Genomic DNA, 144,179 nt, shown 5'->3' on the forward strand with positions numbered 1-144,179 from the left:
AATATCGCCGAGTGCGCGCACCCAGCGCGCACCCGGAAAAAAACTTAATAAAACAAATTTTAAAAAAAACGCATTTAAGTGTTTAGATATAAGGTGGCTCTAAAAAGAGCCGTTGTGTTTATTGTTTGTTTTTTGGTACCTACAAGTAAGTACATGGCCCATCTAGCGTAACGTGGGCACGCGGTGCGCGTAGCGCACCGCGTGCCCACCGTGCGTGCACGCCACTAACTGCGTAAAGTGGGCGCGCGGTGCGCGAAGCGCACCACGTGCTCACTGTGCGCGCACGGTGCGCGAAGCGCACCGTGCGCGCACGGAACGAACTGCGTTAAGTGGGCGCGCACGCCACGAATGGCGTAAAGTAACTTAGCATTTAAAAAACCGTACAAATTCACTGAAAAAACCATAGGTTTCACACACGTTATAGTTAGGAATTAGCATTTAAAAAACCTTGCAAATTCACTGAAAAAACCATAGGTTTCACACATGTTATAGTTAGCGGAAATTTTACTGATAAAAAACCAATGAAATTCCCCTGTTATAGTTAGTGCAGGCAACTATAACTCACGCGACCGCAATCTTCTGCTGATGACATATGTGTCTTTATGAAAAAAAAATATTTGTAATATATGTATAGCTAAAAATGTATGGAAGAAGACATGGGCAAATAAGTGTCTAAATACAGTATTAGCATCAGCAGAGGATTGTGGTCGCGTGAGTTATAGTTGCCTGCACTAACTATAACGGGGGAATTTCATTGGTTTTTTATCAGTAAAATTTCCGCTAACTATAACATGTGTGAAACCTATGGTTTTTTCAGTGAATATATATATATATATATATATATATATATATATATATATATATATATATATATGCAAAAAAGAAGGAGAGAACTCTGGGTAGTTCCCAAGTTTAGGTGGATGGCAGCTCGTGTACAGAGCACCCTCAACACCAGCGACACTCTAAAGTTGCTCACCTCAAATGTCAGCTTTTCTATCAAAGTTTTTAAGCATAGGATTAGCACAATGCTATCCACGCCGAGATAGAAATGGACAAAGTCTTTTGCCATTTGTACAGCAAAGTCTTTAAGCATAGGATTAGCACAGTGCTATCCACGCCGAGCTGTAAAATGACAAAAGCCATTTATCACTCCAGGCACAGTATTATAGCTTTGGATTGGTAAAATACCATCCAAGCCAACCTGAAATGAATAAAAGCAACCCCTGACACGTGTTTCGCTGTCATTACAGCTCTTCAGAGAGGTTTAGCTTTGTCCAGACACAAGGGAGCACCCAGTATAAGTCAAAACAAAACCCTTGCAGGCATAGAGTGACGCATAAATTATGCAAAAAAGAAGGAGAGAACTCTGGGTAGTTCCCAAGTTTAGGTGGATGGCAGCTCGTGTACAGAGCACCCTCAACACCAGCGACACTCTAAAGTTGCTCACCTCAAATGTCAGCTTTTCTATCAAAGTTTTTAAGCATAGGATTAGCACAATGCTATCCACGCCGAGATAGAAATGGACAAAGTCTTTTGCCATTTGTACAGCAAAGTCTTTAAGCATAGGATTAGCACAGTGCTATCCACGCCGAGCTGTAAAATGACAAAAGCCATTTATCACTCCAGGCACAGTATTATAGCTTTGGATTGGTAAAATACCATCCAAGCCAACCTGAAATGAATAAAAGCAACCCCTGACATGTGTTTCGCTGTCATTACAGCTCTTCAGAGAGGTTTAGCTTTGTCCAGACACAAGGGAGCACCCAGTATAAGTCAAAACAAAACCCTTGCAGGCATAGAGTGACGCATAAATTATGCAAAAAAGAAGGAGAGAACTCTGGGTAGTTCCCAAGTTTAGGTGGATGGCAGCTCGTGTACAGAGCACCCTCAACACCAGCGACACTCTAAAGTTGCTCACCTCAAATGTCAGCTTTTCTATCAAAGTTTTTAAGCATAGGATTAGCACAATGCTATCCACGCCGAGATAGAAATGGACAAAGTCTTTTGCCATTTGTACAGCAAAGTCTTTAAGCATAGGATTAGCACAGTGCTATCCACGCCGAGCTGTAAAATGACAAAAGCCATTTATCACTCCAGGCACAGTATTATAGCTTTGGATTGGTAAAATACCATCCAAGCCAACCTGAAATGAATAAAAGCAACCCCTGACACGTGTTTCGCTGTCATTACAGCTCTTCAGAGAGGTTTAGCTTTGTCCAGACACAAGGGAGCACCCAGTATAAGTCAAAACAAAACCCTTGCAGGCATAGAGTGACGCATAAATTATGCAAAAAAGAAGGAGAGAACTCTGGGTAGTTCCCAAGTTTAGGTGGATGGCAGCTCGTGTACAGAGCACCCTCAACACCAGCGACACTCTAAAGTTGCTCACCTCAAATGTCAGCTTTTCTATCAAAGTTTTTAAGCATAGGATTAGCACAATGCTATCCACGCCGAGATGAAATGGACAAAGTCTTTTGCCATTTGTACAGCAAAGTCTTTAAGCATAGGATTAGCACAGTGCTATCCACGCCGAGCTGTAAAATGACAAAAGCCATTTATCACTCCAGGCACAGTATTATAGCTTTGGATTGGTAAATATATATATATATCTCCAACACAATCGTTATTTTATCGTCCCAAAAAAAACGATGCCACAGCCACGTATTCCTTTTCCATAGTGTGTTTATTAATCTTATTCAGCCAGTCACTCGACGCGTTTCGGAGTACAACTCCTTTGTCACGAGTAAGAGTGCATTGCAAATAATCATTTTGTTCCAGTGGCCTGACCACTTGCTCCTCCCACCAGCCCAGGTACAACCCGGCAAAACTGGGGGCGAAACAAGTGCCCATCGCCGTACCAAGGATTTGACGATAGATGGTTCCATCAAACAAGAAAAAATTATAATCTAAATGTACATTCACTAGTAAGCTTGTTTAGCCTGTTTGCTTTTTAAATGATAACTAGTGCTTGTGAATTTTTTCACAAATTTTAAATCTGTGTTTCATCATTATTTATTTTTGTTTGATTTGGCAGACACACGGCAGGGTACTGGAGGAGAGTTGAGTATAAGACTGATTTGAAGTATTTGACTACTGTTGTTTCATTTTGAATGTATAAAATCAGGAGTTCCTGGATAAATCACGATTACCCACTTGGGTTGGATTAATTTGTACTTATGGTTTAAATTAACTAATGGGCCAATTTTCATGTACAAAAAATAGTTCTCACTTGGGCTTTTGCTTTAGTCATTCTGTTTATTGTTCTATTTTATCATGGAACAATAAAGTTTGTACAAAAGATTGATAAATGAACAGTTGTTTATATATTAAACACAATTGTACCCCGTTGGGTACCATGAATTACTTTAGGTAAACAAACACCGATTAATGTCTTTATGAAATGTATCTGACTTGACTTATAAGTCTGTTTTTCTTTAGCTCCTTGCACTGTAATATGCCGCTAGGTCTGTTTTCACTGTTTACTCTTAAATGGGTGTGGCATGTTAAGTTTGTATAAACACGATTATTTGCAATGCACTCTTACTCGTGACAAAGGAGTTGTACTCCGAAACGCGCCGAGTGACTGGCCGAATAAGATTAATAAACACGCTATGGAAAAGGAATACGTGGCTGTGGCATCGTTTTTTTCAGAATGATAAAATAACGATTGTGTTGGAGATTTGGGGTTCGCGTCCCCGCCACAGCCCACTGCTGCAAGAGGCTTGGGTTTCTTCGCGATAAAGTTGTTGTGGATATATATATATATATATATATATATTCACTGGAAAAAACATAGGTTTTACAGACGTTATAGTTAGGAATTAGCATTTAAAAAACCTTAGAAATTCACTGAAAAAAAATAGGTTTCAGGGACGTTATAGTTAGTTAGACATTTCACTCATAGAAAACCATAGAAATTCCCCTGTTATAGTTAGTTGAGCTAACTATAACTCGCGCCCCCGCAATGCACTGCTGATGACGTCACATATTACATCATTCATGCCATGGTCAGTGACATCACTGATGACATCATTGATGACATCTAAAATGACATCACTTATGACATCATCCAGTGACTATGTGTTTCTATAAAATGTAAATATGTTTTATATATATATATGCCAAGGTGTATGGAAGAATGAATGGGTGTATAAGAGTCAGGATGGATGATTAAAGTAGGTGTGTAGCTGACTGTATAAGTGAGTGATTAATTGTGTCTTACTTAATGCATGTGTTAGCGACTGATGCAGACATTCACGCAGTTTAGGTTGTCAGTTGGTGTGTAAGCGATTGCATGCGTTGGTTAGAAGTTAAATGAGGATCTATATGGGTATTGATTGGTTGTCTGAGTATCTGTATGGGTGCCTGAGTGTCTGTGTGGATGTGTGGGTGGTGTGACTCTGTGCATAGATGTGTGAGTGGATAATTCACTGGGTATATGTGTTCAAGTCTATATCTGTGAAGGGCTATATGGCTCGGTGAGTGTGTGTATGAGTGTTTTGGTGAGTGAATGGATGCCTCAGTCGTACATGTGCGGGTAACTGCATATGTGAAAGGCAGTATATATTAGTGTTGGAGTGTATAAATGACTATATGTGAGACTGAGTGATTGTGAGAGTGCCTGTATGGATCAGTGTGTGCTTGTATTAGTTATTGTTTTAGAGTGGAAGAATGTGTTAGTATATGTTAAATAAGTGAGGTGGTATATGCGTAACTGTACAGGTGAGTAAATAAAACTGTGATTGATTATTTCCATTACTGACTACATGTGTGAATAACTCTATCATTGAGAGGCGGTGTGTGAGTGTCTGTATAGATATGTGACTGGATATGATAATGCTGAATTGATGGCTGACTGTATGTATGAGTGACTGTATGGGTGAATGAATGGATGTGTGTGGAGACCTAGGAATTAGTGAGTGGATATGTACTAACTGGTATTGGTGTGTTCATGGTTTTGAAAATTATCGTCTATTTTAGAGTGGGTGTGTCAACTATTATATTAGGGTCTGATGAGGTGCATCAGATTTTCACATGGATGATGTCATCAGTGATGTCATCAGTGATGTCATTTGAGATGTCATCAGTGATGTCATCAGTGATGTCATTGACCATATCATGAATGATGTAATATGTGACGCCATCAGCAGTGCATTGCAGGGGCGCGAGTTATAGTTAGCTCAACTAACTATAACAGGGGAATTTCTATGGTTTTCTATGAGTGAAATGTCCAACTAACTATAACGTCCCTGAAACCTATGGTTTCTTCAGTGAATTTCTAAGGTTTTTTAAATGCTAATTCCTAACTATAACGTCTGTAAAACCTATGGTTTTTTCAGTGAATATATATATATTTATGTTCTTGGACTTATTAGGGGATGTTCATGCGGAAAAGATGTCAAAGAAAGAACCAGTCAGAGTCATTCAAGGATGATGCAGTTGAATCAATAAGTCTGATGCACTCCATATTGAGATATGGTAGAAGCACAATTCTCCACTTTAAAAACATCTTCTTTACATTATTAACCTTAAAGTTAAATCGCTGGAATTTACAGATGTATGCTACCCGATAAGTTAATGTGGGTACTGGCCATTGTGCTTAATTGAATCCCAGCCAATTACTTTTGCAGGTATTGTATATTTAGTAAACGTTCAAGATTTTTCAAAGGAGAAACATTGGGTTCTCTGCAAAAGTTATTTTCAATGTAAACATAGATTTAAAGCTGAAAATACTTTGTAGCTCCAGGAATTCACAAAAGGATTCCTGGCAGACGTAAATGGATTTAGTATTGCATATTTCTCTGCCACTAGGGAGAAGCAATCCACAGTAGCTAATTCCACACAAGGGGAGGGCACTGGGGGTTACAAGGCATAATTTGCCTTGTAAGGTTGCAAACGGCTAAAAACATATACATTTATAAGTATTCACCAAGCGCAAGCTGAGGCCTGTCCGCCCTGGAAATGGTCAGAAATGTACCCCCCATAAGCCAGAGTAGCTCCAGTTTGAGGATGGAAAAGGGAATGGATCAACCCCCAGATTAGCTCGTGTGCATAGGCAATTTATCCTCCAGGGGGAGAAATGTTTTACCTGGGAAGAAAAAAGAAAACAAGTTTGCACTTGCACAGTGGTATCCATTCCTTTTGTGCTGAAATCTACTTCTTGCAGATTTCCACAAAGAGGCAATAGCATCCTGCTGAAGAAGTTAAATATCAGAGAACTCTTTAAACAGTCAAATCTTTGTCAAATTGGAACAATCATAGTTTTTTTTGTCCAAATGACTCATTTTGTAATAAGCTGGCAATCTTCTTTTAGTCTAAAGTCAACTCCATTTATCAAAACTATTCACCTTCTTCAAATATGTTAAGTACAGGTGATGTTTCAACTTATGCTAAGGAGCTGGACTTACAGCAAACCTCTAGCCACTTAGGTAAGTCACAATTTAGAGGTTTCTCTCTTTTTTTAGGGAAATAATAATCAGTTTCATTACCCTTATTAAAGCCGGGGCTCCATCGGATCCTTGTCCACCACAGGTTCTTAAGCAGGTTGCCAGTGCAGTTGCCGGTCCGCTTAGGGATCTTTTGAATGAAATATTGATTACAGGGTAGTTTCCAAATATATGGAAAAAGGCATTCATCCTTCCATTGGTGAAGAAACCCTCCTTAGATCCAATGAAGGTGGAAAACTATAGGCCTACCTTTCCCTGCTAAAATCCTTGAGAAAGCATTGAACGAGGAGATGCTAGCTTTTTTGAATGCTAACTTTCTGCTCGACTCCTCACAATACGGCTTCAGAGCAAATCCTTGCACTGATCTGGCCTTGGTAGCAGCCTCTGAGGAATTAAGAATGGCAATCGACAAGCTTGGAAAAGCCGCATTGATTCTATTGGATCTTTCTGCTGCTTTCGACACAGTTCACCATTCACTCCTCATAAAGCGCCTCCATCTGCTATGCTTCAGAAATTGGGCTTTGACTTTGCAGAGCTAATTTCTGAGTAAAAGACAGTAACCGGTGGAGATTGGGGGTGCAAGTTATTCGTCTTTCTTCCTACCCTGGGGTGTTACCCAGGGGTCTTCCCTCATCCCCACGCTGTTTAATGTTTATGTTAGCCCCCTCAATAAGCTTATTCGCAGCTATGGTTTAGCTGTGTTTCCGTACGCCGATGACACTCAGATAGTGGTATCTATTTCATCAAACGTAAATAAGGAGGCAAGAAACTTCTGTAATTGTGTGTCCCAAGTTGCACTTTGGATGCAGAATAATTGTCTGAAACTGAATACAGATAAAACTGGGGTACTGCTTTTCAGAAAAGAGACTACTTTCTGGAATTGATCATAGTAGCCATCGAGCCTAGGCACATTACCAGTTCCGGTCCAGAAAGTAAGAAATCTAGGAGTCATTTTTGACACAGAATTATCCTTTTCAGAGCAAATAAATTCAATTACTTCTTATGGCTTTTTTGTGCTGAAGATCCTGAACAAAATCTTTCCATTTAAACCCCTTGATCTGCAGAAAACAGTGATAACAGCTATCATTTTCTCGAAGCTAGATTACTGTAATGTGCTGTATTTAGGTGCCCATAAATGTGTGGTAAAGAAGCTAAAGGCTTTGCAAAATGTAGCGGCAAGACTGCTGCTCAAAATCCCTAAGTTTATTTACGTATCTCAATCATTGCAGGTCTTCACTGGCTCCCAGTGAGAAAAAGAATTGTTTTTAAGGCTATGTGCATAGTCTACAAGGCCCTCCATGGGATTGGCCCTAAATGCTTGCAGGAAGGGTTGTCCTGGTACAAGCCGAGCAGCAATCTTAGATCCAGCTCCTTACGTTTTGTCATCATTCCCAGATCAAACAAAGCAACATGGGGCGGTAGGACATTTTTCATTCACGCAGGAAAATGGTGGAACTCATTACCTCTTACACTGAATTGTCAACCTTCCCTGATGCAATTTAGGAAGCAGCTGAAGACTTGGCTGTTTACTGAAGCAGTTGAATAAGCTGCTGTTAAAGTCAATCATGTTTTAGCGTCTGACTGGCTCTGTTGTCCTGCCTTTAGCGCTCAGGCACATAAGGGTAATTGTGCGCTTGATAAACCCATTTCATTCATTAATATCCACTGGAACACGTGGAAACCAGCACCTGGTGCTGTTTTCTGGGAGTCCCTCTAGAAATAATTGTGATTTGAAAAAAATTGTAAAAGCATGTTTGAGTGGTAATGCATTGAACCCCCTCGAACTAATTTTTTTCCTGAATAATACTTATTATATTTAGGGTTTTTGGCTGACAATGTGATTGTTACCCCATTAACTTTCATTGCAGAATTTATCATGCAATTTACCATTGGACGCAACTGGAAAGGATCTAAGCCTCCCGCACTCTACCAATGGTGGAAAGTGTTCAGAAAAAGCAATTAGTGAAGCCAATGATACCAATGATCAAGTTGTACAGGGTATTGGAACCCCTGGTAGTGGCTATAAATAAAAGTATTAAAAACTAGAAATGTGATAAAGTAATGGAATGGTTGGTTTATATTTCATTCTCTAACTTTTACACAGGTACTGTCACTTTCACTCTTTTATCACTTTTTTTTAAATATTGTATTTGCTTTCTGCTGGAAATTCTTTTATAAATTGTGCTTTGTTATGGTAACCCAAAACCAATAATTAGTAGTTTGTTTGACAGCTTGTTTTACCTGTTTTGGCAACGTTTGAAAGGCACTGAATAATATTGAAAAGAAGATATGATCAACCTCAGATAGCACAAACTGGATTTGTTTATTCTTAAAAAACACACATTCTGCACTTTTCAGTAGACCTTCTAACATAACATTAACATTTGTTATGTTATGCTATGTTATGTGCATTTGTAAAGCACACTGTCATCCAGGGGCTGAGCAAGTGTGTGTGTGCGCCTAGCCCTGCCTATAGTAGGTTGTGTTAGACATGTTAGCCATAGGGTGGTCTTCCCCTAAGCTTTTTGCCATACTTTACCCTATTTTTCAGATCATCTTTGGTTGGCCTTAGGACTCAGTGCACTTTACTACTGCTAACCAGTCATAAGGTCTGTGTGCTCACTCCCTAAAAACATGGCAACATTGGCTTATACCCAATTGGCATATTTCATTTACCTATAAGTCCCTAGTAAAGTAGCACTACATGTTCCTAGGGCCTGTAAAATACTACTCACAGGCCTGCAGCACTTACTGTACCTCCCACTTAAGTAGCATCACCAACCTGTCTCTGGCCTGCCATTGCAGCTTGTGTGTGCAGTTCTAAACTGCCATTTCAACCTGGCAAAGTAAACCTCTTGCCAACCCTAATCCTTCCTTTTTCATAGAAATAAGTCACCTGTAGGGTAGGCCCTACACAGTTCAGGGGCATGGTGCAGTGTTTATAAAATGTACCTTTAAGTTTTACATATCCTGGTGGTGAAAAACACTCCAATTCATTTTACCAACAACCAGAAATGGTTCCTGAATAAGCTACAGATCCTTCAAAATGCAGCTACCCACTTGCCCCTGGTCATACCCAAACATAAGTCCGTCTCACAAGCGCTGACCCAGCTGCATTAGTTCCTATTAGGAAGTATATCAATTTCAAAGCCATTTGTATTGCTTTTAAATCTCAACACAATATTGGTCCTGGTTATCTGGCACAATGCTATCTTTCTTCCAGTCTTCTTCGATCCTCCTCCAGCAGAAACTTGGAGGTATCCAAATTTAAAAGATCAAAATGGGGTGGGAGAAGTTTGTGACCTGCACCACCAAGATATAGAACTCTGCCCCATGAGCTTATGGAAAAATCCTTAAAAACATGGCGTTTTTAATCATTAAGAAATCACTCTTTGCATCTGCTCATTCTCCACTGGGCATTTCTCCCTCTTTGGGGGCTAGCGCCTTGATATCCCTAGGTAGTTGTGCGCTCTATACATTTTACTTTCATTTCATTTCAATTCATTTAAAGTCTTCCCTCTCCCATGGGATACATTGCAGGTAGCTTATTACATTTAATAAGCTATAATTTCCAATTGGAAGTAGGTGGACAGTTTATTTTGGTGTCTTTGGAATTGCAAAGAAAAGTCCTCTTTAATTATAAATAGGGCTCCCGGTTTTATGGCATTTTTTAAAAACATTTTTATCTGTATTCATCCATATTTATTTTCGGGCCATTTTATTGGTATTTTATATATTTATTTTGTGTTTGTGAACAGATAAGGTGATAACTCGTATATTTCTGCATTTATTTAACGGATAAACGTAGACTCCTACTTTGACTGTCAGGTTTTACCACATTAAACACCCCAAAAAAACAAAATAATAAACCCACATAAAACAATTAGTGTAATAACACATATACATGTTGAGATATGCAGTAATTTAAACATCCCATTGAGCTTTGTAGCTCCCCATGCTGTCATTATGTACAGCTACTGCCCTGAAAGTCATTAATCTCAGCATGGTGAATCATTCAAAAGAAGCTAAATTATCTGTATTTATCCGCCTTTAAAAATAAATACAGACAGGAGAGACAGTGTTTTCTGTCTGTATCTATCTGTAAAAATCAATAAAAATAGAAAAAAGGGAGCCCTAATTATAAAGTCGGAGTTTGAATTTTGGTAATGCCCCTTTTAAAAAGTTGCCATTTCCGGCCATAATTATCTAAAGCCTTTTTTGTGTATTCATCACAGGCAGCTACCGAGAGCTTAGGTGTGGCTGGATTGGCCAGCACTGATAGGATGAGGGGGGAGCTGGACACAGCCTAATTACACCTGAATAGGTTTTGTCCTGCCGTCACACAAAGGATTGCATACCTCCTGTAGGTAGTCTGGATCCAGGTCAGGAGAGGCAGGAAGCCTGATCATTTCGAAGGGAATTCTCTAGAAGCTTTTTCCACTTCAAAGAAGCACCAGGTATAAATATTGGACCTCAGACACCAACTCTTTGTTATACCTCTTGACTGCCAGGAGAAAAGACTGCTGTGCTGGAAGAACTATCACTCATCTGGACTGCAGGTCTGTTGGACTGTTGCCCTGCCAGATTGCTGCCCTGCTACCCTCCTGCCGGGGTGAGAAGGACTGAATCTGCAACCTGTACCCAGGACCACAAGAATGACTCCATGGGCTAGTCTTTTGTAACCTGCACCTGGACTCTGTCAACTGCGAGTCCTGCTCTGCCAAGTGGTGCCATCCCTGTCCTGGAACCTTGGAAGAAGGCCTGAAGGTGTACTGTCAGGCCCACCTGTGGACCCAGCAGAACCAATGAATTGCCATTACTGCATGGGCTTCCCTGAGGTGAGGTCTTCACATTGCCGCTCATTGGAACATCCACTGCGCAATGCATCTCCAAACAAGGGCCTTGCATTACCCAAGCAGCTCCCAGCAATCACCAATGTGCAACGCATAATAATGCAAGGACATTAGATAACCCATCGCAGCTCCCAGGACTGCCACTGCGTGATGCATCTCCTTGCCCGAACCTCACATTACCTCTGCTGAGTGATGCATCTCCCATGTTGGATTCCGCTTCTCTTCACAGCCAGGATTGAGATACCATATCCAGCTGACCTAAATAGATCCCTGTAGCTGGCTTCACTCCACCGCGGTCGGCCAGAACTTGCGACTTTGTCCCGATCTAGTGCAGCCAAATATCCACACTTGGGTCTTTGTGCTTTTGTTCCTATATTCATGGAAATCTTTAAAATTCCATATATCCGGTTCTACTGATTGGATTCTTGCCATTTTCATAATTTCATTTATTGCAATTCACACTGTTTGTCTAAATTGGTATGGGACTCTTCTTGTGTTGTGTTTCCACACTATTACTGTTTGGAATGTTGCATACATACTTTACACATTGCCTCTAAGTTGAGCCTGACTGCTTGGTGCCAAGCTACCAGAGGATTGAGCACAGGTTAATTTGGGGTTTGCTTGTGACTTCACCCTGATAAGGATTGTGACTGCTGCTTGAGTAGGGTTTCACTCCCCCTCAACCCCTAACCCAAATTCTTACAGTTGGTTAGTTGAAAAGCCAGGTCATCTGATTGTTGCAGGGTTCAAGAATTGAGGATAAGGCTCTGATGTGGAGTGGAAGGCAGATCCATGCTTTAGGATCAATATAAGAGAATGCCTATCTGCCTGATCTGGTTCTCTGTATGTGTGGGAGCAGAGGTGTTTGGGTGGGTAGTGGAAGGAGATGTGACAGTTCAGGTAGGTGGGGCCCAAGTTGGATAGTGGCTTGAATGTGTGTGAGGAGTTTGGAATGAGCCTGTTCGCGTATCGGGAGTCTGTGGAGCTCCCTGTGGTATGTTATGATGTGAGCTCTGTTTGGGTAGTTGAGGACGAGTCTGGCTGCTGAGTTCTAAATTATTTGTAGTTTTCTAATGAGTTGCTTGGTGATGCCATCATAGAGGGTGTTTCCGTAGTCCAGTCCAACTTGCTGATGACTGGGGCATGAGTGACAGTTTTTCTTGTGTACATAGATGTTACTTAGCGTAGATGCTGATAGAAAACATTGTTTGACCACCTTGTTGGTATCGAATTATGTTTAAGTTGGTAATTTCAGTATTTATCAGTGTTTGTATAGCCTTCATCTCAAAATACATAAAACCAGTGCTTTTTCCAGTGTTTATAACTGCTATGTGTTCTCGCAGAACGCTTATCAGCAATAGGGATCTGCATCATCTGCTGCCCAAAGTAAGGGAGACCAATTCCTGCAGCCACGATGCCACCACACAAAGGAATATGTGGTAGGCAAGTGCCCATGAGAAGCTGCCACCTCCCCAAGTGGAGAAAGCTAAAGCATAAACACCTCTTTGGAGGATGAAGACTTCAAGGGATTAAAGAAAACCAGAGATTAGGAATCCAATTAAGAAAATCTTCTGGAATTCTGCAGTGAAGAGTCAGAATCAGCAAGTCAAGGAGTGTGGGGAAACATGCAAAGGAATACAGAATTGTTACTGAGTATGGGGAAGCAAGCAAAGAAATACAGAATTCCTGCTGCACACCCTCACACCAGACTGAATCCCGCATATAGCAAAAGAGCAAGAAAAGTAAAGGACATCAAACATCACATGACAGTAATCAAAATGGATTGGGAAAATCAGGAAGAGACCATGATAGAAACCTCCATGATGGAAAAGAAACGAGAATGAAACCCTGAACTGGACTAGCTGCAGAGTAGTTTCCAAAGGCACCTTAGGCAGGTAATTGCCATTTAGGAGGAGCAAGGGGCAGCAGCCAGGAGCATGAAAGAAGCCAATACCAGGTGAGTAAGGCTTACAGTCCTTAGCTGTAGGCTACGTGTGGTGTTTTCTGAGGCCCAGGCCCTGCAGGACAACGGTCCCGGAGCACCCAGCAAGGGCCGGACTGGGAGCCAAAAGCAGCCCTGGCAAATTTTCCTAGACTAGCATAGCAAATGAGCACAGAGAGCGAGCCTGACCTTAGTGAGAGAAGGAGGTGTGTAGTGGGGCGGGACTTACTTTCTCCCTAAGAATGTTTTTTTTAAAAATTGCAACTATGTTGAGTTTTGCCACACATTATTCTTACACAACCTTGTTCAATTATTGAATGGATGTATAGAGTTTGGGGACATGATTGCATGGTGCAATGAATGAATGAATAGGTGGCTGGGTGAGGAGTAAGTTGGTGAATTAATTCAAGAATGGATGGCAATTAATAAAGAGTTTTATCACGTGGAGAAAATGGTCTCAATGCATTGAACAAGTGTGGGTGCTTTGGTTTTCATTTTAGCATCTGCATTAAAACATCACCATTCCCAAACACTACAACCAAACCTTATGCAATATGCATAGCCTGAATTTATTTAACCCAGTGCACTGATTTGGAACCTCGAAGAATTAAACAGAAAGACTTGAGATTTGATTTATATTGGGAGTGCGAAAGAGATAACCATGTGGTAGAGGAAAAGCACAACCTGAAACCAGGAAAACATGCAATAATCCTATCTTCATCTTGACCACAATGTGTGATCCTATCAATCTATGAATCAAACAACATTTGTAAAGCACAAGACTGTCACCCCTAGGGATATCTGGGCACCGTGTCTCCGTCGAAGAGCCAGGTCTTAAGTCTCTTTCTGAAAATTGTCAGCGAGGGGGCTGTTTGGAGCTGGGGGAAAGGTTGTTCCCTGTCTTGGCAGCAATTAGAAGAAGGAGCGGCCTCTGCTGCAATGGATGTGGGGTGTGTGTTCGAAGGCGAGTGAAGAAGAGCGCAGGTGTCTAGCGGGTTGGTGGAAGTTCAGTCGATGGTTGAGATAGGCAATCCCTAGGTCATGGAGGGTTTTGTAGGTGTGCATGAGGATCTTAAACTGACATCTTTTCTGAATGGGAAACAAGTGGAGGTCTCTCAGGTGGGGCGATGTGAGTTCAATTTGGGAGGTCCTGGATAAGTCTGGCTGCAGCTGTCTGTATGGTCTGGAGTCTTGTGAGGAGATGGGTGGAGGTACTGGCATAGAGGGTGTTGCTGTGGTTGAGGCGGCTGGTGACGATGACCTGAGTGACACTCTTGCTGGTGTGGGTTGGGATCCATCTGAAGATTGTGTGTGGAAGCAGGAGGGGGTGACTGCCTTGACCTTTCATTTCATGGTCAGTTGGCTGTTGAGGATGATGCCCAGGTTGCATGCATGGTCAGTGGGTGTTGACTTGGGTCTGAGTTCTGACAGCCACCAGTTGTAGTCCCATGTAGAGGTGTTCTTCCTGAAGATCAGTACTTCAGTTTTGTCGGAGTTGAGTTGGAGGCAGTTGTCTCTCAGCCATTTGGCTAGGTTCATCATGGCATTGCAGAAGTTGGTTTTGCGATTGGAGGGGTCCTCATGAGCAAAAGGATCAGTTGAGTGTTGTCTGTGTAGGAGATTATGTTAAGTCCAAGGGATCTGACGTCTGCAAGGAGGGTCATGTAGATCTTGAACCGGGTGAGGCTGATGGATGACGTAGCATCTGATGTCTTTGGGTGTGGAGGTGGAGGGAGGCAGTCAAATCCTCTGTGCATCCTGTAAGGAAGGAGGCTGTCTTTCTGTATGCTTATGTTGTAGAGTCTGTTGATGAGAATGTTGTGGGAGACTGTGTTGAACACCACAGGGAGGTCGAGGAGGATCAGGACCACAGTTTCTCCACGGTCAAGGAGTGTTCTGACATCATCTGTGGCAGCAATCATTGCAGTTTCAGTGTTGAGGTTGCCACGGAATCCTGTTTGAGAGGCCTCCAGTAGGTGGTTTTGTTCCAGCAATTTGGTGAGCTACTGGTTGATGGCTTTCTAAAGAACCTTAGCCGGGAGATCGGATGATAATTATTTAGATAGTTGGGGTCAGTGGAGGCTTTCTTTAGAAGGGGTCTGACGTATGCATGTTTCCATCTGCCCAGGAAGATTGCTCTGATTATGGAGGTGTCGAGGATATGGATGAGGTGCAATGTGATTGGGGTTGTTGCAAGGATGTAGAGGTCATGGAAGCAGGGGTCGGTGGGGCCCGGAGTGGATGGAAGACATGATGGCTGAGGTGGTCAGGGTGGTGTCCAAGTGGTGATGGTTTGGCTGGTGTTCGCTGGTCGGTTGATGTCATCGGGGTTGAGGGTGACAAGTTGGATGTTGAAATTGTTGCAGATGTTGGTGATCTTGCTGTGAGAGTAGTCTGAAAGAGTTTCCCAGGAGTTCTTGGGAGGGGTGGATGGTGTTCTCGATGACTGATGGGTTGGAGAATTCTTTGGCTATTTTGAAGAGTTTCTTTGCATGGTTGGCTGTGGAGTCAAATCGTGTGGTGATGGATGCTTTCTTGACTAACTTGATGTGCCAGTAATAGTTGCTGAGAGCTTTTTTATAGCTGCTCTGTTGGCGGGGCTCTTGGTGGCACGCCATTGTTTCTCCAGTTGGTGGCAGTTGCGCTTTGTTGTTCTGAGTTCTGGAGTGTACCAGCTGGCATATTTCGAACTCTTGTTGGCTGTGGTAGGAGGAGATTTGGCACCTGGTGATGGTGTGCTGGGCATCGGTGATTGAAATGTGTATGATGGTGTGGTCAGTACAGGTGAGTTCTGTGTTGTGGCTGAATTTGATTCTTTTGCTGAAGGTGAAAATGGGGTAGAGTGTGTTAGAAAAGGGTTTGCAGCTTTGTCCAAATAGGGACCCTTTCTTCTAGTCAGGATAAGGGAGTTACACTCCTAAAATAACCCCTGCTCTCCCCCTTGGAAGTTTTGTATGAGCAGTCAGGCTAATCTTAGAGGCAGTGTGTAAAGCATTTGCGCATAACCAACAGTAATACAGTGAAAGCACTACAAAAGGATACCACACCAGTTTAGAAAAATATCCAATATTTTTATATAGCCAAAACAAGACCAAAAATGATACAAAAATCCACCAAACAGTTCTAAGAAATCATCAATAATCAAAAATAGACTTGAAATACAGTTCCATCTGGGGCTATCATGGCGTCGTGAACAACAAATCCAAACAGTTCTGGTTGACCGCGGCATCGCGGGCCAACTACGGTATACGGAAAACACACAAAACAGTACCTTTAGAACTGCAGGATGTCAGTGACCTCTCGATGAGCCCTGAAGAGCCAGCGTCCGCAGGCGTCGGTTCTGGAGATCGGTGCAGGAGTAGTCGGGCCCTTGAAGTCACACGCGTTGCAGATCAAACTCCTCGTGGTTGAAGTCGGTAGTGCCGGCAGGCGATGGGGCTGCGGTGTGAAGTGCAGTTGTGTGGTGCCCTCAGGTCGCGGTGCAGGCAGCGGCTCGGTGATGGTTGTCGTGCGGTGTTGGTGAGACCAGGGCTGCGGTGCAAAGTGATGCGGTGCTCGTCGCGGTGCTGGCAGGTCACGGTGAAAGCAGCGGCGCCATCATTGCTGAAGTACTGTCGTCGGCTGATGAACTAGAGTGTCGATGTTGGTGTGGAGCGGCATTGTCAGGAATACTAAGGCGGCATTGTGTATTTGAGGCAGTGCGAAGTGCAGGGCCCACAGGTCATGGTGCAAGTAGCGGCTCGGTGACGGCATCGAGTGGCGTCGTCGGTGAGACCAGGGTTGCGGTGCGGCGTGCCCTCTGCAGTGCCTTCAGGACATGTAGTCGACAGCGGCTTCCTAGATGGCGTCGGGTTGCATTTTCTTCTGTTGCAGCACAAATCACACAGTCTCTAGTGCCGATGGCAGAAGAACTTGAAGTCTTTGCTGTTCCTGAGACTTCTTGAACAGGGGGCAAGCTCTACCTCAAGGCCCTTGGAGAAACTCACAAAAAGGAAGTTGCAGAAAGTTCATTCCAGTCCTTTCACTGCCCAAGATAGAATGAGCCACTGCAGGCCAACACAGCAAAGCACACAGCAAAGTGGAAGTCTCTCTTTACAGCTTCTCCAGCTCTTCTTCTTGGCAAGTGTTCTTGGTTCCAAAAGATTTCTAAAGTTCTGGGGTCTGGGCCCCGATATTTATACTCCGAATTCTTTTGTCTTCCTTGGCAGAGAGTGTCTGTGCTTAGTCCAAAACAGTTTGGTCCACTATGGGCCAGCTTCCCAGCAGGAGGCAGAGACAGCATTGTCAGCAGCAGAACAGGCCAATTCAGGAGCAAGAAATTCTCCTCCCACTAATCTAAATGCAGCCCAGGTCGATTCAGCCCAGCCCTGACTCATTCAGATTCTCTGGAGCTACTGCACATCCCCAGCCCCTGTCACTCCAAAGCCAGACAGTCAATACACATCGTAGTAGAGGCACACAGATTGGCTAAGCAAGAACATACCTACTTTCTAAAAGATGCATCTTTAGATTCTGAGTTCATGCCTACTAAACTTTATTGTCCTATCTGGTCCCAATCGGAAGTTATATTTAAATAAATTAACTACCAAGCTTTCCTATGGGCAAGATAGCCTTTCAATAGTGAAAAACGAAATTGGCAGAATTTCACTATCAGGACATGCCACACACATCAGGGCATGTACTACCTTTCACATACACTGCACCCTGCCCTCGGGGGTACTTTGGGCCTACATTAGGGGTGACTCACATGTAAGAAAAGGAAAGGCTAGGGCCTGGCAAGTGGGTGCACATGCCAAGTTGACATGGCAGTACTAGACTGCACACAGACACTGTAGTAGCAGGTCTGAGTTACCTTTGAAGGGCTGCGTGTGTGGGTGGCAGAACCAGTGCTGCAAGCCTACTAGCAGCATTTGATTTACAGGCCTTGGGCACACACAGTGCACTGTGCTAGGGACTGACGAGTAAATCAATTAACCAATCATGGAATCACCAATCCATAACTACAATTTACAACACAAGCCTCTGCACTTTACCACTGAACATCAGTGAGAAAGAGCGCAGACACACTAAACCAGCAAAAACAGAGTCAAAACTGGGAGGTCAGAAAACAAAAAGACAGGGGAAACACACTAAAAGATGCCAACTCTAACAGTGTGTGTCCAGCTTTGTGCGTGGGTTCAATGACCAGTTGGGTGAGGCCGATGTTGTTCAGGTTCTCTAGAAGGGTAATGGAATTGGCGTTGTTGCAGTCATTGATGTGGAAGTTGAGGTAGCTGAGTAAGATCCCATTGGTGAGAGTCAATTGCTAGAGGGTCGATGAGGTTGGGGATGTCATCGCAGAATGTTGCTCAGGGTCCCGGGGGTCTGTAGGTGAGGGTGTCTCTTATTGTGGGCTTCATGTCAGTTTGTAGTAGGAAGTTGAGGTGGTCCATGAGAGGCGTTAGGTCATCATTGGTGATGGTGCATCTGATGGTTTACCTGAAGAGGATGGCAATGCATCCGCCTTGTTTGTTGGCACGGTCATGGTGTCTTATCTTGTAGCCTTCGGGAGTGGCGGTGCTGATGTTGGGGATCGAGGAGGGGTTGAGCCATGTTTCATGGATAAATGTGACATCCATGCAGAGGGTGGTGATGGTGTCCCAGATTTCTGTGGCATGTTTTGCAGAGTGAGCGGGCGTTGAGCAGGATACAATGGAGCGCTTGCAGAGGGATCTTTGTCTTGTGGGCAGGAGTGGTGCAGGATCTTTCATAGCTTGTGTTTCAGGAGAAGTGGAAGTGTCAACAGGTGAAGGATCCTTTGGCAGTTGTTGTTTTGGCATATGGGTCCAGGTCCAGGAGTTTCTTGGTGGTTTACCGTCGGGTGGCCGGAGGGCCAGGGGTCCTGGCGATAGGCGTTGTCCGACTGGCGGTGCGTTGGTGGGTCGCCCGCTGCACGCCTCCACTGCGTGGTCCAGTGGTGGACTCTATTAGTGGTCCTGGAAGGTGGTTCTAGTGGTCCTGGGTGCCAGGCAGGGACCTGGACCGAGCAGCAGGGAGACAGGGGCAGCAGGCAGCGAAGGGCAGCAGGAAGTGCAGGACAGCAGGCAGCGCAGGGGCAGCAGGCAGCGCTGGGACAGGGGCAGCAGGCAGCGCAGGGGCAGGGACAGCAGGCGGTGCACTGATAAGGATGTGATTTGGAGTTCTGAGGCCCAGGGTTCCCAGGTCCTGGAGAGTATTGCTGAATTTGGATGAGATCGTTGTTGTGTTCTCGGGGGAAGAGACTCAAGGCACTGGACCTCTATGGCCTTAAAAAATCATAAATCCTTGTAGTAGTGAGTCAGCTTCCCTCTCTCTGTAATAAGGAATATCCAGTCGCTTGGTAAATCCAAAGAATTCTTTATTCGTGGCAAAAATGAACATTCAGTGCACTGATAAGGACACCAGGCAGCGCTGGGACAGCAGGAAGCAGGGGACAGCACGCTGCGCTGGGCAGGGACAGCATGCAGCACAGGGACAGGGCAGCAGGCAGTGCAGGGACAGGGGCAGGGGCTGCCAGCAGTTCAGAGACAGAGGCAGCCGGCAGCGCAAAGACAGGCACAGCAGGCAGCGCAGGGACAGAGGCAGCAGGCAGTGCAGGGCTAGGGGCAGCAGGCAGCACAGGGACAGGAGCAACAGGCAGCACAGAGGTAAGGACAGCAGGTGGTTCAGGGAGAGCAGTAAGAGTGGGACAGCTGGCAGTGCAGGAACAGTGGTCAGCACAGGGGTAGGAACAGCAGGTAGAGCAGGGACAAGGGTAGCAGGCAGTGCAGGAGTAATTGTAATTGCATTTATATAGTGCTTGCTACCCCTGTTGAGGCACTGAAGTGCTTTTTCAGCGAGTACCATGCTACTCTGGAATCGAAAGAGGATTAGAAGTGAATTAGCATATGGAGATATGAAAATTATTTGAACGGTGGACATTTGAGCTTGTTAGTTGGATTGAAAAAGGATACTGGAGGGATAGAAGAGGGAAGAGTTTGCATTTATAAAGCACTTGCTACCCCTGAAGAGGTGTTGAGGTGCTTTTGGATGGGTAGCACGCTACTCTGGAACCCAAACCGGATTAGTGGGGAATTAGTATAGGGAAATATGAAATTCATTTGAGCTGTGGACATGTTAGTCTGTTAGTTGGATTGACAAGGATAGTAGAGGTATAGAAGAGGGAAGGACCTAGAATGTTTTTCTAAGCTCATAGCAGTAGGAGGAGGTTTGGGATGAGTTAAGGGGAGGTGGAGGAAGTAAGAGTCAGAGGGAAGGGTTTAGAGAGGCTTGTTTGGGAGATCTGAATAGTGACAGAGGTATGAAATGAATCAAGAAATGGGTAGAGGAGGGAAGAGTGTAGATAGGGTTATTTTGGGAATCGTAGTAGAATGGGGTTTGGGATGAGTCAGAGAGTGGAGGTAGAGGAAATATTTAGAGAGGTATAGGGTAAGAAACTGGGTACTGGATTGGGGAGAGTAGTAGAATGAGGTTTGGGTGAGTCAGGGAGTGGAGGTAGAGGTTATATTGAGAGAGGTATAGTGTGCAATAGGGTGGTGCATTGTAGATGCTGAATTAGAAGTAAAGTAATAAATATAAAGATAACTGTTGGAAAGTTGGTTATTAGTAGTGGTAAATATGCATATACCACTGGCAATAAGGCCACAAATACAATCTAGGGCTCAGAATAAGTCTTAGAAAACTATTTGTATGCTCAACCCTTGGTAACTTCGGCTGTGAGCAGGCCCTCTTAACTTCAAAGACAGGTATGTAAAGCATTTAAAAACACCGATTCAGTAAATAATTAACAACACACAATACATTTTTAACACCAAGTTATTTAAATAGTAAATATTTGTTATTTTAAAAATGACACCAAAATTTAAAAAATCCAATGTAGGGAACCAGAGATATTAATTTTTAAAGATTTAGTCGTATATAGCACATAGAAACCTATAGCCCCTATTGGGACATCTGGTCTCGCTAGAACTGGACAAAGTCAAAGTTTCAGGCCGACCGCAATGGAGACTTGCTCAACTACCTCTTGCAGGAGGTCTCGGTCAAAGTTTTCTCGATCAAAGTTTGTACCTTCTAACTTTTCTGGAGTTTTTCTTTCTGGGGTCCCTCAAAGCTCTTAGCCAGTCCAGAATAGGGGAGGGTTCACCGGTTTGCCTTTCGGCGAGCTCTTGGTGAAACTTGTGGAAGTGCGACCTCTGGAGATTTCCAGCGAGACGAACCAGAGATCCAGGCCAGCTCACGGTTGAAGGTGGGCTTAACTGTCGCGGTTGGCCCTGGTCACCTCTCATACGTTCCGACTTAGAAACTTCTATAGAACTTTTTCTGCAGGTGTCCCTCCCTGCTCTCACCAGGCTGGCTTCGGTGGGGGTTCACTGGCTTAGGTTTCAGCCAACTCCCGGTTAAACTCTGGAATTCGGACCTCTGGAGCTTTTCAGCAGGATGAAAGCTAATGGTTGAGGGTCGCCAGCTTGGCTGGCCAGGTCAAGTTGGTCCACTTATGGAGCTTTTTTCTAAAGTTGCTCCAAACTTCTGGAACTTCTTCCTGAAGTTCCTTTGAGGGTCTCAAAGTGTCCAATAGGGTCTGGAAGCGCCAAGATGGTCCTTTAAAGTTTGGGACTTCAGTTCCCACAATCCACTTGGACAAAACCCTTACAAATGCACTGACAGTATTCCAGGCTGGAGATTCTTGGTGGTGATCGTCCAGGTGAGCTCTATGAAACTGTAACTTGCAGGGAGTTCACTCTTTAGTCCTTTTGAAGCAAGGTAGGTCCACAGAGCTGTAGTTCCAGAATGTGCAGCATGCACAGTCAGTCAGAGTGCAGGGCCTGGTTGGTGCAAATCCAACTTCTCAACAAGGACCCTTCCTCTTGTTTTAAGCAGCAGATCTGATAGACCTCTTCCCCTCTCTGATACTTTTTCCAAGTTCTCTGGGGCAAGCAGGAGGGCACTCCTGCCCAATGATGTGGAGGGCAACACCCCAAAGTATGACCATATCCTCCAAAGTGTGGCACTATAGTCTCCCAGAGAGCACTATTTCTCAGAGAGACAAGCGCTGGAGAAACCCACCTCCAGGAGGGTTCATCTCCATAGTCTCCCTCCCCCTTACATCTGCTTATTCCTTCCTTAATCCTGCCATCTGGCTGGTTTTAAAGAGCAGAGGTGTAAATGAAACTGGCCTCTTCTGCCTGTTTCCTCCTTCTATTGAAGAATATTGTTTACGACCCCTCACCCTGCTCTAGCATTCGTATGTAGAAGAACCCTGCCCTCCCAGAAATGCTCTTTAACCCCAGGTGCTACTTATCATATCATCAAGGGAGCGTGGCTAATCAACTTAACCCTAACCAATCAAGACAGATCACTGGAAGGTTGCATTTTGGCTTACAGACAAGAACATCATATAACTTCTTGTCTGTACATTTTAGGATAAATTCAAAAATAGCATAATATTGGTTATATAAATACCATTCTAGGAAGTCCTTCATTTATATTTTTATGACTTACTTGACGTTAGTTATTATTTAATAACCTCTTGCCATGTCAACCTATGTGGCTGGGGATTTGCAATGAAGAAAATGACTTAGGCAATTTGTCCAACATCAGGGTTTATAAAACATCTTTTATAAGGGGCCTGCTTACATCTACAGGACTCCACACCCCTATGATACCTAGGGGAGACTTTAAGGGTTCTGAATATGTAAAAATATTGCAGTTTCTCACTCCACAGTACTCCTAGAACAAAATTAGAAATTGGGAAGCTCTTTACTGCAATGTGGGGAGTGAAATGTGCAATTTTACTAACCTCAGGGCATATAAAAACAATTTTATAAGGACCCTCCTTATAAAAACCTGTCCACCACCCCTGGGACACCTAGGGTAGACCGTGGGAGTACCTAATATGACAAAACATTGTAGTTTATTCATGTGCCCCAAACACTAAGTCAAGTTTGGCACAATTTACATTTTAAAAGCAGTCCTGAAACACAGGGCTTCTTTTAAACTGACCTAAGGCCTCAGCAGTGCACCCATGCAAGTGCAGAAAGGTCTTCTGGCCTCTAAACTGCAATGCCCTATTAAATACTAGGGACTTGAAGGCAGTTTCAATCCCCCTGCCCAATTATGTACTAGGGCCTTATAGGGGAGCCCATGCTAATCATAGGGGTACCCTAACCCATAGTGTACACTAGTGTATGTGTGTGTTTTCACTGTATTCTAAGTGTGCTTTCAGCATAGCACTGGCCCTGCACCTGGTTAAGCAGAGCCCAGGGACAGCCAGAGTCAGTTACCACCAGTACCAGTCAGCAAAATAATGGGGGTGCCAGTGCACTAGGGTGACTTTGCATCAATACATAAGTACGTGGAAGGTATATATGTATAAGGAAGGTGATATATGTAGATTTAAGTTGTATTTAATAAACTCAGACTTTTAAGTGCTTCTGTACTTTAATTTATTTGTTTTTATAATTTTTTGGTAATTCAATAGTGAAGCAATTGTAGATACATAGTCATGATAAATATTTACTTATTTATGCAGTGATCTATATGCATTTTAAACATAGAATAATGTAACCATATGTAATATGTACATGTGTTAAGCAGAACTAACCAATATATGTATATGTTTATAAACATAATTATTATACACATTTATAAAAAGCAATACACATATGTAGGTACAGCTATATAGTTTAAATAAATGCTTATATACGCAGGAATATACTGTATATTTATGGTTGAGTATGGTGGCTATGTGGGGAAGAGCCAACTCTTTAGGAGTCTTCTGAAGATAAGGTAGTTATCTGAGGATCTTATGTTTGGGGGTAAAGAGTTCCATAGTTTGGCTGCTTGAACAGAGAAGGATGGGCCACCTATGTTTTTTTTTCTTGTACGGTGGAATTTTGAGGTGAGGTGTCAATCTAGAGCAGAGGTTCTTTTGTTGAATATATTTGGTGATTTTATTCCTGATGAGGACGGGCCCTGGTCCATGAATTGGTTTATGGGTGATGCAAAGCAGCTTGAATGTTAATCTTCTGGCAACCGGTAACCAATGTAGGGCCTTCATGGCAGGGGAGAAGTGGGTTTGTGGCTTAATATGTAAGAGTAGGCTGGCAGCAGAGTTCTGAATCCGTTGTAGTCTGTTCAAAGTTGTTAAAGATGATCTGTGGTAGAGGCTATTGGCATAATCGAGTTTAGAGAAAACAACAAAGATAGTAGTCTAGACATTATGTGGGAATCCCAAGTGGGGGAAAATGTGTTACAGAGTTTTTATAGTAACAAAGCTTGATCTTGCTAGTTTGTCTACTTGGACATTCATTGATAGCTTGGAGTCCATGGTTTTTCCAAGGATTCTTACTTCCTCTGATACTTTAGGTGGTGTTCAAAAATCATCAGGCCAGGCGGCGAATGGGCCATCATTTTCCAAATACCACGTGTGAGTATTTCCATTTTGGAAGCATTCAGTTTGAGATGGCTCCATGTCATCCACTGATCAACGGCTCAGAGGCAACTGAAAGTTTTTAATGTATTTGGGGCTTTCTAGTTTAAGGAGTATTTCTGTGTCATCTGCATAGTTATAGCACGTGAGGTGAAATTGATTGATCAGTGCTGGTAATGACTTCATGTAGATGTTAAAAAGCATACGGGAAATGATAGAGCCTTAAGGGACCCCTGCTTTTGTGAAGTACGGTTTGGACGAGAAAGGTGGGGATAATGATGACATTAGTTCTATTTTGAAGGTAGGATATGATCCAATCGAGAGCAATCTCCTCTATGCCATCTTTGTATCGTCTTTGTATTAGAGTGTCATAGTCAATCATGTCAATGGCAGCTTAGAGGTCCAAGAGAAGTAGTGCAGCAACCCAGTTCCGGTCAACTGTGTTGTTAAGGTCATCCCAGATGGCAATGATGGCAGATTCTGTCCCTCTGCCTGGACGGAATCCTGTTTTGAAGTTTGAAAGTATTGAATTATCTTCAAGGAATTGTGGCATCTGGGCAAATGCTGCTCTGTCTATCAGTTTGCACTGGAAAGGTCCATTTGCAATCAGTCTGTAGATGTTGGGGTTAAGCGGGTCCAGGTTTGTTTTCTTTAGTAATGGGTTTATGTATGACTTTTTTAGATCTGGAAATATTCCCAAGGAATTGCTGATGATTCTTTTTACTGGTGTGGCAGCAAAGGTAGTTACAAGAATTTTCTTTAAGGTTTGTCTTGGACATGGCTCAGAAGGGTTCCTGGCAGGTCTGCTTGCTTTGACCAGGTCCATAAATTCATTGTGTGATATTTTTGGGAAGAAATACAGAGGCTGGCTTATCCTACTCTTGGAGGGTTTTTGGGGAGAAGGAAAAGGTATGGTGCTGGTGGGTTTCTTGTATTTAAATAGGAGTTCAATATGTCTGCTTTGGTTGTGTAAATGATTTGCCAGTTTGCCTGTGAATTCTAGATGAATGGGATGAATCCCTTCGAGGCCATTTAGTTACGGATATAATTCTTTATTTCCACATTAAACTTTTTGAAATATGTCTGAATAGTATTTTTTCTTAGCTTTTTTGATTACTGACTTGTATAATCTATTACATTTCTGTAGGTGAAGTATCTCTTGATTGGTGTTTGTTTTAATGCAGATACGTTGTAGCTTTCTAATTTGCTGTTTTATCTCTTTTAAATCTGTATTTCTCCAAGGTGCATTTTTTCTGTTTTTCTGTTGTGTTGTTCTGGGTGGTATTAGGATATCATAATCTTCCTGTTTATTGTGTCTAGATCTGTACTGGATGTTAGTTGTGTTTCTAAGTGTCCAAAACTGAGTTTGTTCCATTGTCGAAAGGTGGATGCATGTAAGGTGGTTTTAGGCCTGCTGCTTTGTGCTGTTTTATGTTGGAAAGCAAATAAATGGTGGTCGGACCATGGGACTGGAGTAATTGTTCGAAAAGTAACCAGGTCTGTATTTTCAAAAATGACATCTAGGATGTGCCCAGCGATGTGTGTGGGTTTGTGGACGATCTGATGTAGGCTCAGCGTGTCCAGGACAGTGATGATTGTTTTTGAATGGGGCCTATTGGGTTTGTCAAACCATATGTTTAGGTCACCAAGAATGCATAGCTTGGAGTTTAGTATTATACGGTTTGAAACTGTGTCTAAAAGTGTGCCTGGGAATGTTGCATTGGTAGGTGGAGGTCTGTAAAGGAAGAGGAAGTTACAGGAGAAAGATGGTGAAGGGATGTATCTATTGAAGAGGGCCCCACAAGCTTGTATGGAGATGTCATCAGCTTTAGTGGCATTTAATGATTGCTTAAATACAACAGCTAGGCCACCTCCTCCTTTCCTATTACAATTTTGTGTGATAGTTGATGGCCTAGAGGAATGAATGCATGCAACACTAGAGCCATGTCATCTCCCAATCATTATTCAGTTATGAAGAGTATGTCAGGATGTGTGTCAGTTGATAAGGTTGTAGATGTGATGCTTGTTTTATTTAGGGTGATTGTGCATTTATTAGTGGGAAAGCTTAGAGATGTACTCTGGTGATGGTGTAACTTTGTTTTGGCTTCCTTTTAGCAGGTGTGTCCTTAGTGCTGGTATTAGCTGTATGAGGATAGCAATAGTGTAGCTGTTCTTCTGTATCGTGTTCCTTATCCAGGAGGCTAACAAGGCATTTTTATGGGTCTGCGTGTGTAGGTGTTGGAGATGGTGGTTGAGAGTGAATTGGTAAGCTATGCTGTGTTTGTAGAGTAGCCTTGTTGTGCAGTAGACATGGAGGTGTGAGGTTGTGAAGTGTGGCATGTTCCTATTTTGTTTGCGCCTGTTTAGGGTGGAAGTTGTATGAGTTAGGGATGGTGGTGCAGCATGTGGGTCATGTTCTAAGGTTCTAAACTGTCCAATTGATAAGAGGTGGTTAAAAGAGACTTGCTATATATGTATTAGGTGTGGGGAAAGAGAGAAAGTTTGGCAGTGGAGTTGGTTTAGGGTGTGTATTATTTGTGTAGTCAGGAAGGTGGGAGTGGATATGTTTCTAGTTTGTGATGGAAAGTATTATGAGGTGTTGTGTGTGTGAGATTTTCTCATGCTGGTGTGTGTGTTATGTTTTATTTTTGAGGAGTAGTGAGAGGAGGTGATGATGTATTTGTTTTCTGAGAAGTATTTGTATGATAAGTATCGCTGGTGTGTGGAAGCTGCAAGGTAAAAGGGGTGGTGATGTGTTTTGGAAAAGAGTGTATGTTGGTGTGTGAGAGGGGATAAACAAGAGTTAAGAGTGTTTGTGTCAGATTTGACAGCTAAAAGACGTAATATATGTGATGCATTGGAGTGTAAGGGTTATGTTATTGTGTTTTTTTGGTAAAAAGAAGAGGAGGGTGCTGGTGGATGAAAAGATGGAAGGCTTAGTACAGGTTTGTTGGTGACATAAAGGGGTCTGCTATGAGTAATTAGAGCAGGGAGCATGTGTCTGGATGAGAGATAGTTATGTTTGGTGAGGATTTGGGTTGTGATTGTGATGAGTGGATTGGTTACTGATATAGGACAGAGCGGTGTTTTGTGTGTGAGTGAAAGTCCAATTGTGTGGTAGTTGGGGTAGAAGGGTGTAAAGGTGTGGTTTGTGGGGTTTTGTAGTGGGTGCTGAGACATTGAAATGTGTGTAGGGTTTGTTCGTAGGAAATGAGTAGAATACATTTGCTGTGAGTGTGTTAATCTGGTTGTGGATGGGGTAAGGTGAGTGCTGGTGAATTGGAAAATGGCAGCATCTCTGGCCCCAGGCCTGATCAGTCACGCACAGGCCCAAACAGGCAGCCACCCTTGTTCTCTCCACTCTTAGCCTTGATGCCTGGTTGAGATTCCATGAACCCTGACCTTAAATAGCCCTAGTGATCAGGTGTCACCTTCGGCCAATGGAAACCCTATCTCTAATCCTAACCAATTGCACCACTAGCCTAAGCCATGGGACCAAGAGCAGACCAGGCCCTCACAGCCAATCACAGCCCTAGTCCTAGCAGCCAAGCAGAAACAAAACCCTAAACCCTAGGTCCAATAGAAACCGTAGCTCCAGGAACCAGTCGAAAACCCTAGACTTATCCCCAAATCAGAACAGTAACCCTAAGCCCTATGTCCAATAGCATCACTAACCCAGGGACCAATCTGAACCCTAGACCTATCAGCCAATTAGAACACTAACGCTAAGCCCAATTGAAACACCAGATACAGCAGTCAATAAGAGCGCAGATGTAACATCCAATAATAAACTTATATATGAAGTCTATGACCTCAAGCATGGGCTGATGGCCAGGGGGCAGGGAAAGCTGCCAGAATCTCCTTGGATGCAGACAAGCTCAATCCACACTTTTCAGGTCCTGTTTTAGCCAGCAGGTAAGGCCCAAATCTAAATGTAAAACCATTTAAAATACCACTTTTTGCACACTTAAACACATCACTTTTTTTAGCCAAAAACTAGTGCTACATACACATATACAGTTTAAAGCATAAAGCTGATTAAGCATGCTCTTAAAAACACTCTGCTTAGCCTCTGAGGGTGTAGTTTGCCTTTTTTTAAAAACTTTTAATGACACAAAGGGGGCACTGGGGGTTTCCAATGCTGGCCTAAGCACAGTGCAGGGAAAACTCCGAGAGAAATTCAACAGTCACAGGTAGAAAAAGCAGCAGTTTTAAAAGTGCAGGTTGCACAGAAACAAAGAGTTCAATTTAAGCAGTCACAGATAGAAAAAACACAGGAGTTTTAAAGTATCAAGAATACACTGTACAAGTCTATGTTCTTATCCCCTTTGCTGTTGCTTGCTCACTGGGCTGTTTAGGGCACAGAGAAATTGGGCTACAAGATGGAGATGGCTGTCTTGGGGTCCGCTCACAGACTTTAAGGGTCTGCAGGTGTGGGTAAGGAGGACTGAGAGTTGATTGGGAACTAGATGGCCAATCAGGTAAGCAGAGGCTGATGGGCAGGGGGGGCAGGGCGAGCTGCTCTTAAAGTCTAGAATCTTATTGGATACAGACAGGCTCAATCCACACTTTTCAGGTCCTGTTTTAGCCAGCGGTTGAGGCCCAAATAAATCTAAAACCAGGTAAAATACCAGGTTTCGCACACTTAAACAAATCCTTCTTTCTAGTCAAAAACAAGTGCTACATACACTTTCCAAACACAGTTCAAACCATAAAGCAGACTAAGCAGTCTCTTAAACCCACTCTGCTTAGCCTCTGAGGGAGTAGTTTGCCTTTTTGTTCAACTCCTAAAGACACAAAGATGCCCCTGCTGGCCAAAGCACAGTGCAGGGACAACTAGGAGAGAAATTCAACAGTCACGGGTAAAAAACTCAGCAATTTTAAATGTACAAATTGCAGAGAAACAAAGAGTACAATTTAAACAGTCATGGATAGAAAAAACACAGCAGTTTTATAGTATCAAAAATACACAGTACAAGTCTATGTTCTTCCCACATTTGCTGTTGCTTGCTCCCTGGGCTGTTTAGGGCACAGAAAGGCTACAAGATGGAGGTGTCTGTCTTGGAGAACCCTTCACAGACCTTAAGGGCCTGTAGGTATTGGAGGAAGAGGGCTCAGGGTTGCTTGGGAGCTAGATGGCCAATCAGGTGAGCATAGGCTGATGGCCAGGGGGCCGGGAGATCTGCTCCTGAAGTCAGACTCTCTTTGAATGCAGACAGGCTCAATTCACACTTTTCAGGTCCTTTTTTTGCCAGCAGGCAAGGCACAAATGTATATCTAAAACCAATGAAAATACCACTTTTCATGCACTTAAGCATATCACTTTTTCTAGCCAAAAATTAGTGCTACATACACTTTCCAAACACAGTTAAACCATAAATCAAATTAAGAAGTCTCATAAACACACTCTGCTTAGCCTCTGAGGGACAGCAGGCAGCGCAGAGGCAACAAGCAGTGCATGGGCAGCAGGCAGCACGCAGCACAGGGGGTACAGTACCTTGATCTAGGGGTTAGATGAAGAGGGGTTGCCCAGCCTCCTCCGGTTTCTGATGGGCACTGATGGGTCAGGCCGTGTCCTAGGCTACACCCAAGCATGTCCCATGATGCGTGAGCCACAGGCAAACTTTATTCTACAAAACACACAAGTAATCCGGGGTCTATTAAGCTTCTAGTAAAAGAGAGGGAAAAATATCTTAATCAGGGTGTCAACTGGAAAGTATTTTAAAGAAAAAGAATTAGTGAAAAGAAGAATGATCCTTCGTTATCTCAGGATACCCATCAATCCTCAATATGATCATTATCATCATTTGGGTTATTCAACCAACCTCCATTTGTCCTCTTGATCGTAGAGGGATACTGGGTGAATTGTGACCTTTTCTGGATCATTCACAGAGAGAACAAAAAGGGGAGAAATACAGCAGTAAGAACCTTATCTGCTCTGTTAGAGAATCACAGATCAATGTGAGTAAGTGCAGTGCAGGAAAAATGTGATTTAAAAAGGATTCGCAAGAGAAATGCAGTTTCCATCAAATGTATAGTATCACGTGCAATCCTTCTTAAAAACAATAGCAATGATGTAGCAGTTACCTCACGCCGAGACCAGAGCGGGGCCTCATTGACTGGAGCTGGTGCCCGGTGAGGTGAGGTCTAACCCCTGTATTTTACGGATACGTTATATATCACGTTGATACAGAGGAACTATCGCAAACTCTTGCTGTATGTACAAAAACAAAAAATGTTTTTGCAACCTACGTTGGATTGATTGCAGTGGCTAATACAGTTTTATCAAAGAAAGGTCCTGAAGAAAGCCGAGGACAGGTTGTCCAGCCGGCTGAAACATGTCAACCATTTGTTAGCAGTCGCTTCCTGACACTGCTACATCATTGCTATTGTTTTTAAGAAGGATTGCACGTGATACTATACATTTGATGGAAACTGCATTTCTCTTGCGAATCCTTTTTTAATCACATTTTTCCTGCACTGCACTTACTCACATTGATCTGTGATTCTATAACAGAGCAGATAAGGTTCTTACTGCTGTATTTCTCCCCTTTTTGTTCTCTCTGTGAATGATCCAGAAAAGGTCACAATTCACCCAGTATCCCTCTATGATCAAGAGGACAACTGGAGGTTGGTTGGATAACCCAAATGATGATAATGATCACATTGAGGATTGATGGGTATCCTGAGATAATGAAGGATCATTCTTCTTTTCACTAATTATTTTTCTTTAAAACACTTTCCAGTTGACACCCTGATTAAGATATTTTTCCCTGTCTTTTACTAGAAGCTTAATAGACCCCGGATTACTTGTGTGTTTTGTGATTCACTGGATAGGGGAAATAATCCGGTTAGGGTCTTTAATTTCCCTTGGACCCTCTTTCGTGTGTTATTTTTAAAACTTTATTCTGTGCCTGGAGATGTGAAAAATTACCTATCAGCTTGCTCCGCCTTTGGGGCTGCTGGGAAGTGCAATTCGGTCTTGCCAGCGAACTCGGGTGGTGGGAGGGGGTCTTGAGGCGAGGGCTCTCTTGTGCTCATGCAGGCAGTGCCAGTTCTGGCAAGAAACAGGAGGCAAGACACCTCCTGCCATGAGGGCAGAAGGTGGCTTCCCTCAATGCATGAGCTGCAGGTGAACTTTATCCTGTGCTGGGAGGCATGAAAAAGTGTCTACCAGCTGACCTCACCTCTGGGGCTGCTGGAAAATGCAGTCTGGTCTGGCTGTCCAACTTAGGTGGTGAGAGGGGATCTTGAGGTGTGACTCTTTCATGATGGTGCAGACATTGCTGATTCAGGCAGGAAACAGGAGGGGAGACACCTCCTGCAGTAAGGGCAGAAGGTGGCTTCCCCAATCCTAGGTATACCAGGCCTCGTTTACAAGGACATTATACCACCAGTGCTTAACTTTTTGTGACTCACCGGCGGCGCAGTGTGCCTGCCTACATTTACAAGGCTATGTTAAGTCACCCTGTGTGAATTTTCATGGCCTTCTAATTATGAGCCCCTTTCACGCATTACTCTGTGTGAAAGGGGCGTTACATGGGTGTTGCTGTGGGTGTTCCCACTCAACATCCATGTAACCTGACACATTTCCAAATTTACAAAGTTTTGTGAAGCTGGGAATGCGTCAGAATCCTATGGCTCTCCTGGGAGGCATAGGAGTGGCGCATTGAAATACTTTTATTTCTCCTCATTTTTTCCTCTTTCTATGCATGCTGCATTCCGCAGCATGCATAGAAAGAAGAAAATTCCACCAATTAATGTTTTTCTGCAGGAAGGTCTCCCGTCCTGCACAAAAACAATTATCCCCGTAACGCAGGCACCCTTTCAACATGACACAAGGGTGCCTGTGTTGTAGCATGGCAGCCAATTGTGCGCTGGTGAAGGGAAAAGCACACGGATGCATCGTATTGTTGTTAATATGACACATCCCTGTACTTTTGAAATGACGCAGCTCTTCACAGCAAAATGGCTTACAGCACCACACTGCGTCATTTTTTTGGAAATGAGGCACTTAATTTTTAGGTCTCGCCTGAGCTAGCGCATGCGCTGCTCTGGCGAGACATTTAGTAAGCGGCTTTTTGAAGTGCTACCAAAGCGGCCAGCAGCTTGCGGTCACGCGCCCAAGCGCGCGCACCACGCTCCGCCTCTAACTGCTGCGCGCGCATCCCTCGCATGCTTTGTACAGAGCGCGTCATCGCGATCACTTTCGCTTTCATCGCGATGACTTTCGCTTTCACGGCTGCGCGGCGTTACTTTTACAGCAGCGAGGCCAATGCTTGTTTAGGGATGCCATCTGCATTCATTGTTACCTTAACTCCACTGAAAATTTCTTTTTCCAGTTGATTTCCATATTTTTTAAGTGAGAATCGTTAACATAAGGTGTAGACCATTGTTTTCCAGTCCTTCTATGTATAGCTTTCACTTTTGTTGAGTGGGGCTCATATTTCATATTGTGTATTTTCCTTGGATGACTCGGACTTCTTTTATGGTCCGTACACTGTATGTGTTTACATTTTTAGAATGAATGTGCGTACATCGTTCAAGTCTGTATTTGTGAGAGCGAATGACTATACAGTCTGGAGAGTTAACTAAATGTGCTTTTTTACAGCTTTCACTTCTTGGAGTCATTATTAATGCATAGAATCAAAACGTGCATTATGGATTTAAATACTGCATATGCTATGTTTCTGTATACTTAATGAAGGCGAGTTTACTTATTCTACAGGTTCACAAACTATAGATAAATCCAATCTCATTTAAATTCCTTTCTTCCCCTCAAATCACAGTAACAATTTCCAGTGTTTTTAGAAGCGCACCGGTCTTCCAAGCGGCTTATCTGCATGTGAAATCTGATCAATGTGGACACCCAGAGCGGTTTATTTCACTCCTGCTATAAGGCCCCCAGAACACTCAGTGCTCTTTAAATGTTACATGAACAAAGAAAAGTTGACACCGGGTTAAATGATTTTCTATATCCTTCCTTCTAAGTGACGTCATAACCGGTGTTACTAATACCCAGTTTAATGGGGCACAGTTACCTACACTGGAAGGATTGAAGGTACAGACTGCATTGCTGATATTTGAACCCATGACCTGCGTGTCAGCAGCAAGCCATCAATGATCTATTTGATGACTTTTTCAGTTCTTTTACTTAATGCATGTGTGATATGCATGTGTGTGCTTATTGTATGAGCCAGTATTGCACCCCTGGCAGGGATCTAAGTGCAGTCTGCAGGTCACAGTTTGGATCCCATTCATGGCATCTCATCTTCCAATCCTTCTAAGACTGATACAAGGTATCACTGGGTCTACTAAAAGACATTAATCGGAGCGGTTTTGCTTCATTTTCAATCCCGGCCAGGTGGGGGGGCATGGGCAGACCGTCTGGGGGCTTAACAATCTGGGTGCGTACTCACCTGGGTTGTCGAGCCACGGCCCTGGACACGGCATCGGAGGATGTACAGTGTGTGATTCTAGAGTGGCCAAACGATTCCAGGCTTGCTTTGATTAATGTGTATTCAAGACCAGTGAACATTACATCGGAGTCTGCTACTATTGAAGAGCTCTCTACATTTTTAAATACGATTGCTCAGGGTATTCCCTTTTTAATAGGGGGTGATTTTAACTGTCACTTCGAGCCGCTTCCGGGCTTGATGGATAGCGGTTTTCTGGAGGAGGATGAGTATTGGTCAATCCCCCCAGTAGTGGGCCCTCCACCTAGGTCATGGACGCCTTTGGCTGTCCAAATAACGGCCCTAACTTTAAAGCACTCAATTAGGGCATGTAACGGCTGCTCCAAATCAGATGTCCCATCTAAGTGCACTTTTAACAAACCCGGTCAAGAGTCACGTTTGGATTACATATTTGTAGAGAGTTGCGCATGGGACAAAGTCACCGATTTTAGGATAGTAACTAGGGAAGATAGTGACCACAATCCATTGATCCTAGATTTTCTATCCCCGGGAAATTTTGAAGTCCCATGCAACTTGAACGATGACTTAGATGCTAGGTACCAGCTATCCAGCAATAGGCGTAGGGTAAGGTGGGAAAAACTAGTTAATGAGCCAGTGTCACTGGCAGCACTTTATGAGCACGTAATCCCGGTACTGGAAGCTGTAGGTTCACTACCATTGCACTGCCCCACTCCCGAAACATATAACAAATTTGAGGTTTTAAATCAAGAATTAACTGTTATTCTGGCTAACGTTCTTAATCCTATTGCGCCCAAAGAGAGAAGGAGTGGCAACAGACCTACTTGGTATAACTCCGCTTGTAGGCAGTCAAAAGCAGAACTTCTCAAGGCTGTGAAGTCTAACAACAACAAGGCGTTAATTAGACAAAAACGATTAGAATATAAGCAATTATTTTATCATGCTAAGATGGAGTGGGATAGCGATAATTGGGACAATTTAACCGCTGCATTAAAAACAAAAGATTCCCGGAAATTTTGGCAAATCGTCAACACGGGGTCGTCCGAACCCTTATTGGCGATTGCACCTAACAGCGCTGCTAACATCTGGGAAGACTATTTTTCCTCCCTCTATGGTAGTGATCACTTTACCGATGACAAGGAGCAGGGGGCAGCATTGATTAAATTCACCACCGATCAATATGGTGATGAGTTTAGGGAACAAGAAATCCTTGATATATTATCTAAACTTCCAGCCGACAAAGCACCTGGGTTGGATAAACTTCCCGGGGACCTTTTCAAACATGAACTCAAGGTTTGGGTTCCTTACCTAACAGCTCTATTCAACGCAGTCCAGAAGGGCATGGCGATTCCTAGTACTTGGCTGGGTGCCGAGATAGTCCCAATCTTCAAGAAGGGCTCACCTCTACTCCCGGCCAACTACAGGCCCATCAGCCTCATTGATGTACCCACATTTTTTTTCGCACGGCTGATTTTAGAGCGCCTTAGGGACTGGATAGAAGAGTCCTCTACTCTGAGCCCCTACCAGGCAGGGTTTAGGAAGAATGTGTCTACCACGGACCAAATCTTCCGCCTCACCATGCTATTCTGGAAAACTGTTAAAGTTGAGGGTGGCTCGCTATACACTGTATTTGTGGACCTACGTGCAGCGTTTGATCTGGTTCCTAGACCAAAATTATGGTCTGTTCTTTTACATTTGGGCATCCCTGCTCCCTTATTTAATATGATAATTCGATTACATAAGGGAAATTTTGCTCAAGTCAGGTGTGGGAAGAACGGGGTATTAACATCTAGATTTCCCGTTGACAAGGGAGTCAGACAGGGGTGCGTTTTGGCTCCCACCCTGTTCTGCCTCTATGTCAACGGAGTATTTTCACATCTGAATGAGGTTATTAACAGTGATGCCCCCAAGCTTGCTGGACATCGGGTCCCTGCGATTATGTTCGCAGATGACACCCTATTACTTTCGAAGTCCCCGATGGGTATTCAGCGAGTGTTGGATGGCTTTGAGACATTTTGTCTTGAGCGGGGCTTAGAAATAAACACTCTTAAAACCAAATACATGATTTTTAACCCACCATCCAAGTTACGTTCTAATCTGAGCATAGGGGGAACTAGCCTGGAAAGGGTCCAGACCTTTGAGTACCTAGGGCTCACCCTAAATGAAACAATGACATGGGTCCCACATCAAATTAAGGCCCAATTGAGATTAGTCCAAGCGGCAGGGGCGATTTTAAAACTCCTAAACAAATCACGTGCCAAACCGATTGGTCCCCCCCTCGAAATATATAAATTACAGGCAAGGGGCGGAGTAGTGTATGGAGGAGAACTTTGGGGCTTCAATTGCCGCCGAGAGATTATAGTTACAGAAAGCAACTTTTTAAGGCAACTGTTGGCCCTTCCCCCTAGCACTCCTTTATTGCCATTGAGACTCGATATGGGTCTTAGATCTATAGATGAAGAATTGGGTCTCAAACCTCTAACATTTTGGCAGAGGATTTGGATCACCCCAGAGCTTCAGGACTATAGAAAAGAACTCATGGAAGTCCTGGGATTACCCAATGTAGGGAAACATCCATGGCTGAGGTATGTCAGGGAGGAACTGGGGACAATAGGCCTCTCGCAGTTCTGGTCTGATCCGGTGACAGCATGTTTTACTATCTCCCGAAAGCACCTGGTTAATTCTTACTATGATTCTAAACTCATTGCTTCTATTCAGAAATCTCAATCTTCCATTTTAACACAATCTTTTTTATTGTGCAAAGATTTTTACCATTTTGAGGATGCTTTAAGTGATATAAGACCCCATTCTGCTAGGAAATTGTATCTGCAGTGGAGATACGGCACCCTACCTATAAGAGCCCTTACGAGCAAATGGTTGCCGTCTTCTCCCAAAAATTGTCCTGGCTGTGACGCTGATCAGGAAACTGAGCTCCATATATTATTTTTTTGTCCCGCTTACAAAAAGAGTAGGAAGTATTGGATTGTTCCTGTCTGCAAAAACTTGGGGTTCACGAACTGTATGCATGCTTATCGAGTTCTTAAAACAGACTTAACTACTGTAATAGTCTTTGCCGTGTCATCATTTCTTGCAGCTATGTGGAGGAAAAGAAGAATCTGTGATAATCTTGCCTGAAATTCTATTCCTCCAGCTCAGTGTCACAGACGTTTTGAGAAGGGTTCCTAAAAGTATAGATCGCAAAGAGGTACTCTGCATCGACTATTAACTAATAGAGGCATGTTCTTGGGGTGCTGGAAATTTCTGGTTGCTGCACTAATTGGCATATGTATTTTTGTACTAATTTCTATTTAATGTTTATTGTTCTATGGCGTGTTATATTTTAACAACTTTATTGTCTTTTTATTGTCAAATTGTATGTACTTTTATGACTAAACAGTCGAAATAAAGATTAAAAAAAAAAAAAAGACATTTCTTAACTATTGTGGTCCAAAATCTGCTGTAACAAGTAGTACATAAAACACAACGAATTATATTTCTGTTAAATGATGAAAGATGCCAGTGAAAGTAAAGGTTACAATTAATACAAGTTCCTCAAAATGGAAAGTCTCAGATGTATTGAACACATCTGTTAAGGTACTTTATAAAACGTTATAGCACTATACATAATTCATAGGGCCATGCAGTGTATTGCGGGACAATGGTGATCGTTGAGGGGTTTGCATAAAACTCTGAACATTGTAACTAATGTACCACTGGTATAATGCGCCACTTGCTGTGGCTAGCCAACAGTGCCATATTGGAAGTGGGAGCTGCTGGTACGCCCCTTTTTATTGGGGCGGAGTGTGAAGCACTACAGGCAAAAATATATTTTTGACAATAAATGTTTTCGTGTGGGGCTGATAATCCTTGCACCTTTCCCATCTGCACCCATTGCACCCTTAGCTGTTATTGGAAATCTTGTATTATGTGAATAGCGATGACTACACAGGGTTGCGTATGGCACAGAATAGATATATCTTTTCATTTTTGTTTAGCAGAATGAACGTGCATGCAATACTAGGATTGTCCTTAAAAACAATGTTTTTTTCAAGATCTGTTCACTTTGTGCATCTTTAGTTATCTCTGGTAAATGTGATGTCATGGACATACTGTATGTCTGTACTTGTTAATGTGAGTGTGTTTTCATGGTTCTAAAAGTACCTTTTTGAGGCAATTTTATACTGGTAGATTCAGTTGTACATTAATTTATTCATATTAATTTAATATGAATCCACATTAGTCTGTCCAAATGTACATTCATTAAAGCAAATGTAGATTTGATTAGTCGGAGATCTGTATGTTCCAGACAGCTAACAAAATGGACTTCTAGCCAATGTCTTTATGTCAAGTTTGTAGGCTAAAAAATGAAATTCCTTTTTGAGTTCAAAGTGGTGAAAGAACACATTTGTCACTAAAATATAGCGCTAAATGTTGGATTTACATTTTCAGTTATTTCCAAAACATTTTGTGTAATTACACAACTTTTGCACACTCCTAATTTTAATGATAATGCTAATTTAGAATATAACAAGCTGATATTTGTAAATTTGGTGAGCACAATAAAGAGAAGAACCTACCAATATCATTACCCTCATCATACCAGATATATAGTGGATTTACTACTCAGTTGATACAACAAGAATCTTTTGCATTGCCTATCTGCCACTCTCTTTCGCCTAAATATATGTAGTTTCCCAGCACACTGTACTTACATGTTCTTTACTTAATGGCATACATCATATTAAGTTGTGTGTTTAGAATTAAACACTGTGTACTTTTCGACCAATTTGAAGTAACAGGACAGTCTATGAAAATATGCAGAGAATCTGCAAGTGGTTTCTGGCTCCGAGATTAACAATCTTTTTAAAACCCGATTTTTCCATCTTTTTAGGTGTCTAGTTAATTCCCTGGTATGTTTTGTAAATGATTCGGCATTCTAATTATGTGATGTTATACTTTCGTTCAGTCTCCAATCACTCAGTTTTTAAGAATAGATGGACATTGTCTTTAGTTAAGTGTATATTAATCTTGGAGCTGGAATTGGTTTTTCTGTTTTAATTGATCTCAGTGCTAGCAGTGAAACAAGGAAGCAATTACAGGACTTGGGTATTCACTTCCTTTCACTACATAATAGCATTGTGCAATGTTAAGCAGGCCTATACTTCTTACTGGGTAAACGGATGTCTTCTTTTTAGTTCTGTGAAGTGTAATATTTTCTTTTCCTTTGTCCTTATTTGCTGAATAGTGATTATGCTACAGTCTTTTCAGTTTCTCCAAACAGCCGGTTTGTTTTATACAGGAATACAGAGTTTTCCCCAGAAAGAAGCATCTTGTAATTGTAAGTCATACTCCTGTAGTTTCTTCATTCAGGTTTTAAAAGTGTGCTTCATGAAGAAAATGGTGTCTCTGTCTCTGTCATCTGGGTTAATTTGCTCATATATATCCTGTGTGATGGGAGGGTGCGTTGGTCTTCTCTTCAGCCAGGGCTCCTCTTTCACCGAGCTCTGGGAGAGGGTAAATGCAGTTTTGACAGGAGCTAAGTCTGCTATCATATGCGTAATTCGTGCAGGAAAGCTCTGTTTATGTATCGTGCATGTAGTGAGCGTTCAGTTTATATGAATGCGTGTAAACCTCAGAGCTCCCAAAACCCACTCAAAACGTGTGCTGATTTAAACAAGCATTGGCATAGCCAATAGGTCTCGCCTTTGGGACCTTATAAGTGTTTAGACATGCAACAGTTGATATTGCTGCACCAAGGATATTGTACTGCATAACTAAATACTTATAAGGTCCCAAAAGCGAGACCTATTGGCTATGCCAATGCTTGTTTTACAATGCCTCCTTTTCATTCATCATCAGGAGAGCACCCCTACATATATCAGTCTTTGTGTGCACTGCACAAAAACAAAAGGCTGTAATATTACTCCATCTGTTGTTGATAGGGGCAAAAGACCGCTGACTTTCCTCTTGGTTCATTAATAACATCATCGTTAGGGCAGTGGTGTTGGGGCCATGAATGTTTCTAGAACACATCTAACAATCGCCACTCAATTTAATGGTATAATTTAATCAACACAACTGAAATATGTTGAAATATCCTTTTCATAAAGGAATACTCTGTTTGTGATTTTGGAGAGTCCTAATCGTATTTGTACTGAACTCTCTGAGCCAAGCATCAGTTTACCCCTAACCCTCCTTCTCCCTATATGTCAGCAATGCTCCTTGGTGACCCTGCAGGATACAGGAACCACACAACAGCAAAAAATAAATGGCAAACCTTAAAACCATTTGTTTTTAATAGTTTGCTTGTAAAGTACAGAAGCACTGCGTTGCGTTACTTTGCATCAGGAAGATGCTACATGGGTATAGCATGGGTGTTCCCATGCATTCACCCATGTATTTTGATGCAAACTCACATTTACAAAGATATAAAACTAGGTTTGAGCCAAAATGGAGTGCCCACCCAACAAAAGAATAAAGAAAAAAAATGTCTTTATTTTCCTTGTTACTTCCGCATCTGCAGCACTCACAGAAAGAGGAACATGCCTCTAAGGATTGCTTTTGTGCAGGAATGTGTCTCTTTCTGCACGAAAATAATCCTATCTGTAATGCAGGCACCTTGCACTTATCTTAGTAAATGTGGAGAATTTCTGCTTTCTCCCTTTCACACAACGCAGCAAGAACCTTTAAAATGCAGCCATTGTGTTGTGCTTTCAGTAAAAAATAAAAAATGGCATGTTACGTCTCGCATCATTTTGTTTGAATGTCATGTTCATTTTAAATACATTTTTGTTATATGTGCTGTCTGTCCATTTCTTTGGAGGAGCGAGTTCCAACAGCATGGAAGTGGAGATAAATCTAAGTTTTCAAGTGCTATCTATTCACACTGATAATTGCCACTCGCAATTTCAGTGTTTCTAAGCCTATTATCAAGCTACCAGGGCAGGGATTGTATCTGAGCTTTCTCCACTGCAGCTCCTGAACAATAACGTCAGGCGCTGATGGCAAGACTGCATAGATGGACATGTTCTTTTCTAAATTGTGTTTTTGGCTAGATGCGGAAGAAAAAACACAAGATCAGTTGCCAACAGGTCTTTTAATTCCTCATGGGATCAATGAGAAGATGCTCTCTTCGTACAGAGTGTTGTTGCAACAAAACGTTGATGATTGTAGACAACTTTTACATTAATTAATGTCATTGTTCAAACACACCCAGCTCCAAACACTACTCCGATCCCACAGAAAGAAAACAAATTTCACATGCTGGATTGCACAGTCTAATGTCCTATAAATTGAAGCCTTTTGATGAACGTGGACATGTTCTGTTTACCCGAGGGCGACATTAATTCAGGCATGCAGATCACTGGCGTTTCAAGCATTACAGCCATAATTATTTTTTTGTTTTTCTCAAGCTGTTCTGATTTACAACAGCCACCCCACATTGCACACTCAAATAATCCTGATCCAGTGTGACAGCACACAGGAACATAAATATAGGTGCCCGCTTCACCAAAAAAATTAAATGCATTCAGAGATCTACAATTCACAAATATTCCAGGTAGTAAGTTAAAAAGCTGAGACAGGCACAGGTCTGTGACATGTTCCAAGTTCTTTAATTCCCCCTTCAGGCGCTTCTACATAGCATAGAATTCTGCACAAGGGTAACGAGCTTCCTGTGCGGATATGCATTATTTTTTCAATAGGGAAAGCATCCTGCAGAGAAAACATTTTTCTCTGTGGAGAAAGCTTTTCTATATCTCCAGCAAATTGAGGGGTTAATTTGTTCATCCACACATCCAGTGGAAATGCATTTACATAGTAGAAGTATGTTTGTGAATTTCTGGAATGTGTAAATGAGGTTTATTTAGCTGGGAATGTATGTTTATGGCAGAGAAAACCTATGAGAATAGGACCCTTTGTGTTAATATACCTGTGAACCCAGTTGGAAGGTAAGGAATCAGGAGTTGGAGAGAGCTGTGGCTGAGGTGTTTGAAAATAAACTCACTTACGTGAATCCTGCTTGCAGACCATTTATTTGGAGTGGAGACTACAAGGATTTCCCTTGATCTCCCAATCGCCCGCTGTTCTCCTCAGTGCCTTCCTGCATCTGCCATAGCACATCTGTGGTTTGGGGCTTGCCATACAGAACACGAAGAATTTGACACTAGCATCACAACAAAAATCATCTTCTGCTCCCCACAAAGCTTACTGTAGGCACAGTCCTCTCCCAGCGTTATCCTTTCATTAACTCCTCTTAACCACGAGTAGCCAGTAATCTTGCACCACCATGTGAACTGGAAGTCCTTTACCATGTTCCTTACACACCACAAAATGTGCAGTAAATGCTAATGGAAGGCCCAGACCTCACATACAATGTGCAGGGCTTGAGTTTTTCCAACCCATGTCCTGCAACCTTAACCCCTACAAATGTGAGAAAAAGATTTAAGAATAACAGTTTGAAATTAAAACCAGAAACCCTTATTGTGGATGTCTTTACTAGAATGAAGAAAGAAATCACCAAGACCGACGGCCATTTTTAACAACCAGCTCTGAAGCATATTGCAACACCTTCCAAACCAAACTCATCACTGACTAGCTCTAAGAAATCCAATTTGCCCAAAAGCTTAACGCCACCACCTCTTGTGGTGTCCCTAGCAATCTCACTATCAACGTTCACAGTAATACCACTGTCATGATACAGTCAACACTATGAACCTATTGTCCTTTGAAGAGACTAAACTTTAGATGCTGTTGGACCCTATCTTCCAAGTCCTGTCGCTGCTGCTTGATGACGTACAAGATCAACACCATTGCGGATGGAATCGACGGTAAGTTCCACTTTTACCTGTTACCTTTTGACTTGTTTCTTAACATTTGCACTCGACTAGTGAATTTTTAAATCTCTTTTACAAGCATTAGCGTACCAATGTGCAATGCACATGTCTGTATTGTTAACATAAAAAATTTATAGAAACACACCTCTATGATCACATTGTACGTATACATTTGATGCAAGCTGCCTTAAAAAAAATGAACACCTGCACAAAAAAGAATGTCAAATACAAATCTAAAAGTCACCATACAGGTGTGTTGAAATACATTTGGAAAATTGTCCCATTAAAAACACATGCAACACACATCATTGGGATAAGTGACATGCAAAATGATGTAAAATTTGCACTAGACAAGGTGTAACCTTTATTTTATACATTATCAGTAAAATCAATGTCAGTCCCAAATTTGAAGTATTCAACATATACATCCATGTAACCTTTCCCCTTGTCAAACAATGCAAGTCCTGTACTGTATCCAATTTCAATAGTCACAATATTTTATAAGGTGTAATGTATATGTGCTCATACTGATCAGTAATAAGGGTAAACCAAACACACCTGTAGTAACACATCCCAAAAATGTTTTAAATATTAATTAGTTGGTAAAAGTGGCCATTACTATGATGAATGCCTCTCCCTACATTCACATGACCATCACATACTATGTTAACCAGTGTATGGTTTTAACAAAAAAGACATTAAAAAATATGTTGTATTACTTGCTATCATGATAAAGAAAAATAAGTACTTTTCATTTTAGCCAGAAACATTGCTAGAAATGAAACAATTGCAAAGGAAAATTAATGCCAGGACTAAATATGGTGAAATCAAAATTTTGGATTTATTCCACACAATGAGATGAGTCTATCAAAATTCTTTCAAACCCAAATATAAGTCCATAAAGTGCCAACAAAGTCCTGTGCACTGTTGAGTGGTGGCACAAGGATTGCCTCCTGATTCACTACCAAGGGGAACCTCATGAGGAAGGGGCAGCTAGTGGGCAGAGCAGGCATCTCAATGGTCTTACTTGTGAGGGGGTTTGGGTTAGGAAGGGCTGCTCTTGGGTTTGAGCTAGGGTTTACATTTGGGAGGGGTACTTTTGGTTTTAGTAGGGGTGGTTTTTGTATTGGGAGGGGTGGATTGGTATGTGGAAAGGGTGGGTTGGGGTATGGAAGGTCTAGCATTGTGTTTGGGAGGGGTGGTTTGGGCTCTGGAAGGACATAAGGCAAGGATAAACAACAAACTTTCACAGAGAAAATGGGTAGGATGTTTGGCAGGAAGTTGGGTTTGGGAAGGAGAGAGAGTGGTGGATATGCATGTATCTGTTGAAGGTGCAGGTGTCTGTGGGTCTGGTGTAGGTCATGCACATTTGGGTGTGTCTTGCTTCCTAGGTGTCTGTTGTTTGGGTGAGTGTGGGTGTTTCTGTTATGTGGGTGTGGATTGAATATGTGTGTGTGGGTAGGTGTGCTGTGGAGGTGCTTTGTGGGGTTGTGGTGCATGTAGATGTAGTAGAGCATGTGGGTCTGGTGGTGGGTGTGGTGTCTGTGGGTGTGCTGGTGGTGATGCATGTGGGTGTGACTGTGGGTGCAGTGCCTGTGAGTGTGCTGGTGGTGGTACGTGTGTGTGGTGGTGGCTGCACTGTCAGAGGGTGTGGTGGTGCATGCGGGTGGGTAGTGGGTGCAGTGTCTGTGAGTGTGCTTATGGTGAGGGTGGAGTATCTATGTGTTGTGGTGAGTGCGGTGTCTGTGGGTCAGCTGGTGGTGGGGCATGTGGGTGTGGTGTATGCATGTTTGGTTGTGTGCCCATGTTTTTTGCGGTGTTTTAGTTTCTGTGTGGGTGTGCTGTTTGTGTCTGTTTGAGTGAGTGGTGCGTGCAAAGGTGTGAGTGTGCTTGTGACTGGTCTGGGAATAAGGAATTGGTATGGATAAGGGGCAGGAGGTAGAGAACAAGATTTGGAGGCAGTGGTCAGTGATGAGGCTAGAACTTGAAAATACCTCTATAGGCCAAACATAGCACTGTGAATGCCTTCTAGGTATGGTAGCATTTGTTGCATTGGGCAGCTAAGCCTCTGGATGGCATTCAGTAGTGCTGTCTTGCCTACAGAGATTTTCCAGAGAGGTAAATAGCATCGTAACTCAGCATTGCTGAGGGTAAAGGGCAGGGGGTAAGGTGCCTGAAGTTAAGGAGGTACCACCCCTTTTACGGGGGTGGGTTTGGCCAACTGGATTAGGGCAAAATGGAGGATGGGGATGGTACTCTGGTGGTGGATACGGATGCTGTTAGTAGAGTTCCTGTCGGGTCTGCCACCAGTAGGAAGTGCTCACTCATGGAGGCTCCTAAAGAGGATGTTGTGGAGCTGGCAGCTTCCTTTGCACTCCCCTCACCCTCCAAACCACTGGGTCCTCGATGTCGGTGGTGTCAGCACCCAAACCCCAGTGGCCAGCTGCTTCCCCGCCTCCATGGCCAATGTGTCCTCTACCTGCTCCTGATGATACTGAAATGACATATGCAATAGTTTTATTGAATCTGTGTAAACAGAACTGATCATGAACTTTGATCATAAAACAGTTTCCAAGTTTTCAGATTACACCTGCTTCAAAGCTCTCAAACTCTGGTTCTACATTAGCATAAGCTCATGCATGTACGCAACATTTTCAGAAACCAATTGGTCATAGTTTTGTCATTCCCCATGGTAGTTTCTATGGCATGTATGATCTTGTCTCTTATCCATTTTTATGTCTCTTCAGGAACTGTTAATGCTGGAGCGGGTAGTACAACATTTTGTATACCCCCCCATTTCTGCATGTTTATATTAATTCGAATAATCTATTAATTGTAATATTATTAGTCTGTTTGAAGTGATAATTCACCAATTATAATAATGAAAGAATTACACGTGGGATTTGCGTTTGCATGGCTAAACTAACTGTATACTAATATATGTACGCATACTAATGGTAGAAAATTAGAATATTGCATGATATATGTTGCGTTTGTGACGTAATTGTAAGTTGCACCAGATGACATCGTTGGGTGAATATAAACGCTTTGAATGTTGCTATCATGCTAGATAATTACTTACACATAGGGGAATTAGTGAGGGGTTAACATTTTATCAGCCATTTTAATGTTTTAATTACGTTTTGTGTTTGATTTGCTTAAGTTGACCATTTGGGCCTAAGAAAAGATGGCTGACCGAGACACACGACGCGACTGCTACAGTTTCACGAGGTTTTGGGTGAAGTGCGCCTGCGCCACCTCCAGCAACAAGTGCCCTCGTCCTGACCCAGGCAAGATGTACCCATCAAGGTCACACTGGGAGAATCGCCAAGTTCACGAAACAAAGGACTGTCTTTAAAACCGGAACCAGCAAGTGTGATGACTTAACCTAACAGACTATGTGAGGACTTTACCAAATGACCCCAAACCAGCCAATCAGGACTGCCTAAAACTGATTTTTGTTACATTTTGACATTAGTTTCATTATAAAAGTTGGTAGACAAAGCGAATTAGGATCTCTTTTTTTTTCTTTGAGCAAACTTTTCCTTTTTCCTGACGTTATGCTGACGGAGAGGACGGTGACACTGCTGGACAGCTGTTTTCCTGAATCTTTGACAGACTGAATTGCTGCCTGACTTTGATGAATTAAAGACTTTTCACAACTTGATTGACTTAGAGGACGACTAATAGCCAGATTAGGTAAATATGATGTTCCGTGGTTTGGTTTATGATTTATTAAATTTGCAATTAATTAGATAAACAAAATAATTATTTTAACAAACAAATGTGTTGGGTGATTTATTTGAAGAGACTAGAATCAGATTAAATGTAGATTAAAGAATTGAGTCACCAAATATCCAAATTCAACTGAGTGATCTATCGACTAAATGAGGGGAATATCTCGAGATTCTGAGTTTTATAAAGGTACTTAATGTATGTTCAGGTAAATTAGGTTCTTTAGTTGAAAAGATATACCTTTCATGTAAGCGTTTGGACAATTTATCTCTCCCATGAGAACTGATCAATGACGTGTGAGTGTTGGTGTTATGGGCCCCACCAATGAATGTATTGAGTGAATGAGCTAGTGTGATATTTGATCTGTGACGAAGGGAGGATTTAAAATTCCACGCTGCTTCAGTTTTTCTGGTAGCAGAATGATGGTTGTTATTGTTTTGGTTTGGTGATTATAGCTTGTAAATTTGGTTTATGTATTAACACTCTATGATGAGTCGCGTCAAGTTCCATGTTGTTTGCACGGCTTCTGGGATGTAGGAAGTCGGAAGTTTGTAACGGTTCCGTAGTAGGGCAGAGGTAAGCGCTGCTCTCGGGAAAGACAGAATTGTTGTTGCCCTGTAGGTACACAGGGAAAAACGTGTAATGATTGAAGTTGCACGACGCATTGTCTGGGTTCGATCCGGTGACATCGTCGCGTGTTGCCATTAGAAATAACTCCTGTATGAAAGAAGTGTATGGTAGCGAAGGTCACCTGTGAAGTTTTGGTCTTAGGTACCAGGAGTCCAAATGGCACTCCGATAACGCTTATCACTAGAAAGGTAATAGGTGCTCCCTAAGCTTGTTAGAAGGATAAAGTAGAGGGAAGTGCTACTTTATCAACGTATGTCATAATTCGGTAGTAGGACAGACTGTTCGCTGTTCTCGGGAAAGACAGCATTCTGTGTGAATGTACTACATTTTCTCGTGTAAAAGTGCGTGAATGGGAAGGCATTCGGGTTAATTGTGGAACTCTAGTTTTATTTCTCAGGAGCAATGGGTCTCCAACCAAGTGTCTTAAATCTGGAGAAACGGTTAGCTAATGCCTGTTAGAAGGGTAAGGTAGAGGGATGTGCTACTTTATCAACGGAAGTAACGATTCTGTAGTAGGGCAGAGGTAAGCGCTGCTCTCGGGAAAGACGGAATTCTTGTGAGAAAGGTCTATTGCTATTCCGTGGTTAGCGAAGCGGACAATGGTGGTGTTTTTGTGTTGTTACTAACAGAATTGTAAATTTGAAACAAAACTTACCGAGTGAATTTTGTAAAGGAGAGGTAGACAGGAGCAGGAGCTGCGGCAACGGCTGCCAACATCAGAACAACCGTGCTGGGATTGGCCAGTCAGTCGGAAACGTAGAACGCTCCGGATTGGTGCGTTAGTGTACGCCGCGCTAGGAGTGGAGAATCACAGGGTGACGTAGATGCTCCGGATTGGTGCTTAGTGTGAGTCGCGCTGGGATTGGAAAATTACAGAGTGACGTAGACGTTCCGGATTGGTGCGTTAGTGTGAGTCGCGCTACAATTGGACAGAAAAGCGGTACGGTCAAGAGGAGAAACTAGAGATACACGAAAAGGCAGAAAAGATGTATTACAACCCCCCCCGAAAAGGAGAAGAAGACCTGGTTTAGTAGAATTAAAAAGTGGTTTAAAAAGGACAAACCGATTGTAACTAGGGAAGGATAATTACTTCCTCCACCGAAAACCTCTGCATCCTTTATGGTTGCGAAATATGGATATCAATCAATCAATCAATCAATCAAGATTATTTGTAGAGCGCGCTACTCACCCGAGCGGGTCTCAAGGCGCGAGGGGGGGAGGGGCTGTTACTGCTCGAAAAGCCAGGTCGTGAGATGCTTCCTGAAGGAGAGGTGGTCCTGGGTCAGTCGTAGGTGGGTGGGGTTCCACGTCTTGGCAGCCAGGTAGGAGAAGGATCTTCCTCCGGTGGTGGCTCGGCGAATCCGTGGGACGGTGGGGAGGGCGAGGCTGGCGGAGCGGAGCTGGCGGGCTGGCGGGCTGGCGAGTAGAATGTGAGGCGGTTGTTGAGGTATTCGGGGCCCATGTTGTGGAGAGCTTTGTGTGCGTGGGTGAGGAGCCTGAACATGATCCTCTTGCTGACGGGGAGCCAGTGCAGGTCTCTCAGGTAGGCGGAGATGTGGGTGTGACGAGGGATGTCCAGGATGAGTCATGCAGATGCGTTCTGTATGTGCTGGAGTCTTTTCTGCAGTTTGGCTGTGGTTCCAGCATAGAGAGCGTTCCCGTAGTCCAGCCGGCTGGTGACGAGGGCCTGGGTGACCGCCTTTCTGGTTTCGGTGGGGATCCACCGGAAGATCTTTCGGAGCATGCGAAGGGTGTTGAAGCATGAAGATGAGACGGCGTTGACTTGCTTGGTCATCGTGAGGGAGGAGTCAAGGATGAAGCCCAGGTTGCGTGCATGGTCCGTGGGCTTGGGGGCGGTGCCCAGAGCAGGAGGCCACCAGGAGTCGTCCCAGGCGGAGGGGGCTGGTCCGAGGATCAGGACCTCCGTCTTGTCTGAGTTCAGTTTCAGACGGCTGAGCTTCATCCATTTCGCGACGTCTTTCATTCCTTCCTGGAGGCTGGTTTTGGCGGTGGCGGGGTCTTTGGTGAGGGAGAGGATCAGCTGGGTGTCGTCAGCGTAGGAGATGATGTTGAGGTTGTGGTTGCGAGCGAAGGCTGCGAGGGGGCTCACGTAGACATTGAAGAGGGTAGGGCTGAGCGAGGAGCCTTGGGGTATGCCGCAGATGATCTTGGTGGCCGCGGCGCGGAAGGGCGGGAGACGGACTCTCTGGGTTCTGTCGGAGAGGAAGGAGGTGATCCATTCCAGGGCCTTTCCTTGGATCCCGGTGTGGTGGAGGCGGGTTGTTAGGGTGCGGTGGCAGACTGTCTCGAATGCGGCCGATAGGTCGAGGAGGATGAGGGCAGAAGTTTCCCCGTTGTCAAGCAGGGTCCTGATGTCATCGGTGGCTGCGATGAGGGCGGTCTCGGTGCTGTGGTTCGCTCGGAAACCGGACTCGTTCGTCTCGAGGAAGGCGATCAGTTGCTTGTTGGCAGTCTTCTGGATGACTTTTGCGGGGAAGGGGAGGAGCGAGATGGGCCGGAAGTTCTTGAGGTCTGTGGGGTCCGCGGTGGGTTTCTTCAGGAGGGCGCTGTACTCCGAGTGCTTCCAGCTCACCGGAAAGGTAGCGGATGCGAAGGAGTTGTTGATGATGTTCCTGAGTTGGAGTGCGATGATGGAGTCAGCTTTGTTGAAGATGTGGTGGGGGCAGGGGTCAGCTGGGGAGCCAGAGTGGATGGTGTTCATCACGTGGGTGGTGTCTTCAGTGCTGACAGGGGTCCAGGCGCAGAGGGTGGTGGTGGGGGGCGTTGGTGCGGTGGTGGGGTATCACACCTGTATTTGGTTAGACAATTGGGTCAAGTATACTGAGAATGACGGAGTTTTGGCTTTTCCAGAACATGGTTCATTTAATTTGGCAGTTTTGAGAAATTTAAGAGAGAAAATGATGAATTTAGAACCAAGACCTAGACTGACACAATTTGAAGCATTAACAGAATGTGAAGATGAGATGCATGACCGAGAAAGACAGAGAAGTGTCGGAAGGTATAGGTAAATGTTTGGTAGGTCATACGGACATGAGAATCATGATGATCGAATGAGAAGGTGGTGGAATGCGAGTATGACCGAGGGTTTGTTTCCCGTAAGAACTGCAGGAGAAAATGAAGGAAGAAAATGCGCAGAAAAGAGACATAATGTGGAATCGAGAGGGTATGGAGTGAATGAATCAGAGGATGATGTTCTTGATGACATGTTCTATAAAAATCCACCCCCATATCGGCAAGAACCAGAAATATTAACACCTAGTGCCCCAATGAAAGAAACTTTATGAATCATAAAAACTGAACCAGAGTTCCAAGATTTGGGAAAAAACTATTCCATTAGAGAGGTAGAAAGGAAGTCCGGAAGTAGAATAAATGGTGAAAATTCAGCGGAACTAGCCAAGACAACCTTAGAATTAACAGAGAAAATAAGAGAATTAACCAAAAATCTGGAAGCTGTAACAGTTCCAGTAACGATAGGTCCAGTAATGCCTATTTTCGATAAATAAAAAGATGGCGAACATTGTTTAACGGTCCCTTATAAAAGCAATAAACAGGTTGAACAGCCAAAACTGAGTCAAAATGACAATCCATGGAGACAGACAATAAGTATGATTGAACCAAATGTTTCAAATAATCCGTTTGTAGGCCAGAATTGTGCAGAAAGACATATAACAACAGTGGAGTCAAAATCAGAAACACAAAAGGTTTCTGGACAAGGTAATGTAGAGCAGTCAGTAGGACCATCTACAGAGGAAATAAGTGAATGGTTGAGAAGCTTGCAGAAGAAAGACAAAGAATCTCAGTCAATATATGTGGCCAAACTACGAATGGTACTGGAAGAGTTAATAGTAGGAACTATCCCTACGGAGAAGTTAAAAACCTATCAGGATGAGGAGTTGTTATTTCTATGTAAAAGCATAACTTGGAGAGCAAAAAGTCTCCATGAAAGATTAGAAGAAGTGGCAAATTAAATGGGTATAGATATTGAAAGGGTAAAAGCCCTACAGAAACCATATCGAATAGATTTCACTGAAAAGGACATTGAAAATATGAACACCACAGGACGAATGAGTCAGATTAAGCAAATAATTATTTTGTTGAGAAAATGGGGAGATGTGGACAAATGGAAAAGTAGATGGTATCGAAAACGAGATGATGCTTCAGATAAAACCTTTTCATCGTTCCCTGTTAGAGAAAAAGAGAAGGTAGTAACAGAATGCCCTATGAGAGAAATTCCAGGAGGAGGATATGTACATGTCCCATGGACTAGGCAAGATATTTTGTCATTCACAAACGACTTCCCTCGACTACGTGAGAAACCCGTTGAGTGGTATAGACAGGTAGACAGATTTGTGAAATTGTCCAAAGTATTATGGATTGATCTAAACAGTCTGTTTGACATAATAGTAATAGCAGACCTATGGACAGAGTGTAAAATAATGATAGATTGGCCAACACAAGAATACCCAAGAGATCCAAAAACAGGGGCTCCAGATCCCGAGGTAATGAAGAAATACGAACAGGTTATTGCCTTGCTGAAGAATAAGGTTCCACCTAAGGAGACAGATTGGGTAAAAATTGACAGAACGCAACAGGAAAGCAAAAAGTCAGTACATGCATATTATGAGAGGCTGATCTTGGCCTTTAAACAGTTTAGAGGAGATGAAAATCTGAGTGAAAAGGATCTAAGTAATTTCGTATACAGGTTCGTATATGGTCTTCGTCCAGAAATTAGTGAGATGATCAAACAGCATACTGTAGACTGGCAGAATAAGAAAATAGATGAAGTATTGAGACATGCTTAATATTTCAGTGATGAAATTGAAGCTAAACAGCGAAAATTGAAAGAAAAGGCTATGTGGGCACAAGTGAAGGTAGCAGAGAGACAGGAAGCACAATTAGCAGAACAAGCGAATAATACAGGATCAAGCCAAAATTTTAGTCCTGGGAAAGGCAAAGGAAATATAGAGGAAGCTAAAAAGAAATTTCCGTGTCATAATTGCGGTAGGATAGGGCTTTGGAAATCCGAGTGTAAATTTCCCCCAAGTACTAACGATGAATATGCATCATTGAATCCACAGGTGCAGAATGAGGTGAGTGGTCAACCGCAGCGACAGCAGCAGGTTGTTACCCAACAGAATTAGGTGCCAAAACCGCCTTTTCCACAGAGCAAAAATTCCCAGAGGTATAGTAGTGAAACGGGATTCTACAACCGAGAACAGGTGAATAAACCGCCGCGATAGCGTTGCTTCGCAGTATTGGCTGCAACGCGATGAGAGTGATTCAGAAGAAAGTTATTGACGGTGCCGAAGGGAGGAAGAAGAGTGCGTACTTGGTGCAACTCTAGAAGTAGACCAGTCAGGCCCATTTGTGGATGGAAAGATTAATGATGAAAGCATTACTATCCTAGTTGATACTAGTGTTACTCGATCAACTGTCAGATCAGCTGATGTTAAGAATCTTCCTCTCTCGGATGAAACTATCCAAGTAGTTGGTGTATCCAACAGGCAGATTAAAACTTACCTTGCAGAACCAGTGAAAGTTAGCATAGGGAAATTTTCTGAAATGCACCGCTTTGTCGTGTGCGATACCAGTCCTGTGAACTTGTTAGGTAGATATTTGTTGTGCAAAATGAACTGCATTATATTTTGTACCCCGGATGGGATAGCCTTTGAAACCCCAGATGAAGATGTGCTGTATAAAATGACAGTGACAAACAGGGAAAATAAGGTTATTGAAACCTATGCAGTATTTAACCCTGATGAATTACCAAAAGAATTAAAACAATCTGTGAAGGCAGAAGTTTGGGATTTCACAGGAGAAGACGTGGGATTAATGAGAAATGTAGATCCAGTAAAAATAACAGTAAAAGAAGGAGTAAGTTATCCAAATGTCCCTCAATATAAATTGACACCTGCAATAATTGAAGGAGTGACTCCTGTGATTGAAAAATTTTTGAGAGAAATAATGAGTAGTCCATGTAATTCACCAATAATGAGACTGAAAAAGCCTAGTGGGAAGTTCAGGATAGTACAAGATCTGAGAAAGATAAACAAAATTGGCCCTGTCATGTTGTCCCATTGTACCAAATCCATTTGTGATTTTATATCAGATTCCCCATGACGCAGAATGGTATACAGTAATTGATCTATGCCATGCTTTCTTTTCCATCCCATTGCACCATGACAGTCAGCAAATTTTTGCATTTCGTTTCGGCGAGCGTATTTTGGCTTGGTGCCGAATTCCACAGGGGTATACAGAAAGCCCCTCGATATTTAATCAGCTATTGAAGAAGTCTTTGAAAAGTCTAGAAATGCCAGAAAATTCAGTATTAGTCCAGTACATCGATGGCCTTCTTGTGACATCAAAAACCCGTGAGGCTTGTGAACTTGACACGATAGCCTTGCTGAATCATTTGGCGGATGGAGGACTTAAAGTGTCACCATCAAAATTAAAATTTTGCAAGAAAGAATTACAATGTTTAAGACATCACATTGAAAAAGGACTGAGAAAAATAATGATAGATAGAATCAGGCTCATAAAAAGAATGAGTGCACCCATGACCCAAAGAGAGGTGAGAATGTTTCTGGGAATTGTTGGATATTGTCGTCAATGGATTAGAAATTTTTCGTTGATAGCAAAACCTTTGGTACGACTGACAAGAAGTGATGTGAAAGATCCCATTGATTTGAACAAAGAGGAATTGGCAGCATTTAAAAGATTGAGAGATGGGTTGTGTGAAGCACCTGCATTAGGTATGCCTGACTATGAAAAGGAGTTTGAGTTGTATTGCAGTGAGAGAAATGGATGTGCGCTCTCTGTACTAATACAGAAGCATGGAAAACTGAGGAGACCAATTGCATATTTGTTATCAATGTTGGACCCAGTAGCTGTAGCCTTACCTGGGTGTTTGAAAGCAGTAGCTGCTACATGCCGAAGTTTGGAACAGAGTGAGGGAATTGTGATGGGATATCCTGTGAAAGTGTTCGTACCTCATGATGTGGCAATCCTTTTAACAAGGAGTCGCACTCAGTATATGACACATAGTCGGCTGACTAAGTATGAGAAAGCTATACTAGGTGCCACAAATGTAAGTCTTGTGAGATGTTTGAATGTGAATCCTTCAACATTATTTCCTGATGCTGAGAATGTGGAAGTCAGAGATGAAGCAGATCATGACTGTCTGGATGTACTTGATTTCTGTATAAAACCTCGACCTGACATAAAAGATGTATCCTTACCAGAAAGTGATTTTGTTCTGTTTGTGGATGGGTCTTGATTGAGAACAGATGATGGAGTGTTAAGTGCAGCCTATGTGGTATGTACGGTTGCAGCAGTGATGGAAGCATCATATCTGAAAGGAGTAAAATCGGCACAAGTAGCTGAACTTGTCGCTTTGACTAGAGCATGTAAGATTGGAAAGAGTGTGAGAGTGACTGTCATGACTGACAGCCAGTATGGATTCGGAGTCGTACATGACTTCGGTCAAATATGGCTGCAGAGAGGTTTTTGACATCAAGTGGAACTCCCATTAAGAATGCTGAAGTGGTTGGAAAATTGCTTGAGGCGATACAGTTGCCTAGGCAATTGGCTGTTGTGAATTGTGCCGCCCATAGTCAAAGTGGTGATTATATCGCCACTGGCAACAAACATGCAAATGACATGGCACAATACTGTGCCCGAAATCAGAATTCCATTAATCGGGCTGAGGAAAGAGAGGTGATTTCTTGCTCTTTGATGTTTACTAACATTGTGGGAACATGGGAAGAAGTGAGACAATTACAGGAAGAAGCAGGAAATGAGGAAATGAAGCAGTGGGTTAAAGCAGGATATGCTCCAAGAGAGAAGGATCATGTGTGAGGTCTATCGAGATGGAAGACCAGTCATGCCTGATTGCATGATGTCTGCCATGGCACGGATGTATCATGGTCAGGGACACATAGGGAGAGATGCTATGGTCAGGTCATTTAAACAAACCTGGTATAATGCAAAATTCAGACTTGTAGCAGAAAGTCTTTGTCAGAGATGCCTAATATGTCAGCAATACAATCCAGGAAGAAAGACAGTAGTAAGTCTAGGAACAATAGGTCGAGAAGGAGGGCCTTTTACCAGAATGCAAGTGGATTTCATTGAGATGCCTCCCTGTAACAGACTGAGGTATGTTTTGGTTATGGTCTGTCTGTTTTCCAGATGGGTAGAGGCATTCCCAACAAGAAGAAATGACGGGATGACAGTGGCAAAATTACTTTTGAGGCAATGCATCCCTAGATTTGGGTTCCCAGTGACAATTGAATCAGACCGAGGAGGACATTTTCATAATGAGATCATAAAACTGATTTGTGAAGCATTGAATGTACAACAAAAACTACATTGTGCCTACCGACCAGAGGCTTCTGGTGTGGTGGAACAGATGAATGGTACTATCAAAAACAGGATAGGGAAAACGTGTTTAGTCACAGGTATGAAATGGCCTGATGTCTTGCCTCTGGTACTCATGACTATTAGATCAATTCCAGAAAGAATTACAGGGTTAAGCCCCCATGAAATCATCATGGGATGAGCCATGTGGCACGTGTTTATACCAGTCAACAAGCTGATGACTATAACTGATGACATGGTGTTGTAATACTGTAAAAGCCTGGCTGACGCAGTTCATTCTGTGTTTCATCAGGTTGGAGCGGATGCCACCACCCTTGAAAAGAAGCCAGCTCATGATCTAAGCCCAGGGGACTGGGTGAGAATGAAAGTACACAGAAGAAGAAACTGTTTGGTCCCAAGGTGGGGAAAACCAAGACAAGTCATCTTGACCACAACAACAGCTGTAAATTGTGCTGGATTGAAAAACTGGATCCATGCTAGCCATACATTGAGAATTCCAAATCCAGTAGACGGCAAGGAGAAGGAGTATTTTGATGAATCAGAATCCAGTACTGAGTCAGATGACGAAGAGCCAAAAACAAAAGAAAACCCTGAAAGGGGGGAAGCAGAACAAAGTCTAACACATGTTCCAAGACGTATTTCCCTGAGAAGAAGGTTACAGATTTCTGATACCAGTTCAGACTCAGAGACTGAACAAGGAGCGAAGTGTTCAAAGGAAAACAAGGGAAAACCAAAGCAAAGACAGTGAAGAGACAATAAAAGAGATTCATGAGAAGGAAGTGCCAGATGAAAGATTGAGAGAAATTCCACCTGAAACAACACATTTAGATGGACAGGTGCCAGATACAGAGAGAGAGGGAAAGATTATTGCGGAAGACCCCCAAAGAGGTGTAGGGAACTCCAACATCCAGTTGGAAACAGGGACAAGTAGACAGCAGGAAGATTGCGTGACGGAGATTCGAGGAGGGACAGAAGTAGGGAAAACTAAAGAAGTGGTGGAAAAAGAAACTGTTGAGAGTAAAAAGCAAGTTGAAACAGAGTCAAAAGAAAGCGAAGATGAAATACTTGAAGGTTGAGTTCTAAGAAAGAGAGCTTGGAGAACTGAAAAGAATGATAAAGGAAGTAGATTGAAAAGAGCAGCAAAAGATGATGTTTGGCAGAATAAGATAAAAAGGTTGAGATACCGACTGACACGAGTAACTTCACCAAGAGCTGAGCAGGTGAATGAAGTGACAAGTCAGGCAAAATCAAAAGACGAAGAAACCACTGAAATTAAAGTGAGCAAAAGAACCAAAAACCTAAGCAGAAGTATACATCACCAGAATGTACGTATGTGGCCCTGCCTGAAGTAAAAGAAGAGGCAGATAGCCAAGGAAATCCAGAGGTGGTTGTACCAGAAGTGGTTGAGGAAGATGAAGAATCGGAAATCCTGAGAGTTATCTTGTCCGATATTGGAGAAGAAGCGGATGTTTAGGACATTCTGTATACCGATCACGAAGGAAAAGTGAAAAATGATGAAATGGCAAACTGAATGAGACAAGAAAACAACTGAGAGAAAGACAATAAAATACCGAAAAGGACAAAAACTGGTAGAACCAAGTAGGTGCTTAGGGCCTTGGGTTAGACAACTAGTTGTGAAGTAGAAGAGGCTAAGTCAAAAGACACAGTCCATTTTAGCAAAGATGGCAAACATAGATGGTCGAAAAGGTAGATGTACATTTTTGAAGAGATGGTGTAAAATGTGTTGTTGTTGTACAGGACTATTAATGCTTCTATGGAGTGTACTTGCTCTCCTGATCTCATTTAAAGTTACTATAGATACATTAGAAGGACATAGTGAAAACATAACTAATATATGGAAGATTCAAAAGGTAGTTCCGATTAGAATAGATAAAAACTATTTACATAAAGGCAGGTCTATAACTAATTTTTCTAATAATGTGTTTTCGAAATTGTTGTATGAATATGTAAAAACAATGGATGAAAGGGACTGCTGTGTCTGCATGCAGTTACCTGCTTCTGTACCGGAGGGAGTGACTTATCACCACCTTCTAGTGACTTATGGAATAACATGTAGTGTAATAGCTAGTTTATTTTATCAGACAGGAAAATTAGAATATTATTTTTCAGATGTAGATACTATATTTTCACAAGTACCGTCAATTAACAAGGTAAATAAGGTAAAACCTGCAAAGGTGTTAGGTGATTTTTTCCTAGAGACTAAAGAACTAACATTAGAATACATATTTAAAAACAATTTGACTTGCAGTTTAAAGAAAGAGGAAAAGGCAGTTTTAGATATGGTTGAAGAAAGGAGACTGAAAATGCAAAGAAAGGCTTCAGAAGGAAAGGTGGAGAAAACAGTATGGGATGTAGAGATGGAAAAAGACTTAAAAGGGGAAACGAGTCCAACTATGGCTTTAGATTGGCCTCAGAAAGGAAAATTGTGTATTAGAAGGAATCAAACTCCATATGATAATTATTTTGTAGGCAATAGTGAGTGCCATGATACATACCGAATCATGGGTGGATGGGGATTTAAAGGTGGAAAAGATCCAGTTTTTCCTGGACTATATTTCATTTCTGGGAACAGGGCATATTATCGTTTGCCAGACCATTGGTATGGCACATGTTATGTAGGCCTGGTTTTTCCAAAGATTTTTCACATGGATAGAGGAGAAAATGGTGTACATAACTTAGGTAGTAATTTAGTACGTAGTAAAAGAGAATCTTGGGCAGAAATTGTAGGTGATATTTTTGGTGCATTGATACCGGCAGTGGGAATATCTCTGAATGCAAACAAAATTAGAAGACTTTCAACAGTAGTGGATCGCTTGTCAACAAGCACCGCTGGAGGATTTTTATTGGTAAACACTGAAATGGTTGCCATGCATGCTATGGTAATGCAAAATCGACTTGCCCTTGATATATTATTGGCAAAAGAGGGTGGAGTCTGTGGAGTGCTGAAAGTTCAACATTGTTGTACTTACATTCCTGACGAAAGTAAAGATTTGAAAATTTATATTAAAAATATTACAGAATTGCATGACGAAATTGTACCACTGGAGGTTGAAGGTGTATGGGAAAAGATTGGAAGGAAGATATCAGCTTTTAAAACTTTCTTAGTAAATTTAGGTAGTACCTTTTTAGGTAAGATATTATTTCCATTAACATGTGTGATTTTTATAGTATTAGTGATAAGATTAGGGTGTATTTGTTGTAGAAAGAATAAAAACCAGAAAAAGTTAAAAAGAGAAAATTTAAGGAGAAGACGTAAAACAAGAGAGAGAATTCGATGAGATAGAATTGGAGGAAATTAAGGTGAGTATGTACAGATCAGCAAAAAGAGAAGAGACAGGGGAAACTGAATTATGAATAAAAACAAGAAATCCCTTTGAAATTCCGTAAAAGGGATACAAAATTTTGATGGTGTGGTGATATAATCACCAAAGGGGGGATTGCTGGAGCGGGTAGTACAAAATTTTGTATACCCCCCCATTTCTGCATGTTTATATTAATTCGAATAATCTATTAATTGTAATATGAAGTGATAAATCACCAATTATATTAATGAAAGAATTACACGTGGGATTTGCATTTGCATGGCTAAACTAACTGTATACTAATATATGTACGCATACTAATGGTAGAAAATTTGAATATTGCATGATATATGTTGCTTTTGTGACGTAATTGTAAGTTGCACCAGATGACATCGTTGGGTGAATATAAACGCTTTGAATGTTGCTATCATGCTAGATAATTACTTACACATAGGGGAATTAGTGAGGGGTTAACATTTTATTAGCCATTTTAATGTTTTAATTACGTTTTGTGTTTGATTTGCTTAAGTTGACCATTTGGGCTTAAGAAAAGATGGCTGACCGAGACACACGACGCGACTGCTACCGTTTCACGAGGTTTTGGGTGAAGTGCGCCTGCGCCACCTCCAGCAACAAGTGGCCTCGTCCTGACCCAGGCAAGATGTACCCATCAAGGTCACACTGGGAATATCGCCAAGTTCACGAAACAAAGGACTGTCTTTAAAACCGGAACCAGCAAGTGTGATGACTTAACCTAACAGACATACTGGCACATGCATCAAGCAAAAATCTCCTCGCAAAAATACCGAATCGCTAAAATCGTCCGTTAGCGAGTGGCAAACAACCAATTCCAATGCATCAACACCAATAGCGAAAAAATAAAGAATCGCTAAAATAATCCCCGTTGAATTAAAGAATCGCAAAATAAAGAATTGGTAATACCGAAAACACAAATAGCGCCTGGCATTAGCGATTAGCAAATAAAGAATCGCAAAAGAATGCATCAAAAATCGCTAATACCGAAAAGCTTCAAAATCGGTATTTAGCAGGAGCAGAATAAGGGGAATCAGAACCAGGAGGTAAAGTTGCAGACACACAAAAAACAAAAAAAAAATGTCAAAGTGTACCACAGGTGTAATCAATCCAAAAGCATTAAAAATTGGGCCTGGAGACCCCGTTTCCTTTTACAAAATGGCAGCCCTCTACGTGCTTGCAAGGAGGATGAGAATAAATGCGGCAGCACAGCGCAGGAGGAGGATCCAGGAGAGGGTATTCAGAGTGCGCATTACATTGCTGGGCCAAAATGAGGATGAAGTATATGACAAGTACCGTCTCAATCGTGCCATGATAATACGCCTAATTGCTGACCTGGAACCACTACTGCAGCACCAGACACGTAGGACCAATGCCATTCCTGCGCACGTCCAGGTCCTATGCAGCCTGCACCTACTGGCGTCTGGAAGTTTCCAGGGGGTCATAGCGGTAGCGGGAGGCGTATCACAAAGCACACTTTCACACTTCTTCCGTAAATTCATTGATGCCATGCTGACAATGATACATACCCACATCAGCTTCCCCACAACCCCACAGCAGATGGACCACACCAAACAGGAATTCTACCAGGTGGCCCAATTCCCCCATGTCATGCATTGACTGCACGCATGTCCCCATCTGTCCCCCCTCAGCCAATGAGTACATCTTCCGTAACAGGAAGTCCTATCACTCCATCAACATGTAGGTCGTGTGCAATGCCAAGCACATCATCACGGACATAGTGGCACAATTTCCAGGGAGCACACACGACTCATATATATTCAGACACAGTGGCATCCACAGGTGTCTGCTCAATGCAGAATTCGGAGAGGGACTCCTGCTTGGTACATACTCATACCTATTCATTACATCAGTATCACACATGTATCATCATTACAGCCGCTAAGCCTTTGCTTCCCCCCTGTAGGTGACATTGCATTTGCCCTGCGGGAATATATCGTCACCCCCTACATCAACCCAGCAACACCACAGGAGCAACGCTACAATTCGGCACATATTAGCACAAGAAATGTGATAGAGAGAACATTAGGGATCCTGAAGAGTCACTTCGGATCTTACATAAGACTGGTGGTGCTTTGCAATATAAACCAGACACCTGCTGCAGGATTGTAGCAGTATGTGCCATGCTGCACAACATTGCAACCAGAAGGGGGATACCCATAGAGGCGGACAGAAATGACAACTATCGGGATCACCAACCACCCGCACAACACCGACAGTCACACATGCCAAACACAGCTGAAGGTCAAAGGAGGCGGTCATACATCACACAACATCATTTCAGAGTCAGGTAAGAATGAGCCATGACTATATATTTTGGAGTGCTACTGTTTACTTCACATGAGCACTTGGGAAAGTGATGTAACATTACTATACAAAATTACAGTGCTTCCATACATCGTGGCAAAAAACATAACCGTTGGCATCACGGGAGTGCTAAGGCAAAATTAAAGTGGCCCATGGTTACACCACCATGGACAGAGATGCAGGACTGAATGTCTAGTGCCGCTTCCCATGTACCCCCAGCCTCCTGTCACGTGTCTCCTCTACCTCACCACGCTGTGTCTCTGTGGCTGTGGAGCAGCGCAAACTGCGCCTCCTGGTGCAGGTCTCCGGCACTGACACGCTGCTCACACCGGATGCGGCCTCACTGCCCTCCTCCCCTCCCAAGTTGCTGCCACTGAATGTCCCTGACTGCAAGTGTTCCACTGCAGTGGTCACCTGGCCTAAGGCCTTCGCCACATCCCCACAGTAATGGCCGAGGTCCACCTGCAGTGACACGGAGCAGCGGGACAAAACTGCTGTGCTATTGCAGAGCTTTGTGATGGCCCTGGTCGATGCTGTGGTACAGAGCAAGCTCTGCCTATGCCTCCTGCGCTCGCTGTGTTGTCCAGCTCGGATAGCACGGGTGAGCTCCTGGAGGTTTTGACTGATGTCCCGATTGCCCTCAGCCACAACTGTGGTCATGTGCCACACAGCGTCTGTCAGAGTGCACATGTGTTTGGCGAGTTTGGAGATGTTGAGGTTCATTGTCCCCATGTGTCTACCCTGCAGGCGCTGAACAAGCAGCATCTGGGCCTCTACACCACCATAGATGTTCCTTGGCTGTTCGTCTCGTTCGGCAGTACTGCGCATGGACCTGTGCCACTGTGTGACTTGGACACGTGCTGGTTGTGAGGCTGGCGGTGTGACACGTGTCTGACTGTGGGCACTTGTGGGTGCTGGACTCGGGTCTGTATCCATCACCTGCAGGGAGGGGACTTGTGCCCTGTGTCTTGGTGGTGTTGTCGGTGGTGGTATTGTCGCTGGTGGTGGTGGTATTGTCGGTGGTGGTGGTGGGGATTGACCTTCCTGCGGAGTCTCGCCATCGGTATCTGCCGGTGTCTCGGAGATGATGAGGCGCTCACTGTCATCAGATTCCCCAGGAGATGCATCTGTGTGTGAAACAGTGCATTGTTAGTTTATTTTGTGACTACATCTGTTTGTCATTCAGCATTTTTTTCCTATAATAAATTACATTATTTGACACTCTGTTGGGCCTGTACTGCTGATCTCATTTATTGGGCATTGGTGATCATACATGCACACTTGGCTAACATGACTACGACTCCCATGATGCAATACTAATGTGAGGGCATATGTGTTATGCACTTCTCCCTGCACACTGTGATTGACCTGGGGGGATGGTCATGGGTATACAATGCACAGCGTATAGGCACAGGCATGCATCTTACCTTGTTCTGTGGTTGCTGCGCCGGAGGTGTCCATCTGGGTTACTCCGACGACTGCCTCTGGCTCAATGGTCCCCTCTACGAGCTCCTCCAGGGCAGTGTTGGCAGGTACTCAGGATGACCCCCCTCCTGTGCCAGCTGCCTCCTTGACCCTTTTGGCAATGCGTTCCTTTGCCCTCTTCCTGAGGTCATACCACCTCTTCTTAAGGTTGTCGATGCTGCGGTGCGTCACTCTGACAGCATTCACCCTCTCCCTGATGCGAAGCCAAATCTTCCGCTTCTCAGCTTCGGGCATCTTGAGTAACAGCCACCCAAACAGCTTGTCATGTTTGCTGCTCACCCCCTCGATCAAATGCTCAAGTTCCCTGTCAGAGAACTTTCTCTTCCTCTTCCTGGGCGTGTCTGAAGTGGCAGGTGCATCCTTGTCCATCCTGGATGAAGGTGAAGTGGATGGGTTCAGAGGGTGAAGTCTCTTGCCTCAGCTTGTATGCTCTGCCTCCTCCTGTGAGCTCCTCAGGGCAGTGAATGAGGGATGGGCTGGATGACTTCCTGGTTGTGATGTCATCAGCCCGCTTCTTGTGCGACCCGTTTTTTGCGAATTCGCTATTTCCGAACTCGCTAATACCGAATTCGGTAATACCGATTTCGGAAATTGCTATTCTTTATTTTAAGGAATCGCTATTGAGTTTTCGGTATTTTTCAGCGATTTTTAAGGAAACGCTAAATTATACCGAATATGTTCATGCATTCCGGAATGCGATTCCTTATTAGCGATTCCTTATTTCTCGCTAATAAGGAATCGCTTTTCAGTATGTTGATGCATGTGCACCAATCTGAGAACTTTACCGAATGACCCCAAACCAGCCAATCAGGACTGCCTAAAACTGATTTTTGTTACATTTTGACGTTAGTTTCATTATAAAAGTTGGTAGACAGAGCGAATTAGGATCTCTTTTTTTTTCTTTGAGCAAACTTTTCCTTTTTCCTGATGTTATGCTGATGGAGAGGACACTACTGGACAGCTGTTTTCCTGAATCTTTGACAGACTGAATTGCTGCCTGACTTTGAGGAATTAAAGACTTTTCACGACTTGATTGACTTAGAGGACGACTAATAGCCAGATTAGGTAAATATGATGTTCCGTGGTTTGGTTTATGATTTATTACATTTGCAATTAATTAGATAAACAAAATTATTATTTTAACAAACAAATGTGTTGGGTGATTTATTTGAAGAGACTAGAATCAGATTAAATGTAGATTAAAGAATTGAGTCACCAAATATCCAAATTCAACTGAGTGATCTATCGACTAAATGAGGGGAATATCTCGAGATTCTGAGTTTTATAAAGGTACTTAATGTATGTTCAGGTAAATTAGGTTCATTAGTTGAAAAGATATTCCTTTCATGTCAGCGTTTGGACAATTTATCTCTCCTGTGAGAACGGATCAATGAAGTGTGAGTGTTGGTGTTATGGGCCCCACCAATGAATGTATTGAGTGAATGAGCTAGTGTGATATTTGATCTGTGACGAAGGGAGGATTTAAAATTCCACGCTGCATCATTAACACCTCTGAATGGTTGAGCTTTGTCATTTCAGTTCAGTTCAGTTCATAAAGCTTTATTCGATTGTTACAAATTTACCATCATAAAAGCACAGTTTAAAAATCATTTTTACATTATATTCAATAAAATAGAGATTACAGACTAGCAGCTAACGTGTTGTGCAAAATGCTTTCATACAATGTACAATATTATTACATAAAAAGTTAAAAACCATTCGAACAAGGATTATAATTCGTCAATGGTAATTAAACGTTTCCTCAAAAAAAATACTCTCTTTAAAAACATAGCAAGTCTCCATACTACATGATCATTATCCAGTAGCTGAAGTTTTAGAAAAGCAGAACGACATTGTCTTAGCCCATAAGATTTTAGGAGCGGGACCAGACAAACTTTTCTTAATTCACAGTAACATTTACAGAAAAGAACGGTGTGGATTGTAGACTGGCGTGATTGGTTATCGCAGGAACACGGTGGAAGTTGTCTCAACCAATCATTCATCTTGGGCCACAACACCATTCTATGGAATGTGTTTAAGCTACATCTAGCCAAAAACATTCTATCAAAAGTAACAGTTACATAAGACAGGTATGGCTCCGTTCCAAAAGTAGTTAAAATCATTTGATGATGGTTAACAGTGGGCTTAGTGAGTTCGCTAGACAGTCTGGCCTCTTCTAACATGCAAAGCCCCTCTCTTTTTAATGTTTCCCGTGAGATCTTCTGCAAGGAGCTTGGGTTTATAAAATACTCAGGGTGCCCTAAATCAGTCATAAAATCACAAACAAAGCTGATCCACTATATTTTGAAGGCTCCATCTAGTTTGAGACAATCAGCGAGAATATCCCAGTTTAACTGTGTCTGCTCCTTGATCCTGATACTATGCCACAATAGTATTGGTTCTATTTTAATTAGATCAGATAAAAAAGGGAGAACCAGCTCTTCATGACAAACAAAGGTTGATGTACTCGGAATGACGGATATTATAAATCTTAAAAAAGAATTCTCCACTTGTTGCAGCTGCGTGCTGTTTACTAGTCCCCAAACCCCTGCTCCATTGTGGAGCTGAAACACCTTGCCTTGTAGATTTGTATCAGCTCTGCCGGGGGTTTCCGGCCCAGTTTCTAAGAGAACCCCAACAAGGCATTCGTTGTCCGGATAAGCATCAGTTTTTTGGCAGTTATAGTTTGGGCCCATGATTCGGTATTATTAAACATAACGCCCAAATATGAAAAACTCTTGGTTGAACTTAATTTCTGCCCCTCTACAAAGATGTCCTTCACTCGCATAGGTCCACGGCCACATCTCATTACATATGTCTTTGAGATATTGATGCTGAGGCCTAAATCCTTCATAAAAACACAGAATCCATTAAGGACCCTTTGGAGAGCAATTTGAGTTCTTGCCAACACGACTGCGTCGTCCGCATAAAGAAGTACCGGGATGGGTCGGCCGGCAACGTGGGGAAAATCATGCGTTGTTCTAACTAGTGCTTCTGCTAGCCCGTTAGTATACAAATTAAAAAGAAAGAGAGCCAGCACGCAGCCCTGCCTCACCCCCCTTCTAACGGGAAAGTCAACTGTGCGTTCCCCCCTTCCAAAACGTACACTAGCTGATGCCTTGCTATAAAGAGTCCTTAAAAAGACAATCATTTGAGGATCTACTTTTAAGTCCCCAAGAACTTCCCACAATCTTGCATGTTTTACTGAATCAAAGGCTGCAGTTAGGTCTACAAAGACCATATACAATCTACTATTTTTTGCCCTTGTGTACCTTCCTATAAGTAGGGCCAGATTTAAACACTGCTCAGTGCCCCTTCTGAAAACCGTATTGTAGGTCGGTTAAAATCTTATTTTCTTCTGACCATTCCTGCAGACGTTCTAAACTCACACGCCCCACCACTTTCACCATAGAATCTAATAAGGAGATCGGTCTATAGCAGCCCGGATTCTGACGATCCCCTTTTTAAAAAATTGGTACTATTATTGACCCACCCCATTTAGAATAGTAAACTTATGTCACCAAATAGGATACTAACCAAAATAACTTTGTACAGTATGTTCACAAGGACCAAAAATCGAAAAAAGTAAAATATGAATCAATGTGTGTCAACAAATACTGCAATGTTGTAGCGATATTTGTATAAACTAGAAGCCTGTTTCCTTTGTTTGGGCATTTCACAATGATAATACTTACTTCAAGTAACTGAAGTATATGTCAAATGTAAAATATATTAAATGGATTCTGTAATGAAATAGCTTATCAATGTATCACACACTATGTAGATACCTATGCTGTAAAAAATATTTGGAAAAATAGATTTGGGTAAAGCGACAAATGACATCTACAGCATAAGTAAATGCATAGGCCTTGAAACATTTATAATCCACTACAGTACAGAGCAAAAACATTTTCACATTTGACTACTCAATATCTCTAGTTATTTGAAGTTTGTTTTACCATCGTGGAATTGTTTCACAAAATATGCTGGCTTTCAGTTAAATGCAAAAAGAACTATTGATGGACAGAATGCAGAACAATGTCATACATTCACCCCAGTACAGAGATCTGGGCCTAAATCCATCTTTTTTTTGCTCACCATGCCATTCCAGTTTGGACCCAGCCATATGCAAATCAGTCTTGACCCTGTGCCCAATGGGAACAGTCCAGCCTGAACTGCCAGGCCAGGTCCTCCCTGGACTGTAAACAAGCATCCTAGGACCGGTTTTGGGGTTTCACCCCTCTTCAGCCAGGATAGTGGCATGGAGAGCACGGGACTCACGTCTGAGCATACCCGTCCCACTCGGGGTGACAAATGCAAAAAGAACTATTGATGGACAGAATGCAGAACAATGTCATACATTCACCCCAGTACAGAGATCTGGGCCTAAATCCATCGTTTTTTTGCTCACCATACCATTCCAGTTTGCTGGGGTGGCATGGTGAGCAAAGAATGATGGATTTAACCCAGACCTCTTGACTGGGGGTGAATGTTTTGATTTGTTCTGCATTCCGTCCATCAATTGTGTGTCTTTGGCTTTCAGTTAAGGCAAAATCTGGTACAACAGCACATTAATTATATGCACTGATTCATATATAATTTGTAGTTCAAAAAGTCAAATGAAAATCACAATATGCAACATATTACAACTTGATGCATGTCTACACATTTGCCTACTGAGTCATGAGTTAGGCCTGATTTGGATATTTCCTGATTGGATAGATACTCCTACATATATGTGATGGAACATTCCATCTGCCAAACGCCCTTTCAATATCCCATTTTTCTCCATCATAGATTTATCATCTGGACATAACAAAGGACATTGAGAAAATGGTTTTGTGTATTTGTTACTCTGTCACCAATATGTATACATTACTGTCTGTGTTTTAACTAAAATTGTATGCCTATCACAATAATTTGTCAATAACCAGACTAGCTTACAAACACATTTGTGAAAGAGTATGACATCATACAAATCTGTCACTTTTAACATGTATCAAATAGTATTTCTGATGCAAAACACAATTGGGGTATGTTTTGAATCCAGAATCTTATTAATTCTGATGTGACTAGTCGTTTTCACTCACATGCTCACTCCTATCTGTGTAGAATCCCAACTTAACCCTGTGACAATGTGATGCTTGGTACATCCATTGTATAATGGGTGGATATTATGCTATGTCATATGTAATAGGGCTACCATTACATCATCCACAATAGTGAAGGAACATCACACCAGACACAATTAAGACTATTGGCATGTTTGGTACATCTATCCCTCATTACATTAAGCAACCTGATGGATATGTGTAGTTTAGGAAGCATGTGTCTGTTCAGAACAGTCCTTTGACAATGAACAGGAAACAGGTGGGATCCTTTCAAACAAATTAATAGACCAAGCACATCATCATACACATTGTGCAAAACTTACACTTTTAAGAACTCTTTTTATGCATTGGACATGGGTCACCCTTAATGCTGATTGGAAAAATCCTGGCTATAGCAAAACATTAGTCATGTAAAATGTGAAACTCAAATGAGAACTTACCCCCTTCATACTGATATTGCAGTCTCAACTGCCCATCAAGATGAGAATAGGCCATCACAAGAATGCGAACCATTGGTGGGAGGGGGGTCAGGGTGCGATGCACACGTTTCCCAAATTGGGAGGACCGCCTGAGCTGGACTTCAGTTGACTTGCTGGTCCAGCATCGTAGGCCCTCCTACCTGTTCCTGCAATAGAGGCTACATGGTTGTAGAGCCACAGGGTCCTCAACTTCCTGGCGGTGGGCTTCCAGATATCCTGCTTCTGATGGGCATTGACCTGTATGGATACAAGAAATTAAAGAAAAAAATGGTCTTGTGACTTGTTGTTTGCCAGTATTGATATAACACAATTTTACTACATCTGCCAGAAGCATGACTCATAGGTTACCATACAAAATACATATTTGCACATGCTGACCAAAACAATTATATTAATGGACACTTGTGTAGTGACGTGTTGACTACCCTCATCCCTTGTCATGTCATAACTCATTAATCCAGGCAAGTGACATCATTTAGCTCAGGAGCCTCTTACATTTTCTGTGATATGAGTTACTTCAGATCAGTGCAAAACATTGTGAACTACTGAAGGGTTAACAAGTTGAGGATTGTTACCACACTCACTCACGGTCAGCTTCATTGACTTGATGCCTAAAGTCCATCGAGCCAGGTACTATTGCTTGAGGGCACTATGAAAGGGCTGCCATGTGTGTCACCTGATTTGACTCTGAGGATATCTGATGATCGAGCAACTATGTGGCTCAGCAGGCAAATGACCAACACTTAGGCGTGGCAGCGTGTTGTCTTTGCAGTGGTTTTGTAAGAGTTTAATGGCTGTGATTTGATAAGAACATGGAGTTCTTAAAAGCGGCCCGCGGCGACCTCAGAAGACCATGGAGCTATTAAATGCGGCCCACGTATGGTTATCGGCAACCTGGGATACACTTCTTTATAAGAATAGAAACAACTCAAATGCCTGATCATGCATATGGTATAGCATCATCTCGTCTTTCATTTGTCCCAAGGAGGTTGGAATAACAAACCCGAAATGCGTCAACAGTTACATTGGAGGAGTCTTCTGTATCAATAAATTAAGTACTCTTGGCACACAAATTGATATGTGAGGGAGAGAGAACTGTCTACCTCAAAGTTGCGCCTCGTATAGACTTTCTCCTATAGTGGACTGTGTGGAAATTACAAAACAGAGAAATTTTGATTAATTATCAGGAAGAACGGGAGTAGTAAAAATAATTGTATGGTACATGTATATGTATGTTCAAAGTCAAGTATATGTTTATGTATTTTGCTGTGTTTTTTCGTGCATATAAATGTTATGTTCGACACGAAGTAAAATCTACAAATTATGTGGAAGGAGTTATGTATAATCCTGATTGGAATTTTCTAAATTAATATGCTAAAAAAATTATGTGAAAGCACCTATGAATAATTAAGGTAATCTAAGAGGTTAAATGCTTTTAGAAATGTGTTCCTTCATCACTAAAAACACTGTTGTTCTGTATGTGTGTCAGTGAGAGCATGCTCTTTGGGAATGTATAAAGATGTGTGTGCATGATTGGGATATAATTGCACAGGTCACAGAGTCTGTGTGGTATGTACTTGTAGCAGAGGACATAGCTTTTGCCATATGTGGCACCCTTATATAGATGACACAAACATACAAGTGGATGTCCTTTTGAATTGGGGGAATTTAAAAGTACAGAGAAATATTCTATCAACCATTTAATATCATGTAACATTCATCTACACTTTAAAATTCTCACATGTAAAAAAGGGCTGTATCTTGCATAAATACGTATGGCACAGTGAATACTGGCCACTGGGAGTAAGGGGCCTTGGAAGAAAGCGCCTCTTTTGACTGGTTAGCCCCCACTTTTTGCCTGATGTCTGATGTAATTTCAAACTGAAAGTACACTGGGCCCCTGCTAACCAGGTTCCCCGGGCCAGATTTCCTTTCCCTAATATATTACACGGATTGGCCTGTAAACCCATGTAAATGCACTCCTGGTACCTGTGGCGTGGGGGCAGAAGAAGGTCTTTTTGAGACCCATCACCCGGACCAAGCAGTGTTGTTATTGCATGCTGCATGTCCAGGTGCAGGATAAACCAAAGAGTCAACTTGGCACACAGCCCTGTCTGCCATGCCACCCTCATGTTGCATAATATAAAGGTGAGCTACCCCTACTGCAGGCCCTAAGGCCAGGTACACTATACACTATGTGAGGGCCTATCTGCACAAGCAGATAGGTCTCTGCACTATTCAGTCCATTCTGGGTGTTACAAGTCAACAGGGAAGCCAAAATGATTACATGGGCTGGACACTCATCAACACAAGTTTCCTAGCTCCATGATGGCTTCGCTTATTTCTAAGGTGCTTGGTACCAAACACCTTATCCTAATAAATCCGTGCTGATGCCAGTATTGGATTTATTAATAAATTCACATAGGAGACCTTTTAAAGGGTCGCCAGAAAACTTACCAACCACAGGTGTAGTCTCTGTTTTTTTTAGTCAGCCTGCCATCATCAGACATGTTTCTGGACCCCTGAGTAGAGAGCCAGAGCTCTCTGGATCCAGAAACAGTGGCTGCTCTGGGCAGAGGTGGTCATACCTTCCCCCCTGCAGGATCTGCCTTGGAAGAAGCTGGAACTTCAAATGCCATGCTGTCTGTGAATCCTACATCAAGCACTCTGCTGTTAGCAGATGGCAACCCTCCAGTCCTGCTCCACTTTTGGCAAGAGGACTGGCGGTAAAATTAGGTAAAGTAGGAGGTGGGTCTACCTTCACCCCGTACCACCTCTCACTATCTGCTATCTTGAGAATGGAAATAGTAGCCTATTAGGAGTCAGGGTATGCCCACTCCCCACATGGAGTGAGCATAAAGAAGGTGTAGGCACCCTACAGGTAAGCAGCTCATTGGCTAGTACCTGGCCTTTCCTAAAAATGCCCCTAAATTCAGTATGTAGTTGGCTCCCCAAGACCCTGATTTCAGATTTGACGAACCTAAAGAAGATGATGGAAGAAGACCGCAGGCGGATCAATGCCTCCAAGAAACCCCAGACTTCAAAAATTGTCACAAATCTCCCTTTGGGCTAGAGGCTATAGTCCCTGGCGTCCGCAAGGAAAGAAACTGCCATGGTTGAGGACCGGCACACTCCGTGTCAATGAGACTCACCACTGAAAAAGAAACATTGCAGCTTCCCAGAGCTGTTGGTTCACCGTTCGGTGAAATCGACCCATGCACGCCTCCATCACCTCAAGGGATCCTCTCACCAGAACGATAGACGCGGGAGATAGACCCGTTCCTGAGAGCCCTTAACCTCTTGCCACTGACTTCGATGGCGTACTGCAACAACGTTGGCACAGCCGCCTACTCCGTGATGATCTGCTCTGCATCCCACCTGTAGTCTGCCTGCTGCTGGTGATTTTCAAAAACTCTGTGGTGGAGTCCTCCTTCAAGTGACCACAAGGGTATCTGAGTCTGCAGACCTCCGCTATCCAAATCTACTCCAGCTTTTCAGCAAGTGGCACCACTGGATTGGCGGTGTTTGCCATCCATTGACCTACAGAAACCTGCTGCCACCGACTGAGATGGTAAAAATCTAATGGTATCATTTGCCATGTGCCTAGATACTGAAATACTGCATCCTGTGAACTGTATTGCATATTCTCTCCATAAATAAAAGTCTAAGAAGTATTTATGCACGTATCGAACTGCATAAAGTATGATTCCAATTTTGAAGTCTTGCTTTTCAAAAATATATGTAACAATAAGTATCATTTTTGTACAAATTGGTCCCGGATTTATTCTTGAGTGTATGTCTCATTTATTGACTCTGTGAGTACAACAAATGATTTGTGCAGTCCTCTGATAAGCCTAACTACTTAACACTCTACAACAAAAAGAGAATTAGTATTATCTACTTGTTGCCTCTATCTTTCTCTGGGGATTTTTCACACTCTCTACAAAGTGTACTTCATTTTAGTACACTGTATGAAGAGAGGTATCTAGAGGCCTGCAGTTTGGACAGAAATGTTTTGAAATCGGGGTGAATTGAAAATGTGTTAGCTCAAGAAGTTAAGTAACTCTCCATTTCAATTGTCATCAATTTACAAGCATTCAGGGGTAGAGTTTTGCACACACCTCCAAATTTGAGTTGACAGGGAAATATGATATGTTTATGACAGATATACCTCAGTGCTTCAGTTTTTTGTCCCTGTGACTCAGCTCCAGCCTTGATCATGATTCTGACTGAGCACTGCTCATTGTCCGGCCCTGCTATACGCAGCCTGAACATGATGTCAAATGAACACAGCCTGCCCTTAATCTTTATATGAAAAAATTACCGTGTGCCCATCTAATAACTGGCCTCAAGTCTGTGTGCTACTCTGAAGGGGTCTGGCAGCTACTAGTAGCTCTCAGTCAACTACTGTTTGGAGCCTCTGATAAAGGCTGATTAGTGGGACAATACACATTGCTGACATAATTTTTATTTGGTTTGTACATAAAACATATATATGTACTGTTGTAAAGACTAGTTGATGTATTTTCTAATTTACATGATGTGAGATTTCTACATTTCACATGTAATTCAAACATATACATAGATATATCTCTACATATACACCCATTAGAATCTAGGGCTTTAAACACACAAAACGTACTAATGTTTTTTTTAACATTGTGAAGTGCTTAGAAATACCCAACATCACTGTTCTATGTAAGGAACAAAATATATGACACTTCACATCAACCACCACACTTCACTCAGGAACTCAAAGGGACATTGCAGCCCATGTTAATGGAAAAAAAGAGGGATTTGCATATACATTTCAAACATGTACTTGTTCCTCTAGTGAGCCATAGAGCTGGCCATTCAGGGAGAGGATCTCTTGTGCCAGCAACTGCAGCTCCTCTGATGAGAAGGCAGGGATCCTCTCACGTGCTTGACCTGGCATCATTGCCCGTAGAATTCATAAACAGCAGCGAAGGTGGAGGAGGTCTTGATGGCTGCAGTGTTAGGAGGCAAGTGAGCTTTTTTCAAACTGCTGCATTCATGTAGGCGATGTACGCGATCTTCAGCAGAGACAGAACTAGCTGTTGGCCTTCATATGTTTTTTTCACACACGTTAGCCTGTGGCTTTGTCCAACGTGGATTTCAACACCCAATACGTTGTCACCTTTCACTGTGGACATCGGATTACAAAGGTCCGGATGGTGATGACATGGTGCCCCCCATTTTAGAACTCAAATAGTGTATATGTGACTGTTAAGTCTGTCACCACCACTCAAAATGGTGGCTAGTTTGTTTACAGATATAAACTTCAAAGGACACTCGTGTTTTAAAAAAAAACATTTATATGTAGTGCGTTACTGTGGTTTAATGTGATAATTGGTCGGTGTTGTGTACACCTTCACTGACGGTATTTAGATTGAAAAAAAATGATTGTGTAAATACGATATAAGAAATGTATTATTTACACATTCTTTCATAACAAACCTCTTCGATGCGTCGGACGGCCCCCGGCCGTCTGACTTCACGGTGGGCGTGTGCGGAGGGCGGCCGCGCACATGTGGAATTCGCCCGCACAGCAGGGGAATTCCGGCCGCAACGAAGCGGTTAAAATATTGACAACTACAAAATGATATTTGTGAAGTAAAAATGACCAAAACAAATGCTAGTTTAAAATATGTTGTGAAATCATATATATTTTTTATCACAACATTACATTTGTGTTAGTGATCTAAAATAACTTACGTGGAGAATGTTTAGAAATGTTCACAATTCTCCCAATGCAGGCATTTAAACCCTGGGAGAGTGAGGAGACTACAGCCTGAAGTGAACCGCCCATTTCCAGACCTTGCCACCATGGAAGAACAGGATATTATCAAAAAGTTCAGATCAAATAGGCAAATGATATTGGATCTATGTCATCAACTGGAGACAGATCTTCTGCCTCACAACAATTACACCGATTGTCAAACTCTTGGCAGTACTTCATTTTGTGGCAATAGGATCATTCCAGTACACTGTGGCAGTATCTGGTGAAATATCACAACCAACTTTCAGTGGTGTGCTACAAGAGGTTCTTACGTCATTGATGGACTCATCAACAGCTAAATCCAGTCTCTATGGCATTAGGATTTTGTGAATATGAAGGGCGATTTCTATGGTTTGGGTCGCCTAAAACATGTGGTTGGAGAAAATGATGGCACACATATTGCCTTAGTGCCACCACACACCAGGGCAGAAGTCTACTGGAATTGGAAGCACTTCCATTCAATCAATGTGCAATCTGCTTAGCTGATTTTTATATCACAAGTGTATGTATGCGTTTCCCCGGATAAACCTATGATTTCTTAGTACTACTGAAAATTAGCATACCCCTGCAAATGTCACAACTTGGACTTATGAAGGCCTGGCTTGTTGGTAAGTACAGTCCGACATAATATTTTTTGGGTGATTTCAAGGTAAATCATCTGAAATGGTTCAACATGCTTGGCTCTTCTCTTTTTCCATTTAGGAAGCTCAGCTTATTCAAACTGACCATGGCTGTTGGCATCGCTGAGGAATCCAACAACGAAGCCCGTTTCAATGATGCCCATGGAAGAACACGGAGGCCAGTGGAGCGGTCATTCGGGCTCCTAAAGGTCAGATTTTGCTGTCTAGACAAGACTGGTATAGCCCACCTCTACTCACCCTATAAGGTGTGGCGAATCATCATGGCTTGCTGCATGCTGCACCATATAGTCCTGCCACGAACTATCCCTTATATCGCAGTGGATGGAGACCATGCGAAGCCACCAAGTGAGGGTCCTAAAAAATGGCAAATGAAGATGACAGTTCTGAGGAGGAGGGAGATGACTTACATTAGGATGTAATTGACAACTTCTTCACTTGAGTGTAAGTATCTCTTTACGTATTATCACATTAACTGGTAAACCAACTATTGATGTATTGAGGAAAAAAGGACATGCTGGGCATTTTTTAAGGAAGGGTAAGTTAATGGAAATCCAGGCCACAGATTTTTTGTTGAGCAAAGTTTTGACACAATGACCTTTGTATTCATTTTCATTGTTTATCTCGGATTGTGTTTTTGAAAATGTGTCCTCAAAAAGATGACTTTGTAATTTGTCTATTTTGTAATGTGTCATAACTCATCATTTGTTTTAATCTGTTTTAGGTATCTTCAACCTGTTATCTTCATTTTAGACATTTCAAAGTTGTGACATTTGCAGTTAACTGGTGATGTTTCAAAGTACGAAGAGACCATTGGTTGTTCCTGTGGAAGACACACACAAACTTTGTGCGTACATCTGTTGAATGGTGGCACAAAGCCAATATGTGCTGCTTGATTTGCTCTAACCACATGTGGTAGTCAACCAAAGGCATATTCAGCCCCCTTCACATTAGCCAAATGCACATTTTGTGTTAAGTGTATGGATATGTTGCTATGTCTCATCATTGTAGACAGAATGTCTTGTAGCTCACCACTTAAAGTTGGTTATGATATTCCCCCAGATATTCCAACAGTGTATTGGACTGATCCTATGGCCACAAAATAGAGTACTGCCAGGATTTAGAACTATTGGTTTTATTGGTGTGCAATTCCTATTGTGAGGCAGAGATTTTGGCTCCAGCTGATTCCATAACCCAATAATATTTTGCCTATTGAATCTGATTGTTTTTATTAAATCCCCTTCTTCCTTGGTGGCAGGGTGTGGAACTGGAAATTTAAAAATGGCACTGAGTATTTGTGGTATGTGTGATTTGTAATGTTTAATAAAAGTTTACAGAACACTCTGTTTCAAATTTAATGAAATACTAGTTGTTGAGTTTTCGTTATGTGTATTTTGTTCCTAGGAACACCAAAGTAGAAACAACAGAGTTGGCTAAACTGGGAACTCTAACCGCACCTTCCGGAATCATGGATCCTATCGAACTTGAAGAGGAGGAAGGAGAGAGAGGGTTCGAACACTAGTGGTATAAAGCCTCCAACCAGTGAGCACACTTTCTCGCCACAGTCGAGGGAAGGACAGTGGCCATCTCCAGTGCATTGTCAAAGGGAGACATCTTCCATAAAGAGGGAGAGGAGGGTAGATCTGGCCTTTTTTTTTTTTAGATTGTGAGCTATTTTGATTGTGCTTTTTGCAGCTTCTTACTTCATTCAGTTGTTTTTTACTGATGAAGACAGGGCATAAAATAAAGGGTTTCTGATAGAGGAAGGCTATAACGAACAATACCTAAATTCATTTAGTTGAGGATAATAAAATAAATGAAAAGAGGCATAAGAAAGTAGAAATAGAAACACTAGCGAAAGAGAGAAGGCTTCTGGAAAACAGACCGAATCCTCAATATCAAACTAGAAAATAAAAGACAAGAAACAAACATTTTAGAAACTAGCCTATTTCGTTAAAAGAAAAACTACAACAACGGCCTGTGTTGCAGTTCAGGATAAACCTGTCCCATAAAAAGCAGGGTCAGTACTGATTTGCACATGGTGGGCCTCTGTCTAGAGTGAAATGGTGAGTGAAAAACAATGGACTTGAATGTGGCTCCGAGCGATTGCAAGTCCCTGGGATTAATTCACACATTCTATGCATAACCTTGTTTTTTTGTTGCAGTTGACCACTAATTGCAACAACTCTTTCTTTACGCAGTGGTCTCCCACCCTTTGCTATAATCCCTCCTTCCTGGATGAATGTCATGAATTAACTCTATCCACAGACAAAAGGCAACACATTTCTGATTATGGGGGAATTTGTTTTTGTGATAGAAAGCCGCAATGTAAAAAATGAATCAACTTCTTCAACAAAATTCAGGCTCTCTACTTCCTCCAGTTAGTGAGCTGTGTCACACACAGAATTTGAGCACACACTGGACATGATATTCACAAATGACATTGAAATCTCCAATCTAGCGAATAAAACCAAGATGTAGTTGGATCACTTCTTTGTCTCAACAACCTTTCAAACCTAGCCTACAAAACCACAAGCTGCCATTGCAGCCACAGGCCAACCATCCACATCAGGTACTTTCAAAGCATAAACCTAGAAATGTTTGGTTCAACCTATGTTCACTCCCCCCCCCCCCCACCCCCCCAAATGACAATGGTGGGTTGACGAGAGCCCTGTTTCAGGCATGGCAAAATTACTGTAACTTGATGAGGATGACATAATGAAGATGTTTTCTGGCCTAAAACACCACTCATTGCCAGGATTAAAAGACTTCAGAACCTGGCAGCCAGACTTTGCCTGACACTTTGAAAATGGGAGCACTTCGCATTCACCCTTAAGGATCTCCACTGGGTCCCTGTCAATGAAAGTATCACATTCATGGAACAGTACACCACCCATAAAGCATATAGCGGCAAAGATCAGCTCTACCTACAGAAACCTCATCACTTCACTACACCCCAAACAGATCCCTTCATTCAGCATTAACTCATGTGATCAATCAACATTTATTCAAGAGCAAGGTGTGAGATTCCATCCTATTCAGCCACAGCAATAGAGGATCATAACTTTTCCATGCACCACAGGACAGTATTTCAGTTTTTGAAGTATTTACCTTGAGATCATTCTATGTCATCCATTGATCTACGGTTATTATGTAGATTTACATTTTTGATTTTCCAATGCCCTTAGGGTTTTCTAATTTGGGAGTTATCTGTATGTACTCTGTGTTGTTGCAGCAAGTAAGTTAAACAACTTTTGATAAGTTCTGGTAGTGGTTTCATGTCGATGTTAGAAAATGGAAGTGAGATGTTTGATCCTTGTGGATCTCCTCTTTTTATATTGTAGATTTTAAGGAATTTGCGGTATATGAATCAGGCATGACCTGTCAGTTAGGTAAGAGGAAATCCATGTAACAATGATTCTGTCTATTCTGGATTCTGGATACAAGCTTTGTAGAAGGAGAAAACGCTAATGATGTTCTATAGGGAGGACGCCAGGGAGAAGAATGCAAGATACTGAACCGGCAGGGAGGCTGCCTGAAGGTAAGGCCACACACACACACCCCAGCGTCTCTGCCACACATCCTCTCCACCCGAGCAGGACTTGGGAGTCATTGTTGTGCATGACATGGGTCAGCACAATAAACTGTGTTTTATAGGTTATCCTAAATCAAGATTATGGCTGATTCAGCTCTTCTTCTTGGACGTTTGCCAATCAGATAGTACTTGGGTTTCTTCTATGAAATCTGAGATCTGAAGAATATTACTTTCTCCATAAGTTTGCTGAGGAAATGTCCACTGGAGTTTTACTTTCTTCAATTCCTCTGGGAAAGCTCTGTGTCTAAGATGCTGATAATAATATTTCTGACTGAGCTAGCCACAGATGTTGTTAGATGAATCTTTTAGAAAATTAGTGGAGGGCGGGCAGTGATGGGCTGCTTGCTTTCATCTGGTCCTCAAGATCTAAGGTTTTAATTTCTTGAAAGGATTAATTAGATGTAAGTTGTTTTTCTGTTGTGATGGTGTTTGATTGTGTGACTGAGATGCAGTTGTTTTTCTTTACTGTTAGATATGAACCCGGCAGGTCTGCTTTGGCTATGTAATGTGTTGCAAACTTACTGCAGAAGTCTTGTGAGTGTGGTGTGGATTGTCAAAATCAAATAGAATTTTGTGGAGTTCCTTATTCTTTGGTATTTTTAGTGAGAAGGAAAAGATGTGATGATCTGTCCATGTGACGGGTGAATTCTGAGGTTTTAATTTCTTGAAAGGATTAACTGCAGAAGTATTGTGAGTGTGGTGTGGAGATGTGACATCTTTCTTGATTGTCAAAAGTCAATAGATTTTGTGAAGTTCCTTGGTTGTGCATTTGGAATTGTTGACCCTGCTTAAACAGTGGATTTCTTGTCCATTTGTATGTATGATTGGTACATTCTATTGTGTCTGTGTAGAAGCATTTAGTCTTGAGGGTTCTTTGATTTGTTCCATCTCAGTTGAAGTGTCATCATTTGTCCTTTTATCTTTTTTAGCTTGAAGTTCTTTTTTTAGATTATTATTAGAGGTTGGAGGGACTCATTGAGTCACATAAATTCTCTGTGAGGTTCTGTTGAGTTCCGCGAGTGGGCGGACTTTGGCACGTTGCGCTGCTCGTGCTGATTTGTAGCACCAGGACATTGTTCCATGCTGTAAAATCAATGCGAACAACACTGTGTGGTGAAAACACCACCACACGGTACACCAGAGAGTGCTGCTTCTTTCTTCCACTCAATTCGATTTTCAACTCGCTCCTGATTGTTCTTTGAGGTAGTCCTCAGGCCCGTTTCTGTAACTGTGCTCCTGGTCGAAGAGTTTAATTAAAACCAAGAGTTCCTGCTTTGCCAAACACCACTTGTCTTTTATTTTTTCAAGGTAAATTCATATTCGAGCAAATTTTGCGACACAGCCAGGGTTATTGGTATCTTGTACCTGACTGTAGCCGAAGGAGAGGGACCCCGCCCTAATGGTAGGTAAGCAGATGCTGCAATTGATCAGAGGTTCTGCTGAATCTGTAGGGCAGAGGTCCGTCCTGAAGCAACCTTCAGAAGGTAAGAGACCACATTTGATGCACACCGATTTTTCTCTCCCCCTTCTCTCCCTTGAGTATGGCAGCCCAAGTGCACATTGTGCCTCATGTAAGTCTTTTTCCTTTCACACAGCCAAGTTATTTTCTTACTTCAAGTCTTCTATCTGGCTCCAATACATTACCTTGTTTGTCTTTTCACAGTTTTTCAACCTGGCCTTGCAAGACTCATTCCTCAGTATCCCAGACCATTTCTAAGTAAGTCATTCCCTTTACTTTACCTTACCCCAGACCATACCAGATATTGTTTACCTTACGGTAACTAAGAAAATCCTCTTTAGTCTTCAGCACCCTGAAGACTAAAGAGGATTGCGACGTCCGACTGGCTGCACTTACCCTCGCCTTCAAGCAAGGTCGGTTACCTTTCCTGCCTCAAATGGGCACTCTGAATTAAGTCACCCCAACGCCACCAGCCTATTTTTTCTTTCCCACTCTTTTAGCCTAGTCCTATAGTCCTCTATAATCATGCACTCCCATCTTGGCAGAGTGCAACATGAACTCATGTGTTCTCCCTACTTCTGTCCCTTGATGGCTCATCCCCTTATTCTATTATTCTCTGGCGCTATCTTTCTTGAGACTCTGTTATCTCCTATTCGTGATTTTTATGGTCCACCTCTGATTTGTTTTATCCTTTGTCTATACAGCACTTGTTTACAATTTGTAACCTGGTCCTGATGATGACCTAAAATCAATACAGCCCAAAACGCTGTCGACCTTGCAGCATAATTCAAGGCACCATCCTCATGGTCCCAAATACTAATTTTGTCCATTAATGTATCAAATGTATGGGTACCAATAAGAGTTCACTGTATATATCATTGTCTTGTTCTGCGCCTTCTCCCGCTATATATATCCCAGGTTACATGACATTTAATGCAACATAGTGCTTTTGTTTTGATCTGTTAACCAAATATATGAAAAAGAAATTTTTGGATTCAATGTTTTCTGATTTCTTATCTCTCTTCCCCCCCTTTTTTAATTCTCCTTTTATTGCAACATGCTTTGTGCGTAATCTTTTATAATTGTCAACAAAATATGCCCTCCTGGCTACATTGTCTCCTACAATTAGGATCTGTCTTGTATCCCGACTTGACAAGAGTTTGGCATGAGATGTATGCTCTATGCAGTGTCTTCAGTTGTATTAATTTTAATCTCGAGGAGATGGCTGCCTCCCTAGGGGTGGCCAACGCTTCCTGTCATCCTCACCATCAAATTATTCTATATCTTGGGTCCAATGTTCTCAGAGTTGGAGGAGGGGTTCAGGAGAATTGTTCATCAATTTTTGATAGGTCAAGAGATCGCTTGTCGGTCCATATATTGAGAAAGGATTGCTTCTTCCAGTGAAGAGGATTCAGGGCGCTCTCCCCCCCCGGAAATTGCCGCTGGAGAGCATGTCTAATTTTCAGGTATCGAAACACCTCTGTGGTGGATAGGTCATAGTCTCGCTGTAATGTTGCAAAGGGAACCACTCCTTCTCATGACCACAGATCTCCCACTCGGGAAATACCTATGAGATCCCATCTATCAAATCCAGTGAATTTCCTCAGGGTTCAGAGCTGTTCAGCATCCCATAGTGAGGTAGCCTGTGTTCTCTTATTCGCTCACCCCAGGCTTTTATTTACTGTGTGTCAGAGCTGAACTGTGTGTTTAGTGGGGCACATAAACTGCAGGCGTGTTGGTGTGGTATAAAGTGCCCTCTCATAGCTCCCACCTGGTAAGACCAATTTGCCCGTTGTATATAATGGTTCATCATAGGGTCGATTTAAACATTGATTAACCACCATTAGCTGTGCTGCCCAGTAATATTTCTGTATGTCAGAGGGCCCAATATTCCAGTCATACCACTCCCTTACTTACTTCTGTGTGGCTATTTGTGGGAGCTTCCCATCACATAGGAGTGCTCTTTGTTCGCTGTCTATGGCTTTAAAATTGGAAGCAAGACTGGATGTGGTGTGTTTTGCAATATATATATATATATAGAAATCTCGGGAGTGCCATTATCTTAAACAGGGCAGTGCCTCCCAGTAATGAAAGTGGAAGGGCATCACCTTTTAAGTGTTGCAATGGGGGCAGGAGATTTTGTTCAGAAAACAGGGCGGAATTAGTAGTAATGTATATATCGAGGTATGGGAACCCATCTGCGGCCACCGTTGCCTCACATTCTTTGGGTAGAGGAGGTAGCACTCCACTCAGTATATAAATAATAGACTTTGCCCAGTTGATAGTGTAGACCGAATATAGAGGATTTGGGGATGCTAAGTATGGAAGTACGTCATCCACATAAAGGGAAATTCTACCCTCCCAGTCTTCCATCCAGTGCAGGCCCCTTTTCAGCAGATCTTTGCGGATCCATATTGCCAGTGGTTCAAGTATAAGGGCAAAGAGCAATGGCAACAGGGGGCAGCCCTGCCTCGTCCCTCTCCCATGGGGGTAGGTCATGGCAGTTCTATCATTTAGAACCACCTGTGCCAGTGGGTCGCCATAAAGGAGTTTCAGCCAGGCGAATAAGTAAGGCCATTCAATGGTATTGAACGCCATTCTGGCATCTAGTGACATTACCACTGCATCTTCGCTCCGTGTGTCAACCCGTCCCAGAACTCCATGAAGCCTGAATAAATTGAGTGTGGTATTCCTTCCTGGCATGAAGCCAAAGTGGTCTGGATGCACTAACTTCGGGATAATCTGTATTAACCGCGAAGTAGAAATTTGGCTAGGACTTTAACTTCTGCACTAAGCAGAGAGATGGGGCAATAGGAAGGACAGCAATTTCTTGGTTCACCTTCTTTATGAATAAAAACTGTTTTGGCCAGTCTCTGGTCTACAGGGAGTCCACCTTCTTTCTGACTCTCAATATACATATTCTTGGAGCTATCTTATTAGTCACCAGCTTGAAGAGCTCAATTTGGAGGCCGTTGGGTCCCATCACTTTCCCCAAGCTCAGTCCACCAATAGCTCGAGCGACTTCTTCATCTGTTATGTCACTCTCTAACAGTGCTAGAGCTTCAGTGGTCAGATTAGGCTGGGGCATGTCTGCTAACAGTTCTCCAGATGCCGCACCAGTCAAAGTCTTAGTCGTGGAGTATACCTGTTCATAATAGATAGTGGACGTTCAGCTATCATTTGTGGATCACAAAGTATTTCACCTCCGTCCGTTATAAGCTTGGTAACTAGTCTGCTCACTTGTTTGCGTTTATCGAGCCAGGCGAGCAGTTTCCCTGCCTTATCCCCAACCTTATAGATTGTATTCTGTGTAGCTTTGTATCTAGCCTCGGCTGCTTCAGTGACTAGGTCTCTATATTCTTTCTTTTGTATACTCAGGATAAGCTTGATGCTTCCTGATATGTCCCTGCTCAATTCACCCTCTAACTACAGAATGTCGTTCGTCTGTCTAGACGATCCTCCTCTCACAGCTGCCTTAAAAGCTTCCTAAAAGGCCAGCGCAGACTCCACCGAACCCGTCGTTTTCTTGAAAGTAGTGCTCTATTCAGACCCTCCATGATCTTGCGATTTGCAAAAAAATCGCGAAATCGGCACTTTTGTAAAAAGGCTGCGCTTTTTAAAAAAATGCCACAAAATCTGGCAACGCTGCTCGCATTCCAGCTGGTGCCATTCACAACGTGGCTGTCACACCCAGTGCTGCCAACCAAACACCTCCTGGTGGACCGCTGGCCGGGTGCAAGAGACTTTCCAGATTGGGCCAAGGCACAGCCCCGACATCCTGCAGGAGTGTCTTTTACTGGCTGCAAACATCCAGCTCATCAATGAGTTCCTCCAACGTTTGTAGGAAACATTATTTTTGCGCAATGATAAAAGGGATGTTAATATTTTGCTGCGAGGATATACTAATAGTAATGGATATCCGTACAAACCTCTAAAACGTGACATAATATATTGACTTGCAGAATGCTCTGTTTATACCTCGGCTCATGCAGCGAAGAATTTGGTAGTTTCCCGATGGCTACAATAGGTTCCAGCTACCTTCCAACCTCTTATGTCATACATTTGAGTTTAATTGTAGTTGCAGCTCACCTGACTAATTCTTGATGTTTGGAGGAAATAAGATGCCAGGATTTCAAACTCTTTTTTTTTCACAAGTTTCTTCTCCTCAATCACCAAGCATCAGGAAATACATTCTAAAGAAATGTGCCACAATTCACCCTGGTGCCTTTTGTTGTGTTGTAAGCAGAGTGATCTTGTCAGATTTTAAAATCATACTTTTTCGACTCTCACTTTTTTCATAGAAAAGATGAAACTCATTCACTTACAATCAGACTTTTGATCTTCCCAGTGCCGCATGAAAGAGTGCTGGGTTAGAAAATTTGCTGCGACGCCTTATCCTTAAGTTGGCACTATACCTACACTAAGAAACTGACATATTTCTCCGTAAAATTACTGCAGACCAGCTCAGTGCCGATCAAAGACAAGGGAGGATGTGATATAAAAAAGGAAAGGAAGAGCTGGTTAAATGTGAGCTGCCTCAGCCTTATGTTCACAATCAGTTGAAGTGACCATTTCCTTTAACCAGTTTCTGATGTGGTTCTTTTGTAACTATTTCTGTGTATTTCTTTGTCTCTTTTTCCATACTTTTGCTCCTGTTAAGATGGTTTTGTGCTGTTTGACTCCTTACTTCCACTATAACTAGAATGCAGGTGATATGCTGTATCCAGGCCTCCTCCAGCGAAGCGTTGACCACCCCAGAGGGACTGGGAAGCTAAGGTAATGAGTGAATCCAGTGTTGAACCTAGAAGGTAGACAGGGTTATTCTTCAATGTTGTTCTTCAATAGTAAATTATCAGTAGATAACTGACCTTGCTCACCTATGGTACTAGTTTTCATGCATGAGTCCAAGCTCAGTATTACTCTTTTTTTTTATTTCTGCAGTTTGGCTCTGGCTGTTTGGAGTCGTTATTTTCTTTACATTTGGCCTTCCTTATTTTCAGAATGTCTTTTTTTATGAAAAAAATTCAAATGGGCACATTGACTTGGTGGCACGGATACAGAGGCACAACTAGAGCCAAATTTCGGGGGGGAGGCTGAAACAAATGTCGGGGGGGGCTAATTTTTCCAGCAATAGGCAGAGTGGAGATGCATGGGCTCTAAGAAGGGGTGAAAAAACTACACAGCCTAGTTAACAAGTGAATGGTCTTTTAAAGACCTGTGATGTACTCGGGTGCGGCTGGCAGCTCAAAAACTGTCTTGTGTGTCCCGGAAGCTGTATCAGCCCGGGCTGACACACACGACGAGGGGGGGGGCTGAAGCCCTTTGAGCCCTATGGGCAGAGCACACCTGCACGTATATGCCCCCGAATATCGAAGCGAGAATATGTAGTTATACAAATATTGAGAGAAAAATATCAATGTCATAGAAGATGTCATGAGTGATGGAATGTGTGGGGTAGATACTAGTCTGTGGCGAGAGCATGATTTAAAGTTACCTGGGGTGGCAGAGTGGGCAAAAGAACGATGGATTTATCCCAGATCTTTTGACTGGGGGAGAATGTTTGCATTGCCAGCATTCCGTCCATCATTTGTTTTCTGTAACACTTTTCGCCCTAAGTGGGATGGGTATGCCCAGACTTGGGTCCCTTGCACACTGTGCCACTGGATTCAAGCTAGCCTGGGTGAAGAAGGGTGACATACCCTGAAACTGGTCCCAGGATGCTTGTTTCCGGTCCAGGGAGGACCTGGCCTGGCAGTTCGGTCTGGACTGTTCCCATGGGGCACAGGGTCAAGACTGATTTGCATATGGCTGGGTCCAAACTGGGGTGAGGGAGTAGGCAAAATAACGATGTATTTAACCCAGATCTTTTGACTGGGGGAGAATGTTTGCATTGTTAGCATTCCGTCCATCATTTGTTTGCTGTAACACTTTTTGCCCTAATTGAGATGGGTATGCCCAGACCTGGGTCCCTTGCTCACTGTGCCACTGGATTCAAGCTAGCCTGACTGAAGAAGGGTGACATGCCCTGAAACCGGTCCCAGGATGCTTGTTTCCGGTCCAGGCAGGATCTGGCCAGGCAGTTCGGTCTGGACTGTTCCCATGGGGCACAAGGTCAAGACTGATTTGCATATGGCTGGGTCCAAACTGGGATGGCGGAGTGGGCAAAAAAACAATGGATTTAACCCAGATCTTTTAACTGGGGGAGAATGTTTGCATTGTCAGCATTCCGTCCATCATTTGTTTACTGTAACACTTTTTGCCCAAAGTGGGATGGGTATGCCCAGACATGGGTCCCTTGCTCACTGTGCCACTGGATTCAAGCTAGCCTGGCTGAAGAAGGGTGACATGCCCTGAAACCGGTCCCAGGATGCTTGTTTCTGGTCCAGGAAAGATCTGGCCAGGTAGTTCTGTCTGGACTGTTCCCATGGGGCACAAGGTCAAGACTGATTTGCATATGGCTGGGTCCAAACTGGGGTGGTGGAGTGGGCAAAAGAACGATGGGTTTAACCCAGATCTTTTGACTGGAGGAGAATGTTTGCATTGTCAGCATTCCGTCCATCATTTGTTTGCTGTAACACTTAAAGTTACCTTAGGCACACCATCCAGGATTTCGCGAGGGGAGGATTACTTTAGATTTTCGTTTTTTGATTTGGATCCGGCTGCCCAGGACTGGCAGTGATTAAATCATATAATTTTTTCTGCCAAAATCCACAGAGGCTATGATAATTCGAAGTTTTAATTAATAAATCAGAAGTGGTTTAATAATACATTAAGACTCATCTTTGTCAGAGCTATGTATCCGTAAAGCACCAAACGCAGAGCAGCGTCATGGAGAGACAGACACTTATTACTGCAATTATTGCCCCTCCCTTCTGTGCACCAGCAGGAACAGCTTTTCACATTCAGAACAAGGTGTCCGGGGCAGGGGTGGTCAGTAAAGGGAAAACAACTCTGCACCCTGACAAAACAAGAGCCCACCATACACCTCAGTATTCCATATTTACCCCCAGCAAAATGGTCAAATAATCCCATGTGCAGCCTCCTACGTCTATAACCTTGGCACACCTCATGCAGCCCAAATATCTGAGACACCCAATATTCTACTTGCCCTTGCAACCTAATAATCAAATTATGACTGCGAATCCCTAGCGTTGAGAGAAGGGTAACCTGTGGCTCAGGCAGATTGTGATTTTCACAAAAATCACAACCATTGTTTACATGGCGAAGCTAAGATTACACTTAGGTCTACTAGTTCCCGGGTATGTTGTTTAGCCAATGGGACACATCTGTGACACTGACCCCTTTTACTACAGTAGAAAACAGCTTCTACAGTCCTCCTCTAGGCCAAATCTCCTTCAACAGATGACACTTCGGTAGATGGCATATTATCCTTGATGCCTCAATCGAAAAGGTGTCTGCACACAGCGCCAGATAAAATATTCTAGAGACTTCAATACCCGAGCCCTCTTTTTCCAGACATTATTTAAACCTTCGCTTCTCCTGCACGCCCTTGTTCTACCCCTTGGTAGATAGGCCATCAGAATGAAGGTCTCTTAATTACCAAACTGCTGATGAAGCTACCCATTCACGTTTGATGGTAACTTTTGAAACACTCTGGGACCCGAAACTGGGTCCATTGATAAGTAATACTGTGGCAATAGCAAATGCAAACATAAACACTCTCAGACACTTTAAAGATGCCTATTTCAAAGTGGAATACTCTGCTAAAACAGTTTCCACTGATTTAAGGCTGAAATGGGATGATTGCGAGTAAAATAAAGTGTCGCAAAAATGCTGAACAATTTCAATTTGTGTGCCGCTAAATTTCAGTTTTTGTGCCGCTTAATTTGCATATCTATGCCACAATATCCTGGAGGTTCTGTATATTACCTTCTTCATACCCTCCCTCACCAGTGGTATTTTAAGGCATTACGGGTTACTAGGCGCTATCCTCCCAGACCACTGCATACCTGCTGCATAGAGAGCCCATATGGGGGAATGATTTGTGATCCCGTTCAGCAAATGGCATATCCCCTTAAATCGTACTATCTGATCAGCTAGAGTGAGTACGTACTCTATTCTAGAGAGACTATTATGAGCGCCTAAAAGCTAAGAGTTGCGTATCTGGGTTGTGAATTTGCCACACGTTGACGAGTCCCATGGCTGCAAGGAATTTGGAAAAGCGTGAAGGAGTGCATTGCAGGTCGTGGAGGGGGTAACGGTCCATCAGCACGGATATGGTTGGTTAAAGTCTTCCCCTATAAGAAGCAAGTCTTGCAGATCTTGAAAAGCCATGTTGTGAAGTGTTGCAGGGACATACATTGTCAAAATAGTGATAGGCTGACCCTCCCGAATTCCAGCAACTGCGGCATGTCTACCCTGTGTGTCTACTCAGGTGTGGTCTATAGCCAGGGGGAAGGCACTTTGAATAAATATCCAAACCCCTCTAGAACCCATGGAGAATCCAGAGTGTACAACTAGTTTGTATTCTCAACAATTTAGGGGTCTACATGTGTTGCCAACTTAGTGTGTCTCTTGCAAAACTACGACATCAAGAGAGTGTTGTTTTATATATTGGAGCACTATTCTCTGCTTAAGCTTGTCTCCCAGTCCATTCATGTTCCAGTAGAGAAGTCTCAGTCCCTTATCTATTACTGTACCTGCCATGGATCATATGGTGCTCTCCTGGTGTTCTCACCCTCATACTAATAATCGGCAGTGGGGTAAGATTGCCTTGTGATGCCTCAAAACTCAGGCCTAATTCACTGCTCTGCATTCCACTAATCACAAATAGGCTCTTTGCTAACCCATTACTACTTACATCATAAAACGTGGTATGCCTTTAATTCACATTGCCACCCCCACCCTCTGTGTCATCTAAATAATAAACAATAATAACATAAAACATTATACTCCCCTCCCTGCCTCCCTTCAATCCAGGTATGAAACTACCCGCTCTCCCCAACTATGCGGAGGGCCTGTCGCCCTATCCCAAACTGAAGTGTGAGAGGGAGGGTGACTTTGGCTTCTCCTCTCCATCCACCGTATCCCTTCCTTATTGTCAGAGTACCTGTACTATTTATTCTTATATATAAAGGATATAGCCCTGTTGTTACCATGTGGGCTTTCAGCATAGCGTTCATGTGGGCCCATCACCTTTGAGCATTCTCCACAGTATGAACTTAACAGTAATCGGGCATCACGAGTAGGTCAGTTATCTGTATCTTCTGGATTCACTGTTTTGACAGTGGTTGCTCTGTTGTCTCTGTTTTCAGTAGGCTTCCTAGGGAGCTTCTCTTGTCGCAGTCTGGGGCTGTTCCCCCCTGAAGTTCTCCATCCATCGAGCCATTCCAATGCCATCTTTGGAGTGTCGAAGAACCATGTCTTCCCCTCTGCCTCAGTGTCTACCAACCGCCTGTAGAGAAATAATCATGTTGTGATATGTATATGTATACATTGTTTTCTTGAAATGAGTAATGCCTATCAACTGCTTGTTGAGAAATAATTATGTTTTGATAGGTATGAACTGTTCTCTTTTTTTAAATATTCAATCATTTTCTCGTAATGTTTAGTCCTCATTATTTAGATCAAATTCAGAAAATGAGAAAATAATAGCAGCTACATAAGTTTACTGTTTATATTAAATCATATCAAGACTTATCATGAATAGAATTTGTATGTATATTGGTATTATAATTACTCATTGATTATTTTAAATGTATATGTTCACACAGAGAAATTAATTTATTGAAAAATAAGAAAGTAAAACAAAAATATTTATATATCATAATGATTAAAAAAAAGCACAAAAACACAAAAGCGTTTGTTCTATTATGTTTCTTTAATCTTTCCTTTATATATGTATGTATGTATGATGTATAGCTAGAAGCAATTTTGTTGAATTTGGAGCTGACGGGTAACAAGCTTGTCACCTACACTGTGCCCGGTGTTTTCTCTTTTCCCATTAGTTCCCCTCTGCCTCAACCTGCAGTTCTGCTGGCAATAACATGGAGTATTTCATTACCTTGTCTCGTAGCACCGTTTTAATCTCCATAAAGGAACTTCTTTGTTCCTGAACTTTGACAGTAAAATAGGGAAAAAAGGTTATGGTGCTGTTGTCATATTTGACATGCGGGGTGCTCCGAGCTGTCTGTAGTATATTGTTTCGATCGTGGAAGCTGAACAGCCAGGACAACAAGGGCCTAGGAGGAGCCCCAGGTTTTGGCCTGCCCACGGTATTCGGTGCACCCTTTCAACAGAGAAGAAGTTAGAAAGGCCCCTTGGTTGGCAATAATTTGCTACTACTTCTTCCACAAAGAGGTTGGCCAAGGACCCCTCTGAGAGTTCATGGACCCCCAGTATTCAAACATTGTTGCGGCGTGATCTGCCTTCATAAGCATCCAACTTTATTTCCTTAATATGAATAGTGGCTTGCAGTTCTTTGATCTGCTGTTTCGGGGTTTTTGAGTCCAATTGGAGATCTGCAGTGACAGTTTCAATAATTTTAACTTTGTCACTCATTTTTCGAAGGTCAGCTCTGATAAGTGATACCTCAGTGGTAATGGAGTCTATTCGATGTTCAAGTGATGTACATACTCCACTTATTCTGATCCTGAACGTCTGGAAACTGACATATTTCTTTTTTCTCTTTTCTCCTTTTAAACAGAATTGCTGATTGTGATGTTATTGACAACTTTTTATGCACTTTTTGTAACGGTTTTAATTAACTACATGCAATAAATTACTTACTTATTTACTTACTCCACTTATTGCTTCCATGAGGTCTTTTAGAATTGGGTCTCCGCTTTCAGTAACCGGCACAGTTGAGGCTGCTGCATGGTTTGACCTGGTGAGTCCCCCTCTGTCCCTTGGTACCAGAAATCATGCCTGTTGTGGATGAGGGTGTTTCCCCGGCCAGAGTCTAATATTCATTGGGGTAATAATTGCCGCCCGACTGTGAGGCAGACCCACCCCACTCGGCCTGTTGGGTTCCCCCTGGGTGCGCGAGCCCACTTCCTGATGTCACTGGGGATTCACCCCAATCTCTTTAACAGCATCAAATGGGCACCAGCTACCCGTCCCCGCAAGTCAATCACAACCCTCATTCACGTTTCCGTGGGGCTAGGACCCAATGTCCATGAGCGTCACTCCTGTTGTGCCTTGTGTGGTCTGACTTGCCTCGTCAGTCGAGTAGGGCCTGCCGCACCTCCTGCTCCAAATAACGGGTGTTTTATTGCTAACGGCTGTCTGATATTGTGGAAGGTGCTTGGAGTCGTCATTTGGACATTGTTTCACCAGGCTTGGTGGCCATGTTCTGCCACTCTGGTGAGTCCCTTACAGCCTCCCAGACTGCCACTGTCAGAAGCATTGACGGATTTTCGGACCGATCAAAAACCCCCTTCGGTATTGGTCTCCTCGCACTCACCGTCTCTGGAGAGAGCCAGCAGCCTCTCCATTCCTGTCCAGCAATCCGGCTCTCAGCCTAAGGCAAGGAGCATCTCCTCCACCCGATGCACTGCGTTGAATCAGACTCTTAACTACTCAGTTCACGGCCCTGCGATCTCCACAAAGACATCACCCAGGTGAGCAGATTCACGAGGAAAACAATGCAGGGTAGTGCAGTCCTATTGACCCGTCAGTGTCCGGCGTGCCCAGCACCTCAGCATGGTTACCCCCTTCTGAGTTCTGTGTTCCAGGTTGCATTGTGCAGGCGGTACACTCTCAGGTCCTTGCTCCACCAGAACTGGGATCAATAGGCCGCCCTCAAGTTGCCAGACCCCCTGCTCGATCTCTCTATAGAGCCTTAATCTTTACAGCTGATCCCTCTCCCTGGATCCCCCAATTCACTCACCAATGGAGGGAGGGGAAGGCTGCTTTCAGGGGGCTGACCATCTACAGCCCCCTATTCCCTGCATTCGGACATTACGCCCCCAAGGTGGCACCTTGTCACTGCTGCAAGGCCCACGGCCTGGCCCCATAATCGAGTCCGATGCATAGGGTTATCAGTAGGCCACAACTAACCTTGCCTTCGCCAGTATCATAAAAGGTGGGTGATTTATCCTTGAAGTCAGCACAACCTAGCTAGGGCTCAGCCGCTCACTGCAGGTTCTCTGATTTTGGGATTTTGTAGCGGATTATTAGGGGTAGATCGGTGGAGTGTCAGAGCCTCTGTAGCTTGTGGCCATCTTCTTCGGTGATTAGCCACACTGCCCCCAATATATGCTTTTATTAGTCTGTCCTTTAGGCTCTGTCCACGTATAAATGCAAACATGGGTTTGCTTGAGAAATGTTGATCATTATTCAAAAGCCCCCATTGTTGAGAAATTAGCCTTTTAATTTTGTTGGATTCAGTACCAAAGGTAGTGACAAACACTATTTTAGGTTGACTAAATCTAGTATTTTCTTTTAGGAGAGCTTTACAATTGTAAAAAAAACATGCTCTTTTCATGGATCTTTTTATCAGTCTATGTAGATAACCTCGGGCTTTTAGTTCCTCAGAGAGTTTCCTCGCTTCTAGGAAATAATCTTTTTTTTTTTATAGCGGTTCCCTCTGAGTCTTAGAAACTAATTAAATGGTTAATTATCTTTGAGATTTTTGGGATGGTGGCTATTACATCTCAACAGTGTATTGTGAGCTATTGGTTTAGTAACAAGCATTGGTAAATGCATTAGGTTTCACACATGTGATTCATAATAAGCTGTTTGTGCAAGCGAAACCTAAAAACAAAGATATCCGACTTGATATTCAAGTTGACTACTGGTACTCGGTTCAATACCCGAGCAACATGTATTTATTTAATGAGTTTTATATAGCGCTGGCTAGACCCGTAGGTATCAGAGCGCTAAGTTACACAATGTTACAGAAAATGACACATTACATCAAAAATAAGCAACACATTGAGAGAGGAAAGAAAGGTAAGACATAAAGAGTGGAGGGGGAAAGGGGAAGAGTGAGGAGGGAGGAAGTGGGAAGAGATGACAGGAGAGACGAAAGAAAGTCTGTCCAAAGACCGATTGGGTAGGAGACGTCCGAGGAGGGAATCCACAGCCCGTCTCCCCTACAGTTAAACCAGGTAGCTCGATCGGGCTTCGGTGAAATAGCTGGGTCTCAACTGACGAGGGAACGTTCACAGAAGAAATTCCAGTGGATAAATAGGGTGGGGGATTATGGGCAAGGACGGGTGAGGGCAAAGGTCAATAGCTGGAAAGAGGAGAAGAGTAGAGCGGAGAGGGGTAGGGGATGGGGAGGAGGGGGAGGAGGGAGACAAGGTCTGGAGAGACGCAGGAGAGTTTGCCCAAAGACCGGCTGGGTAGGTGATGGTCAAGGAGGTGCCTCCAGTGTCTTTCTTGCCTTGAATTGGAAACCCTCTGCCCTCCGAGGTGCTTGCGTTGCTGTAGTCGGTGTTGGGCCCACTATGCTGCCCCCTCGCTCTCACCTTTCTCTCTGGCTTCCTGCTCGAGTTCCTGCCCTCTGGGGATCGGGTGTCACTCAGCCCGCCTACGTCTCGCTGGGTCCCTGGTGCTCAACAGCTACCCGCAGCCAAGTTCAGGGTCTGACCGCTCCTCGACGTAGTCTCCCGCAATCTTGATTATGCGGCCCCCGCTCTGTTTCTCAATTAGAGCGAGTCTGCTCCGGTTCAGGCGCCATTTTGAGGCGTGATTATCTGACGAACTTTTGCCGATTACACGGCAACTGCGCAATTTAGTGGAGCAGCGTCCACATCAGCAGACCTGAACCAGACCATAAAACCTGAAGATAAAATGAAAGAGCAACTTTTATATTTAATGAAAAAAATAACGAGTAGATGTCAGTGTTGTCCAGTTCTTCCAATATGAGGACAGAGTGACATGAGATCTTCACACAGGCTCGTGCAGCCACACTAATATCATTGCCCAAAACAAAGTCATACAATCGAGTTCAAGAGCTTAAAACCAAATAAAATGTAGAGTAAGATCAAAAGAATACTGCTCGGTGGTGTCAGGATGAAAAGATCAGGAATGTAGCACAGCTGTTTCAATGCATCCAGCCAGGGAAAGTAAACAAAAAAAATAAGTTCCACACCACAGTGGATGGACACAGTAAGTCGGCTACAGGAACTGATAGGAGCCCTCTTTTAAGATATATTAAATACAAGACATTTCACATGCACAGCGAAAGCACTGTGCAGGAGAAACCTAAAAAGTACAAAATAATTTTGTGATATCAAAAAATGTGCAGAATTATGTCATATAATTTGCCTTTTCTTGCTGCATAATTTACTCACAATACCCCATAATTTGACCCACCCTTGCCACATAATTCCAGTGGCCCTGGCTATAATTCACAGCCTAATTGCTTGAACTGACCAAAGATCTTAGTTCAGGTGTAGCCAAAACTTCTATTACTGCATTTTCAGTTTGTCAATACAAATAAAAGTGTCCACAACAACTCCAATTGGCTGGTAAAACTGGTCGTAATAATTATACACTGAAGCGATCGGTGGCGTCATGGTGAAAGTGGGCAGGGCATGGCCAGCCTCTTTTTAGGATGGTAACCGAGTAGCACTTAGTAGGTTACTGCAAACCTGGCTTGTATAAAACGCTATGAAGTGGCAAACATGTTTCAAAACACAATTTATTCCATATAAAAGCTAAGTGCACAGAGTGCCTATTATATAAACCAAGGTGGATGCTAATGTACTATACCCTTGGTATTTTGGATACATCACTCTCGTTTTTTCTTTAACTGTTGAGTCTGCAAAATTCTATGCCAAATGACCTTCCGGTGTTAAAAAACTTAATATAGTTTGGGGAAGAAGTTTAGATAGAGAGAAACTCTTGTAGTGAATTCTTACACAAACCCTTTTTAGGTCGAGCTCGACAGAGCATGCACTGTCTCTTCAAGACCTGCTGAAATCAGTATTTGTGCATCAAGTTCATCCCCTTTTTTGCCAATTGTCTATGTCAGTGTCCTTTAAAAATCCCTACTTGCTAGTGGTCAGTCCTTCCTCTTTATCCCTCCTTTCTCTCTTCTGTTCCTCCCACAGAGCAAAGGCTTAGTACTGTCTCATTCCACTATGGTTCTTTATCTGTGCTCTGGGAGACTCTTTCTTTCTTGGTTTCCTGCTCTGTTACTGTTTATCTGTGTTCAACTTCAGCACCCTAGCTGCCTACATTTAAATATAGCATTCTTCCTCCCACCTCTTCTTAATGCCACCATTGGGTTACTGCTGCCTCCCCTGCTGTGTCTCCCACTCCATTGCTTGTTCAAGTCAATCAATCAATCAAGACATTTGTAAAGCGCGCTACTCACCCGGAGGGTCTCAAGGCGCTAAGGGGAGGGAGGTCCGCTACTGCTCGAACAGCCAGGTCTTGAGTTGCTTCCTGAAGGAGAGGTGGTCTTGGGTCAGGCGAAGGTGGATGGGGAGGGAGTTCCAAGTCTTGGCTGCCAGGTAGGAGAATCATCTTCCTCCCATGGTGGCTCTTCAGATGCGTGGAACGGCGGCGAGGGCGTGGCTAGTCGATCGTAGCTGGCGGGTGGGAGTGTAGAAGGTCAGGCGGTTGTTGAGGTACCTGGGGCCCAGGTCGTGGAGGGCCTTGTGTGCGTGGGTGAGGAGTCGGAACGTGATTCTCTTGCTGACGGGGAGCCAGTGCAGGTCTCTCAGGTGTCCGGAGATGTGGCTGTGTCGGGGGATGTCAAGGATGAGTCGTGCGGAGGCGTTCTGGATGCGTTGGAGTCTTTACTGTAGTTTGGCATTGGTTCCGGTGTAGAGGGTGTTTCCGTAGTCCAGTCGGCTGGTGACGAGAGCCTGGGTGACCGTCTTTTTGGTTTCGGTGGGGATCCATCGGAAGATCTTTCGGAGCATGCGTAGGATGTTGAAACATGATGATGAGACGGCGTTGACTTGTCTGGTCATCGAGAGGGAGGAGTCCAGGATGAAGCCCAGGTTGCGTGCGTGGTCCGTAGGTTTGGGTGCGCTGCCCAGGGCGGGGGGCCACCAGCAGTCGTCCCAGGCGGAGGGTGATGATCCCAGGATGAGGACTTCCGTCTTGTCTGAGTTCAGTTTCAGGTGGCTGTTCATCATCCACTCGGCTACGTCTTTCATCCCTTCGTGTAGGTTGGTTCTGGCGGTGGCTGGGTCGTTGGTGAGGGAGAGGATCAGCTGAGTGTCGTCGGCGTAGGAGATGATGTTGAGGTTGTGTTGGCGTGCGATGGCTATGAGGGGGCTCATGTAGACGTTGAAGAGGGTGGGGCTGAGTGATGATCCTTGCGGAACGCCGCAGATTACTTCGGTGGCCTCGGATCTGAACGGGGGGAGGCGGACTCTCTGGGTTCTTCCGGCGAGGAACGAGATGATCCAATCTAGTGCCTTCTCTTGGATTCCGATGTTGCTGAGGCGCTGTACTAGGGTGCGGTGGCAGACAGTATCGAACGCTGCGGAGAGGTCCAGGAGGATGAGGGCCGCTGTTTCCCCGTTGTCGAGCAGGGCTCGGATGTCGTCAGTGGCTGCGATGAGGGCGGTCTCGGTGCTGTGGTTGGCTCGGAAGCCGGACTGCGAGTGGTCGAGGGATCCGTTTGTCTCGAGGAAGGCGGCAAGCTGTCTGTTGACGGTCTTCTCGATGACTTTGGCAGGAAAAGGGAGGAGCGAGATGGGGCAGTAGTTCTTGAGGTTGGAGGGGTCTGCTGATGGCTTCTTCAGGAGGGCGCTGAGTTTGGCGTGCTTCCAGCTCTCCGGGAAGGTGGCGGTGTTGAAGGAGCAGTTGATGATGTCCCGGAGTTGGGGTGCGATGACGGAGTCGGCCTTGTTGAAGACTTGGTGGGGGCATGGGTCGGTTGGTGATCCGGAGTGGATGGTGTTCATCGTGTGGATGGTGTCTTCGGTGCTGACCGTGGTCCAGGCGCGGAGGGTGGTGGTGGGGGTCGTCGGTTCGCTGGTTGGGTGCGTGGTCTGTGCGCCGAAGCTGTTGTGTATCTCGGCGATCTTGCGGTGAAAGAACGAGGCGAGTGAGTCGCAGAGGTCTTGTGAGGGAGTGATGTCGTTGTTTCCGGCGCTGGGGTTGGAGAGCTCTTTGACGATGCTGAAGAGTTCCTTGCTGTTGTGTGCGTTGTTGTCTAGTCGTTCCTTGGATGCTGTCCTCTTGGTGGTGTGGATCAGCTGGTGGTGTTTGTGGGAGGCGTGCTTGAGGGCGGTCATGTTGTCTGTAGTCGGGTTTTTTTTTCGCCAGGCTTTCTCGAAGGTACGGCAGTTCTTCTTGGAGTTCTTGAGGTCGTCGTTGAACCATGAGGCTTTCTTGCTGCCGGGCCTGCTGGGATGGTTTTTCAGAGGTGCGAGGTCGTCAGCGCAGTTGGTGATCCACTGTGTGAGGTTGTTGGCTGCTTGGTTGGGGTCCGTTGAGCTGGCGGGAGGGTTCTGGCTCAGTGATGTGGTGAGCTGGTCGGTGGTGATCTTGTTCCAGCTCCTGCGGGGAGCCTGTTGCGGGTGGTGGTGAGTCGTGGTTCTTTTGAAGCTGAAGTGGACACAGCTGTGGTCTGTCCAGTGGAGTCCGGTGGCGTGGCTGAAGGAGATGTACTTTCTGGAGGAGAAGACTGGATCAAGCGTGTGTCCGGCGTAGTGGGTGGGGGAGTTCACCAGTTGCTTGAGTCCGAGGTTGGCGAGGTTGTCCAGCAGGGTGGTGGTGTTGTTGTCTCCAGGTGGAAGTTGAGGTCCCCTAGGAGGATGTAGTCAGCGGAGGGGAGGGCGTGAGGGCTGATGAAGTCTGCGATGTCTTCGCTGAATTGAGTGCGGGGTCCTGGGGGTCTGTAGATGAGGGTGCCTCTGAGTGTGGTCTTGGGGTCGGTGTGTATCTGGAAGTGAAGATGTTCGGCGTCTGTGAGGGTGTCGTCGGAGTTGGTCGTGATGCGGATGGTGTTCTTGTGGACGATGGCGATGCCTCCTCCTGTCTGGTTGACGCGGTCCCTCCGAGTGATCTTGTATCCGTCCGGGATGGCGATGGCGATGTCGGGTGCTGAGGAGGCGTTCATCCATGTTTCTGTGAGGAAGGCGACGTCTGGAGATGTGGTGTCGAGCAGGTTCCAGAGTTCCACGGCGTGTCTGTGGACGGAGCGGGTGTTGAGCAGGATGCACTTCAGGTGGTTGCTGCTGGTGCTCGGCTTGGCGGGTGCGGTACAGGTCCGGATGCAGGAGAACTTGCAGGAATGGCAGGTGAATGGTCCGTGGGTGCGTCTTGGGGTGGCTCGGTAGCAGCCGGGGATCCGGCCGGTGTTGAGTGCGATGAGGGTGGCGGCGTCGTAGGTCCTGCGGGTGGGCTGGCGTCTGCGGGGGCCAGGGGGCCAGGGGGTCTGGCGCTGGGCGCGGTCCAGGCGCTGACGGGCGCAGACGGGCTTGCCTTTGGTGCGCCTTTGGCGCGCCAGCGGCACGGCCGCTGCGCGGCCTCCATATGAGGGGGAGAGGGAGGGAGGAGCAGCTGGGAGGTGGGAGCGGGGCGGCCAATGGGATGCAAGGGGGCGGGGCAACGAGTGGCGAGGAGAGTAACGAGGCGCAAACAAGGGTACAGAAGTAAAAGCAAAAGCAAAAAGGACACAGGCACTCAGGATACAAAAGGAAAAAAAGGCACAGGCAGTCAGGGCACGGAGGAGAGAGGGGCGGGGAGAGGCACAGAGACGGCAGAAAAATTACCACGCAGAGGGCTGGTGTGAGCGGTAGCGAGAATGCAGGTCACACTGGGGGCAGCGTGGCGGTGAGGGGAGCGACCTGCCTGGGAAACAGGGTCAGAGGTCGCTCTCTCTACCGCTGCACAGCCTCCATATGAGGGGGAGAGGGAGGGAGGAGCAGCTGGGAGGTGGGAGCGGGGCGGCCAATGGGATGCAAGGGGGCGGGGCCACCGGGACGCGGCGGCGGGAACGAGTGGCGAGGAGAGTAACGAGGCGCAAACAAGGGTACAGAAGTAAAAGGGGGGCACAATTCAGGGCACAAGATGCAATGGAGGACACAGGCACTCGGGATACAAAAGCAAAAAAGGACACAGGCACTCAGGATACAAAATCAAAAAGGACACAGGCACTCAGGATACAAAAGGAAAAAAAGGCACAGGCAGTCAGGGCACGGAGGAGAGAGGGGCGGGGAGAGGCACAGAGACGGCAGAAAAATTACCAAGCAGAGGGCTGGTGCGAGCGGTAGCGAGAATGCAGGTCACACTGGGGGCAGCGTGGCGGTGAGGGGAGCGACCTGCCTGGGAAACAGGGTCAGAGGTCAGTAGCACTCAAGATGTACTTCTCCATGCCATTCCTGCTTGGTGTATACAGTAGAGGTTGAAACCAGCGTGCGTTGCCATCCCCTTCCCTACGCACATATTCAATTTGCACAAATGCACTGCGAAATGTAAGTTTTAAAAATACAATCTGATACTCTTACTCATTACATTCAATGTCGTGTTTGTGCCTTTGCTAAATGTATCTGCTTATTTATATAAACTTTTATAATAAACATGCATCATGTTTTAATTTTTTCTACCACACAAAATCACTGAATGTTCCCAAACAAGACCCATATGCAGTTCAGGAGAGCTATAGCAATCTTTACAGCTATGCCTCTCCTTTCACAAGACAGCTATAAACTATTCAGCCCCTTCCGGCACCCCTCCCTCCTGCTGGTAATGTGCCTCTCTTCTCCCACAAGAAATAAATTAGCCAACCAATGTGCTTACACATTTCTCCCACCCTGAAGCATGGAGTGGTACAATGCAAGCCACAAATATAGCGATATTCCCTTCCTCATGCATACCTATGTAGAGAGCACTTCAACGAAATCTTTGTAGCCAGCCTGACACAAATCTCCTTTGAAACACTGAGTATAAGAAAGAACATCGCCAAAGTTAATTTTGTTAATGCAAAACATGCGTGTTTGACGTAACTGCAGGTTGCATTACGCATGTTTTTTTTCTTAAGGAACAGATTGATTTAGAAGTTTGCCCACTATGCTGGGAACCTTAAATAAATATAAACTAAGCCACACACCGAGTCTCTTGTTCTCAAGAGTTCTTGGCTTTTGGCTGCCATGGAAGAGGCCTGCTGCCATTAGCATCCAGTCTCGCCTTCCGACATCTGTGTATGTTTGCGTGTGCATGTTTCTGTGTGTGTGTGTTTGTGCACATGCGTAATTCTGACATTATGTATTTTTTTAGTATGTTGTGAAATTGCCTGATCGGTTATGTGCTCTTGACCTATTAATTCCGATATGTTTTGATCATGTTCTTGTTAACACGCATGCAACTGTGTAATTGCATGTGTCATGTGGCGAAATGGTATGTCACTCTGATGCAAGGGTCCCATGTCTGTAGGAAGTTGCAGTTATGTATTTTACTTTATGTACAGCACAATGTTGACCCTATTCAAGGGTGCCAGTGCACTTCACATAGCTGCAAAACAGACTAATAGGCAGCAGAAACATCAGCAGGCAGGTAAAGAGTGTCAGTTTGAATTAGAGCTGCAGATGTGCTTTTTGCTTTTTATTTCCATGTATTTTGGGGAGATTTGGTTTCTGTTGTCACATATTTATGAGATCACTTTGTTAAATGAAACGTCCTGACTATAGCAAGCCGAAATGAGCAGAAACTCTATTCTACCACTTTCAGTTTTATTGTTAATTAGTTGAATTGCATTTATAATTATTGTTATATTTTCGTAACTTTTCTTTTTTGCTGTTTTTGCATTCTTCTTCTGTATTACACACCACCGGCTGTGCTTTACTCGAGTACCGGATGATAACTAAAAGCTGTGCTACACTGGTGGGTCAGCATGGCTCTGCTATACTATGGTGGCTATGTTGAAACACCTTAGTGTGCATCAGACACCCCCCTCTCTACACACCCTTTTGACAACGCAGGTCACAGGATGAGCACAGAGTGTGTGTGTCCACTGTGATTGCTCCTCGTTTTCTGTTTTCACAAGTGTTTATTTCATATAGCTTAAAGACCTTGTTTGTCCTTGGCTCTCCTTCCTGCCCTCATGGTTGGCAGAGCGCACCTCCACGCCCCCTCAGACTCAGGAAAGCCACAATTCCTTAACCTACCTTTTTCACTTCCGCACCCTTTTTGATCAAACAATGAGGGAATTTAATCTGATTGGCATTCGGTTCTCAGTTTTATCTGTCCAGGCATGCGTCTGGCCCACACACCTTAGACATGCAATAATATAAATGCACCTAGATTTGCAATACTGCATTCTGGTCCCGTTTGATTACTCTGTAAATAGTGTATCTTTCTTTCGTGTAACACTCGTTTTCAAATATCACTTACACGAGTTAACAGTAATGTTAAGTCACAGTTCGTATTGCATGCGAGCCTTTTGAGTTTTAACAGCAGATACCTCAGAGGGTTAATGCACAGAAGGACAATCAACCTGTGATATGCAGTTGACACGCTGGAGCCCCTTAGTGCCGACGCAGCTTTTCATGTTTCTGTGGTCAATAAAAGACATGCAGGAAAGTTGAGGAATGTTCTGTTCACTATAAACCTCTGCAAAGTCATGATGTATGGGCCCTGAATCTCAATGACCAAGCTGCGCCCCTGATGCAACAAAGCCCATTATTGAATATCTGTAAAGTCATAGCATAAAGATAGATAGGGAGGTGATCTAGGAAGGAAACTAAAAGAGAGCATCAAACAAAAGGCACAAGAATCCACATTACAGTGAACATGCTGCGGGTCTGCAGACTCACTCTCCACATCTCTCCACTAAATTCCAAAACACATAATTAGACTCCACAAAATAAATTCAAATTTACAACATGCCACATAATTCAACACCTTATAATGCTACTCCACACTATGCCACATATTACCACTCCAAACTATCCAACATAATTCAACAACCAAATGACCACACAATTCAATGCCACACAATTCTAAACCACACAGCATAATTACACTCCACATAATACCAATCAGCGTCCAAAATTACACTCTACTCAATACAACATAAAACACCCCTCATAAATGCACTTTATGCCACATACCAGCAATCCACATAAATGCAAAACTATTCACGATAACACATAATTCCAATAAGCATCACACAACGTCACACAGTTCCATGCCACACAAATGCACCTGTGGCCTGCTCTCCCATTCGTTCTCTCTTTTTTGTACTCTCTTTCTGCTACTCTGTCTCGAGTTCATTCATCACTTTGTGCACAAACTTCCTATCCCTCTCGGTCTTCCTTTCCGTCTATTCTGTGCAACTCTCATCCCTTTCTAGTCACAATTCCACATAATTCCACTACACACCACACAATTCTACCCCACACAATTCCACAACGAAGAATTCCAATGCAACACACATAATCCCACTCCAAACACATATATTCACTCGACTCCCAACCAAAACACATAGGTAAAAGACATTGTCATTTACAACGCCAATAGCTCTAACTCTCGCAAATGCGAGACTGATTACATTGCAAATGCTTGTTTAATAAGGCGCTTCCTAGAGTATGCCTGTAATTTTGAAGCACTGTAAATTACATATTTTACAGTATTATGGTTCCCAGTTGGGTTACATTGAAAGAATGGAAGGGAAGGCAAAGCTGGTCTTGCCCGGATTCGGACTGAAAATTTGCAGGACGCATAGAGTTGTTAGCAGAGAGTGGTTAATTCACTGAGCCATTTTACCTGGTTACACATTTTCACCAACCTAGCAGTGCAACCAGTATGCTTTTCTTTCGGAAATCCCAATGTGTTTGATTTGCCTGGTGCACAAAAATGCATTCAAAGTGGATATTGTAATGCAGTATTTAATTTCTGTTTATTTCAATAATTGTATTTGATATCACAGGCCCATTAAATGAAACATGCGTTCAGCTCAAACATAGAATTACAGATCTCTCTGCTCATCTTTGAAAGGACACACGAAATCCTTGTAAATCCATCTGTCCAGCAAATGCTAGTTTAGGGTGGCTCCCAGCACCGAGCAGTTGCAGTTCTAGATACAATTTCCTGTGTCTAATTTAAACTTTACTATGCAGAGAGCTGTATAGAATCCCCATAAAGAACCCGTCTGAATTTTCACTTCAGTTGTTCTTACATTTCTGGTTTAATCCTGTTTTAAGGCATCTTGTAATATTTCTCTTAAAATAGTATTTTCTACAGTTAAATAATTAACATAATTGTCGTGCTTCCCGATGATCTGTGCACACGGCATACACTTTCATCACATAGAAAAAATTGTGTAATGGCGATGTTAAGAGACTAGCCCAGACTGGTTCCTCTCCGGCTTTCGTAAAGTCCTTGGTTACTTCTTACTGTCCCCCGCGTACCCTGAGGTCCACTCATCTCCAGCTTCTGGCTATCCCCCGTGTCAAATTTTCGAGGTTAGGTGGACGCAGTTTCTCCCACCTGGCACCTAAGCTGTGGAATTCTCTCCCACTTTCCCTTAAGACTGAGTCTCGCCTTCTGCCTTTCAGGAAATCTTTGAAAACTCTGCTCTTTTCACATCCCCGCTAAGTCTCCCCTGCTCTGCCTTGGTAGTCTATCAGCGCCAGGAAACCTATGGTGTCAGTGCGCTCAATAAATTTTCCTTAACATTAACATTAACATTAACATTTATGTGCTGTGCCAGTTTTAGTTTTTTCAAATAGTACTGATAAACTTTTTTCCTACTTTACTACAGTGATTCACAATCAAATTGTGGTCTTTAAGTATGCCACATTAACAATTTACTAGGGAAGCACAGTGAGTTTACAATATGTGGGTGTCTTCCTGCTTGAAGGTCACCTTGATGAAACAACTCCTTGAAGCCTAGATTTACTAAAGATTGCGCGGGTGCTTGCGCGGGTGCTTGTGCTGCAGATCAGGGCATACAAATTTTCCCTACTTCCACGGATAGAGTAATTTCACAGATACACGCACATACACTCATCATACGCTTGGGCCCATTTCACTAGCATACACTCGATTACTCTATCAGCACTGAACATGAGAGAAACTCCTAAAACACCCTGTATCTACAGTGAGGCCAATGTGACCAGTTTGTTACTGTCCTGAGTCATGATTTAAACACCAATAATCACATTAGAGTACTCAATAATCGACAAGAAATAATCACCAACACTGTAATTCATAAATGATATTTTATCTAAAATTAGTTCAAATGAAAGTCAAACATTAGCAAACATCATTATTCTCATAGTTACCTATTCTAGCTAAATGTCATAAATGGGTCTGGACAGGTCTCTCAGTAAAGTCTCCCGAGTCGCCGTCCTCACAGCATCGAACCTCACCAACGCGGGTTTGGGAAGAAGTGGCCTTAGACCCTCCCTAGTCTAACATTATTTATAATAAAAATTGCAAAATAAAGCAACATTAAAAATTCTAAATGTTCATTGAATCACCAAGCAAAACGAGCAGGAAAGGATGTTGCATCGCAACATTTGTAAGAACCTCCGCTCAGAAAAATCACAAAAATAAAAAGACGGAAGAAGGAAACTCGAGTTTTGCAAAAGTTACTTTCGTGAACACATTTCCTCGGAACCATAGCGAAGCCACCGCTGTAATCACAAAGTTCATTGTGGCTTTCTTTCCCTCCAAGGACATTTGGATGCCTGCCTAGAGTCGCTGTCATCACGGAAACTTTCAAAACCCAGGCAAAGGCTGCGGTCAGGTGACTCTCGACCATGTTCAGCAAGGCCCTCTCATCAAAATTCGATCACTCGAGTGCAGGCTGTAAAAGGCAGCCATCTTTTTCTAGGCCAAAACGGACCATCTTAATTAAAAGAGACAAAAACAACGTTACCACAGCATAATGATAAAACAGTGTTAATTCCCACTAATACCCTTATGTGTATGTAATTATCTAGCCTTTTGCAACACAATAAAGCATTAGTACACGTTATTTCAAAAGCGTTTTGTGCTTTAAAACAAACAGCACTTAGCAACATTCATTTAATTAAACCTGCACATTATTATTAAGCAACATATATGCATTCCCACGTGTAGTTTCTCTAGTTAGTAATGTTGATTAGTCAAAGTTTTCGCACAAAACCAATAATTATCGATTATAGATTAATAATTTTAGTCTCGACTTATAGACAAAACTGGAGCTTAAAACCCGATAAATTTTCAACAGAAAACCCTGCTCCAGCAATCCCCCCTTTGGTGATATCATCACCAAATAAACAACCCAAAAAAAAATTTTGTCCCATTTTAGGAGAAATTGGAAATGTCTTTTTTCTTCTCCACAACACTACACACCAGACTCCCTTTCATCATCCCTCTTCGTCTCCAAGTACACACTCTCCCTCAATTCTTCTAATTCTATCTCTTGTGGATCTCTCCTTGACCTCTTTTGTTTCTTTTCAGCATTACTTCTAATTATTCTCTTTTTCCCTCCCCTGTTTTTACAACACAAACACACCAATCTTAATATCAACAAAGCAACAATTACACAGGTCAAAGGAAACAATATCTTACCTATAATAGTACTACCTATCTTAGCAATAAAACTCTTAACAGCTATCACTTTATTAGCTAATTTAGTCCAGACACTTTCAGCTTCCAGTGGTACTAATTCTTCATGCAAGTCAGTAATATTTTTGATATAGACCTTCAGGTCTTTGCTTTCGTCAGGAATGTAAGTGCAACAATGTTGAACTTTCAGCATTCCACAAACCCCACCCTCCTTGGCCAATAGAATATCAAGGGCAAGTCGATTTTGCATAGACATGGCACGTACGGCAATCATCTCCGTATTCACCAAAAGAAACCCTCCAGCGGTACTTGTCAATAAGCGATCCACCACTGTTGACAGTTTCCGAATCCCATATGCATTTAAAGAAATTCCCACTGCTGGAATTAAAGCTCCAAAAATGTCACCTACAATTTCTGACCAAGTTTCTCTCTTAAAACGTGTTAGTAAATTAATATGTTCTACTTCTTCTATCTTATCTATATGAAAGATCTTTGGAAAGACCAGGCCCACATAACACGTGCCATACCAATGGTCAGGCAACTTGTAATAAGCCTTGTTCCCACAAACATAGTACACTCCTGGGAAAACTGGATCCTCTCCTCCCTTGAAACCCCATCCTGTCGCAATGAAGTATGTATCATGACACTCACTAGTCCTAACAAAATATGTATCATATTGGGATTTCTTTCTTGTAATGCACAGTTTACCCTTCTGTGGTGCATCTAGAGCTAAAGTTGGACTAGCCCCATTCTTCAACTCTTTTCCCATTTCAATGTCCCAAATTGTCTCACTCACTTTATATTTCCCTGCCTTTTCATGCATGCTCATTCTCCTTTCCTCCACCATATTTAGGAAAGCCTTCTCCTCTTCTTTCAAATTGCAAGTTAAATTGTTCTTAAAAATGTAATCTACTGTTAATTCTTCTTTCTCAATAAAAATTTCACCAAAAATGTTAGCTTCTTTAGCTGGATTCAGCCTTTTGTTCATAAGCAATTGCCCAAAAATGTTATCTTTGTTAGACATCTCATAATCTATTTTCCCTAGCAAATAAAAAACACTACTTAGCACACTACAAGAAATTCCATACGTAGCTGGTAAATGGTGATAAGTAACACCCTCTGAAACGGATGCAGGTAATTGCATACATACGTAGCAATCCCTAACTTCCATCGTCTTCACATATTCATACAACAACTTTGAAAAAACATTGCTAGAAAAATCATTAATTGACCTATCTTTATGTACGTAAGTGTTGCTAATCCTAGTTGGAACTACTTTATGCAAACTCTTCTCTGCATTAGTTACATTCTCAGTGTGTATTCCTAAAGCGTCTAATGTAACCCTAAAGGTAACTAATAAAGCTAAAACACCCCATAACAGCATTAATAATCCAGTACAGCAGCAGCACATTCTACACCATCTTTTTAAGAAGGCACATCTACTTTGATTATTCTCTATGTTAGCCATTTTACTACTTTGACCGTGTCTTTTGACTTAGCCTCTTTATTTCACTACTGGCACTTCTAGAACTTTGGATTACTTCAAAACGGCTTAATTTCAGACTTTCCTTTCTTCACTTTTCTCCAAGTGACTCCTTTAGTTCACTCAATTTGGATATTCATCACTCTTCACTTCAACTTCTTCGACATCAAATTGTATTAGATCTCCAACAACATCCTCAGTATCTGACTTTTCTTCAATGTCAGTCAAGATTACTTTCAGGATTTCACCTGTATCTTCCTCAACCACTTCTCGTATGGTCTCCTCTGGATTTCCTCGACTATCTGCCTCTTCACCTTCAGACAGTGCCACGTACGTCCATTCCGGCGACCTATACTTCTGGTTAGGTTTTCTGATTCTTTTGATCTCCTCTGGTTCTTTTGAAACCTTTTGTTTTTCGCCTTTTGCTTGATTCTGACTCGACACCTCGTTCACTTGTTCAGCTTTTGATGTATTTGCTCGTGTCAGTCTGTATCTCAGCATCTTTATCCTGTTGTTAGGCCAAAGATCTCCTCTCACAACCTTTTTCGGTCTAACTTCTTTATTATTCCTTTCTCCAATCCAAGTTCTCTTTCTCAGAACTCGACCCTCTGATTTCTCATTCTCACTTTCATCTGATTCTGTCTCATTTGCCTCTTGTTCTTCAGCAGTTTTCCTTAACACCACAGTTTTTCCCACCACCAATTGAGATTTCCCTAATTCTTTCCCTCCTCGGGTCTCCGACACGCAATCTTCTTGCTGTCTACTTGTCCCTTCACCTAACTTATCAGGAATGTTCCCTACACCTCCTCGGGGGTCTTCCGCAAACGGTACCTCTCTAACTTCTTCTGACCCTGCTTCTTCAGGTGTAATCTCAAGTGTATTCTCAACTTCTTCATCTGATTCAGGAGTAGTCACTGTGGAGTTGTTCTTTTCCCTTCTGTTTTCTCTACTGCTCGTTGGAACTTCAGGCACTCTTACAGAATCTGATCTCTCTTCTGAGACTCTCAATAGTTCCCTTGAAGCCTCCTCTGACTCTCTTCCAGAATTTTGATTTCTTCTCACTGACTCAGTTTCTTCATCATCGCTGGAATCTGACTCTTCAAAATACTCCTTACCAGTCCCATCCTTTGGATTTGGAACTCTCAAAGTATGACTTGCATGCACCCAGTTTTTCACACCGGCACACTTTACTGCAGTTGTCGTAGTCAGAATAACTTGTCTTGGCCTTCCCCACCTTGGCACCAAGCAATTCCTTCTTCTGTGCACTTTAATCCTCACCCAGTCCCCTGGACTCAGATCATGAGCTTGCTTCTTCTCAAGTGTTGTAGCGTCTTCTCCAACCTGGTGAAACACAGAATGAACTGCGTCAGCCAGGCCTTTACAGTAATCCAAAATCATGTCATCAGTTATTGTCATCAACTTATTGACAGGCACAAATGCATGTCGCATTGCGCGTCCCATCAAAATCTCATGTGGACTCAAACCAGTAGTTCTATCTGGAGTAGATCTAATAGTCATTAGCACTAGAGGCAAGACCTCAGGCCATTTCATTCCAGTGGCTAAACACATCTTACCAATCCGGTTTTTGATTGTGCCATTCATCTGCTCCACCACGCCAGAAGCCTCTGGTCTGTATGCACAATGTAGCTTCTGCTGTATGCTCAATGCTTCACAAATTAAACTCATGAGCTCATTATAGAAGTGTCCACCTCTATCAGACTCAATCGTTACTGGAAACCCGTACCTAGGAATCAACTCTCTTAACAGTAATTTTGCAACTGTTATTCCATCATTTCTCCTAGTCGGATAGGCCTCCACCCATCTCGAGAACAAACAGACTACCACTAGAACATACCTCAATCTGTTCACTTGGGGCATTTCAATGAAATCAATCTGCATTCTCGTAAAAGGACCACCTTCTCTGCCTATCGTTCCCAGACTCACCACTCTCTTTTTCCCAGTGTTAAATTGCTGGCAAATCAAACATCTTTGGCAGGTGCTTTCTGCAATCATCCTGAACTTTGCATTATACCAAGTCTGCTTAAAAGACCTGATCATCGCATCCCTTTCCAAGTGTCCCTGGCCATGATACATTCTTGCCATTGTCGACAGCATAGAGTTGGGCATGACTGGTCTACCATCTCTATAGATCCAGACATGATCTGTTTCTCTTGGGGCACAACCTGCCTTGATCCAATCCTTCTTTTCTTCTTTGCCTGCCTCATCCTGCAATTGTTTCACTTCATCCCACGTTTCTAGGACATTAGTAAACATCACAGAACACAAAGACATTTCCTTTTCTCGTTCCCTGTTAATCGAGTGATTATTTTTAGCACAATACTGTGCAATGTCGTTTGCAAAGCGATTTCCAAGGGTAACAAAATCATCTCCTTGTCCATGAGCAGCACATTTTACAACTGCTAATTCTTTAGGCAGCTGTATCGCCTCAAGTAATTTCCCAATCACTTCAGCATTCTTTATTGGAGTCCCACTCGACGTCAAGAAACCTCTCTGTAGCCAAAGCTGGCCAAAATCATGCACGACTCCAAATCCATACTGACTATCAGTCATTACAGTCACTCTCAGATTCTTTCCAATCTTGCAAGCTTTCGTCAATGCCACCAATTCAGCAACTTGAGCAGACTTCACTCCTTTCAATGGTGATGCTTCCATAACCTCTGAAACTTTGCACACTGCATATGCTGCACTCAGCACACCATCATCATTCCTCAGACATGATCCATCCACAAACAGCACATGGTCACTTTCAGGCAATGGAAGATCTCTTATGTCTGGTCTAGGTTTTGTACAGAAATCAAGCACATCCAAACAATTATGATCATCTTCGTTCTTTACACCCACGTTTTCAGTATCTGGCAACAATGTTGCTGGATTCACATTCACACATCTCTCAAGAGTCACATTTGATGCTCCCAGAATGACTTTCTCATATTTAGTCAGCCGACTATGTGACATATATTGAGTTCTGCTTCTCGTCAAAAGAATTGCCACATTGTGAGGTACGAATACCCTTACAGGATATCCCATTATTATACCCTCACTCTGTTCCAAGCTTCTGCATGTAGCAGCTACTGATTTCAGACAACCTGGCAAACCCACAGCTACAGGGTCAAGTGTCGCTGAGAAGTACGCAATAGGCCTTCTCAGTTGTCCATGCTTCTGGATTAACACTGAAAGTGCACATCCATTTCTCTCACTACAGTACAACTCAAACTCTTTTTCATAGTCTGGCATTCCCAAAGCAGGGGCTTCACACATTCTGCTCTTCAACTCCTCAAATGCTGCCCTTTGTTCTCCATCCAGTTCTAATGGATCTTTCACCTCACTTTTTGTCAGCTTAATCAGTGGCTTTGCTATCAGGGAGAAATTACTAATCCACTGACGACAATAACCCACCATTCCCAAAAACATCCTCACTTCTCTCTGGGTCCTCGGGGCTCTCATTCCCCTGATAATTTTGATCCTGTCATCAGTCACTTTTCTCAGACCCTTTTCAATATTGTGTCCAAGATAATGCACCTCTTTCTTGCAAAATTGCAATTTGGCTGGAGATACCTTTAACCCTCCATCTGCCAGATGATTCAGTAAAGCTATGGTATCTACTTCACAAGCTTCACGTGTCTTTGATGCCACAAGCAAGTCATCAATATACTGCACTAGCACTGAGCTCTCAGGCATGATCAAACTCTCCAAGGACTTTTTCAACAGCTGATTGAATATCGAAGGACTCTCTGTATACCCCTGTGGGATACGACACCATGCTAAAATACGCTGGCCAAACCGGAATGCAAAAATCGGCTGGCTGTCATGATGCAATGGAATTGAAAAGAAAGCATGACACAAATCAATCACTGTGTACCACTCAGCATCATCTGGAATCTGATACAAAATCACTGACGGATTTGGCACAATGGGACAACATGCCACCACAATTTTGTTAACCTTTCTCAAATCTTGTACAATCCTGAACTTCCCATTCGGCTTCTTTAGCCCCATGATCGGTGAGTTACACGGGCTACTCAGTAGTTCTCTCAAAACTCCTTGCTGAATCATTTTCTCAATAATAGGAGTTAATCCTTCAATTATTTCTGGTGTCATTTTGTACTGAGGGATATTAGGATAAGTAATTCCCTCTTTCACTGTAATTTTCACAGGATCTACATTATTCATCAATCCCACATCTTCTCCAGTAAAATCCCAAACTGTCGTTTTCACTGTGTCTCTCAGCTCTTGAGGCAAGTCCTCTGGTTTAAACACAGCTTATGTACCAACCATCTCACTCTCTCTATTATCTAGAGTCATCCGGTACAAAACATCCTCATCTGGTGTTTCAAAAGCTATTCCATCCGGAGTACAGAAAATTGTACAGTTCATCTTGCACAACTGGTCCCTACCTAACAAGTTCACCGGACTAGTGTCACAGACCACAAACCTGTGCATGTCTGAAAACTTCCCTATTCTTACCCTTACTGGTTCAGTAAGACGTGTCTTGATTTGTGTATTTGCTACACCAACTACTTGGATTGCTTCATCCGAGAGAGGAAGATTTCTAATATCTGCTGACCTGACAGTTGATCTCGTTGCTCCTGTGTCTACTAAAAAAGTAACACCTTCTTCATTTATTTTCCCATCTACAAATGGTCCTGCCTGGTCTATTTCTAGAGTTGCACCAAGTATGCACTCTTCCTCCTCTCTTTGGCACCGTCAATAATCACCTTCGGACTCACTCCCTTCATTCTTTAACAAATACTGTTGTATCGGGTTAGAACGCCTTGGTTTGTTTACCTGCTCATCATTGTAGAATCCCGAATCCTGATTGTACTTTTGGGACCCTCTATTCTGCGGCAAGGGCGGTCTTGGCTCTTGACTCTGCTGTTTAACAACCTTCTGCTGTTGCTGCTGTTGATTACACCCCTCAGTCTGCACCTGTTGATTTAAGGGTTTACTTTCATTACTCACTAATGGTGGATTGGTACACTCGGATCTCCAATGTCCCAGCTGACCACAGTTGTGGCAAGGAAACTTTTTCTTCGCTTCCTCTAAATTTCCCTTTCCTTTCCCCACATATCTAGGCCTATTTCCGGGATTATTTGCCTGTTCCATCAACTGTGCTTCTTGTCTCTCTGCAACTTTCACCTGTGCCCACATTGCCTTTTCTTTCAGCTTTCTTTGTTTTGCTTCAATTTCATCACTGAAGTACTTCGCATGTCTCAGGATCTCATCTATTTTCTTACTCTGCCAGTCCACTGTATGCTCACGAATTCTCTCACTAATCTCAGGTCTCAGGCCATATACAAATCTGTATACAAAATGACTCAAATCCTTATCACCCAGGTGTTCATCCCCACTGATTTGTTTAAAAGCCAATATCAGCCCCTCATAAAAAGCATGAACTGATTCTTTTGCTTCCTGATGTGTTCGGTCTATCTTAACCCAGTCTGTCTCCTTTGGAGGTACTTTATTTTTCAGGAATACAATTACCTGATCGTATTTTTTTCATTACTTCTGGATCTGGTGCTCCTGTTTTCTGATCTCTTGGATATTCCTCAGTAGGCCAACTTACAACTATTTTACACTCAGCCCACAAGTCTGCTGGAACAATTATATCAAACAGACTATTCAGATCAATCCACAGCACCTTCGACAATTTCACAAATCTGTCTACCTGCCTATACCACTCGACGGGCTTTTCTCTCAGTCGAGGGAAATCATTCGTAAATGATAAAATATCCTGTCTGGTCCATGGAACATGTACATATCCTCCTCCAGGTATTTCTCTCATAGGATAAGCATCCACTGTTTTCTCTTTTTCTCTCACAGGAAACGCTGAATAAGTCCTGTCCACTGATTCTTCTCTTTTCTTGTACCACCTATCCTTCCATCTTTCTACATCACCCCATTTTCGCAATAAGGCAATCATCTCTTTAATCTGTCCTGTTCTGCCAGCACCATTTAGATTTTCAATATCCTTATCCGTGAAATCCACCCTGTAAGGTTTCTGCAAAACTTTCACCTTATCCATGTCAACTCCCTGTTTACTCGCTATTGTTCTTAACCTTTCATGTGTATTCTTAACCCTCCAAGTGATGCTTTTGCACATGAATAACAATTCTCCATCATGATGGTTTTTCAGTATGTCTGTAGAAATTGTCCCTGCAACAAGCTCCTCCAATTCAATGCGTAACCTGGCTACATCAATTGCCTGTGAATCTTTATCCTTCTTTTGAAGAACTTTCAACCAATCATTCAAATCTTCAGCTGTTATTTCTGTAGACTTTTTCACTGCACCCACTTTCTCTGGCATTCTTTGTGGTTCCAAAATCGGCATCCCTGAACTACTAGTATCACTAGTATCCAACCTGGAATTAGACTGCACCTCTAATCCTCCACTACATGTGTCACGTCTTGATTGTCTCAAATCATTATTTTCTGTCCTTATTCCTGACTCTCCTGAAGGACCAGCCAAATTTGTTAATTTATTCCCAACATATGGAACCATCAAACCACTCTCACCCGTCCTCTGCTTATCAAAAATAGGCATAACTGGACCTATGGTTACAGGCACCGTAACAGCTTCCAAATTCTTCGTCAGCTCTCTAATCTTTTCAGTCAGTTCAGATGTAGTTCTGGCTAATTCTCTCGCATTCTCGTCACCACATCGACTCTCTCTCTCTTTTTCTCTGAAAGAGCTACCACCTTTTAAATCGGGTGTCACAACTTCTGTCTCAATAATACGCAAAGTATCTCTTATTGGAGTAGCAACTGGTGTGCTCTCTTCTGGTTCTGGTCTATATGGAGGTGGTCTCTTGTAAATAATGTCATCCAAGACCTCATCCTCATAATCACTAACTCTATACCTTTTCACTTCTGCCTCAGGTACCCCTCTTGTTTCCTTTCTTTCTTCCTTCTCTTCAATCGCCCTCATAGGATATAATCCTTCTGTCATGCTAGCATCTCGCCATCTTCTCATTCGATCATGATGAGTTTCACGATCATATTTCCTCCCTATCATATACCTATAGTTGCCTCCAGACCTCTGTTTTTCTCGCTCATGTACTTCATCTTCCCATTCCACCAGCGCCTCAAACTGTGTCGGCCTTGGTCTTGGGTCAAGACACAACATCTTTTCCCGTAAATTTCTCAACACAGCCATATTAAATGAACCATGTTCCGGGAAAGCCAAAACACCATCCTCTCTAGTGTACCTAACCCAATTGTCTAACCATACACAGGTATGATACCCATATTTTGCAACCATGAAGGATGCAGGCGTTTTCGCTGGAGGTAACAATTCACCTTCTCTTGTTTTAATGTCCTTATCCTTGTCGAACCATCTTTTTATTTTACCGAACAAGGATTTCTTCTTTTTCTCTTCTTGGTAATACATTTTTAGCGTTTACCAAACTTTTTAATCCCTTTCGTAATACAACTGTACGGTACAATTTGTCGTCCAATAACAGCGCGACTCACACCAACGCACCAATCCTGGAGCGTCTACGTCACCCTGTACTCCTTCCAATCCCTGCGCGGCTCACACCAACGCACCAATCCCAGCGCGAACACCGTTCTGATTCACTACCCAATCAGTGCACGGTCTCTTTGACGTCACCAGTCGCTGACTGCAGCTCCTGCTCTGTCTCCTGTCACTCGTCTACCCCTCCTTTACAAAACCTCCTCAGTAGACTTCGTTTTAAATTTTTACAAAATCTGTTAGTTACAACATATAAACATCTCCATTGTCTGCTTCGCTAACCACAGAATAGTAAAGAAAAATATTTTCACAAGAATCCCGTCTTTCCCTGAAACAGCACTCACTTCTGCTCCATTACGGAATCAATACTCTCGTTGACACAGTAGCACATCCCTCTACTCTGCCCTTCTAACATGCATTCATTAACTGTTTCCTCTAGGACTGCTCCAAAGAGTCTTACAATCAATTAAATGCTCATACATTCACGCACTTTCATACAAGAAAATGTAGTACATACACACAGAATCCTGCTTTCTCCGAGAACAGCAAACAGTCTGCCCTACTACAGAATTATATCATACGTTAACCAAGCAGTGTTTACCTCTGCCTAGTCCTTCAAACAAGCTCAGAGAGTACCTATTACTTCTCCAGCGGAAAGCTTTAACGGCAAACCTTACGGTTGCCTAGGACTTAAGACCAGAGTTTCACAGATAACCTTCGCTACCATACGCACTCCTTTTATACCGAAAAATAGATCCCTAATAGTAACACACGACGATGTCACTAATTCCGAACCCAGACAATGTGACGCGCAACTTCAATTGTCACACGTTTCTCCTGCATACGTACAGGACCAACAATCCCGTCTTTCCCGAGAGCAGCATATACTTCTCACTGCCCTACTACGGAACTGCCATCAGCTAGCTCCCAAGTTCCAGAAGCACTACATAGAACTCAACACGACGACTTCAACATATAGTATTAGTACATATACCAACATTAATCAATAAATCAACGAATCAAAAAACCAATATACAAGCAATCTAATCAGATCAAGACAATAATCAAAACCATTACTCTGCTACCAGGAAATTGCTGCAGATCAGGGCATACAAATTCTCCCTACTTCCACGGATAGAGTAATTTCACAGATACACGCACATACACTCATCATACGCTTGGGCCCATTTCACTAGCATACGCTCGATTACTCTATCAGCACTGAACATGAGAGAAACTCCTAAAACACCGTGTTTCTACAGTGAGGCCAATGTGACCAGTTTGTTACTGTCCTGAGTCATGATTTAAACACCAATAATCACATTAGAGTACTCAATAATCGACAAGAAATAACCACCAACACTGTAATTCATAAATGATATTTTATCTAAAATTAGTTCAAATGAAAGTCAAACATTAGCAAAAATCATTATTCTCATAGTTACCTATTCTAGCTAAATGTCATAAATGGGTCTGGACAGGTCTCTCAGTAAAGTCTCCCGAGTCGCCGTCCTCACAGCATCGATCCTCACCAACGCGGGTTTGGGAAGAAGTGGCCTTAGACCCTCCCTAGTCTAACATTATTTATAATAAAAATTGCAAAATAAAGCAACATTAAAAATTCTAAATGTTCATTGAATCACCAAGCAAAACGAGCAGGAAAGGATGTTGCATCGCAACATTTGTAAGAACCTCCGCTCAGAAAAATCACAAAAATAAAAAGACGGAAGAAGGAAACTCGAGTTTTGCAAAAGTTACTTTCGTGAACACATTTCCTCGGAACCATAGCGAAGCCACCGCTGTAATCACAAAGTTCATTGTGGCTTTCTTTCCCTCCAAGGACATTTGGATGCCTGCCTAGAGTCGCTGTCATCACGGAAACTTTCAAAACCCAGGCAAAGGCTGCGGTCAGGTGACTCTCGACCATGTTCAGCAAGGCCCTCTCATCAAAATTCGATCACTCGAGTGCAGGCTGTAAAAGGCAGCCATCTTTTTCTAGGCCAAAACGGACCATCTTAATTAAAAGAGACAAAAACAACGTTACCACAGCATAATGATAAAACAGTGTTAATTCCCACTAATACCCTTATGTGTATGTAATTATCTAGCCTTTTGCAACACAATAAAGCATTAGTACACGTTATTTCAAAAGCGTATTGTGCTTTAAAACAAACAGCACTTAGCAACATTCATTTAATTAAACCTGCACATTATTATTAAGCAACATATATGCATTCCCACGTGTAGTTTCTCTAGTTAGTAATGTTGATTAGTCAAAGTTTTCGCACAAAACCAATAATTATCGATTATAGATTAATAATTTTAGTCTCGATTTATAGACAAAACTGGAGCTTAAAACCCGATAAATTTTCAACAGAAAACCCTGCTCCAGCACTTGCGTGGTGTTGCGCAACTTTGATCCAACCTTGGGCTTGCATAATGATTAGTAAATTGATACAATGCTTTGTGCCGCACGAGCGCAAATCATTAGTAAATACCCCCTAAGTGTCTTTGTCAACTATACACCAGACATGCTGGCTTGGCATCACGGCAAACATCCATTCATGATCTTGCCAAACTGGCCCTCCGTCCATGCCATGTTTTAGATGAGGCAGTGAGGGAATGAAAGCTGTAGTTCGTCAGCCACAGCATTTGTACTTGGAGGGGCTAAACTCAAGATTAGTACTTTTAAAGCCTGAGTTCTGTAAAGGTCAAAGTGACTGTAAAAGTGTTAGGGAGAGTGATTGTAAGTAAAGTAATGGATGGTCTGAATGAGAGTGGTGTTATAACAAATCTTCAATATGGCTTCAGAAAAGGAAGGAGTACCCTGGACCAGTGTTTAAATTTACACATATTAGCAGGGAAATATACAGTGGCTAAGGTGGGGACACTACAGTTGGCCTTTATGGACCTATCTTCGGCTTTCAATCTGGTTAACAGATCGAAGATATTGTCCATATTGATTGACATGGGAGTTGATCAGTGTTTAGTTCATTTCATGGCCGACTTACACAGGGAGAGTTAGTCAAGATGGCAAGTGCATAAAGCACTTTGAGATTGGTAGAGGTGTCCGTCAGGGCTTGTTTTTTAGCTCCCTTGCTTTGCACCCTATACATAAATAATCTAGTGAACATTCTATGTTCTGCTAGTTTAGATATTCCACGTGTAGGGGATAGGGCAATTCTGGCACTCCTATACATAGACAACGCCATCAGCTGTAGGGCTCCAGAGGCTTTTGGTTTCTTTTGGGGCCTTTCTGTAATCCCTGAATCTACTTGTTAACATAGCTAAATCACACACGATGATCATGGGACAGAAACCAAAAAAGCCAAAAACCTTTTATTGTGAAGGCATAGAGCTGTCCAGGGTGACCCGCTTCACTTATTAGGGGGTACTATTCGATGAGAGGGGTTTGTGAGTCCCCCAACAGAAAGCAAAAAAGATGCCATGGCAAGATCTACAACGGTTCCTGTGGACTCATAAAAAATGATTCAAGCAATATAATTTGTACAATCGCAATAAAAAGAGGGTAGAATAATGTCAGAGGGCAAGGAACCACCAACACATTTGTACAATTATGACTTGTTTTATAAACACAACAGACTTATTATATACATTGTTTACATTTACAATAGAACAGATATTTGTGCACTGTGTCCCAAAGTGAAAAAATGGAACCTAATCGTAAGTGACAGGGTGTATATTTATATACAAGGTTTCCATAAATCTTAAAAGGCGACCATTCTTGTATAATTTCTTTGTAAACAGCAACTGTATATAATAATACGCGCTGGGCAATGGTTCGCTCTTTCAGCTTGTCGACGGCGTTTCGACCCTCTATCAGTACGGGGTCTCCTCAGGACTAGTGATTCAGGGACATCTGGATTGCTTAATGCGCAGCCTTGTGAACTAGTGATGTGCTACAAGTGAGAAGTGAAAGGGTATTACTCACAAGAGGACCCGTCCGGGTACTCAGTGTGAGGAAAGGCTGGCAGTCAGGTGTACGGTTTGGCCGTCCGACTCTTTACATCAACTCGCTATAGCCATGGCGGTATGGTTAATCCCTGGTAAATTCTGGAAACAGTGACAATGCACGGTGTCAGTCTGGATGATATTCCGTGCGCGATGAATCACAGCATCTGTATTCCCAAGCTGCGTGAGTCAGCTTCAAGGACAAGTGAAAAAGCAGCACTGTGGAGGCAAGTGGCTTCCTCTGAAGCCTGCTGCTCTCAGGAAGCGCACTTGAAATTCGGAGGAGTTTGAGCAGCAAGGCAGGTTATCGGAAGCTTGTGTGAGAAGCCTCCACACTACATGCTAGAAAGAAAACCTATCAACCTGCCACGAGAGATACATTTTGAACATCAGCTCGATACTGGAAAACTTTACCGATTTGACCTGGCAGTGTACGTAGCTTAGTGAATACTGAGTGAAGAATGCTGGTTCACCAGGAGAGCATGTGCCCTGGGGAAAATCAGTGGCAGATCTCAAATTGGAAATGTTAGGGCGCCAAAACATCTCTGCTCAGAAGCAGGAAGAGAATCTAGCAGGGTGGCTAGAGCAGTCGACCTGGAAGCTTGGAAACCAGAATCAAGTCTCGGCAGGGACTCTCCAACATCCTGTGATTCTGGGCAAATCACTTAATCTTCCTCTGCCTAACAAAATGAATGTGTCTGTCTGTAACAAATGATGCTCATGTAAAGCACTGTGATGCCTCAGCTTGGGGTATTGTTCGCGCTATTTAAAACTCAAAACAAGCATTTGCAATTCCATTTGTCTTGCATTACTGAACGTTTCAGCTATTGGCGTTGCAGTATTATTTGCAACACCAATAGCTCAAACTTTCAGTAATGCAAGACCTAGTGCATTGCAAATGCTTGTTTTTTTAATGTCAGGCGCATTCTTGTTTGATCCTATAAACCCTTCTACAGAGACGTCCTTTGCTGAAAACTGTTTTGTTGTCAATTAAATGCCATTGTGCTTAGATAAACTGGACGAAATGTAAACTTGCAGAGAAATATTCTGCATACATTTTCCAGGAGAAGCTTCTGTCTCAAACGTAAATACAGCATGAATTGCAATCAGCAGTTGGTGGCTAACTTAACTAGAGTCTATTCTTCAGAAAATTCTCCTACAAAGTTGGATACAACCTTATAAGGGTTAAAAAAACAATCAGAGATACTTCTTAGCTTTTTTAAAGGGTGCAAAAATCTAAAACTTGGCAAAACATTCCTGGCAACAAAAGAATAAGCACTGGCATAGCCATTAGGTCTCGCGTTTGGGACCTTATAAATGTTTAGTGAGGACGATTGGCTTTGCTGATATTTTTAAGCTATGTTGTACAGCAGTGAGGCTGCTGTGCAGCATGTTGAAAAGTTATAATAAACAGTGTTATAAGCATTTTCGTTACCTTATATATAATGAAGAAGACAACAGAAGAGTGGAGGTTGGGAAATAGTACCTGAATTACAACGTGAGCAGCAGGCGGTCACTAGAGGAGAATCAACAGCTGCCAGATTCAGAGGGCAGATGAGGTGCTGCTGAGTGATGCTGAGGTGGTGGTGTGCTGATGCGGAGGTGATGCTGAGGTGGTGCTGAGTCATACTGTGGAGGTGGGGCTTAGCTGGTGCTCAGGTGGTGCTGTGCTGAGGTGAGGCTGCATTGATGGTGAGGTGGTGTTGTGCTGATGCTGAAATGGTGCTGCGTTGGTGTTGAATTGCTGCTTAGGTTGGACTGTGCTGAAGTGGGGATGAGCTGGTGGTGGTGCACTGAGGCAGAGGAGGTTCTGTGTTGATGCTGAGATGGTGCTGTGCTGAGGTGGTGCTGGGGTGGTGTTCAGGTGATGTTGAGTGAAACTCAGGTGGTGCTGAGGGATGCTGAGGTGGTGCTGAATGATGCTGAGGTGCTGCTGAGAGACGCTGAGGTGGTGCTGAGTGATGCTAAGGTGGTGGTGCTACGCTGGTGCTCAGGTAGTACTGAGTGATGCTGCGCTGATGCTGAACTGGTGCTGCACTGATGCTGAATTAGTGCTGCGTTGGTGCTGAATTGCTGCTTAGGTGGTGTTGCGGTGGTGCAGAGGCTTGGTGGGTACCCGGGACTGTGCTGCCTTACTCGATGCCATAGTAAAGATAACCAGATAAATGGGAGCAGCGTGGAGTGAAAATATGTTAAGGTTTTTTCAAAGTTAATTAAAAAAGAGGTGGGCTGCCCCATGCAAAACAAAAGAATGGTGCAGCAACCATACTTAAAGATAAAGCACGGCATGAGTCACAAGGAATCAGAGTGAGGAGGAAAAGAGCAGCGTGAGGCACAAGGAAGGAGAGTGAGAAGAAGAGCAGTGTGAAGCACACGGAAGGAGAGTGAGAAGAAGAGCAGCGTGAGGCACAAGGAAGGAGAGTGAGGAGAAGAGCAGCGTGAGGCAAATGGAAGGAGAGTGAGGAGGATAAGAACTGCGTGAGGCACAAGGCAGGAGAGTGAGGAGAAGAGCAGCGTGAGGCACAAGAACAGAAAGGAAAGAGAAAAATTCCATACTAAATAAAAAATAATTAAACAAGGAAAACTGGACACATTCTACAGATGCATTTTCTAAATGCTTTAATAATTGGTACCCTAGAGTATTCAACCACAAAACAAAATCACTAGGCTCACAGCAACTTTTCCCCACCAGTGATAAGCTCTCCAAAGTGGTGCGAATGGGAGCTATGTAAGGACACTTTTGAGGGGAAATTATTTTATATCTCACTATCACTGATCAGCCTCAGCCTGGTACAAATAAACCCATGTTTCATGATGAGACACAAAGCAAAATGCCACACTAGCAACATAAGTACAATGCACAAGCAACATGAAATCAATTTTTAATGTTTACGACCATGAAAGCATTTGCATCTGTGAAATGACATCAGGCTCATGATATGAATGTTTAATATGTTTATTGCTCCGCTGGAGTTCAGGTTCTACTATTGTTGGCTGATTGCCAATTTGGCAGTTACTAACTAAGCATGTGACCATGATTTTCATGCAACACTTTCCAAATAACATGGAAGTACATATATGCTTTGCATAACAGTCTGATGTGTTACACTGAACTTAACATGAGCACTTTAAATTTAAATGTTCTGCCTTCAATTTTCTTGAATCCCAACCGTCAAACTCCATATGATTTGCCCGGGATGGCTTTATGCCTGCAGCTCTAAAGAGCACCATCGGAGGTGTGGGTCAGTTAAGCCAATATTGTCAATTTATAATGAATGCATTTATCTGGAAATTTTAGGCAATCAGCAAACACAATATAGGCATGAAAATTATTACCTTTTTTAAACCGTGCAACCCTCAGTACGATCCTGGCACCGAGATACCTTCAGAGAACACCAATGGAGGCGGGTTGTCCACTGCACTGTAGTTCACGGTGGGACATCATTCTAACAGCCACCGGTGTGTAACAAACGAGCATTGCACGGGAAGCAGTCCTATCACCAAGGTGTGTTTGTCAGCCCTTACAGCATGACGGGCAGTGCCGACCCGTTACCTGCTGAGCGTCTTCATGTTGTGCCGCCTCAGCACCTCCTCCTCATAGCTGAGCAGCTTCAGCTTGTCCATCAGATCCTCCATGAGTACAAACATGAGGCAGGCGGCCCCGGGGCCGCGCTGTTCCTCCTTCACCTGCCAGCCCTCGTCCGCCATGGTATCTGCTGCCCGGGCAGATCTCGGTTGTCCTTGTCAACAGAGGCGCACTCTGAGCCTTGTGCATGTGCATGTTGTCACCGCTAGCTCTTTCCGGGTTTGCTGGGTTTCTTCCAATCAGTAGAACCACCGGGGCTGGAGGTGCGGGAGCATCTGCAGGCTCTGATTGGCCCAAGTAAATCCTTGTTCCATTCATCTGCCGCCGAGATTAAACAAGCTGTGTTAGGCTGCACTGCACATTACAAGAGGGAGGAGGGGCCATAACACACTGTGAAGTGTGATGGCCAAACAAAATGTTCTCTGAGTGAAATTGCCAGGGAGGAAACAAAGCATACAAAGGAGGGGCATTTATACAAATGAACCAATAACAAGCCAGCATTTCTGAATGCCACAGATAGAGACCAATGACAATTGGCAGGTTTCCCATAAGCCCATAGAAGAGAAACAACAAGTCGAAGCTCGACCGAAAAACAAAAAGCTGAACACTCACACTCATTGTTTTGAAATTGAATTTTTTGCATTTAACTTTTGGGGAAAGGGTTGGTTTCTAGCTAAAGCAACGCTGTTCAAACGGTGAAGTGGATACCCAAAAGGGGGTGACAAATTCATGGAGACTGCAGTGTAAGGTTCTGTCATACATGAAGCGTGAGTGCGCAAGTCAGTGGAAACACTTATATAGTGCTCCAAACTGAAGGTGCGGTTTATTTGCACTAGACTGAGGCTGCTTTCTTCAAGCTAAACTGTCCCTGGAAACCAACAGTGCATCTAGCAATGGTGCTCTTGGTCAAATAGGCATTTTGAAGATAGGGCTGGAAAATATCACAATGTTTAAATGCTAATTAAAAAGTTTGGCATGTTTGGTGGTAATTCAATTATTAATCCCCTCTTAAATATCTCCTACATTATCCTCACTTCTTTTTTCAACTCAATTCCCCACTTTTTTAATCAACGCCTCGTTAATGTGAAAAGACACCATGCCTCGCGATACATCATTAAGTACATTTCTTGCAGGATATTTTGCAGTCACCTCCCTGAGCAATTCAATTCATTGGCAGCTTCCTTAATAAGATCCCTCGTAATAACTCACACAAGCACTGAGGGAAAGTATTCACAGTACATTAATTTGAGTGCGCCCACACAAAAAGTTTTTTCCTCAGTATGGAGCCCAGCGCAAAATATTTGACGATTCTAATTTGTAATGCTGACTTCCCTGCTCAATCACACTGCGTGAATCTGAGCAAATCACATTCTCGTACGTTTAATTTACAGCCTTCTCTATTGGATTTGAAAGCGCTTAGAAGCAGACTGATCGCAAGCAGTCAGAGCTCGTGCAAAACGACAGATAATACTTTCCGCATAAAGTCCACCTAAGTAACAACCACCCTTCCCTTTCAGTGAATAGACTCAGTCTGCATGGGGTTGTGGCACGGGTTACGCACAGGCAAGTGTGCTCAAACATCACTTTGCTTTGGCAGCCGAGAAAATTGTAGCACACATCCCATAAAGGACAGAATTACTTTATCTAGACGGTTTCTGACCCCACATACAGTCTCACATTGTTCCACGGCATGGCACGAAAAGCAATCAGTTATTTTAAACAGTCATCAATCTGTGAGAAATCTCATGGGTCGGGTGTTAAGCCACGAAGAAGAATGAAATCTAGCCTTCAAAAGGAGACCTTGTAAAGAAGAAAAAACATGTTTTGACAATGAAAACAAATATGCAGCGAACAAATGTGAAAATACTGAAAAAAACAGAATACGTGTAAATACAAACATTTGCAATGCAATAGGTCTCACATTCGCGCAAGTTTGAGCTGTTGCCATTGTAAATGACACTACCTTTTTTTATGTGTTTTCAAAACCTGCAAGTAGTGCGTAAGCGTGCACTTTGTAATCATAGTCCTTGTTTAAGAGAAGCATAGCTGGCAGTAAAAGAGGGGCAGTTACTGCCAGCCGTGCTCCTTGTAAACAACGACTATAAGTACAAAGTTTCGTGTTTTAAGCATCGTTTGCACATAAATAAAAGGCACTGTCATTTACAATGCCAATAGCTCAAACTGCCGCAAATGCGAGACCTATTGCATTGCAAAAGCTTGTTTAGCTCTGAGATGGAAGCAGCAGCATCCCTAACAAGGCAGGGACCGTGATGTCAGGCCGTGTGCTTTAAGACCAGGTGGGAGGAGTAGGCAGCTGCAGCCAAAATAGACCTCGGTGTTTGAAAGCACAGAAATGTGGCAAGATCAGAGCAAGTTTTACAGCCCTGTTTACAATAGAGTTCTGTAAACCACGAGCACTGGTCACCAGTGCTGCATCTTAAAGAAATAAATAGTACCCACAAGCTAAGAGTAACAACACCTGTAAAAGGGTCAGTCCTTGAAAATGGACGTAGCTTTTAAAGCCCATATCCTGAATACAGCGTGTCTCGCGGAGACAGCACAAGTGCTGCCTAGACGAGACATAAAAAACTAGCAAATGACTCAGGATTTACGGAAGGTAGGGCTCATGGCTGAAAGCAAGGCTTGAGAACAATGCATCCCAAACCGAGTGTAATAATAAATGAAAGAAAAGAAAACAGCTGGGATGCGCACTTGAAATGCTGCAACCAGGGTGAGAATAACTATGTAACCGCGATGAGAACAAATGAAATAGAAGTGGGAGGAAGGAAAATGAGTGGCATAGCGATAGAGGAAGGGGAATGATGGCTCAATGGCAAAGAAAATAGTTCCAGAAATGCCAATGGAAACAGTATTTCGACGACAGGAAACTAAGAAGTACAAGTGGAACACACATTGGTAAGTGCAGGAAATAGCATGCTACAGCCAATAGACATTGAGGAAAAGTAAGTGGCAAGCACAGGAACCAATTAAAAGCAAGGAAAGCAAGGAGTGGGATATTAGCCCCTTTTCAATTTAAGGTATTATATTAAATACAATAGATTTCACAAACACAGTGCAATCACTGTGTAGGAGAAACCTAGAAAGGGTTGTGCAGAATGATCATTTTTCTTCAACAATTGTTAGGTCCAAAAAGGGTAAAGAGTGTTTGTCTGGCTGGATTGTAAAGAAGAGATTGATTTTTCAGTACATTACCCAGTCAAAAGACTAAAATACCAGATCAGTATCACCTTTCCACACCATCTATTTATTCAATGCATTTCTTGATGTTATTATTGTAAGGAATGTTGATATTGTAAATGTAGTTGGATTAAAAATCAGCTACATACAGATTTGCTATGTCTGTTGCAAACATGGCTCCCATTGCAACACCTTTTATTTGTTCAAAAAATGTATTGTTCGAAGATAAAATAATTCCTGCAAAGTGGAATACTGGTACAGTCATGAATGAAAAAGCTTGGTACTCTGTGCTGTCTGGTCCTAGAGTCAAGGATGTTTTCAAGTATCCTGAGAGCCTCATTTGGGAGGATATTAGTACAGGCTCTCAATATCCATTGTGACCAATATGTTATTGGCTATGTCAAATGGAAATCCTTCAAGTGCATTATTCACTGCAGTACTATCTTTTATGTAAGAAGGACTTTTGTCTACAAAGGGTTTCATGAAAAAGTCACATACTGTGCTAATTGTTTTAGGATAGATTCACAACCAGAAATGATTGGACAACATTATCAGTTTTATTCAAGCAGGCACATTCTTTGTCACTAAGATTATCTTCATCTAGTGTTTGTTTGATTAAAGATAAAATATTCCTCTAATTATCAATTGATGGGTCACTATTTAGTTGTTTATAGAGATCAGTTTGTCAAAGTTGTCTCCAGATGTCTTTCTTATGGTCTGTTGTTTTTTGTATGACAGTTCTGCCCCTTTGTCTGCTGGCTTAATAGTAATATTAGACAAGGTTTGAAGATTTTTTATGGCTGCACGTTTGTCTTAGGTATGTTGAATTATAAACGGTCTGTATTGAAACAGTATTCTCAAAGTAATAGCTTTAAATATATCGCTATTTTGTGCATAAACATTAGATTGTGCAATCCTGTAGTATCAAAATATGGTACATAATCGTGTGTTGCAAAGAAATATTTAAGTCAAATTGTTCTAAAAAAATGATAGAGTTCATTTCTGAGGTGGAAATGATCATTGAAATGTGTTGGCACAAAGGATGATCCAAATTTCTGATTCTGTCAAAATATGATCATTCAAATGAAAAATTAGAATTGTTCGTCTCTCAGTGTTTACCATTTGTAATATTGATCGCATGTTTGTTTATAGTAAGGAGTGTACTGGTTCCTATACCATCCTGTCTGATTCCCTCTTTTACGTGGTCACAGAGGGGAATCCTCCCTGTTCCTGTCCTAAAAAAGGGTGATGCGAGGTGGACGGCGGATAACTGTACTCTAGGTGGGATGATGATGCAGTGATTGGGTTGTTATCTGAGTCCGAGCCTGTATCTGAAAATTGTACCGTTTTCAGCCCTTGATAGGAACTTGTGGGTTCATAAAAGTGTTTTCTCAGGTAAAAGTATGTCTTTGTGATATCTTCTGATATCTTTCTATAGTTTAATGTTTTATTTGAAATGTTTGTCTTTTCAAACTCCTTTATAGCGGTGTCTAAAGTCTCTTGAAGAGTTTTGGCATTAGATAGACTTTGATCTGCCAAAAATGTATTTTCTAAGCATGTAGACTTACTTGAAACAAAGCTCAAATTAGTTTTAAATTCCACATCTTCTATACAGATAATAGGTATATTCCTAGCTTGTAAACCAATAGGAATAATGTTATTGTTTAAACAACCAGTCAGTTATTTAACATGAAGTTTAGTTTTGACCAATTTCTTTTTAAGCCTTTCCAAAGTGGAAAGGCAGATGTCCTGGTATTAATGCTACTGAGGTTTTTTGTTTCCAGTAAAGATGGGCCACTAGCGATTCGTTGGTTTTGATATATTCATCTGAGTACGCTATAGCTTTGGATTCAGGCATCAGAAAACGTTCTTATTTTACTGTATTTTACAACAATTGAAAACTAATTTCATAAACCACATTACTCGTGTAGAATTATCAACTCAAACAAGCATTGGTAAAGGCAGTAGCTTTCGCGTATGTGATGAATAATAAGCTGTTTTTGTTGTAAGTTGTAGTTCGGCAAGTAGTTGTGCAATGTAAGTTATAGAAACTTCGTTAAAGTGTTACGACTTGCATATTGCGAAAGACAAAATGTTGTGCAAAATATTGTGCTGTTACTGGTGGTATTATAAAGCGAGGAGATTAGGTAAATGGGGAAGGAAAAAAGAAAGAAAAATGTATCCTATAACTACAGATAAGGCCGGGGACTGAGATCAGGTGAGACTGCGCCACGTGTTGCTGGCTGCGCCTTGCTATGACTGGAAAGACATGTTGCAGCAATAAATGCTTGATCGTGCCACTGGGGTCCCTTCTGTGCCTCTCTCAGAGGACTTAATGTTCCTCTCAGTAGTCTGAAGGTAAATAATTTCAAAGACACAGAGATTAGTTTATTGGATGGGAGCGAATTACGTCAAAAAGATGGGAGCTGTATCTGTGGAAACAGAAATGAATAAAATGAGGGAGGAAGCAACATTGAGTGACCCAGGCAGAGGCTGCAACACACGGGGAGGAGAGGAATGGCCTGCAGAGCACTTATATGGAGTGCTTGTTACAAAATGCAAACCAGCAACACAAGTGAAGAGGCTAAGTGAGCGTCTGGAGGGAATTCTGTGTTCTTGGTTCTGTCCCAGAAAAAACACTACCAAGATAAGAAGAGGCTGTGGAATAGCAGTCAGAGCTGCTGACTTTGGACCTGGTGACCATGGTTCAAGTCTAGGCATCCGCTCAACATTCTGAGTATATCACTTAATCTTCCCCCCAGCTACACAAAATTGAATGTGTAATGTAATTAGTGCTAATGTAAAGCACAAAGTTCATTTAACAAAACTGCAAGCATGAGAATTTAACTCGAGATAAATGCATAACAATTACCCCTCCCTCACATGATAAACCACAGAAAACGTGGTGAAATAAAACTGCTTGCTGCAGGTGGTAAATTGTGTTTTTTTAAACAACGACAGGCTGATTGTGGACTTTTGCAGCGGTATCTCTTGGTTTTTAGCACTGGGTAGCAGCTCGGGTGGACTGGATAAACCTTTAATAGTTTGAAAGAGGTGTGAATTGATTCGAAGCAGTGCTGCATAATAGAGGTGTAAAGCAGCCTCCCTTGGCACTCGCAGCAAGATCCTGCTGTTGCTAAAAGCAAATCTGTCAAAAGGGTTGAGTTCCGTCTTGGAAGGAGGGGAAATGAAGGCCACGGTTTTTCAAATGAGTCAGTGCACCATCTCTTTCATTTTCTTTGTGAACCACTGAAGAGTGGCGTCAGACTTCTCTGCGGTTACATCACATGCAGGTTTAATGAAAAGTGGGCTGTTTGTATTCGACAGATCTCAATCCTAACAGTTTGTAAATTCTCCTAGTGCACGCAGCAGATTTCAAACTTTGCCAGAATATCGCCTACAGAGAACTCATTTACAGCACTACATGTTAAACGCTGTGTGTTTGCCAATTTACATCTCAAAATGTTAATGGCTGTCTTCTTAGCACTCTGAAGCACCAATCTGGCTGTACTGGCTCTACATAGAAACAATTAATACAATAGAAATAAACAAAATACTTAAACTCATAAGAATGGTTGTGTGGCACTCTCCAGGAAAAATCCATATATTCTTCCCTTTTGCTTGTCTGACGTTACACAGCATTTACTAGACCCAATGGTTCTCCGTGTTAGAGCCTAGAGGACAGTGATTACAGGTTTCCTCAATCAATCAGCAGCTCAGGTCAGCCCTTGGCTCCTTAGTGTGAATGCAGGCGAGGCAGGGGACCAGGATTAGGTGAGACGGCGCCGCGTGCCACTGAATGCACCTTTCTCTGACTGGAAAGACATCTTGCAGCGATAAATGCTGAGTCGTGCCACGGGGGTCTCTTGTGTGCCTCTGCACAGCGAACTTAATGTTCACCCCTGTGGTCTAAAGGGAAATGATTTAAAAGACCCATGGATTTGTTTATTGGATGGGGGCGAGTGTTGTCAAAAAGATGGGAGCTGTATCTGTGGAAACAGAAATAAATAAAAACTGAGAGGGAAGCAGCAAGGTGTGACCTGGTAGGAGGTTGCGAGATACGGATGGCCTGCAGATGCACTTGTATGGCGTGCTAGTTAGGAAATGCAAACAAGCAACGCAAGTGAAGAGGCTAAGTGCTAGGTGAGCTTCTTGAGGACATTCTGTGCTCTTGGCTCAGTCTCAGAAAACACACAGAAGAGAATGTGGTGTAGCAGCCAGAGCTGCTGACTTCAGACCTGGAGACCATGGTTCAAGTCTCAGCATTGCCTCAACATTAATTCATTTAATCTCCCTACAATTACAAAAAATAAATGTGCAATGTAACTGGTGCTCATGTAAAACGCAAAGTACATTTTACAAAACTCCAAGCATGAGAATTTAACTCTTTATAAGTGCATAACAATTACCCCTCCCGCACACGACAAACCACAGAAAATGTGGAGAAATCAAACTACTTGCAGCAGGCTGTAAATTGTGTTTTTTTAGACAACAACAGGTTTTTTGTGGAGATTTGCAGTGGTATATCTTGGTAATTAGCATGGTGTAACAGCTCGGGTGGACTGGCTAAACAGTAAGCAGTTTGAAAGAGGTGTAATTTTGTTAGGAGCACTGCATAATATAGGTGTAAAGCAGCCTTAGTTGGCACTCGCAGCAAGATCCTACTGCTGCTGAAAGCAAATCTGCCAAAAGGGTTGAGTTCCGTCATGGAAGGAGGGGGATCTGAGGCTATGGAGGGGTCAGGGTGAGGTAAATGCAAACACCAATGGTGAGGAAGAAAAGACAACGAAGGGAGCAGGAAGAAGAAAAAAATAGTGTTTACTTGTTAGGCAATTGATTTGGTAATTTGCAAATCCACTGAAATAAATGAGCATCTTATGATGCAGTTGGAGTGTATTTAGGGCATATGACATCCTTGCTTCCGACAGCTGAACAAAGCAAGGCTCGGAGAGAGAGGAGAGGCGGTGGTATTGTGGCCACAGCTGCTGACTTTAGAGTCTTGGCATCAACTCAACATCCTGTAAGCAAATCGCTTAATCTTCCTGTGCCTATAAATATGTGAAGAACTTGCACCAAATTAAAGGATTGTCAAATTTGAATTCACAGTGCCACCAAGAAGTAAGTAAAAAAAAAGTGTTGTGCTTGCTCATAATTAAAATGACAAAGAACTTAATGCGAATGAAAAGGAGTGCCTCGGGTCACAGATAACAGATAAGAAGAAGGCATGGAGATAATAGGAAACGGTATGTTACAACCAATAGAATTGGAGGAAAACTAAGTGGCAAGCACACCGATGAACGAAAAGGAAGGGCAGGATGTAAGCTCCTGTTAAGATTAATATTAAATACAATATATATCACAAGCACAGTGCAAGCACTATGCAGACGAAACCTAAAAAATGAGCCCTAACAGGCTTCTGTTTGTGCTGAACAAGCACAAGCAGCTGCTCTCATTGGGTGGGAGCAATGCCGGCTCTGTGTGGGTATGTGGGGAGCTGGCTTGGGCCATGGCGGCCCTGAGCTTATATATAAAAAGATTAAATAAAAATTAGGTTTAATGCAACTAGTTGCAGAAAACGATGGCAAGTGTGACTGTAGCTGAGAAGTGATGAATTTGGATCAATAATTTACAACGGAAAATAAACCATGAAGCTACTTTTATTCTATTATTCCCAGTTGTTTTATACTTCAGTTGGGCACATTTTTGTGCGCAGTCAGAAAAATTGTAATTTCAATGGTATTATTTTGTGCTAAAATATTATTTAATTCCACACATTTTTTCTATAATATTTGTTGATGTTTCATTCACAAATGTTCAATACACAATAACTGACACCACGGAATTGAGCGAATCTTCATATGCAACAAATGTAATACCCTTGATCACATAGACCTCCATTTAGACTGGGGAAGATGAACTGCCACTGTTTAGACCTAACCCCACCACCAGCCAGCATTCCCTCACCACAGTCACAGTAGGTAATTACTCTCAATACAGGGCAATGGTAGGTGGTAGCATGCATCAACATGCTGCAAGCACTACAGCCGCGGCCGCTGCAGCTAAGAGCGGTGGGGCCGGCTGGTGGGGGGGATTTCGAGAGACGACCATGAGAGAAAATGATGTATTTATTTATTTTTCCCTTATGATCGTCGTATAAAACCCCTCTCCAACCAGCTCCATCGCCCCACTGCCTTTACCTGCAGCGTCCGCGGCTGGGGTGGGCTTCAGAAAAATCATGCGTCCCATTTATGTCTGTTTACTCAGGTACACTGATGTGCACAAAACATACTTCTTTTTCAGATCAGCAATCTTTACTGTGAGTGAATGTGTGTGAAGCAGAGTGTGTGCTTATGCATCGTGGATAGGGCTGATAAGGCTACAAAAGAACATAACATAAGATAAGATAAGGTAACATAACATAACATAACATAACATAAACTACCTGAAAATGTAGCATATGAAGTTGCATCCACCAATCTCGGAATTCGTTATCGCCAAACAAGTATTTACCTTCAGAAAACCTGATATCTCCATTTAGTTTCTAGGGAGCTATTTAGAGTTTGGCAGATGCAGGACATCTACCAAATATTGTAGGATGTCTTGTCTGCTCTATTTAGAGGAGAAAAAACATATTTGGTTATTGGAGCCCATCCACCGAACTCTAGATAAACCCCTAAGTGCCTTCCAAGTAAACATGATTACAAGAGTTTGTAAATAAGTTTCCTTTCTAAAGTGTAAGTAACAGTGTTAATTCAAAAGTGTATCTTTTCTCTTTCTACATTTTTAGGCGTGGTCACCATAGGTTCAGCAGCATGGATTTCCATTTCCATAAATTAATTAGGAGCACTTGTAGATGCTCCATTTACGGATTTGCTCTTTCAGAGAACTGAGCCATACAATTCCCATCACCATTAGGCTATTAACAATGGATCATGATGGCAAAGCTTTATTCACATATGAAATGGCAACTGATTTTATCTTGCAAAATTATGCAAAAGGGCCAGTTTTCAGACAGTACTTAATTGACACTTAGAGGAGATGTGATCATCAAGCGCAAGGCCCTTTTATTCTTATATTGATTTTCTGCCGCAGTGCATATTAAACACGTGCTCAGTTGATTATATGTTGATTCAAGGAAGGTTTGCTCTTATTAAAATAATTATGTTCTTTTAATTTTTTTTACATTTTATATAGAACAAACGTGGATCATGGACATCAGAATATTTGAAAAAGGAGAGCATGTGAAGTACAAGAAGAGCAGGCTACAGCAGGAGATGGAACAATGTAAACATAACACATATTATTTGATTTAGTCTTGGGTGAAGTGCAGAACTGAGAAATGGTCCAAAAACACTATTCTATTCACAAGAGTTTGCATCTACCACTTGTCTGGCTAATGGTAACTGTACGGCCAATTAAAATATTCTTTCTTCATAAGCCAACAACCTGTTGTTAGTTCCTGGGGGGCTTATTTACAAGCCCCTTTCGCCTGCTGGTAGGTTACTTTTTCCCATATTAAAAGTGACACACTGGGGCGCAAGCGGCTTGTCAATAAGCCCCTTGATGTCTTGGCCTACATATCTGTGCCTTGGAAGACATTTGTCAGGGTTGAGAAGACCCTCAGACAGGGAGGGCACCGTAGGTTAGGAAGAGAGTGGAAAGTTAGGAAGATGGGGAGCTGGAAATTACAGGGCATATTTATCAAAGTTTTGCATCACCCTTGCCCCACACATGTTAACGCAAGGACAAAGCAAAACCCAGGTCAAATTTAGTAAGTCACGCAAGGCCACCTTGAGTGGGCCTGTGGCGCTTGGTAAATTTAGGGTAACGAAAGGCATGTAAGTCACTGCCTTGAGTTATTCTGCCCAAGGAAGGCGTTTAATTTGTCCTCTGTGGGTGTTTCTATGCATCCATCCATGGATTTTGGCGCATTCCCAGATTTACCATTGTAATAGGGAGGCTTGCAGCTGGTAAGTAGAAAACGTGAGTAGTTTATTCGAACAAGGAGCCAACATCCATGACCGCTCACCAGCAGGAGATCTTCAACTGAACTGAGAACAGGTGAAGCTCCATATAGTGGTGGACCGAATATGAAACCATTCACAAACCATTGCATAATGAGAGAAATGCAAAGTATTTCAACCACATACAAATACGAGTGAAAACAAAGTGCAAGAGTGCTTAAGAATAACAAACTATATTACAATAACACCGCATGCACATGGGGGAGCTCGCACAAGCACATATTACTACTATGACACCATCTTCCCCTTTTTGAGAGAAATAAAAGAATAAAGGTTTGTAAATAAAAAGCTTAGTGCATACAGAAATCTTAAATTTCACAAGCAGCTGCACCCTGTGAACTGGCCTGATCTGAACCACCTCCTTGTCAAAACATGTTCACCCCCACTCTCCATAATGGGAATTGCAGAACCATCAGCAATGCCTCTTGAATTATCCACTGCTTCTCCTGTTGAAGAACAAGAATAGGCACTCGCACCGCCCACTCACCAAGAACCATGCAGGGAAACCAGAAGGAGCTTGATGCTCAGACTTTAGTAAAATGTAGGCTTGTTCCCGTGTAGCCTACACCAGGTGTCTTTTGCTCAACCATTCCTTACCCTCAATCAATATTGCACCGTTAGACACTCTGAAAATGTTTGCAGGAGACACAAACTCCACATTACTCCCTTCATATGGTTTCCTGATAAGAACCCAATCACTGACATTAAATATGATTTCTTTCACACATATCTTATTATAGAAAAGCTGCTTAATGCGCTGTTCACAAACACAAACTTACCTTGATATTTCATTACATATTTTCTCCTCAGTGAGAGTAGATGACTTGGGTCTTAACCAGTCAGGGCAGAGATTGGATTTGGGATCATGTTTCCTGAACAACCTGAAAGGAGACACACCTGTTGTGATGTGAGGTGTGACAGAATACGTCCATATCTTCTGTCTCAAAAATGTCTCCACCTCCAACCTGTTAGCAATGGCAGTCTGTGTACCTTCCTTCAAAAACCTGTTGACCTTCTCCACAAGACCATTAGAAGTGGGAGAGTACAAAGCCACACACAGATGGGTAATATGATTGAGATCAATACACTGTTTCATGACATTGGACGTAAAAAATGTCCCATTGTCAGTAATTAGAACAGAAAGGACACCTACCACGTGAAATACTCTTTTGAGAAATGAGATCGCAAATGACGTTGTGGGTGAATCAGCAAAGTCAAATACCCACTGAGAGCAATATTCAACAAAGACCAAAAGGTATCTCTGACCCGATGGCAACATGTCAAAGGGGCCAGCAAATTCTAACACAACCTTGTCCCAGGGATTCTCAGGTAACTCCGTAAGATGCAAAGGTGATTTAAAGGTTTTCCATTGTGTATATCAACGGCTTGTGGTACATGAAAATTTGTAATATAGATCCCCACAGAAAAGTTTTGAACTTCTTCCCTGCCCAACAGGAGGTAAGGGCCAGTACTGTGAGCAATATTTACGGTGCTACGGCAGCGGGGTAAAACACAGAAAAACACAGCTCTGAAAAAGTGGCAAAAGAGATCATCCAACTCTCAATGATGTCATAGCTTACAAAGCACCTTGGGAATCCTGTGCTCAGTAGACACAGTCGAACAACAACTGCTTTACGTGAGTTCTGATGGAAGCAGGAAGAAAATGTCCCAAAAATGGTTTGTGAGCAACTAGGAAAGTCCTAAAAACTCATTGTCACCAAAATCTTATAATGATACTTGCAGTCGGTAAGTAGAAAAAGTCCATGACAGCTCACCAGCAGGAGATTTTCAACTGAACTCAGAACAGTTGGAAAAAGCTCCATATAGCGTCAGACCCGAACGCAAAACCATACACAAACCATTACAGAATTACAGAATTAAAGAAATGCAAAGTTGTTCACCTGCCTACAGATATGAGTAATGACAAAGTGCAAGAGCACTCAAGACTAACAGACATTACAATAACACCGCGTGCACACGGAGGAGTGCGCATAAACACATGTTACTACTATAACAACCATGAGTGGTAGACCTGGGAATGTGTCAAAATGCCATGCCTTTCCAGGGGAGGCGTAATGAGGAGAAATATCTTTATTTATCCTTGTTTTTCCTCTTTCTACCTGTGCTGCATTTTGCAGCACACATGGATAGAGGATGAAGCCTCAAAGTATTGTTTTTGTGCAGGAAGATGTTCCTTCCGGCACAAAACAATATTGCCTTCAATGCAGGCACCCATGCACCATGGAGCAAAGGTGCTTGCATTGGTTCTACGCAGCCAAAAGTGTTACAGCGCAAGAAGAGAGCAGGGATGCGCCATATCTTAAAAGACATCGCACATTCCTGCCCTCTCCCTTTCACGCAGCGCAGCAAGGCACCTTCTGCAGAAAAACAATCCTTTGAGGCTTTTTCCTCTTTCTATGTGTGCTACTTGATTGCAAAATCAGGCTGTCAAGTTGATATCCAATCTGCACAGATCTAATCATTTAGCCGAAGCCAATCAAGCAGTACTCTGGCTCCCAGTAGGAAGATGTGCATAGTTCAAGGCCCTCTGCTACTGATAGAGCGTATCATAGAAAAGGCCTTAACATTTTTCAAGACTTTCAAGACACACCAGTAACAGGTCTCTTTGCTCTAACAACCTGCCCTTACTACACATCCCTCGTGGCTCTAAAGCAACATATGTGAGAGGGCCTTCTCTTTTGTTGCTCCCCCATTATAGAACTCGCTTCATAAAGCAATTCAGTTGAAAGAGAATCTTTCAGAATTTAGGAAGGCTTTGTGTCTATTTTTGTTATTATTGATTGCTCTCCTATTTCCCTTCTCGAACTTTTGCTTTCATCTCTTGGGGAGAAACACACCTTACAATAGACAGAAACGACTTTGAAGTTTTTCACTGCTAGGATATTTAAAAACTTACATACACCTGTCCTACATTTTGAATATAATGCACTATGCCTTATGAGCCTTTAGGCCGACCTCAAGGGGGACTTATAAGTATTTAAAAGAAAGGTTTGGGCCTGGCAAAAGGTTTAGTTTGCCAGGTTGAAATGGCAGTTTATAACTACACTACAAACTGCAGTGGCTGGCCTGAAACAGGTTTAAAAGGCTACCTTAGTGGGTGGCATAATGGATGCTGCAGGCCACTAGTAGCATTTAATTTACAGGACCTGGGTACATGTAGTACCATATACTAGGGAATTACAAGTAAATTAAATGTGCCAAATGGTGTAGTCCAGTTACCATGTTTGCAGGAGAGTGCGCATGCACTTTAGCACTAGTTAGCAGTGCTAAGGTGTACAGGGTTCTAAAGCCAACAAATACAAACAGGAGGAGTGAAGGCAAAAACTTTGGGGAGGATACCACTCAAAAGATGTCAGGACTAACAAGGATTATCATGAGATTATGAATATTTGGAAATTAAAGATACAATTTCAAGTGCTATATGCATATGTGTTACTTAAATATTATGCAGAAGTCCACTAAACATCCACAAAGTCAAACTTGCCCTGTATTTACTAACAAGCTGGTTATTCGCTGAATTTCACATGAAACATTGAAATGTATGACGAAAAAATCTAGATTCCTACACAAAAAGAAAAGCCTTTATCAACGCCTGTTTAAACGTTTTTGGTAATATTTGGCTGATAAGAACCAGGTAGTTTGAGGTTTCAGCTGTTTTTGCATGCCACTGTTTATGAAAGTTTAACATATAATAGAATATTGTTTGGCATCACCGAGGCTGAAATTTGCTAAAAATGGGTTATGAACACACAGTTGTATTGAAGGGGACTCAAAAATCCTAAAGATAGCACTGTCTAGTTTCTATCATATGGTTTTGTTGAAGTAAATATGTAACTTAATAGGTGGAAACTGTCATGCTAGTGGAGCTTCATCTCAATCAGTCGCATGATTTACAGCACAGAAATGGCTAAGCCATTCAATATGCATAAATATATTTTAGGTACATTTACTTTTTTTCAATATTGTGTTGCATCAGTATGTCTCTACCAGACTACATGCAAAGTAGTCACTAGTTATATAAACTAATACCATACGCGTATCCAAATATATGCAACCATAAAAAAATTGTTTAGAAATGTAACATTTTGTTATAGAAGACACACATATACAAAAAATCAAAACACACACACATTTAAAGAAGGCATTTGATAGGTGTCGTTGAGCATACAGCGTTTCCAGTTCACACATTGAATACCAATTATTAAAAGATATACATTTTTTCCAACGGTTCCCTGCTTCTAACACGATACTTTGGGCCCAGTGTAGTAATACCCATTCACAAACCCGGATGTACAATTTGCACACTTACTGCTTTGCTAATGGGTATGCAGTTTACAACAGATTCTATATACAAATAGGTTGAATTGCACAGTGTACTTTTGAAGAGGAATGCAAAACAACTCCCCCAATGCAAATGTATATGGCAACTCGCATTTTGTGACCTTCTGCGAATGGCTGTAAATGTAGGGATGGTGGCCTTCACTGGACATTTGAGCATGTCCTTGCATTTGCTTTCCTTAATATGAAATATGTTTTAAGATCAGTCCAAGTCTACTAAAGGGACAGGTGCTGATTTAACAAAATGTTTCCGGCTTGGCAACACATTAGGTAGAGCAAGTAGTGGTGTTCATGACAGCTTTCCCTTTGCGAAACGGTTACTGTCCCCTTTCCGGTGTCTCTAAACACTGAAACAAACCATTGCAGATTGGAATTAGAAAGGGATGCTTTTCATAACCCTTCCTAATTGCAGTTTGGAATGATTCTCGAATCCACTTTTGCCAGTCAGAAAGGTCTTTCTGTCTCACAGAATGGATTTAGTACATGGGAACACCATTTCATAGAAGCAGACCCTGTGTTTACACAAATCGTAGGGTTTGACACAGCTTGATGGTTTGGTACATTTTGGCCCTAGTTCCCTGGTTGATAAGATTTTGCATGACAATTTTATATTAAATGTCTATTCTACCAAAATTCACTTTTTGTTCAGGACAAAACCCCATTAATTTCAATGTCCTAGAGCTAAAGATAACTTTGTGGGACTAAGGGAATATGGCATTGTTAGAAATACCTCCACTTGCAAGATTCTGCAATTTATAAAGATGAATCCTATATTTTAACATACACAGGTCACTAGTTTTCACTAGGGTCTTCAGGATTTTTCAGAAATGGCTGCTGTGTTCAACATTTCAGAGGAGGGCCACCAATAAATATGTCTTCTCCTTTTCAAGTTCGTATGTCCCCTGACTTCACCTGATGCAGGAAAAGACTACTGTGCAAAGCTGGCCTCCTTCCCGGTACATGGCAAGACCCAGAGGGAGGGATTTAAAGGGCATGAGCTTTGGATTTTTAAAGTTGTGTACATGCTTATAGATCCACAGGTTGAAGCGGTAAGAAAAAAATGAAAAGATTTGGCCAAGCTTGCTGAGAAGCCCTACAATCGAGTTCAACTTCACAGCATAGATGCCATATGAGGTCAGAAGTAATGCCTGTGCGCATGCACAATTCCCTTTTAAAAACATGAGGCACTTGCAAATGAAATCTGGATGAGGAGATGGACATGAGACCCGAAGATTCAATGTTTCTGACCATGCATTGGTTGTTTTTTATCACTAACGAGCATCTGTCTGGTGGTGGTATTCAAAGAGCAGAATCATCCTTAAACAGGAAAACTGCAGTTGTTCGGTTGAGTAGGTTTGCAGCTTTGGGGCCTTATGCCTGCCTGAGATTGTGAATAGTCAACCGACCCAATCTCCCTATCACTTTCAGGCATTCACAGCTTCTAGGATGATGCCAAGCTGTGTCACAAAATGGAAGGAGTGCTGGCGGATGTGACGAACTGTCCATGCAACTAAGTGGGCATGCCAGAAGGGAAGGTGCTTTTGAGTCAGATGCAGAAGGCTTGGACATAATGATTTCCACAACGCTGTGGCATTTGGAAATAGACACTTGCAGGAGTTATCTGCACCTGCACAGACCATTTTTCAGTGCAAGTGGATCTTGAAACAAAATCGATTGTTTTTTCTCTAGACACAAAAAGTAGCCTGTAATGGAGGTTTGTAGTCCAACGTAGTCTAATGATGGCACAAAAGCAATCCCATTATAGTGGCCCATCTGCTACCAAGGCGAAGGCCCTAATGCAACCATAGGATTATTTCTAAACACAGGGGCATATTTACAGTCCCTCACCGTCACCTTCGCTCCTGTGGCGCAGCACATTTTTCCATATTTCCAATATTTCCATATTTACAAGGTGGCTTAACACTACCTTGTGAATATGCCCCTTTCTGCCGCAGTCCCCTGCGGCAGAGGGGTGTGCAATTGTTGTTACTGTGGGCATTTCACTGCAACACTCATTGCTTTTTAACGCTGCCCCAGAGTTACGAGGCTGATTAATGCCATGGTATACCAGGCGTTAGAATGGCGATACAAGGAGAAATTATTACTGTCTTCTATTTTTTGCTCTTTCTATGTGTGCTGCATTCTGCAGCACACAAGGAAGGTGCAACTCACAATTATTCAATTATTAATTGTTTATGTGTAGGAAGGTGTTCCTTCCTGCACATAAATAATTGTTCCTACGGCGCAGGCACCCTTGCAACATGGAGGCATGGTGCCTGAGCTGGTGCTATGTAACTTTTTTTTTGCACCAGCACTAGGGGTAATACAGGGGTGCACCATATTCTTGTGAATTTGTTGCATTCCTGTGTTTTCAAAATGTCAGAGCGCAGCGCTGTTAAATTTCATGCAGCTCCGCACTCCAACATTTTATTGTAAATATGCCCCTGAGTGCGGTCAGCCTGCTGAGAAGGATGTTTGAGTCCATCAATAGGGAGTGATGTAACAGACCTCTCTGAAGGTAAAAGTGTTCTAATGGCCTCTATGGAGCCCTTCACCCGAAGGTAGATTGCATGGAAACTAAGGTGACTTCTATGGCATGGAATTGGTGGGGGGGAAGGAGAGCAGCTGAAAAAACCTTATTGTCACCAGGGGTGAATCATGGTCTTTACAATTGGAGGGGTGGGGCCTGAGATTAGGAGGGTGAAGGGAAGAGGGAGCGTTGTGGATATAAGTGGCAGGTAAAGGCATATTAAAAAATCATTCTTAAAGACAATCAAATCTCTCCAAGCTGTGACGTATCTATGTGCCGCACAAAAATAGCTTAAGGAATTGGAAAATCTGCCAGTAAAAATATGCCATTTTTAACGTTGTCATTGAGTGATGGTAAACTCCCTAAGCAACGCACCATCAACCAACCACCACCCAGCTACCATTCACAAGGCACAGGAAGGAATAGCGCCAATCAGATGGCCGAACCCCCGCTTCACCGTTGCCAGTGTCCTGACAAACCCATGTGAGGGCAGAATCGGGTAGCAGAAATAGTGACCATATTTTTACATCGGCTGTCAAAGTAGAAGGATGGAGGGAGTGATGGAGCGGGTAAAATGTTTTCTTTTTATATACCCAATCCATTTATATATGTTTGTATTAAAATGACTAATGATTAATCATAATAATTTATGGAGTGTTGTTTAAGAAATTAATCAACCTTATTAACCGAGAGAATATACGTGGGATTGCTTTGCATGGCTAAAGATAATATGTAAACTAAGACTGTATGCATATTAATAGGATAAACGTTGCTTATGTTATGTTATCGTGAATTCCGCTTAAATAAACAAGTAAGAATGGCTTGGACGTGGCATATGGCTAGATAAATGCACACACATATGGGTATTAGCAAGGGAAATAACACTGTTTGACCATTTCAATGTATTAATGACGTTTTTGTGTTTCTTTGCTTAAATTGACCATATGGGCCTGCTATAAAATGGCCGCTGACTGAATCAGACCTTACGAAGTAAAATCCATGAAGGGAATGGAGAAACGCACCTGCGCAAACCTCAGCAGCTGCGACCTGCCGGTGAACTGTCATCGCGGCGCCCATCAAGGCTGCACCAGGCGAAAAGCCAACCCTTCAATACAAATTGTTGCGACCTAAACCATGAATTGCCAACGTTCCCATACATTCGTTTTGGAACTTTTAGCCAGTGGGAACGACATCGAATGTTGCCTAATGAATTAAGATGTACTTTGATTGTCCAATGGGAAGCTCTGGAAAAGAAGATTGTAACCTTTGAATGTAAATTTTTAGTATAAATAATAGTAGACTAGAGAGGGTCGTTCTGAACGCACTTCATCATATCCAGTATCCTGATGTTATGCTGACGGAGAGGACGGTGACTCTGCATCATAGAACAGAACTTTGACGATTTAACTGAGGACCAGATTCTGACTTAGAAAACGACAAATAGCCAGAATAGGTAAATATGACAAAAGATGAAATTTACTAATTAGGTTTAACCTGCATTTAATTTAGATAAAGAAAGATTAAATTGAATTTATGTGTTATGTTGTTCTTTTATTGAAATGCATTATTGATTGAGTTAGAGAATTAAGGAGTCATTAAGCTAATTCCAACGAAATGATTCATCAAGTTTGTTGCTTCTCCTTGATGGGCGGAGGAGTAGAGGGATTCTGTTAAGTGATGTTAGCGAGTTTCCCATCAAGGGGAAAGCAGTGTAGTTCGGAAACCCAAATGTCTTATCCCCTTTTCTGAATAGAAAATATACGGATAGATTGATTAGAATGAATGTTGGTGTTATGGGCCCCACCAGCGTGTGATGTGTATGTGTGTGTGTGACTGAGAAATCACTCTGTCCGTGGTAGAAAGGGGAAATTGAGGAACCCGAACTGCACCAGGAGCCCTCCCTAGTTCATAGGTAGAAGCAACATCCAGTGTGGATTGTGGGGTTTCCACTGGCCCTCCACGCATGCACAGCATAGTGGGGGAATAACAAAGGAGCACTCAGTCCGTGGTAGTGAGGGGTGACTCTTGTTGCCCCTCTGCACTTTAGAAATCCAAGTATTACCTTTCCTGTGGTGCACAGGCACCCCAGGTCAGAAGTGACTCCTGGGTGTTTCCTTACAGATACCCTGAGTATGTGTGGTACTAGTGAGAGATTTTCCCTTTTGATGGTTAGGGAACCTTGCTCATACCAGGGAAGGTAATGCTTGAAACTAACTCAGTGCCTTAGGAGCTCTGAAAATGTGGAAAGTTCAGTTTCCCCCCCTACACTGCAGGTGCACCACGGATTCCTGGGGATTAAGGTTTTCCACTAGGCACTGTTGCCATCATGCAGACATGTAATGTCATAATATGGAACCCGGACATCAATATGGTGGTGCTTGTCTCACCAAGCTGATGTGCACTAGTGCTTCACCATTCCACCTCCTTAGATCAGTTGCCCAAGTAATCAAGTATAATTACTTCCAGTGTCCATTTTGTGGTAGGAAGGTTTAGTCCTGGGCACATTGGTGCCTGTTCCTGGATCCTTTTCCTCTTGGAGGTTACAGCTCCAGTCTCATTGATGACAACTCAGAAGGCTGTGTCTGCTAACGAGAGCTGTGTGTAATCTATAGGCAAGAGGTTCCAATAACAGTAAGATGACTTGCACCTGTTGCAAAATTGTGAGTATGCGATTTCACCTCAGGATGTTTTAACCTGATATAGCATAAACCCAAGTATAGGTACCAGCAGAGCCCTTTGTAGGGAACATTTGCTTGTCAAGAGGAGTGCCTTATATGTATGGTGATGCCCAGACAAATCTAGTGTATGCTTGGAGTCAATTGAAAAAGATTCACAAATGATGGACGGATTGCAGAACAAATCAAACATTCACCCCCAAGTCAAGAGATCAGGGTTAATTCCATTAGTTTCATGTTGCTTGTTTCTGGTCCAGGGAGGACCTGGCTTGGTATTTCAGGCTAGACTGTTCCCAAGAGCAGGGTCAAGGCTGATTTGCATATGGCTGGGCCTAAACTGGGGTGGCATGGTGAGTAAAAGAATGATGGGTTCAACCCAGATCTGTTGACTGGGGGTAGATGTTTGATTTGTTCCGCAGTCTGTCCATCATTTGTGTGTCTTTTGCTTTCACTCCCTAACTGAACCGGGTATGCCCAGACGTGGGTCCCATGCTTGCTGAAGCACTGGATTCACGCTAGCCTGGCTGATGAGGGGTGATATCCCGAAACTGGTCCCAGGACGCTTGTTTCTGGTCCGGGGAGAACCTGGCCTGGCAGTTCGAACTGGACTGTTCCCATGGGGGCAGGGTCAAGACTGAGTTGCATATGGCTGGGTCTAAGCTGGAAAGGAGCGATGAGCAAAATAACAATGGAATAATCCCATTTGTTCAGCATTCTGTCCATCATTTGTTTGCTCAGTAATTTTTGCCCTAAGTGGCATAGGTATGCCCAGACATAGGTCCAATGCTCGCTGAGCCATTGGATTCAAGCTAGCCTGGCTGATGAGAGGTGATACCCCAAAAACGGCCCCAGGATGTTTTTTTTCTGCTCCAGGAAGGACCTGGCCTGGCGGTCCGGGATGGACCCTTCTCATGGGGAGCAGTGTCAAGGCTGATTTGTATATGGCCGGGTCCAAGCTACAATGGTGTGGAAAGCAAATATCAATTTGTTAAACCTAGATCTGTGACTGGGGGTGAATGTTTGATTTGTTCAGCATTCCGTCATTTATTTGCACAGTTATTTCCACCCTAAGTGGGATAGATATTCCCAGACATGGGTCCCATGCTCGCTGCGCCACAGAATTCCGCCTTGCCTGGCAGATGAGGAGTGATAGCCCAAAACTGGTCCCAGGATGCTTGTTTCTGGTCCAGGGAAGACCTGGACTGGTAGTTTAGGCTGGACTATTTCCATGGGGAGCAGGGTCAAGAATGATTTGTATATGGCTGGAAATAAGCTGGAATGGTGTGGCGAACAAAATAAAGATGGATTTAACCCAGATCTGTGACTTGGGGTGAATGTTTGATTTTTTCAGAATTCCATCCATCATTTGTTTGTGCACTCATTTTTACCCTTATTGGGGTGGGTATACCCAAATGTGTGTCCCATGCTCGCTGCACCGCTGGATTCAAGCTA

Source organism: Triturus cristatus, chromosome 2_1, assembly GCF_964204655.1.
Source record: "Triturus cristatus chromosome 2_1, aTriCri1.1, whole genome shotgun sequence".
NCBI lineage: Eukaryota > Metazoa > Chordata > Amphibia > Caudata > Salamandridae > Triturus > Triturus cristatus.